This window comes from Halichoeres trimaculatus, unplaced genomic scaffold, assembly GCF_033239565.1.
Source record: "Halichoeres trimaculatus isolate MK-OKI-2021-1 unplaced genomic scaffold, fHalTri1.1 fHalTri1_scaffold_41, whole genome shotgun sequence".
NCBI classification, from domain to species: domain Eukaryota; kingdom Metazoa; phylum Chordata; class Actinopteri; order Labriformes; family Labridae; genus Halichoeres; species Halichoeres trimaculatus.
This window is the reverse complement of record NW_027437219.1, coordinates 21,725-165,903: the sequence shown is the minus strand read 5'-3', so window position 1 is coordinate 165,903 and position 144,179 is coordinate 21,725. Positions and strand designations below refer to the sequence as shown.

Here is a 144,179-nt window from a genome sequence, read left to right as displayed (position 1 = left end):
TATAATGAAAAACTGTGGAATGTTGACCTATGCTGCAAGAAAGTTTGTAACTTAAATGGACTTCAGAAAAGCCACCAACCCTCTCAGAATGGCACAAAGTTATATTTGCACTGCTTCCCATAGATTATTTGACATACCGCACCAAAAAGGAAAATTGGAACATTTCATCATATATGGACTCCCTTTCTTGATTATGTGGGACCGAGAATATGTAAGGTATTCTGGCAGATGCATCCTAGACTGAAGGGGGTTCACTAAAAGAGAAGGAGAGGCTCTGTTGTCGGTATCAGTTCATTCCCCGTATTTATCTATATTTATTGTGTGTAAGTTTTGTCATGTTCATCTGTGCTGTGCCTGTATACAAGTTCGGGGGATTGTGTTGATTGGGTGGGAGAGAATAGAACAGAAAAGAATAGAATAGAACTTTATTGTCATTGTAACATGTACAACGAAATTGAAATCACGGCAGCAATCAAGAAAACAAAAGTAAGAAAGTGCAAAAAGGTCCATAAGAAAATAGATGATGACAGCTTGTCCATCATTCTCCAGTTCAACCAGCCTCCACCTCCACAGGGTCCAGGACTAAGCTTCTTCAGTCATGCTCCATCTCTGTCTCCTGTATCCTGTTTGCTCACAGCAGGTGAAGCTCTTCCAACATGGCGTTGGTGTCTGATGTTAGCTTCGTAGCCATGTTTGTGAATAGCATGATGCGACTCTGCCCTCTGGTTTTCCCTCTATTGCTGGGTTAGCACAGCTAGCTCGTCCATCCCATTGGAGATAGATCCTACGTCCCCAATAACAATGGATGGAAGGACAGGCTCATATCATCACTTCTTAGCTCACACCTGAGAACCAGCATGTCGTCCTCACCTCCTTCTCCTCACTTTGTGGGAAGACATCAGGCCTTACACCAGTTAGCATTGACATGCTACAGACTGCTAACAGCTGAGTTCACATGTAAACAATGTGGCCATGGTTACATGTAGGATCTCCAGACAAACACAGGAGCAAAAATAGTAAAAATATCACTGAAGCCACAAAAAGTTTGGTGTCCATGACCAACAAATGAGCCAAACAAAGAAATGATCCACTCCAAATACAAAAATTACGAAAAAGAGACAAAAAAAATGACAAGGATTGGACAAAAAAAGAGAGAGCTGCTGCAAAAGGCAGCCATAGCCAACAGGGCGGCGCCTAGCTCTGTGTTTCTGACTGTATGATGATCCATAATAGGAATACTTGAGTCCAGATCAATGTGAGAGGATTACAAATGTCCACATAAAAGATATGTGGGTGATTGAATCAGTTATTATGTGAGTAAAGCAGGGTCACATTATCTGATGGCTACGCTGTTGTCTCCTTACAGCATGTTCTTAAATAGTTGTTTTTTTAAATTATAGCCACAACGCTCATTTTAAATTTTTACTAATTTATTGAACATGTTTAGAGGGATTACATTATATAACGATTGTGAAGACAAGTATAGATAAACTAAAACGTAAATTTAAAAGGATTTGTACATGTATCTCATGAGAGCAGGCACAGCAAACTACATATTTGAAACAGTTCATATAGACTTTTACATAAAATGTAGCTCTTAGCAAACTATGATTATAGTATATATTTCCTTTAAAAGTCGCCTGATCTAATGTAGGGTTTTCAGTTCCTGGGTTATGAAGCTGTATATACGATGGTTTCTCCTTTATCAGTAGGAAGCCATCACAAGCGGTGCTTACTCGTGGGTAGCAAATAAAGCAACATCAATCGACTGCTTTGTATAAATTACACACAATTTCTACAGATTTTGCAAACATTTACCCCAGATGTATCTTTGAGTACGCCATTTACGTAACTCAACTTCTCCTCCTCTTTTTTGGACAATGCACACACAGTCAATGCCCGCCATCGCCCCCTGCGTTCACATTTTCCGATGGTCACAGGTTTCAGTGCAGCACCGTTCAGACATCTAGCTGCATGTAATTGTTTATTTTGTCCACTAGATGTCACAGTTGTGCCGTGTAGCACCGCTGAAGGAACAGAGGTACAAGGGAAATTTTAGAAGACAATTCATGTGTTTTACTGTCTTCTTACAGTGAATAAATACTGGAGGAATTGTGAATATGTCAGCCCCCTCCATGTGCCAATCATCGCACGTTTCACAGACCTTCAAAACATTTTATTGCTCCATTCACCCCTTGTGGCAAGTGTTTGCAAGTTTAAATGACGGTAAACTAGCGGGATAGATTACAGATAAACTGCAGTGCGCATGTTTCGTTTCGACATAAAGTTGTCCTCTTTTTGCTCCTTTTAAGTTCTAGAGTTAATATGATGAAAGAAAAAGAAGCATGGAGCTATTTTTTTCTAGGAGGAACTAAAAACGGGAATTTCTTCAGTGGCTTCTAATCAAACTTTCTGAAGTCACACAAAAATTGCCCCTAGATGTGGACTATTTCCAGTTCAGTCAGGACCACTTTGTCAAAAATAAACTTTATTAACTTGCACAATTTTCATTTGGCGGTATGGTTCTGTTCTGGGACTCCCTGCTCTTCCACGTGCTTGCGTGGAAAGCCTGAGGCAGGAAGAGCACACCTTCCTGCCCATCATGAGCCATCATGAACGGCATAAACAGGGAGCGCAGCAGCAAAATAAAAACCCAGACAGAGCAGAGCAAAACATGAATAAAATAACAGGAGGAGCTGGGGTGGAGGTGGGTTGCGAAGTGCCAGCAGAGGAAGCAGGAAGTAGGTTTGGCAGGAGCAGCTTAAATAGCCCGCTCTAACAGCAGTTTTCCAATAGGAGGTGGACACGGGAGTCAGCCGAGCCATCAGCTGATCTGCACCGATGATGACAGCTATGTTGTTAGAGCTTGACGTCGTGACCTGCCTGAACTAACGCTACGCTTAATTTTGTTGTCAACCAGGAGATGCAACTTTTTAGAACATTTTCCAGCCAGGTTGAGATGCCGGGGAACATCACCCATGCTTTTACTGAGCTGTTAGCGCTGCACAAAGTCTGATCAGTGAGACCAAGGAGTTGAAAATGCTGACATAGCACGGTGCATGTTCACTTTCAGGGGGTGTGGCAGGGGCAGTTTCCCGTCAGGAAAGAGGGTGCACAATCAGTGGTATTTATGCATTTATGTATAATTTTCAGTAAAAAAAAAATCATCTATGGTAAAAAAAACAAAACAAACGCACTGTGAGAATTTAAAGTTAATTGTACTTGTACTAGAACTTGTACTAGAACGTCTGTGGCGAGACGCAAGGATGGCTGTAACAAATGTGCACTATGAGAGTCTTCACAGCCTTGAAGATGAAGGTCTTCTAGATCCCTCTGAAAGCATCCACCTCTTCTTTGTCTAGCATGTTTTCCTTCCGCATCTGCAAAGGGACCTGGGCCCTGCTCTACGAAGCAAGTTTAGCCTACCGAGATAGCCTTGGAGCTACCTCGCTGAACTGAGCGCGGTAGCCGGCGGTCTCGCTACACGGTTTCACGACGCTGGTTATCAACCTCATAGGTGGATCCAGCTAGGCAATGAGCGCGTGCACACATATAAGGCGGGGCCCGCTGCATCTGACCAATCGCGAGCATGGAGCAGTCTGGAGCGTCAGAGCAGGCCGGAGACAGAAGGACCGCATACTTCACTCAGGAGGAGCAGGAGGTGATCATGAGGAAGTATGACGAGCTGAAACATGTAATTAACGTTAAAAGCAACAGCGCCGCTGTTAAGGAGTGTTAAGGAGTGCTGGCAGAAAATTGCTGACAGTCTAAATGCGTAAGTGTAGTAGTGTAATCTTTTGTGCCATTATCATCCTGAAATAGCACTGTTCACCATGCACTTTTACTGTAACATGCACCATACCTAATTTATTTCTTAGATGAATTTATTCATTTGTTCATTACTATCGTGTTTACATTTTTTGCAATATGTAGCCCACATGAGCCCTATATGAATTCCTGTCACAATTTTAATTTGGGCAATAAAATATTGCCATGGAACAGAAGTGTGGGCATTAAAGATCTTATTACGGCAATGAGAGTTCTTCATTCCCTTTAACTACATGTAGAAAGTGTCATGTACTACCAACCCCTCCCAGGAAAAACTTTCATAAAGGTGGTCATCCGAAAAAGAGACTGAGTCGGGCTCCGATGTCCATGGGATCCTCTAAGAACGGACAAGCCTTTTTTTGTGAGGGCTCATTGGTCAGTGGGCGGGGTTTTTAAAGTCCGCGAGTTCAATCTAGAACCTAACCTGCCCCGGAGCAGGTTAGCCGTTCAGCGTGTGTTGCCATGGAGACTCGCCTCGCTGAGAAGTGATCCCGTGTCGTAGAACAGGGAATCCGGAACCAATCCTCAAAACTACCTCGCTAAGCAGTAATCCTGCTTCGTAGAACAGGGCCCTGATGTCTCCAGGGTGGGTTGGGATAATCACTCCCTAAGAACAGAACAACAACTGTCGAGAGTGGGACTCCTCCAGAATCCCACAGATACACTGAACTTTGCACTGGTACTAAGCAAGTACAATTTCCAGGAGCACCTTGTACTGTGTGTTGTAGTTCTGAGTAGCATTGCTCCAGGTATATCTCGAAAAAAGAGAATAACGTGAAAAAGTTAGATTGTTTGGTCACTCATTTCTAAATTGTAAATCTATTTATGGCACACAGAGTGAAATTTTTGAAGCATTTATTTTTTAAAAAGTTGATTATTATGGCTCACAGATAATGAAACCCCCAAATTCAGTGTCTCAACGGTTAGAATATTGTGGGAAAAGCTGATTATTGTAAAGTTATGATGTCACACCCAAATCAGTTAATAAACTCCAAACTCCTGCAAAGGTTTGCTGAACCTGTAAATGGTCTTTCAGTTTGGGCCACAACCATGGTAAAGACTGCAAACTTGACAATGTCCAGACGACAGTTGATGGCACCCTCCAATTTGTATGTACATTTTGTGCATACAGAAAAAATTGTATACCCAACAATGGACTCCCTGTTGGGAATAGACTCCAGTATATCCACAGTTAAGGATTTCATCAGCTAGATCAGGCAGTTCAAAGCTCAACCTGAAAATAAAATGACCATGGCAAAAAAAAAAAAAATTTTAACAGTATTTCCTGACACAACATGCTCTATATCCTCTTATAGCTCATCATTTCTAGCAAATCAAGATTATACCTGGTCAATTAACCCTCGAAACTGGTCATCTGCTACTGCATCACTGTTGAGAATTATTGGATTTATATGGCCACTACCAATGTAGTAATGACACAAAAGGCTGGGGTTGGGGCACCTTGAGCCAAACTTGCAGCTAAAATCACTCCTACGGTCCTGTTCACAAAAAAATTGCACAGTTGTATCACTTAAGTTAGAATACCTTACAAAACGATCAGAATGAAAATATAAACACACCTGTAGAGACCACAATCAAAATCAGTCAGAGAATATTGTGAGCTTTTGTTATGTCGAGGTCCCTCAAAGAATCGACCTTCAGTTCCAGTCACCATTTCATAAAAACAAAACAAAGCATTTACTGTGGTGCTCAAACAAAATAATTTGCATGTTTTTATAATTCTTCTAATTTGTACCAGCAGTAAATAAGACTTTAGACGGGAAAAGACAGGAAGAGAAGAGAAACAAAGTTTGCAGCATAACACACTTCTCAAGAATAGAAATCCTTCAGTAAGTGCATATCTTTTTTAACAGATGAAAGTTTAACATAGGATGGCCTTTTTTTTTTTTTTTTTCTTACAAACTCTCATTCAGTAGCTTAAAGGTCATAAAATTGAACCCCTTTAAGACACATGGTTCTTAGGAGAATCATGGACAGGGGTCAGGGACACAGTTTTGTTAGAAAAGCCAGAACAATATGACTAAATAATTAAATCAACATCTGAGTCTTGATCTAATTTTCTGCTTGCTCTGTAAGACTCTGTGTAAGACTGAAAAAGTGTTGCTGGTGATTTACCAGTGACAATTTTTTTTTTCGGAGGCCACCTGTGTCCACCCCTGTGTCTCCAAAGAAGGTGACTGCCAGTGTAGTAGTGGGAGAATTTTTCTGCTGGCGTTACCACTGCAGAAGGCCTCTCTCAAGGATGTTTGTTGAGATCTGGATATGGAACTGCTTTTCAACATCAACACCTCGACACATGGTTTCCAAGATATCATCAACACTGTCAAATTTTATTGCTCGGCTCCCACACAAAAACAAGCCCTTTGCTATCTGCAGGAGGCCTTTGATATTCTGCAGGAAAATCTGAGGGAGCTAAAGTTGGTTCTAAATTCTGAGAAAACAAAACTGATGACTTTCACAAACTCGAGAAAGAGGTCACAGAACCTACCATCTATTGTTACAACTCAGGGTCATGTAATTGAGTCTGTATCTTCGGATAAATACCTTGGATTTGTGATTGATGATTCTCTGTCATTTAAGCTTCATATTGAGCAGCTCATAAAGAAGCTTAGGCTGCGACTGGGCTTTTACTACAGGAATAAGTCTTGTTTCACTTTTGCTGTGAAAAAGCATGTTGTTTCTTCTACTTTCTTGCCACTGATTGATTATGGTGATGTCTTATACCAGCATGCTTCTTCTCAATGTCTTAAATTTTTGGATGCTGTTTATCATGGAGCTCTAAGGTTCATAACAAATCTCAAGGCTCTAACACATCATTGTACTCTGTATGAGCGTGTTGGGTGGCCCTCTCTGACCATTCGTAGACGGAATCATTGGCACATCCTGATTTACAAGGCTATTCTTGGCCTGCTCCCATCTTACTTGAGTAACTATATTCACTTGAAAATTTCTGGAAGCTACAGTCTTTGTTCTGTGACTCAGTCACAAAATTTACTCTTGCTATCGGTCCCTAAAGTTCGTCTTGAAATGGGTAAAAGAAACTTTGGATACGCTGCTCCTGCAGACTGGAATCTGTTACAAGAAAAACTGAGTCTTGGAGAGCTGGTCTCTTTGAATCGTTTTAAATGCAGATTAAAGGCTTTAGAGGACGATGAAGCAGGCTGTAAATGCTTTGACTGAAATGTTCTGCTCTGTGACTCTGACTTAACTGATTGAAATGTTTGTATCTGTGTTTGAAATTGTCTCATGTCTGTAACTTTGTAAATGTGCTGCTGCCTATCTTGGCCAGGACACTCTTGAAAAAGAGATTTTTGATCTCAATGAGGCTCTTCTGGTTAAATAAAGGTTAAAAAAAAAACAAAAAAAAACAGTAAGCATAATCAGTAGATGTAAACTACTTGTGTTGAAAACAAATGCACGAGGATAACTTCATGTATTTACACACTAGATTTACTTTTTGATGACTTCTCCATTTTCCTGGCTCAAGGCATTTGCCTTCCCCGTCTCAAGATGGTCTATTCCTCTACAAAAGTACAATAAGAATCTTGGTTGAAAAGAATAGCAAAAACGGGTAATGTAAGTTGCATCTTCAAGTAAAATAATCCCATATAATACATGTAATATCTTCGGATATTTATGAAGAGAAGCACGCATGTACTTATTATTCGACTTGGCTTTTAACTTGGGGGGGGGGGGGGGGGGGACTTACAACAGGTTTTCTATCACAGCAACTCACACTCTTCTTCTGGCTATACCCCTGTATAAACAACTCACTAGCAACCTCTATTGGTAGTAGGCCATAATAGCATCTCACTATATAAGATTATCTATTACCTTTACCCACACGTGCTTGCATGAAGTTGTAGGAACTCTGGGGTAAATTTGATGAAACAGATATGGCATCGGAACTTCTGATGGAGACTAATAAAAGATTTACCCTGAAGATCCCAGGTCGACTGGCATGTACAAACCGTTCGTCCTATTCATAAGCTGTAAAAAGTGGCGTTATCCTCAGATCCTCAAGTTTCCGAGGGTACCTTGATGTATTACAAACAATGTCAGCAACATGCCAAGGTAATGCCGGGAAAGAACAATGATTTTGTGAAACTGCCATCAACATCGTTTGCAGTTTGCAAACTTTATTTATATAGCACATTGTAAAACAACCGCAATTGGCCAAAGTGCTGTACAGGCTTAAAATCAAGATCAATAAAAACAAAATGGATAAAACCACAATCAACTAAAACAATCGTTAATAAGAATAAGTTTAAACAGCGGGAAGGTAAAAGACACAATAAATAGTAGAGGAAAAAAAAAAAAAAAGAACACACGGTAAATAAACACTGGCTGAAGAAGAATACTAACTAAAGAAGTCAGGCAAAATAAGGAGCTACACAGGAGGCTACAAAACTAACTAAGGTTATGCTGAAATTAACTCAAGATAAACAGAAAACACGATCTCAGACTAAATGGGGCTGAGCTAGGAAACACACAACCCGCATGGCAAAAGACACACAACAAAACGGACTAAAAAACGAAACAGACCCAACCACACTACAGAGCTCGCACTAGAGTTAGCTGACCCAGAGAGACAGGAGAAACCTTGGTAGACAGCCTAAGAGAAGGGAGAGCTTTAAGGAAGGCAGGCTGAGGAGGTGTGCAAGCGAGGCAGGGGAGGCTTCAGAGTTGGATAATCAAGAAAATACAGGTGAGTCAGGCTGAATGGGTCCAGGATCTGAGATACAGGAAACAGTGTTAAAATCCAGAGCGTAATATGCAAGAAAAGACTGAGTTTAAGCTTACTACTGACTGTGGTATGCAAAGATCTAGCTCACAGTAGCGGCTGCAGTCTGGTTTTATGGCAGAGGAAGGTGACTGCTGGTGAACCAGTCTGGTGATTACCAATCGCCTGCCCCTGCCTGCACTCCACACACCTCACTCATGCTCACCTGGATAAGGAAAAGAGGAAAGGAGGGGGGAAGGGAGACTCTGCCACTAAGCAGAGCTGGAGGCCCTGGGTGCGTCTAAAAGCGATAAAGTTCCATCCTCCCTTCCTCCACTTGCGTCGTTCACTTGAGTCTTAGTTCCTCCCACCAGAGATGGATGCATGGGCGAGACGCGAAGAAATGAAGAGAGGAGAGAGGATGGAGGAGATTCGTTTTTAGAGCAATGGGACATCCTCTCCTCCAGAGCGTCACATGAAGCAACGTGTTTCACTGATGACGGCATCAGCTGATCACCTCTGGATCATCTGTCAGTCAGCTCTAACAAGCTCTAACAGCTGTTTGTGTGTCTGCACATGTGCGCTGTAACAACTCTGATAAAACATAAACAGTAATAGAGCTTTGTCTGTTCCTTAAACCAGTTTAAGAAACACGTTGCCACGAAAAAAACCTGCACTCTGTTTATTCTGTGTGCAGTTATGAAGCTTGAGGATCACTTTACTGGTAAAATGCGTTATTGTTAGATTATTTATGAATAATTTAGCCTTTATCTAGATCGTGGACTCTGAAGCTTATTAATCCAACCTAGTTTATTCTGTTTCAGGAAGATATTATTTATTAGATTTCAGTAAAAATCCTCCATTATATTGATTTGATGATGGTTGTGTTCAGTGTTTTGTGCTTTAAACTCTCAACAAACACTTTATTACCTGATATATGATCAGTTTCTGAACAATCAGCACCTGTCCTCAGCTCGCCTTTTCTCTCTCATTAAACTCTGTTGTGTTTGTGAAGTTTCATGTACAGAAGTCTGAGCTGCTGCAGCGTCCAATCAGAGAGCGATATTCCATATGGGGGCGTGTCAGTCAGTGGCAAGACTTCCGCAAAGCCAGCTCACGTGTTTCCTCTAGGGCTGCAACTATCAAATTTTAGTACTCGCGTACTCTACTGAAAATTACATTGAGTACGCGAGTACTCAGATAAAACGCATTTTGGCGTACTTAAACAGCAATTATTTTTCAAATGGAAATTTGTTTCAAGCAAGTGTAAAATCAAGTCACTTTGGGGGATAAATTTTAAATTCTGACTACAGATATGACATTTTAACTAGGAACAAGACATTTTTGAAAGATTTTGAGTCTTTGCAGTGTTCAGACTAAAATGATTATCCCTGCTGTATTGGAGCACATATGGCTCCATTACTACTTGATATTTGTACCCTTCTACCCCTGACACCAGCCCAGTTAGCTCTATTATGTTTTTGTTTTTTAATCGTCTTCACTCTTCAGTGCTGTGTTTTGTAGATTATCTACAACACTAAATCAGTAATCAACTAATTTGCATAACAAGTCACTTGTATGTAACGGTTGCATTTTCTTAATATATCACCTCTTCATGGTCCATATCCCTGGACATGTTGGAATGCCTTTTTCCAAGACCAGCCTGGGCAAGGTCAAACTCTTCAGAAGAGGTTGGGGTTATCTCCGGATTCAGGTTTAACAGTTATCCATAGATGCTAAAAGGCCTCCGAACTTTTAGATGCTGTGCCATAGGTTTTCAAACTCTGTATCTTTTGCTTTCCAGGACAATATTTCCTGTGAAAAAAAAATGGGAGAGATCTGATTTTGAAATATAAATTCCGAATTTGAAATATAAAAATACTATTACCATACTATACTAAAAATACAAAAAAAATAAATAAAACATGACACACACACACACACCACACACACACACACACACACACACACACACACACACACACACACACACACACACACACACACACACACACAGATAACCTGGGCCCATATTCACAAAGGTTCTCAGAGTCCTCTCAGAGAGCTCCTAACTAAAAATTCCTAGCAAGGAGTCTTAGCTCAAGAGTGATTCAGGAAGGTTGTAAGAGCAACTCTGAGCAAGGAGGAGACAGAAACTTTTATCTTAGGTTGTGTCCGAAATCATTCACTCATTCTCTACTCACTCCTCACTATATAGTGAATTCGATGTAGCGGACTACATCAGCTAAATTAAAACAACATTTCCAACACTACTCACTCACTCACCAGCCGCTAACAGTGACATAATTACACTCGCGTCGCTCATGGACGGCTAGGGATTTACAGTAATTACTTTTCTCAAACACTGCAAAACGTTTTTTATTTCAGTGATAACTAATGTTATACTTGGCATATTTTCCGCAACAGCTAAATAGAATAACTTATTACACATTATTTATAAAATTCATAAACCATATATTTGCACAGCAACTTGTGCTATATTCAAGAATTACAAAGTCCGGTGAATGCATCATCCGCAATGAAAAATTTTGCAGCTAACATCTGTGTTGTTTGTTTCTCTGCTCAAAGTTGTGAGACACGTTCGTCCGAAAGTTTAGCAGAGAGCTTAGTGTCATTCTCTGACAGTTTTTAAAGATTTTTCATGTTATCAGTAATCACTAATCATGTAATCAGCCATTCCTTCAGTTTGAAATCATGATGGTATATATTGCTATTATAGTGAGCATCTCTAATACAGTACTTTACAAAATGCATTGTGGGATACATTGAGTGGACTATATATTGAATGACCATGCTTACTGAGAATTCGGACAGCACTACAAAATGACATATTCACTATACAGTGCACTATATAGTGAATAAGAAGTGATTTCAGACACAGCCTTAGTGAGGACGTGTGGTTGACACTGTTGCTACGAGAAGAGCAACGAGAAGAGGACGAGAAGAGTACCGACTGGTACTCTTCTCGTACCAGTCGGTTGGTACCGACTGGTACGTTTGAGGGACAAACGTAAACAAAGTCTTCGTCAGTTCAGAGGTCATTACAGCCACATTGCGCTGTCTGAAGTGACAAAGACTGCAACAGAGGACTATCTCAGAGCGGACCATGATGGAATATTGGTGAAAAACATGAGTTTTTGGACGATTAATGCAGTTTTAGGAGCGGTGCTGTCTATGCCCCGATGGATCCCATTATACGGACGTCCGCTGCACGATTTTGGATCTAAATATCTCCTGAAGCACTGCTTGGATCAGGAAAACCTTCTGGGTGAGTATTTTGTTCTACTTCATTCTATAAACAATGTAAAAACTGTATAAACCGAACTTTTCCTTTAAGTGCCTACGCTTCCTGAGAGCAACAGCACCAAGGAAGGCTCTGAGCCATCTTTGATGCTGTCACTCACAATCCCACACCCTTCTCAGTCAAGACCAAGCTCCCCGCACCAAAACAGGGCCAAAAGTTTGAATCTGAAGAAAAAAACAATCCGAAAGTGAAAAAAATATCTGAAACCCAAAATGAAGATTTGAATGCCTAAAAAAAAACAGGCTGAGGGAGATTTTATAAAAAAGAAAATTGCACCAGAAAAAACAAACACCTCAAATGTTAAAAAAATCAAGAGTAAAAACTGAATTGATTTGTTTAAAAACATTAAAGAGGTGAATCAAGACTATTTTTGGATTGAAAAAGAATTGCTTTTGCTTATTTTTTTGTTTTGGTTTAGTGTGTTATTTATTTTTAAAATCAGGATTGTTTTATTTTATTATTTTTAAATCAGGATCAAACTAAAAAAAATATTGTTTCAATTTTTTTTTTTAATGATTTTTTTTTTCTTATTTACAAAACTTTTGGCCTTGACTCAGCTCCATACATTTGGTTATCATCTCTACTTTATGCAAAGCAAATCTGTTGGGCAGTCTGTGAAAACTACAGAAGTGGATTAGGGCCATTTGAGATGGAGAAAATAATTTTGGGCAGGTCGAGATTATTGCTGCATTCCATTTGTACTCAGAGCTGGAAGTCGGGAGTGGGGTGTCATCTCCGAGGTTCAGCGTTCCAGTTGCTAAGTCGGAAAAAAAACTTGGCATAACAGCAGTATTTCTGTATATAAACATTGAATTATACTATGTATACAAAGCTGCTTAATTGCAACAAACACTAGTCAGAAATTGTTAGAAAAGAATATAATAGAAGCTTATTTACATTGTACAACTGAACTCAGAATTTCCTACTGGGGACTCGGGGTTGGTGTGAGTGCTCCAACTTACAAGTCGGAAATTCCGACTTCAGGAGCTGTTCCTGTTGGGCATTCCCAACTGGAACTCGCAAATTCTGACTTCCGAATACAAATGGAATGCAGAATAAAGTTGAAATGATGAGAATAAAATTGAAATTTCAAGATCAAAGTGGAAATGACTAGAATAAAGCTGAAAAACAAATTCAAGATCAAAGTCAAAATGACGGGAATAAAGTTGAAATGACAAGAATACAGTCAATAAAGTAATTTGAGATTAAAGTCGAAAGGACGAGAAAAAAAGACAAAATAACCTGCTCTGATGTTTACCGGCAGTACGCCGGGTACAGTCAGGTCCTCAACAGTCACAGACACGACTGACAGTAGTAACAGCTGCCATACAGGAGCCTAAACGACAATCTTCAGAATCTGTGTTTGTGTGACGAGTTGGTTTACATTTTTATTGCATGTGGTGTTATATGAAGTGTGTGGGTAGGTAATGACTTTTCTGACTGGCCCTGAAGTATCCCCCCCTAAAACCAGCTCATAGGAGACCGGCGGGCAGGACTTCAGGACAGACACCTAAAAAGAGCAGCAGATAGCAGAGAGGGACGACAGTAAGACCGCAAGCAAAGCACGAGAAGTAACCCTGAAAAGACCCTTGCTCTAGGAAGAAGAAGCAGCAGCCAGTTGTGGGCCTTTACGGTTTCCTGTGAAGAGAAGGAGGCTGATGTTGGGGAGTCACCGTGGAGTTGCCAAGGGGACCGTTGCTGTGAGGCACTGGCATTAGCTTTGAGGAGAAGCAATGTTGGATGCACCCCTCTCTGAGTTAAGTACCCTCACAGGACCTTTTTATATTGAACCTTGGACACGGTTATAATTGGGTCAAGGAACTTTTTAAACACAAAACACCAGTTTTATTCTTTTCTCTTTGTGGGTTTTAAGTGTTTTAAGGGGTTTAAGATCCTTTAGGGAGCTATTCTTTTATGCTAGTTCTTTTTTAGGATTTTACTCAGACACTTCTTTCTAGACCTGCAACCTATCACAGAGCCATAATGTGTGTGTGTGTGTGTTTTTTTGTCAAAGATTTTCATTATATTTTCTGTTATGTGTACAGGAAAGAAAAAGACATTTTAGGTACACAAAGCAGAACAATTTCGGAACAAAAATATTATATTCAATCACACTTATTCACACTACAAGAACTAAGAGACAAGACAACACACTCAATCGACATGGGGTATCAACAAGTGGACAAGTGGTATCGCAGAAATGAAGGGGAAGGGAAAGACAAGAGAAAAAGAAAGAAAAAGAGGAAAGGAGAAATATGCATTTAAGTATGTAGTAATATTCAAATAATGAAAATAAATAAATAAATAAGAAAATAAAGAAAGAAAGAAAGAAAGAAAATCAGCAAGTCAGTAGTTCATAGGTTTTCAGCCTCAATGATAGGGTATCTATATGAGATAAAAAGGGTTGCCAGATTTCATGGGAGGTCTTAAGGGAACCTTTCAGGGAGAATCTGATTTTCTCAAGTCTCATGCAATGTAAAATTTCTTGAATACATCTTTTATGTGTAGGTGGGTATAAATGAGTCCATTTAAGAAGAATGAGCCTACTTGCTAGCAAGGTAGAAAAGTCAAAAATACGATATGAAAATTTTGACCAGCCAGAGGATGGAAGCAGTCCAAAAAGAGCAATAAGAGGGTCGGCGTTCACAGTGCAGCCAAGGACTTTCCCTAACATATCAAAAATGGTGCCCCAAAAATCAGTCAGTTTAGTGCATGACCAAAACATATGCATGTGGTCAGCTGGAGACAGTTTACACCTGTTACAGGAGTCGTCTCTATCTGGATAGATTTTGGCTAGTCTCACATTAGTGAGGTGTCTCTTGCGTAAAATCTTACATTGTTGAAGTTGTTGTCTGGCGCATATAGAAGTATGAGCAAGGTTAAGTATGCAGTTCCATTGTTCGTCGGAGACTGTGATTCTGGGGTCCTGGTCCCAAATAGCCCTGAGGGAGTGGAGGGAGGTGGGGTTTATTCTGAATATTGAGTTTTACAAGACTGGGGTCTGGGATTTATGGTTTATTTTGGTCAAGAAGGGAATCCATCAAGGTCTCTGGGGGGGGGGGATTGATTTTTCACAAATGACGGATCTGAAAAAACAGGATAAGTGAGATTAAAGTAGAGAATTTTTTTTGATAGTACTGCAAATGAAGGGAAAACACCCACGATATAAAAGTCATCAAGAATTTGCAGACCTTTATTTAACCAGGATTCAAAAGCTAAGTCGGAGCAGGATGGAAGAAATAAAAGGTTTTGATAAACTGGAGCAGGTTTCGATGAGGAATGTAGGCCAAATTGTTTCCTTAATTGACTCCAAATTTTCAAGGTCTCAGAAATAATGGCGTTCTGTGCTATTCGCTTGATTGGTGAACTTAACTGTGAACAAATCACTGACCATAACCCAACGGGTGAGGAGGCTTGTTCCATGTAGGCCCATAGAGGGTGATTATTAGGAGCCATCTTAACATTCCAATAAAGGATTTGCTGATATTGCTAGCCCAGTAGTATCTGCAAAAATCAGGTGAGGCCAGACCCCAGCGAGATTTAGGAAGTTGGAGAGTTGATCTTTATTCTAGCTTATTTATTGCACCGTAAAAAAAGGAATTAATCAGCTGGCCAAGTGAAGAAAAAAAAGATTCGCAGATGAGCACTGGAACATGTTGAAAGATATCAAGAAAGCAGGGAAAAGTACCGTCATTATGATCAGGTTGATACGACCTGGTAAAGGTAAAGGGATAGTGGACCACCTAGTCAGATCTGATCTGCAGTGCTCAAGTAAAGGTTGAAAGTTTTTTGCAAAAATACTCCGAGAATGGTTTTGTTACAAGAACACCAAAATATTTTAATCCTTGGATTGTTTTCCTAAAAGGAAAGAGAGCGAGAGGGAGGTTCTCTGCAGTGGAGTTAATTGGAAGGTACTCGCTTTTATGTAGGTTAATTTTTAGAGGTGTCCCAGTCCGATATTAATATCGGATATCGGTCCAATATCAGCAAAAAAAACAAATATCGGTATCGTATCGGAATGCATCTAAAATCTCCGATATAAGCACTCCGATATAAGCTCCTGCTGTTTTTATTTGATTTATTTAGGTTATTTTCTGGGTTTTCTAATTTATTCTTTATTTTATTCAATTACTAGTAAGTTTTAAGTTTAATGTTAAAATTTCTGTTACCCATGGTTAATAATAGATGGGTCAGTTTTTCCTCATACCTACTGTTGCTGACTGCTGTTCTTTGTTTGAATAAAATCACTGAATCAAGCCTTTTCTAACATGACAGACATACTACAAAATAAGTAATAAAAGTATGCATGTTTAATGCTGATATCATATCGGATTAATATCGGTATCGGCCAATACTCAATGCTGCAGTATCGGTATCGTATCGGAAGTGAAAATGTAATATCGGGACATCCCTATTAATTCTATAATCAGATAATTTCATAAATTGTTCTAGAATATCCAAGATAACAGGAAGTGATGAAGTTGGATTGGTGATGTAAAGCAGAAGGTCATCTGCATAAAGAAATAAGCCAAATCGAGAAAATCCCTTCAAATTTATCTTCATAACGAAGCCATACGGCTAAGGGCTTGACGGCTAGAGCAAGCAGAGATGGGGAAAGCAGGCATCTCTGACGAGTGCCCCAGGATAAAGGAAATGAATTAGATTTTATACCGTTAATATTAATCTTAGCCATAGGGGGAAATGTAAAGGGAAATGTAATCCATGATATGAAGTTGGAGTCAAAACTGAATTTACTTAGAATATGGAACAAGTAGCTCCACTCGACCCGATTAAAAGCCTTTTCGGCGTCTAGAGATAGGATGATTTCAGCCTGGATGGAGTCTGAAGAAGAGCAGATGATGTTGAATAATCTTCTAGTATTACTGAAAAAGATTGTCGACCAGAGATGAACTGGTCTGGTGCGGGTTCGTTAGCGTAGGGGTGACCTTCAGGAGACGAGTGGCGAGCACTTTGGACAATTTTAAGAGTCAACATTTAAGAGGGGGATGGGCCTATAGCTGCTGCAGTGGAGAGGATTTTTATCCTTCTTAAGTAACAAGGTTATTGACACTTCTGAGAATGTAGAAGGAAGTTTCCCTCTTGCAAATGCATCATTAAATACCCTTACTAGGATGGGAGCTAGTTTGCTAGAAAAGGTTTTGAAAAATTCTGTGGAGTATCCGTCCAGGGGATTTGGAGCTTTGTAAAGACCCGATAGCTTCTTGGACCTCAGCAAATGTTATGGGGGCTCCTAGATTACCAAACACATTGTTGTCTACTTGAGGGAATGTAAAGTAGTCTAGGGGGTTTGGCTCTGACCAGTTGTGGAAGGAGATTTCGGACGAGTAGAGTGTTAAATAATAATTAGAGAAAGTATTAAAAATTTCCCTAGGATCTTGTAATGGCCATTTTACTGGTTCATGTTTTTTGATGGGTGTTACCCCCAGTATATCCACTAGAGGGTGCTATGGCACTGGGGGGCCATAGATGCAATTGTATTTAGGTAGGAACCTTTGGTGGGAGCGGGTGTTGCTAGGCGGTGGGGAGCACGTACGATTTCTGACCGCAGCGCCGTGAGGCCACTGCTCCTTAACGCCGTACATGTAAAACGGATGTAAAACTGTGTGAAGCCGAGTACATAGTGGACCTTTGTGAATGATTGTGGACTCCACTGGGTGAGAAAATAAATCAAAAGAAATACAAGACATGATGTCGGACATTATCCATACACAGTACAGGTGTGGAGGGCGCAGCGCGTCAGTTACCAAGCCATATTAGCCGCCAAGGTAGCTAAGCATTGGGCTTTAGCTATTACAGATCTGTTGTAACTAACCCAGCTGGGGGTGCTATGTTAGGTATGAGTTTAGAGGCAGTTGCAGAGCGGGCTTGATATACTAATAGTTTGCCAGGTTTATCAACTTGTTCAAAGAAGTGTTGCTTTGTTTGTAAAAGCTGAATCTCAACTTTGCTGGTTGATAGCAATTCATATTGAAACTGTAGCTGTAATCTCTTTTTGTATAATGCAGCTGAGGGATTGGAGGCGTATTGGGCATCTAAAATACGGATTTCATCGGATAGTTCTGTCAACTTAGAAAGTTATGATTTTTTAGAATGGGAAACAAATAGGATGATCTGCCCGCGTAAATATGTTTTAAAAGAATCCCACAGCATATCACTGCTGATATCAGGCATGTCAATTATTGTAATTGTTAAAGAAGAAATTGATTTCCTAAATGAGAAATTCTTTAAATTTAGCTAGCAGAGAGCAACTGTGACTTAAATTTCCAGAATTTGTGAGCAGGAGAAAGTAATGGGGCAAGGGCATGATCAGAGATGACTATACTATGATATTCACAGGCAACAGTACTGTGCAACAGTTTATTATCCAGTAGGAAGAAATCTATTTGCGAGAAGCTATGGTGCACATGAGAAAAGAAGGAAAATTCTTTATTGTAAGGAAACCTAGTTCTCCAAAGCTCAGACAATGCCAAATGGTCTGTATGAAATTTTAAGGTGGTAGCTGATTTTGTTTGAGCGATATGTTTAGCAGATGATCTATCAAGTGTGGTGTCTTATACCAGATTGAAATCGCCCCAAACAATGATAAGGTGGTCTTAAAGATTAAGTGAAGAAGAAAAAAAAAAAGATACAAATTTTTCATCATCCCAGGTGGGAGCATACACTGAAGCCAGGACTACAGGGGTGGTTTCTCAGAGACTATAACAACACGTCTGTTAGGATCAGATATAGTAACAGAGGTTTCGAAGGAGTTGTATAACAATTGCAAGCACCCCTTACCCTCTCAGTAAACCCAGAGTGGAATGAGTGACCCATCCAAGCCCTTTTTACACAAGATATTTCAGAATTGCGAAGGTGAGTTTCTTGTAAGAAGCACAGATCTCCCCTTCAGGTGTTGCAGGTGTGATATTACCTTGTTGACTTTGACGACATTATTCATTCCTTTGACATTCCATGAGACGAAAAGAAGATTTCTACCAGACATCAAGATGGATTATTCACAGAACTGGCTGACTGAGCTGTGAAAAGAGCAGAGAGAGAAAATGAAACAGAGAAAGAGAGAAGAAAAAAGAAAAACAAGGAGGAGGGATAACAAGATACAAGGAGAGACAAAACACACACACATACTTCTCATCAGTGGCAAACCGTGGCCCCCAGCCACTGGGCCTCCAGTAGGACCATGGGACCACACGTGGCAATAAACAATTAAACAAAGAAATAAAAACAATAGCCAGAATCATGTGACATGGAAGCTTAGTATATTGATAGTTTTGTGTGATTACAAATTTATCATGTGCCTGAACACTGCAACACCTAACACAACTTCAAACAATTAAAAAAAGATATAAAATTGAACAAAAAAAAAAAAACAGAGTTTCAAGTAATCCAGCAACCACACAGTCTTCTCCATTACTTTCCGCCATTACTATTTATGTTCTGCCAACAAGATCTTCTCTTTTCTCCTCACTCACTCACAGCTACAGTTAGGCGTTTATCCATCATAGGTTGCTAGGCGCTACCCAAGTAGCTGCCTGTTGCAGCAGCTCTCTCGTCTTTGTCTGTTTCTTGTAATTTTTTTCATCTCTTTTTCGTAATCCTTGTATTTGGAGTGGATCATCACTTTGTATGGTTCATTGTCGGTCACGGACACCAAACTTTTTGTGGCTTCGGCGATATTTTTGACTACTTTTCTCCTGTGTTCGTCTGGAGATCCTACATGTAACCATAGCTGCATTTACATGCGAAATTAGCTGTTAGCAGCCTGTAGCATGTGAATGCTAACTGGTGTAAGGCTTGATGATTCCTCTCGAGCTGAGGAGGAGGAGGTGAGGACGACGTGCTGGTTCTTGGATGTGAGCTGGGAGGTGACGACGTGGACCTGTCCTTCCATCCATCGTTGTTGGGAACGTGGGATCTAGCTCCGGGGGATGGACGAGCTAGCTGTGCTAACCCAGCGGCATCGTGCTGTTCACGGACGTGGCTGACAGAGCTGACATCGGAAGCCGGCGCCACATTGGAGGAGCTTCGCCTGCTGTGAGCAGACAGGATCCAGGAGACAGAGACTGAACAGACTGCTGGGGAGGCTCAGTCCTGGACCCTGCGGAGGTGGAGACTGGCTGGGCTGGAGAGTGGTGGACGGGCTGTCGTCATCTAATTTCTTATGGACATTGTTGCACTTTCTATGCTCTTTCTTACTTTTGTTTTCTTAAATGCTGCGGTGACTCCTGAATTTCCCCTCGGGGATAAATAAAGTATTTTCTATTCTATTCTATCCTATTCAAAATGTAGGCTTTTGATAGAGTTGATCAGTCACTAATAGTGTTGATACTAGAGTTGGGATAGCAGTTTTAGTTTTCAAAATAAAAATGAGTAAAATCTCCCCTGTACTGTATATTATATTATATTGCCCATAAGCATATTCAGTGCTCGCTAGTTCCACACTTTTACTGTGCTCTGCCTGTTTGAGCTCATGCAATTTTCCTAAACCAACAGTAAAGCATTATTACACAACCTGCCATATCATTGATACTACCATTTATGGGAAATTTACACACAGAATATTAAAAAATGCTGTTTTATATGAATATGTGTTCATTTATGTAGAGAATTTATTTTGTTGAACATTTTTTTATTTTCATTTTTGTAATTAACAGTCGTTCCCAAGAGCAAAAATAGGCACAGAAATTCAATCACACATTATGTGGTTAAGCTATAACTGCCTGTGATTGTGTGCCTGATCAGCAGGTGGTTTCATGAGCACATGAAGCTTCGCGAGATGAACCCTTTCTCAAACCACTTGGGCTTAAGTGGTTCGATGCTTCATGAGGCTTCATCTCACCATCACTACCGGTTTCCTCTACACTCAGACCGGGCCATCTTTTACTTGACCAATAACACAAATAAACGGACTCCAACCGAAAAAATCTGATATCGGTCTGAATTCACGCTTTATTTAGAGAATTTTCAGCGTGCTACTTTCACACAAAAACACCGCTAAATAAGGCTCTAGTTCTCATCGTGTCTCTTCGTCCTGGCAGACTACCTGCGTTTGTTTATATCTGGCACGCCGTGCGCGAACTGATAAACTAAGCGGCGAGAGCCTCGTAGCCAGCTGTGGCTCTGCAGCAGAGGTAGCGCCGTTTTACGACACGATGAGAACTAGAGCCTTATTTAGCGGTGTTTTCGTGTGAAAGTAACGCACTGAAAATTCTCTAAATAAAGCGTGAATGCAGACCGATATCAGATTTTTTTCAAGTAAAATATGGCCCCGTCTGAGTGCAGAGGAGCAGGGAAGGGGTGTTTGGTAAGTATTCGCGAATCCCCGGAAGATGACAGGAAATGATCCCGCCCACAACTTAAATAGATATGATTGGCTAAGACAGCTGTCATTGTCAAATTGTGTCCACATTCCCTTGAGTTACACAGGCATTCGTTGCAGTTACTGAAGGCCCTGCCTGCCAGAATGTGTCGCTGATTTACCCAGATACCGTCAAAAGGAAAATTGTGATTGGTCCATTTTCCATATAGTTATATTAACCCATTGTTTGCCAGGACAAGTTTATAAAAATAATATAAAACTCATTGCTATGATTTCATTGAGTAAAATAAATAAATAAAAACAAAATAAAGAAATAAAATAACTATTAAGGAGTTCTTTTAATATTTTTATTAGGCCTTCACTGAATACCTTGAAAGGCCCAGAGGGTTCCCCTCTGCTTCTCATGCACTCAAAACAAAACAAAAGAATCCCTTGGGAAAACTTAACTTCTGTATCATACAAGATACAAGACTTTCTATTCCTACTACTCCATCTTACTCCTGCTCCCATTACAAAACAAGAAAACATACATGAAGAGAATTAACCCCTAAAACAAGGAATGGCAACTGCTCAACAGATTATGCAAAATAGAGCAGCACCTAAAGCACTAAAGTTTCCAGTATGTGAGTATTAAATGTTAAAATATTCAAAACATATAACTGGTGGTGGTCGGATTCACATTGGGTCACTAAGTTATCTCATTTATCACTATTAATTCACAGCTGCATAATTCAGGTCATTGCTGCCTTTCATATGGTTGTGGGGCCTCTGCACACTGTCGTTGCTGACACAAAGGTCATCGGACCTCTGCACACTGTCACTTCTGTCACCAATGGTCATCGGACCTCTGCTCACTGTCACTGCTGACAAAAGGTTGTGGAACCTCTGCTTACTGTCATTGCTGACAAAAAGTTGTCGGACCTCTGCACACTGTCATTGCTCACATCTAAGGTTGTCGGACCTCTCACCTCTGTCATTGCTCACATCATGGGTTGAGTTGTAATCATCATATTCCCTTTCTATCTTCACTTACCCCAATTATTTGTATTATTTCACATTATTTCTATGCCATCTCTTTGCTTTTATCTAGAATCATCAGACTCCCCCTCAGGTACGTATTCTTACGGGTGATAATCATAATTCATAATGCCATTGTACCCCCTACATTGATTATTTTGCTCAACGCTTGATGGGTTCTAACCGCCAAACTTCATTTGCATGCATTTATTCATTAAATCTGTTCATAACTTTTTCTGTTGTATAAGTCTCTCTTAATTGAACTACTGTCATATCTGAGGTGTGGCATTTTCTTCGATGTTACTCAGTGAATGATTTGACCTCTGCAATTTATCAAGCCACCTGAAAGATCAAAACTTTATTAGAACACAGCATTGGCTTTGTCTTTCCCACATGGTATGAATCATAGAAAAAAAAAAACAGATCTTAAAGTGTTCAAAACAGTCTGCATGATAGGCCTGGGCGATATATTGATTATATTGATTAATTCGAACTTTTTCTTGTGGATGATTTAAAAAATTTGAATTTGAATTCTTCTCCCCCGCTATTGTGCACCTTTTATACCGCAGCAAGCGCTGACTCCACGTGTGTGCAGCATGCTTTAACAGTTCACTAACAAAACAACAGAAACCTAAGTGTCATAAAATGTTCTTGAATGTCTTTGACACCCAGCACCTTGACAGACACGTGTTCCTAATGGTCTGTATCAACAGCCCTAAGAGGTTAATATAAACTAGACCTCTCGTCAGTAAACGTTCAAATCCCTTTCCTCCAATCCTCTGTTTTCTATCAGTCACCTTTCAGGAGTTTGATTAAGATCTTTGACTCAAACATTTCCAAAGCCGGGACCCTTTCATGTTCACCTGCAGATTATTAATAATGTGACTGAGGCGCGTAAAACCTGCTGCTCTTCAAAGTTAATACTCTGATCATTTTGAAAATTAGATAGTAAAGAAATATACATTAGTTTTTCTCAGAACATCCCCACTCTACTTAAGAAAATCCCCTCTTATGGTGACATGGACGGGTCATGATTTGTGAAAGTAGACTGCGGGGAGGGAGACGGAACGACAATGGGCGATGGAACAGAGCAGCACTGCCTGGACAGACATGACTGAGAAGTTGTTTGGCTTTTACCTGGGGAAAGCTGATTTCCGTCTTTCCCTGCAACTCCCTCTGTCCCACCAACTAAATCCTCCATTCAGCAGTAATCCATCCGCTGACGAGCAGAGCAACATAACGAACCAGCATCGAGCCGCGCTCTGTCAAGCAGGGGCGGACCAGACTTTTTAGACTGGGGTGCCCCCAACCAGGGCACTGACTTATGCAGGGAGGCATGACATTTGTGAGCCCACACTTGAATAAATAGCATTTATTTTTACTTATTTGTCTGTATTAAAATACAGGATAAACAGGCTACAGCCTTAATAAACAAAACTAGACAGAAACAAAGTGGTTTTTTAAAATCGTTAAAAAGCAGAAAATAACAGAACAGTGCTGTAGTGCACTGGCACAGTACTGTACACACTTTTCCTAGCAGGATTTTTAAATTCAAAGTGTACAAAATGGTGCAGCTTTCAATGTGAATGTGCCTCCCTTATAACTACAAAGTGAAGTTATTGAAACAGAAGAAGAGCTGAAACTTTAATTCCAAGAGTCAAATAGAGGTTACTTTTATCATTTTAGGTTTTTGACAAAATTAAAACAAAACTGGTTTTGAGTTTTCTCTGTCATTTGTACTTATCGTTTTCTTACAAAAGGAAAAAAAAAAACCATCAAAAAATCGTAACTTGAAATTTTTGTGAAAAAATCAGAGATTTTATTTCAAGGCCATATCACCCAGCCCTACCGCATGAATTTCCACTGGATTTTTCCTGTGCGCTCTTAAGTGCTTGGCTGTGCGTCAGCGCGCACAACCTGAGCACCAATTTCAATGTTCAGTTTTGATTTTTAAAATTAAAGTCAAAAAGCTCACTCTTTCTTTGTTTTTTAAAATCCTTTATATCCTGATCAGAACATCTAACAATTTTCAGAACATACACAGATCCTGAAGACAGCCGTTTGTCCTGTATGGCAGCTGCTACTACTGTCAATTTTCCCTGTGGCTGTTGAGGAGCTGAGTGTACTCAGTGTACTACCGCTAAACATCAGGGCAGGTTGTTGAGACTTCTCCCTCTCATTTTGACTTTAGTCTCCAAATTTTGACCTTAAATTTGAAATTCGAATTTATTGTCATCATTTCGGCTTTAATCTCAAAATCGTTTTTAGACTTCATTCTTCTTCATTTCAACCTTTTCTTCAACTCTATTCTCGTCGTTTTGACTTTTATCTCAATTTTTTTTACTTTATTCTTGTCCTTTCTACTTTAATCTGGACATTTTAACTTTATTCTCGTCATTACCTCTTCATCTCCAAATTGTTTTTCGACTTTATTCTCATCATTATGACTTTAACCTCGATTTGCCCAAAATTGTTTTCTCCGTCCAAAATGGCCCTAATCTGCGTCCCTAGAAACAGATCCAGCCACTGATGATTACTTTTTTTTTCTTCAAAACATTGTCATACTCAAACATTTATATTTCCATAGGTATAATGCCGGTGTTGCTCATAAACGGGATAAGTTAACTGTACGGAGCCTAAAAAGGGGGGACTCCAGTAGATTATAAACCCAACTATTGATAAAATATAACCATGGTGTTGTAGTGGGTGGCTATGAATGGTGTAAAGTGTAAACATGTCAGGCTTCCCAGAAATGTGTATTAGGTGTTTCATCTGTAAGTTTGAAATTATGCAAGTGTTCACAAGCTGGTCCACACAGAGATGGTCTTTGTGGTGTGGTTGTCCTCACAGCTTGAAGGGTGAATTTGTGCTGTAGCTGTATATTTGCATAGTCTTTTGATACCAGTAGTAACTTTGAGCCTAAATTGTTGCTTTCCTCTTTCCATAAGCTCCAAGACCCTGTGTTTCCCCTGCCCCTTTGATCCTCATCCAAACTGGACTACAAGTGAAATCATTTGTTGTGACCTTTTGTTTCTGTTTTTACAGGACCTCCGGAGCTGACTGAGCTGTGAGGGTAGCATCGCCTGGACCAGCATGGACCAGCTTGTGAACATTTGCACCTTTTCTCACTAACTGATCAAACACCTAAAACACATTTCTTGGAAAGCCCAACATTATACTTAAAATCTATATCATTTACAACACCAAGAACAACACTACACTACACTCGGCGCTGCCCAAGTAGCTGCCTGTTGAAGCAGCTCTCTCTTTGTCCATTTCTTGTAATTTTTTTCGTCTCTTTTTCGTCATCTTTGTATTTGGAGTGGATCATTACTTTGTATGGTTCATTGTTGGTCATGGACACCAAACTTTTTGTGGCTTCAGCGATATTTTTACTACTTTTCACCTGTGTTTGTCTGGAGATCCTACATCTAACCATGGCTGCATTGTTTACATGTGAAATTAGCTGTTAGCAGCCTGTAGCATGTCAATGCTAACTGTAGCAGGGCTTGATGATTTCCCTCGAGGTGAGGAGGATGAGGTGAGGACGACGTGCTGGTCCTCGGGTGTGAGCTGGGAGGTGACGACGTGGACCTGTCCTTCCATCCATCGTTGTTGGGAACGTGGGATCTAGCTCCGGGGGATGGACGAGCTAGCCGTGCTAGCCCAGCAGCAGAGGGGCTGCCGGAGGGCAGTGTGGCATCATGCTGTTCACGGACATGGCTGACTGAGCTGACATCGGAAGCCGGCGCCACATTGAAGGAGCTTCGCCTGCTGTGGGCAGACAGGATCCAGGAGACAGAGACTGAACAGACTGCTGGGGAGGCTCAGTCCTGGACCCTGTGGAGGTGGAGACTGGCTGGGCTGGAGAGTGGTGGACGGGCTGTCGTCATCTATTTTCTTGTAGACCTTTTTGCACTTTCTATACACTTTCCTACTTTCGTTTTCTTGATTGCTGCTGTGACTCCTGAATTTCCCCTAGGGGATAAATAAAGTATTTTCTATTCTATTCTATTTTCTATTTATATATAAATATTAGGGCTTTCATTTTAACGCGTTAATTAGATTAATTGATTACACCGCAAATTAACGCATCATAAAAATTAACGCAGATTGATCTGGATCCCAAACCCGGGAGGCGTTCAAAGACGCACTTATTTTCAAATGTCTAGCATTTACAAACCGTTTGTCCTACATGAAAAAAGTGGTGTTCTCGTCAGATTTTCAAATTTCCAACGGTCCCTGAATGTATCACACCTAGCAACATGCTTTGAACCGGGGGGGGAGAGAGAGTGCTGTTAAGGGGACGGCCATCAACATCTCGTTTATTCACACGTCCTTTTTGAAAATCTACAGAAAATCAACCGTTTGCTCTAGCTCAACTCTGTAAAAAACAGGTCATTTTACACTCTCTACTGCATCAAACAAGCCCTGAATGATTGAAAAAGGTCTTGTATTTAAATCTAAAGAATTCTTTGAAAATTTCCTTCCATCTTCCTGGTGTCATGTTTCAGCTTGGGGCTGCTCTGCACCAATGACAACAGTTTGTGTGTTCAGAGCATGTTAAACTGAGAATACTTCACTTTTCTTTGATCCAAGACTTGAAAAAAGTGTTTTGTACATAGTTCCTCACAGTTTTTAGCCTTTAGCCCTGGTTCTCCTGACCTCATAGAAGTATAGAAGTTCATACTGCAACGATTAAAAATGTGAACAGAAGCAAAAAACGTCCTAAAAATCAAATCAGCTTACCTTAGGTGCAGGACTGTGTAGATTTTGTAAAGATAGAACCATAACACTTTTTTCATTTGTTCCTTATGCCTCAGGGTACCTCAAAATGTGTTGTATGTATTCCCACCTTTTTTATAAATGTCTTTTAATGTAATTCTAATGTCCTGGAATTCAGATTCTTTATTTTGGGACCTTAAGCAGATGTGAGATTAAAATGTGATTAATTACATTAATTAATTACAAATCCTGTAATTAATTAGATTAATTTTTTAATTGCCTGACAGCACTTATAAATATATAATTATGTTTACGATTTATTTGGGTCACTCACTCCCTTTTAGGCCATATTCTCCTTACTATTGTCAAACATCTTTCATGACCAACACCAGCATGATACCTGTGGATATATAAGCGTTTGAATGTGACAATGTTCTGAAATTTAAATTAAAAAAATACACAAATACATAAATAAAAGATTTGTTTCCAGTGTGTTTGTACAACAGATTTGTTTTGCATGAAGTAGATGACCAAACACCAATACTACTAACACCAAACACAAGTGTGAAATACTGTAGAAGAGAACATAAGATCATTGTGAAATATATAGAACTTTTCACAAAGTGCACGTTGTTAAATTAACAGTGGCAGCATCAGGGGTGTGCTATATCATACCATTTACAACAATACTGGTATAATTTTTTTGACAATATAAATTTGTCATTTCACGGTATTTACAGTACAGAGACACAATGACATATGACGCTTCCTGCTGTGTACGAAACAACAATGGCGAGAGCGAAAGTAGCACTGCAGCATCATCGTCCTCACATAAGGATTTAGTGCTTAAAAGAAGCGCAGAGCAGCGCAGAGCAGCGCAGGGCAGCGCAGAGCAGCGCAGAGCAGCGCAGAGCAGCGCAGAGCAGCGCAGCGTAGAGCAGAGCAGCGTAGAGCAGAGCAGCGCAGAGCAGAGCAGCGCAGAGCCCATAGCATCTGGATACCCGAGATTACAAGATCACAGGAAAACCACATTTCAGCAGGAATCCCACCCACGACGACACACCTTCATGGTAATTGATTAGTATGTTAAGTAGGGATGTCCCGATATTACATTTTCATTTCCGATACGATACAGATATTTATCCGATATGATATCAGCATTAAACATGCCTACTTTGATTACTTATTTTGTAGTATGTCTGACATGTTGGAAAAGGCTTGATTAAGTGATATTATTCAAACAAAGAACAGTAGTCAGCAACAGTAGGTATGAGGAAAAACTGACCCATTTATTATTAACCAATGGGAAACAGAAATTTTAACATTAAACATAAAAAATACTAGTAATTGAATAAAATAAAGAATAAATTAGAAGACCCAGAAAATAACCTAAGTAAATCAAATAAAAACAGCAGGAGCGGAGTCTGGAATAGACTGCATATCGGACCGATATCCGATATTAATATCGGACTGGGACACCTCTAATGTTAAGCTCATCTTGCCCTCTCCAAACTTAAGCGCCTTTAGTCCATGCCTTCTCCTTTGTGTCGGTGTCCTTACAGAAAGAATGTGTTGTTAGAATTATGAAGTTTTTCGCCTGCTAGATTAACTTTTCCTTTTTTTTTTTTTTTTTTCTTCTTTTCCCCTTGTCTGCATTATCTTTTCTGCTGAGCACTGTGTCATATGACAGCGTTGAAAAGACCAATGCATTTTTTTTCTAGCAGTCAGATTAACTGCTATAGTGACCATCACCAGCCCTCCCTGTAGGCTACTCCATCATTCTAAACTTTATTTAACCCCTGATGTGAGCTATAGGGGAGGGCCGTGCCACACCACAGTGTAAAAGAAGGGGAAATAATGACAGGCAGGACGAGACAAGACAAACAGAAGGGAGGACAAACGTCTACTATTGTTGATTTAAGATAGCAATTCAAGTGCTGGGCTAATGCAATACAGGAAGTAAAGGTTGTACGAAACCAGGGGCACCAGAAATGTGGGGTCTTGATAGTGTGGGGAGTGTGGGCCTACGTGGATAGGAGAAGAAGTGGCATGCATCACAGGATGTGAGAAGATGTGTAATAGTACCCGACTCAGCATGCTCTGACGGGATCTATCAAAACTCTTAGTTAGTCTCGCCAGAAGCTTGAGTATCTGCATGCGTGTGAGGTGGTCACCGAATATCCAAGTAAGTAAAACACAGCCAGGGGCGCCCCCCTGGCCACCAGGGCATCCGGGCCCCCCCACACAGTCCCCAAACCGCCAGGCCCAGGGACAACCCCGGGACTCAAGGGGGCACAGACCTGCCTCCCCGCCGATACCAAAGACAGCACCCAGGGCCTAGAGCAGCGGCCCCCCCTGCAGATCACACCCGCCCTCCCCGACCACCCTTCTGCCTGGCCCTAAGCCACCCCCACCCCCAGCACCCAGCCACCCCCGCGGCAGGCCGGAGGCCCCAAGCTACCCAAGAGCCAGCCCCCCCAGGACCAGACCCCTCCACAGAGGGGAGGCCACGAACCACAGCCAGGCCAGGTGGGGCAAGATGTGGGCATGTAGCGGTGAGATGGAGGTCCCGGCCCGTCCCCCAGAAAATCCGAGGCCATGGGAGGCCTTGGAGACCACTGCCCAAGCAACAGGGTAGCCCCCCGGCAACCTGCACAGGACAGCACCCCATAGGGAGCCCGTCATGCCAAGGCCCCTAGCGAGCAACAGACCGAAGGATCACGCACTGCAGCCCACCAAGGGGTACGTGAGCCAGTCGGGCCTACCAGCCCCCTAGGGCCTGCGCCAGACCCGCAGCTCTTGGAGCCCAGCCGAACCACGGAAGCCGCCGGCGCCACCCGCCCCCTACAAAGTCATGACCAGCGAGGCCCAACCCCCACAGCCACACCAAGCCTATGCCAGTGACAAACTCTATACCACCAACCCCCACCAACCCCCTCACTATTCTGTAACCTGGTCCCAGACAGGCTACATTATCCCTACACCGTGAATAGTGCAGCTAGGTGTAATGTGGTGCATTAAAACTGGGGAAGAACAGGTCGAGTGGGGGTCCACCAACCCCCCCTCTCCCTGCCTGGCCCAAAAAAGTGGATGTTGTGTTGCATTAAAAACAAAGGATCGGTGGGGCAGGCGGGAGGGGAGCAGAAAGTGGCCACAGCCTAAAACAGACTGCGCCCACCCACCAATCCCCCCAACCACCCCCTTCCCTACTCCAAGTAATGTATGTAGTGCAGTTAAAACAGGAGGACGGAAAAGACAGAGGGGTCGGGCTGGTCGCTCTCCCTGTTACCCCCAACCCCCAGAACCCTAAGTGTTATGAATGTGCCCGTAGACCGCAGAGCACCAGAACCACCAGCCCAGCGCCCACCAGGGACCCACCTAAGGCGGGCTACCCCAAGGGCACTGCCCCCCAGGGGAGGACCCCAGGGCACCCAAACATCGAGTCCCTGGTGCCCACCCCCTGCCCGAGCCACCGGGGGAGGTAGGACACCCACCGCCATTGTCTCCTGCTTCATGGCAGGATCTGGAGTCGCCCCACCCAGACCCAGTGGTACAGCCCAGATGTTGCAGCCCCCCCTGGAGGTATGCCAGGCCCCAGCGGCCGACCCACTGGCGGCCAGGGGCCCCCAACCCCCCGCGAGGGGAGAGGGGGGAGCAGGTGAGGGGGAAGGAGGAGGGGAGGGGCCGCAGGGCGGACAGCAGGAAGGAAAGACACGGGTGCAGAGGAGCCCACCACACCCAAGCCCCAGGGCCAGCCAAGGCACCACCGCAAGAGGAGGCCAGCGCCATCCCCAGACCCTGCAGACTGAACATGGACCCAGCAGCCACAGGGAACAGGAGGGAAGGCACCGAGCACCGCAGCACCCCAGAGGAGGCCGCTAGGCCAGTTAGCCCCACAAGGTAGTGGGTTAACCTGGGTATCTAGGTGGAAAGATGTCCCCGACCACCATCACCAGAGTATATTTACCTCCTTTGGGACCCATGAAGCTGTGCTATTTCCTCTCCTTTAGTTCTCAGGAATCTATGGTATATAAAACCAGTAGAGGAGAGGGAAAATAAAAAAAAAAACAACCAGAAGAAAAAAAAACAAAAAACGAGAGAACAGAGCACGAGGGGGCAGTACTAGCTTACATGAGAGGGATCTTTGGTTAGGAATATAGATGTGCTAGAAAAGGTTGCCAGATTGAGTCCTGGTCTTCGGTCCTTTGCCTGTTTGATTCAGTTAGATTTTCCATTGATATGTGGTCGGCAAGGAGGTTTTTCCAGAATGTAATATTTATTGCCTGTTTTGATTGCAAGTTCATGAGAATAGTTTTCTTAGGACGCGGTCACACTGGCCATCCAAAACGTGCCGTGCTTAAGCACGATTGCCCCCCTGCAGCGCTGTTCCCCAGCTGGAGAGTACGGCCGGCGGTCACACTACCCCAATATGAACAAGACTTTAGCGGGTATCAGACACGCGCACTGCCCACCTTCGTCATCGTGAAGCATCTGTTTAGGCTACATGAAGCACGATCTCATCAGAGTCAGCACAATGAGACACAGAGAGCACTGCTACAACTTTAGAGACTTTAGGACTTATATTAAGTCATTATTGCCCGACACAGCCCTCTAACACCCTGCTTTGTTTATAATGATCGTCGAGAGATGCGCTCGCGGTGATTATACGTAATGGATCGCACGCGCTGTCCGCGTGCTTGTGCTCGTGCATGAAGTAAACCGTGCCGAAGCCCACCTCTTCGAAGCGTGCCGAAGCACGGAAGGGAATTGTGCTTGAGCACGGTACAGTTGCGGTCACACAAGCTCCAGGCTTAGATGGCTTTACAGCAGAGTTTTATAAAGCATATTCTGCAGAGCTAGCACCTTTGCTTTTAGAAACTTATAATGAAGCATTTGACAAGGGCAGACTTCCTCCCTCTTTGACAGAGGCTGCTATTACTCTTATTTCAAAAGCTGGTAAAGATCCCTTGGATTTCAAAAACTATAGACCAATAAGTCTGACGTCCTGCGATAAGTAAAATATCATCCAAAATCTTAGCCAACCGACTATGCAAAGTTATAACTTCCCTGATCCATCCTGACCAGGTTGGCTTTATACATCCTCCCTGTTCTGCAGACAATATCAGAAGGTTTATTGATATAAAGTGGGTCTGTCAGGACTACACCTTTGGAGATAATTTTGTTTCTTTATTATTCAATCAAAAAGAATAGATTTGAAACCAAAAAAGAGATTTGTAATCAAAAGACAATAAGTAGGAAATGAAAAAAAAAAGTTGAGATCAAAATAGAGCAGGTTGCAATTGAAAAAAAAAAGTTGAGATCAAAATACAACAGTTTGCATTTGAAAAAAAAAAAGTTGAGATCAAAATACAACAGGTTGCATTTGACGGACGTCATGCTCAGCAGACCGCTGCTTCACCGGCTGGCAAAGAGGTCTGCACAGAGCGGGCCGCGGTGCCGTTAACGAGAACCGAGACGCGGCTCGGCAAGGCTCAGCTGGCCGCTGTCGCATGGCTGCTAGCTGTTAGCGCAGAGCTCAAAGCTTCTGTGAGCTTAGATGCTTTCACCACATGTGAAAATGATCCATCGTTTGATTTTTCAGCTCGTAGGGCTCGCGTTTGTTTTCACTCAGGTCAAACAATTGATCAGTGAGAGTCACGTTGTCATGGCAACTGACCGGAGGAAGGCGTGTGTCACTGTGTGTCAGAGAGAGACAGAGAGAGACGAAATAATGCTACACCAGACAGTTGTCCTGAAGTTTTTAGTGCAAACAGTATTATAATTATTTATTTATGTGATTGGTTGAACAACATTTCAAGAGTGTCTTGAGCAGTCTCACTCTGCTTTGACTGGTGTTAAAATGTTATACATAAATGTTATACGTTATACGTCCGTGACATGTCTGGTTAGGCGCAACTCTGCTCAACGAAGTTGTAACGTTGTCAGGTGATGAAAAAGACACCTGATCATGTGTTAATGGAGTGCCAAAAGTGAATTAAAAAGCTTAGCCTGGTGTTGGGAGGCAGGTAAAGCCTGGCGGGCCCGCCAGGCTTATAATACACTGGGAGAAACCCTGTGCTGTGGTGTAGGAACCATGCCCCCGCGTGTACCGTGGAACAGTGTTTTAATCACTCACTATCTTAGCTAATGTAACTATGCTCAGGCCGTGACTAGCAGAGACAACCATGCTAATAAGCGTGCTTGCAGCAGTAGGGCATTATAATTCATTATATTGTGTTGTTGTTGTTTTTGTGAGTGTACAGCAGACTCTAGCGAGAGGCTATCAACTTACCTCCAGGCGTTGTGTAAGGAAGTGGTAGCTGGCGCTCGCACTCGGTAAAGCCAGGTCAAACCAACCAATAGAAACTATTCTGTCATCCACCAGCGTAGGCCCCGCCCAGTAAGTGCAGTAGAATCCGCAAGCAAAACTTTGGAGTTTGCAAACAAAAAGGAATGATTTGCAAGAGAAGGTTTTCAACTTGAAAGCAAAGAGGGCTGATTTATAAGCAAAATGGAAAGAAATAGGTTCTCAGTTTAATTTTTCAATCGCAACCTGTTGTGTTTTGATCTCAACTTTTTTTTTTTTTTCAAATGCAACCTGTTGTATTTTGATCTCAACTTTTTTTTTTTCAAATGCAAACTGTTGTATTTTGATCTCAACTTTTTTTTTTCGATTGCAACCTGCTCTGTTTTGATCTCAACTTTTTTTTTTCATTTCCTACTTATTGTCTTTTGATTACAAATCTCTTTTTTTGGTTTCAAATCTATTCTTTTTGATTGAATAATAAATAAACAAAATTATCTCCATATACACCTCCCCTGTGGCAGCCATCTCCTTGGACGCCGAGAAGGCTTTTGAAAGGGTTGAGTGGCAGTTCCTGGGGTGCTCCTCAAAGCTCCAAAGTTCCATCCTCGCCTCCTCCACTCGCCTCCTCCACTTGCGTCTTAGTCCCGCCCACCAGAGATGCATGCCAGAGACGCGAGGAAACGAAGAGAGTAGAGAGGAGACGAGGAGGTTCATTTTATGAGCATTGAGATGTCCTCTCCTCCGGAGCATCACATGAAGCTACGTATTTTAGTGATGACGGCGTCACAGCTGGATAAACCGGTCTGAACGCACGAGACAAACTAAACTAAGGAAAATAATGTAAACAACAGGGCGCTCAACCGCAGAAAATTCATATTCACTTTTAGATCAGTTTAACATGAATATGCTTATGAATGAAAAAGAAAAATGTCACGTTTTCCCAGGCCCAGATTGATAGTTTTTAAGTCTTATATTGGGGCCACTTTGTGTTCATAAATAATGTGTTTATTCTGCTATAAGCACTGCTTAGCGCACTGGTGGGACAGGAGGAGAGAGAAGTGGAGCTGTCTGCAGCGGTGCCTTTCATCCATTACGCGCACACAGAAGGACAGAGGTGAAACTGTTCCTGTATCAGCCAATAATGGCATGATCTCACACCCATCACTGATAAAACAACAGTTTGCTACTGTATGAAAATGGCGTGGTTATGTGTTATTTTTAAAGTTATTATTGAACTTGCTCGAGTGGGCCAGTGGAGTGCGCAGTCAGCTGACCCGGAGCCTTTGAGTTTCACTTTCAGCTTGTGTGTGTTGTCTGTTGTCCGGTCTCTGGGGCACTTTCTAATTGTCTGTTGTCATCCTCAGTGAGAATGAATGTTGTAATCATCCAGATAAATATCAAACATGAAAATTATCGGGGCGGCTCCGACGAGTCTGTGAGACGATCGTGGGGCTAAAGATTCATCTGTCAACCGCTCACACTAGAAGATAATCTTGCCCGAACGTCGGCCGATTTTAGTCCACGACCAGATTTCTTCCCCAACTGTCGGGAGGACCGAATCTGGGTTAAATCGGGGCGAGAATCCTGTAGTGTGAGCCAGACTTTACACTTAGACAGCTTATCTTGCTCCATGGAGCTCACGTTTCACACATGTGGACAGCCGACGCTTTATAGTCGGCTCTGATACGTCACAAGGGGGCGTGTCTGTCAGTGAAAAGACTTCCGCGAAGCCTGCTCTTGTGTTTCCTCGATTATGCCTCCTCCAGCTCAGTCTCCTCTCTCCTCTCTCCTCGGAGCACATTTGGCGCTTTGAAATGTCCTCCAACATGGCTGCTCACAAAGTACTTCCGGTGTCGCGGAGGAGAGAGGAGATAGGAGACTGCATTTTGGCACATTGGGAAGCACCCCTGCTCTCTGCCCTGGAGTCTTTTGGTTTTGGCCAGAGGTTCATAGATTGGGTCAGCCTTATTTACACTCATCCCACAGCTTCTGTTCTCACTAATGGTGTCATATCCTCTCCATTTGAACTAGGTAGAGGCACTAGAGGCACTAGATCCTCTTTCTCCCCTGCTCTTTGCTGTTGCGCTGGAGCCATTAGTAGTGGCTATCCGCAGTGAGCCTACATTTCCAGGCATTTTAGTTGGAGAGCATCGCCATAAATTAATGCTATATACATTCTCTTATTTGTTTCAGATCCTCTCTCCTCTCCCTGTTTAAAATTATAGATAGGTTTTCTCCCGTTTCAGGTTTTAAAGTAAATTGGTCAAAGTCTGAGGCTCTTCCTCTTACACCATACTGCCCTAAATCTCTCTTCCAATTTGGTAGGAAAGGCATTAAGTATCTAGGTATTACATTTCCACCTGTGCTAGCTGATTTGATTAAAAAAAATTTTGACCCTTTAACAGAGAGCTTGCGAGCTGATGTGACACGGTGGTCCCCACTTTATCTCTCCATGTGGGGTAAGGCAAATATAATTAAAATGACGCGCACCCTATATAGGCATATCTCCTTCCTTTAAAATTTAACAATGAACCAAAAATCAACTTAAAGTGCAACAGCAACATAAAAAGGCATATCTCCTTTTAATATTGGTTGAAAGACCATTAATAAAATAGAACTCAAAGAAACATTAGAAGACATCTTCCTTGAAACAAGGAGAATGAAAGAACCTGAACTTATAATTTCAGATATTTTTTTCAAAAAGACACGCCAGATATAAACAAACAGATATAAACAATATAGGAATGGAATGCAAAGTGAACGGCAGGTCGTCCTCGCTCTCATAATCACTCATCTTTACGTTGTTATTGCATGATTCGTCCTGGCAGACTACCTGCGTTTGTTTATATCTGGCACACCGTGCGCGCGGACTGATATACTAAGTGGCGAGCGCCTCGTAGCCAGCTGTGGCTCTGCAGCGGAGGTAGCTCCGTTTTAAGACACGATGAGAGCAAGAGCCTTATTCAGCTGTGTTTTTGTGTGAAAGTAATGCGCTGAAAATTCTCTAAATAAAGCGTGAATGCAGACAGATATCAGATTTTTTCGGTGGGAGTATATTTTCATACTTGAATTTTAAAGCTCATTAACTACAGATGTATTTATTCTGGAAGTTTATACTGTAAAGGAAAAAATAGGGGTTTTAATCAAGTATTATAAATTATTACTTATATTTGTCACAAAGGACACAAAATGGAGCGTCACGTCAAGCACCCACATAAATGTGGAAATAGAATTAAATATTGATAAATAAGTAAATAAAAGCCCTCTACTCTCACGGTTATTTATCTTATGTCTTATCTTATGTAGCAGACACTGCTAGCATGAAATACAGCAGAAAATAATATTCAGATGAGAGGGTGGTTCTAAAACCGCATTTCCACCAAGCAGACCAGTTCGGTTCGTCTGGGTAAGGCATGGATTTTGTGGTGTTTCCACTGACTTATCCCGGGAAAGATCCCCAAATAAACGAGACGAGCCGTCCCACTTTTTAGGACCCTTTTCGTATGCAACTATTGTAGTTTTTCTCAGTTGCTTTGGTTCATTTCTCAGATCAGAATTGAAATTCTCAAAACTACTTGTTCAATCTTCACATCATTGTGTCACTTGTGCAGTAAATCAGTTTCAATTGTTTTTGGAGATGCATGCAAATGATTATGTAGAATTCTCTTATGTTTGCTACATTATCAGGTGCTTTAGTCATATTTGTAGCCCACCTTTACCCACTATATTAGGAAAGGGCCTCTAGGTTCTTAAATTTTATATTGAGAGCTAATGAAGAGATACTGCTTCTTCTATGTTACTGTGTAAAAAATCCCAAGTGTCCCTTTAATATTCGATACCCACTCTTATTACGATCTTACATGCAGAGAAACCAAGATCAGATTAAATGATCATACTTTTAAGTTAAATGCAAACTTCCAGTTTACAGAACATTTTTAAAATCAACATTATAACAAGTAAACCAACAATAAATCATAATTGCTCCTGAAATCTGTATTTTCTCAGTTTCTTGGCTTAAAATAATACGTTTCTTAACTTGAAATAATATGTTTCTTAACTTAAAATAATAACCTATGTAAGGGGCCACACACACTCACACCTGCCTGGTTATTAAGTTTAGAAAAACCCTATAGTTGCTGGCCTGCGGTGAGGCCCAAAACTTAATGGCTGCTTTACTCTAGGAGCAAACCAAAATAAACCCTGAGCTTGTAGTTCAGTCAGTACTCACAGCCTCCAGTCCAAGTTCACGTGAAGAGAAATCCAAACAGTGTCCTCAGATGGCAGCTCGGTCCTCCCACTTTGGCGAATGTAGGGTTAGCCTTTAGCAAGCGATGTCCAGGAAAGCAAAGATAAAATCCACACTTTGAACTTTTCCAGCAGTCTATTAGCACTTTGAGAACGACCAATCTTCATATCCAGTCCGGAATGATGAGAAAGAAGTCTCCATAGAAAGCTGACTGAGCAAAACTAGTCCGTTGGCGGCGCTACATCCGCTGGACTAGTGAATGCTACAAGCTACGGTGCTAAACTGCTTCAAAGGTTCTTTAAACAACCTACTGCAGGGCAGACTTCGGGCAGAAATTATCCATAGTTAATCCAAAAGCAATAGACGAGTGTTCATTGACGACCATAGAGCTAAAAGTCCAGAAAACTCTTCTAATTACTCAAAAATAGCAGCCACATGGCAGATTCAAATTGCGTCTCTCCAGGTCAAGCTAGCGCATCCCACTTCCGGTTTCTTAGTAAAGCGAATACAAAACTGATCGGCAAGGGTTGTGTACACAGCACTTCCTTTTAGCTCTTTCACAATAAAAACAAAATAAAATACATGAAAACATTTTGTATTTCACTCGTTTTTAACTGATAATCATTACTCGTTTACTTTGACGGGATTTTAAACCTTTTTAACACATACATGAAATACAATTTTAACCATATTTATACAACTTTTATTTATTGATTCCTTTTAATCTTTTGAATTGTAACATCTCTTATGACCTTGTGACTATTTTATTTATTTATTGACATATTTGTCTGGGTTACATGTTGATCAAAATTATATATATATCAGTGGGGAACCCACTGGGCCTTCAAGGTATTCAGTGAAGGCCTAATAAAAAATATTGAAAGAATTTTTGTACTCCTAAATAATTATTTTATTTCTTTATTTTGTTTTATTTTGTTTTTATTTATTTATTTTACTCAATGAAATCATAGCAATGAGTTTTATATTATTTTTATAAACTTGTCCTGGCAAACAATGGGGTTAATATAACGAAATGGAAAATGGACCAATCACAATTATCCCTTTGATGGTATCTTTGTAAATCAGCGACACATTCTGGCAGGTAGGGCCTTCAGTAACTGCAACGAATGCCTGTGTAACTCAAGCGAATGTGGACACAATTTGACAATGACAGTTGTCTTAGCCAATCATATTTTGTTAAATTGTGGGCGGGCTCATACCTGTCATCTTCCGGGGAATCGCGAATACTTACCAAACACCCCCTCCCTGCCCCTCTGCACTCTGACGGGGCAATATTTTACTTGACCAAAAACACAAATAAAGAGACTCACTGAAAAAATCTGATATCTGTCTGCATTCACGCTTTATTTAGAGAATTTTCAGCGCGTTACTTTCACACAAAAACACAGCTAAATAAGGCTCTAGTTCTCATGGTGTCGTAAAACGGCGCTACCTCTGCTGCAGAGCCACAGCTGGCTACGAGGCTCTCGCCACTTAGTGTCAGTCCGTGGCGTTCCAGATATAAATAAACGCAGGTAGTCTGTCAGGACGAAGAGACACTATGAGAACTAGAGCCTTATTTAGCGGTGTTTTTGTGTGAAAAGTAACGCGCTGAAAGTGCTCTACACAAAGCGTGAATGCAGACCGATATCAGATTTTTTCTGTGGGAGTCCGTTTATTTGTGTTTTTGATCAAGTAAAATATGGCTCCGTCTGAGTGCAGAGGAAACCAACAGAGGAGCAGGGAGGGGGTGTTTGGTGCGAGCGCTCTGGGCTTCTGCTGCACAAAAACACTGCTGTAGGGGTAATTTCTGCCCTAAACCTTGTGATAGGACCCAACTTGTTCCATCCTGGAGTATCACTTTCATGGATCAGCACCCAACTGTAGCTGTGAGTGAGAGAGGAGAAAAGAGAAGATCTAGTTGGCAGAACGTGAAGAGAAATGGCAGAAAGTAATGGAGAAGACTGTGTGGTTGCTGGATTACTTGAAACTTGTTTTTTTTGTTGTTTTTTTTTTCAATTTTATATCTTAATTGTTTTTAATTGTTTGAATTTGTGTTAGGTGTTGCAGTGTTCAGGCACATGATAAATATTTAATCCCACAAAACTATCAATATACTAAACTTCCATGTCACATGATTCTGGCTATTGTTTTTATTTCTTTTTTTGATTGTTTATTGCCACGTGTGGTCCCATGGTCCTACTGAAGGCCCAGTGGCTGGGGCCACGGTTCGCCTCTGATATATATATATATATATATATATATATATATATATATATATATATATATATATATATATATATATATATATATATATATAAGGAAATTTTCAAAGAATTCTTTAGATTTAAATACATGACATTTATCGATCATTCAGGGCTTGTTTGATGCAGTAAAAAGTGTTAAATGACCTGTTTTTTACAGAATTGATTTTCTGTAGATTTTCAAAAAGGACATATATAAACGAGATGTGGACGGCAGTCCCATTAACAGTGCTCTCTCTAACCCCCGGTGCAAAGCATGTTGCTGACGTCAGGTGTGATACATTCAGGGACCGTCCGAAATTTGAAAATCTGACGAGAACACCACTTCTTCCATGTAGGACAAACGGTTTGTAAATGCTAGGCATTTGAAAATAAGTGCGTCTTTGAAAGCCTTGCATGTTTGGGATCCAGATTAATCTGCGTTCATTTTTATAACCCGTTAATTTGCGGTGTCATTAATTAATCTAATTAACTGGTTAAAATGACAGCCCTAATATATATATATATATATATATATATATATATATATATATATATATATATATATATATATATATATATATATATATATATATGTGTGTGTGTGTGTATATCAGCGGCGATTGCTCTAAGACTGCAAGGGAAGCTCAGCTTCCCCTAAAATGGCCCCCAAAAAGTGGTGCCATGTACTGCTGTGTGTACATTTCATTGACAAAATGAATTCCTTCATCTTTTGTTCAGAATCAGCTACCTATCACAGGTAACAGGCTTAAGCTCCTCCTCGTTCATCCCCGCAGCATCTCAGCGCTTAAACACAGTCAGACGCTGGGCGTCTTCTGACTTCACGGAGAAGCGGGTTGTTCCACTGTGGAAACTGGACGGTTATTGGATAAACGCTGGGCTTTGTCTCGTCCTCGGACACGAAGCGTCTCTGGGGGTCTATGAGACAGTGGGCTGGCCTGGACGCTGGGCTTCTGCATGGTGATTGGATGATCTGTCAGAGGCCGAATCCCTTTTTGATTGACAGTGAAATGAGCCAGTCATTGATCTTGAAGTATAACCCTCCACCGGAGCATCTTCTCAGTTGTACATTCAGTTGTTCTGGACTGATTCGGTGGCTTTAGCGATCCCAAGCGAATATACCTTTCTTAAAAACGACGAGCATTGTGTTTAAAGATTCTCTCTCTTTTCACCAATACAGCTACAGCTACAGCTGCCGAGTGTCTCCCCCGTCACTCACACTTACAGCCTGCAGGTGTAGAGAAGAGCTTCTGTTTAAAGCGGCTCAAGTCTAACACCCACAACACAATGGGCCAAGACCCTTTTAGCAGTCTAGCTCTGCTGGCCATTGAGAGAACACTGGTAAAATCCCTGGAAAAAACACCTGGTTGATACGACAGGGTCACAGATCATTTTCTTGAGAAGAATGGAGGGTAGAATTTACGTTTAAATATATAATCGAATTTATGATGAAGGCTGGAAAAAATGAGCTTCCCCTCCTTGACTTGACCAGCAATCAATTTTACTGTAAAATAACGGAGATTTTCAAAGTAAAAATTTTAGATCCTAAAATAAAGGAGTAATAGCTGTGATGTTTTGGTGGCTTTAAGTTTTTATGTTAGCCATAAGTTCTGACAATTCTTGGTCTGTATGTTTTCACTAATACTCTGACTTCTCACAAACAAGAAACCAAGCGATTAATGTGGAATAACATTAATTTTTTTTGTTAGCCATGAGTTCCCACAAATTTTGTTCCGTATGTTTTTGGTACCAGTCTGACTACTTACAAAAAAAAATTCAAGAAATTTTATTTTAGAAAATAGAGATTTTAAAAGTTTAAAGTCTTACACTATAGAATGAAGGAGTAATATCTCTGATGATTTGGTGGCTTTCTTTTTTTTTCTTTTTTTTTTTTCTTTTTCCCCCTTGTCCTGTTCATTGTCACGACAACAGAATTATGGTCTGGCTGCTGTATTGTGCAGAACACATTTGCTTTTCCAAAGGGAGCCGTTAGTGTATAAGGCTCCCCTTGAGTGTTAAAATTGTACTCTTTAGTAGTGTTTTTTGACATATATTTTATACATATATATACATACACACACACATACGTATATATGCACATACATACGCATACATGTATCCATACAGTTTCCCTCCCGTATATTGCCAAGTTTGAAGATTACTGCTTAAGAAACAGTGATAAAGGGAAAGAGTGTAGAGAAGAGACTAGACAGAGGGACAGAGAGAGACAACAAAACAACAGTAGAGAGCAACCACAACAACTGAACAAATGACTACAGACAGGAGAAATAAACAACCAGCTACTGAGCCTGAAAAGAGGCAGTATCCTGAGGTCTTTGACATCATAATCACAAGAAGCACCTGTGGAGAAATGAACTGGAGAAATCATGAGTAGCAGTGAGCACAACAACGACAATTGTAAGAAGGTACATATACGTATATAGAAAAATACACAGAAGCATATACTCACCTACACATATCGGGGTACAGGTGGCAGTACAGAATATTGGGTTTGATTTAGGTCAGGTGATCATTCCAAGGTGTGATCATGCAGATGTGGCCCCGCTGTTCCCAGAGGCCAAACGCGAACTGAGACAGCCCTCATATCCGGGCATCTAGCAGCCACAACAGAGCACAGGGCCCAGACAGACCACCATGGAGACAGCAGCACGCCAACCCAGGAGGAGGCAAGGAGGGGGCGTCCCGGGAAGGCTAGAGGCAGGCCCCGGACACTGCGGAGGGAGGACCCCAGGGGGCCAGGGACTGAGGCCTACAGGCCCCGCTGGACGCAGGGCCCCCTATCGAGTGTAGGGGGTAGGACCCGGGGTCACCTGTGCCCAAGGGCCACTCACCCCCGAGGAGAGAGGGTTCGGCCAGGTACCCAGGAGGACAGACCCAGCCCAGGCCACCACCCATCACGAGTCGGTGCCAGCCCCCAGCGCACCCGGCCAGACACCGGAGACCACAGAAGTCCTCTCCCCAAAAACCCAGTGTCCCCCTTACACAACCCCCTGTCCCAACCCACCCCTATCCCCCTCTCATCTGTACCCCAGCTCACCAGCCCTCCACCGTGGACCCTGACACCCGCACATAAACATTCTGTCCATCCATACCCATACGTTGACACAACAGCACAACGACACCACAGCACCACAAGACGACCACACAACAACATCACAACACGGCAGCACCATATCACAACACACTCGGAGCCTCCAGCCACTCAGGTGGTGAAATACCCCTTTTCCTCCTCACTCACCAAAAAATAAAAAAAAATAAAAATAATTTAAAAAAAGGATTAGATAAATAAATAAATAAATAAATAAATAAATAAGTAAATAAGTAAATATAAAGCCATGGGCATCCCCCGGGGCGCCGCAGGATCCCCGCTGTGCCACTTGCCCAGAACCCAAGGCAGCGGATCCCTTTTTTACCCCATGCCCCAGGGGGCACCGTAGAAACAGGGGTGTGAGAAGAGCCCCCTACCCCACCTCTGATTTGGTGGCTTTCAATTGTTTTGTTATCCATAGTTCTGACAATTTTTGGTCTGTACGTTTTCAGTACCACTCTGACTTCTCATAGACTCAATCAATTGAAGAATAACAGAGATTTTTTAAAGTTTAAAGTCTTACATTTTAAAATGGAGTAATATCTCTGGTGTTTTGGTTGGCTTTTCATTTTTATTATTATTATTATTATTATTATTATTATTATTATTATTATTATTATTATTATTATTATTTTGTTATCCATAAGTTCCTCCAATTCTTGGTCTGTATGTTTTCAGTGCCACTCTGACTTCTCACCATAGAATAGAACTTATTGTCTTTGTAACAAGTACAACGAAACTGAAGTCGCAGCAGCAATCAAGAAAACAAAAGTAAGAAAGTGCAAAAAGGTCCATAAGAAAAAAGATGATGACAGCTTGTCTATCATTCTCCAGTTCAGCCAGCCTCCACCTCCACAGGGTCCGGACTGAGCTTCTTTCAGTCATGCTCCATCTCTGTCTTCTGTATCCTGTCTACTCAGGTTAAGCTCTTCCAACATGGCGTTGGTGTCTGATGTTAGCTTCGTTAGCCATGTCTGTGAATAGCATGAATAGCACTCTGCCCTCTGGAATTCCCTCTATTGCTGGGTTAGCATGGATAGCTTGGAGATAGATCTTACGTATCCAATAACGATGAATCCAACAGGTCTAGGTCTCTAACAGGTCCATGTCGTCACTTCTTAGTTCACACCTGAGAACCATCACGTCGTCCTCACCTCCTACTCCTCACCTTGTAGCAAGACATCAGGCCTTACACCAGTTAGCGTTGACATGCTACAGGCTGCAAACAGCTGAGTTCACATGTAAAAAATGCAGCCATGGTTACATGTAGGATCTCTAGACAAACACAGGAGCAAAAGTAGTAAAAATATCACTAAGCCACAAAAAGTTTGGTGTCCATGACCAACAAATGAGCCACACAAAGTAATGATCCACTCCAAATACAAAGATTACAAAATAAGAGGCGAAAAAATTACTAGAAACGGACAGAAAAGAGAGAGCTGCTGCAAAGGCAGCCATAACCAACAGAGCGGCGCCTAGCAATATGTTGTACTTTGTTATCTATATTTATCTTATTTGTGTTAACTGAAACATATTCCTACCTGTACAATAATATGTTTCTTCATTGCTGCTCTGGGTGCTCCATAAAACCCTATTCAGTGCCACTACAAGCTTAATCTTTATGCTTAGACTTTTAAGACTTTAATCTGACACGTGAACTGCAGGTGTCTTGCCGCCCTGCTCTTGCACTCCATGAACACTGCTCAAACAGGGTGTATATCAGCGTCTCATGGCTGACGACCTCAACACCTTCTACCGCAGATTCGAAAGGGACCACTTCACACCTGCTCCTCTCCTCTCTGCAGTCACTCTGCCCCCCCCCAGCCCCCCCACCCCCCCCACCCACTGACACTGAGCCCCTCATCTCAACTCCATCTCACCCCCGGGGCTCCAGCACACCCACTCCCCAGACCCTCCAAGTGAGCGAGGAGGAAGTGACCCTGCTGCTGCAGGGACAAAAAAAGCTGGAAAGCTCCAGGCCCTGATGGGGGTTCCCCCTCCTGTCTGCGAGCCTGTGCAGACCAGCTAGCTCCTGTCTTCCCCCAGCTCTTCAACAGGTCCCTGGAGCTGGGTGTGGTCCCCTCCTGCTTCAAGCGCTCCACCTCCCCGTCCCCAAGAAACCCACCATCTCAGGACTAAATAACTACAGGCCTGTCGCACTGACATCTGTGGTCATGAAGACCTTTGAGCAGCTGGTGTTGGCCCATCTGAAGACCCTCACAAAGGACCTGCTGGACCCCCTGCAGTTTGCCTACCTGGCAAAAAGATCAGTGGACGACGCTGTCAACTTGGGGCTGCATTACATCCTGCATCACCTGGATCGTCCTGGGACCTATGCACGTGCCCTTTTTGTGGACTTCAGCTCGGCCCTCAACACTGTGCCCCCCCCCCCCCCCCCCCCCTCCCTCTGCTCCAAACTGGCCCAGCTCACTGTGCCTCCTGCACTCTGTCAGTGGATCTACAGCTTTCTGACTGACAGAAGTCAGCAGGTGAGGCTGGGGCAGGCCATTTCGGACATTCGGACCACCAGCACAGGGACTCCCCAAGGATGTGTCCTTTCTCCACTACTCTTCTCCCTCTACACCAATGACTGCACCTCCACAGACGCCTCTGTGAAGCTGCTGAAGTTCGCAGACGACACCACCATCATCAGTCTCATCCAGGATGGTGATGAGACTGCTTACAAGACAGCAAGTGGATCAGCTGGTGCTCTGGTGTAAACAGAACAACCTGGAGCTCAACTCGCTCAAGACGGTGGAGATGATAGTGGACTTAAGGAGACATCCCCCGCCCTGTCCCCCCTCACAGTCCTCAACAGCCCGGTGTCCATTGTGGAGAACTTCAGATTCCTGGGCACGATCATCAGCAGAACATCAGCTCCATCCTCAAGAAGGCTCAGCAGCGGATGTGTACTTCCTGCGCCTCCTGAGAAGACATGGACTGCCCCCTGAGCTGCTGCTGCAGTTCTACACTGCAGTCATCGAGTCCGTTCTGTGCTCCTCCATCACTGTGTGGTTTGGAGCTGCCACCAGGCAGGACCGATTCAGACTGCAGCGCACTGTGAGGACTGCTGAGCGCATCATTGGTGTTCTCCTGCCCTCCATCCAGGACCTCTACTGCTCTAGGACTCAGAGGAGTGCAGAAAACATTGTGAGGGACTCCACTCACCCTGCTCACGGACTCTTTGAAATGCTCCCATCCGGCAAGCGCCTCAGAGCTCTGCGGACCAGGACAAGCCGGCACAGGAGTAGTTTCTATCTGTCTGCAGTCTCCATATTAAATAATAAAAACTGTAACTAACACTGGCACCTTTTTTAAAACAGTTTACAGCTGCACTACGGACCGCACAGTTGCACTTTTCCACCTTCAATTGTAAATATCCCAGTATTCTGTAAATATTTCTGATGCACATTTTATCCCAGCCCTTTTCTACATCCACATCTTTTTATTTATCTATTTTTTATTGTCATGTTTATGTATCATGTTTGTGTGTACCTCTTGTGCTAGAGACAACAACTGCCGGAGTCAAATTCCTTGTATGTGTTGCATACTTGGCAATAAAAACCGATTCTGATTCTGATTCTGATTCTGAATCAGTACAGCACGCACAGTGCAACCTTTTCTCAGAACAGTACTCAATTTGTTAATTGATCAAGGGCGCCATCTAGCGACCATATTTAACTCATACACTTATCTAACAGCAAACACAGGAAAAGATACAAATCAGTGTCATCTTATAATGCTTTTAATATTTTGTCATACACACGTTCGTTTGGCTCTAAAAATTATTTTGGTTCAAACAAACAACGTGAGTCAGGTTAAATTTGCAAAATCTTAAATTTGTTTTAATGTCAGCTAGGAGGATCACTGTGCAGAAATTCAGATCACCTATCATTGTTCTCCTTGGCTTTTTCCTGCAGTGGCTGTCACACTTGACAACCAACACATGAAAAAACAAAAGCAAATGCGTGAGAGCTAACGGTATGATTTTCATTGATGTCTCTTTAGCGTTTTCCTGCAAATGCTGTGATATTTGACCCCGATATTGGAGAAACTTTCAGATTCAAGGGAAGACAATGGCGAATAAGAGTTTAAAGTTTGATTAAAATAATATCATTTTTATGCTTTTCTCGCTAAAGCAAAGCGCTTTTGGTGCTTAACCACGACTCTATGATGCAGGTTCATGGGAACTGTTATACAATTGTGCTTTTGTCACACACTTACTGAAATGATTAAATCAGAGTACTTTTCCGTTTCCTGAGCCTTTTCGGTGTTGATTTGTCTCATTCAGCATGTTGTCTAGTCTTTTTGGTGTTTCTCGCCCCGCAAAGCGTTTTGGTTCATTACATCGACTCTCTGATGCAGATTCAAGAGAGAACGAGGAATTATTATGCTTTTGTGGCACTCATACTGAAATGAGCAAAACAGAGTACAGATTCATGTAATTCCGTGTCCTGAGCCTTTTCTGTGCTGTTTTGGCATCCAGCATGTTATTGTAGTGCTTCTTATGGTCATGGCAAATTTCTGCATTCTCTGCCCTCTTTAGCTTTTTCCTGCAAATGTTGTGATATTTGACCCCCAAAACGTGAGAAACTTTCAGATTCAAGGGAAGACAATGGCGAAAAAGAGGTTATAGTTCGATTAAAATAATATGTCATTTTTATGCTTTTCTCGCTAAAGCAAAGCGCTTTTGGTGCTTAACCACGACTCTATGATGCAGGTTCATGGGAACTGTTATACAATTGTGCTTTTGTCACACACTTACTGAAATGAGTAAATCAGAGTACTTTTCCCGTTTCATGAGCCTTTTCGGTGTTGATTTGTCTCATTCAGCATGTTGTCTAGTCTTTTTGGTGTTTCTCGCCCCGCAAAGCGTTTTGGTTCATTACATCGACTCTCTGATGCAGATTCAAGAAAGAACGAGAAATCATTATGCTTTTGTGACACTTATACTGAAATCAGAAAAACAGAGTACAGATTCATGTAATTCCGTGTCCTGAGCCTTTTCTGTGCTGTTTTTGCATCCAGCATGTTATTGTAGTGCTTCTTAAGGTCATGGCAAATTTCTGCATTCTCTGTCCTCTTTAGCTTTTTCCTGCAAATGTGATATTTGACCCCCAAAACGTGAGAAACTCTCAGATTCAAGGGAAGACAATGGCGAATAAGAGTTTAAAGTTTGATTAAAATAATATGTCATCTTAATGCTTTTCTCGCTTAAGCAAAGCGCTTTTGGTGCTTAACCACGACTCTATGATGCAGGTTCATGGGAACTGTTGTACAATTGTGCTTTTGTCACACACTTACTGAAATGAGTAAATCAGAGTAATTTTCCCGTTTCATGAGCCTTTTCGGTGTTGATTTGTCTCATTCAGCATGTTGTCTAGTCTTTTTGGTGTTTCTCGCCCCGCAAAGCGTTTTGGTTCATTACAGCGACTCTCTGATGCAGATTCAAGAAAGAACGAGGAATTATAATGCTTTTGTGGCACTAATACTGAAATGAGCAAAACAGAGTACAAATACATGTAATTCCGTGTCCTGATCTGTATTGTTTTGGCATCCAGCATGTTACATTAGTGCTCTCTATGGTCATTGCGAATTTCAGCATTCTCTGCCCTCTTTAGCTTTTTCCTGCAAATGATGTGATATTTGACCCCCAAAACGTGAGAAACTTTCAGATTCAAGCGAAGATAAAACGCGAATAAGAGTTTGAAGTTTGATTAAAATAATATGTCATTTTAATGTTATTCTCGCTAGAGCAAAGCGCTTTTGGTGCTTAACCACGACTCTATGATGCAGGTTCATGGGAACTGTAACACAATTGTGCTTTTGTCACAAACTTACTGAAATGAGTAAATCAGAGTAATTTTCCCGTTCCCTGAACCTTTTCGGTGTTGATTTGTCTCTTTCAGCATGTTGTTTAGTCTTTTTGGTGTTTCTCGCCCCACAAAGCGTTTTGGTTCATTACAGCGACCCTTTGATGCAGATTCAGAAAGATCGAGGAAATAATGCTTTTGTGACACTAATACTGAAATGATCAAAAAAAGAGTACAAAGACATGTAATTTCGTGTCCTGAGCCCTTTCTTTGCTTTTTTGGCATCCAGCATGTCATTGTAGTGCTTTCTATGGTCATTGCAAATTTCGGCATTCCATGCCCTCTTTAGCTTTTTCTTGCAAATGATGTGATATTTGACCCCCAAAACGCGAAAAACTTTCAAATTCAAGGAAAGACAATTGCGAATAAGAGTTTAAAGTTTGATTAAAATAATATGTCATTTTAATGTTATTCTCGCTAAAGGAAAGCGCTTTTGGTGCTTTACCACGACTCTATGATGCAAGTGCATGGGAACTGTAACACAATTGTGCTTTTGTCACACACTTACTGAAATGAGTAATTCAGAGTACTTTTCCCGTTCCCTGAACCTTTTCGGTGTTGATTTGTCTCATTCAGCGTGTTGTTTAGTCTTTTTGGTGTTTCTCGCCCCGCAAAGCGTTTTGGTTCATTACAGCGACTCTCTGATGCAGATTCAAGAAAGACGAGGAATTATAATGCTTTTGTGGCACTAATCCTGAAATGAGCAAAACACAGTACAAAGACATGTAATTTCGTGTCCTGAGCCCTTTCTTTGCTGTTTTGGCATCCAGCATTGTATTGTTATGTTTTCTTTGTTTGTTGCACCTTTCTTCATTCTCTGTCCTCTTTTTTTTTTTTACTGCAAATGCTGTCATATTTGACCCCCAGAACGTGAGAAACTTCCAAAATAAAGTGAAAACAATGGCAAATAATTGTACTTTGGGCTTAAAGTATTATTTTGAATAATAAGTCATTCATAGGTTTTCCTTGCATAAACAAAGCGTTTTGGGGCTTTGCCAGGATTCTTTGATGCAGATGCATGAGAACTGTGCAAATGAATAGTTTTTCATTATGGAAAAATAACCAAAATAAGCAAATCAGAGTACAAATCCATGTTCTTCCGTGTCATGAGCCTTTTATGGCATCCATCAGGGTATTGTAGTGCTTTCTATGATTCTTGCACCTTTATGCATTTTCTGTCCTCTTTAGCTTTCTTTTTCCTGCAAAAGCTGTGATATTTAACATCCAAAACGTGAGAATCTTTCAAATGCAAGGGAAAACAATCGCGAATAAGTGTTCTTAAAGCTTAAAGTATGATTTTGAATAATATGTCATTAATAGGTTTTTCTCGCAAAGGCAAGGTGTTTTGGTGCTTAACCACGACTCTTATATGCAGGTGCATTAGAACTGTACAAATCAGTAGTCCATTTGTGACACAATCACGAAAATTACTTGTTCCGAGAATTTCTCCTATGTACTGACTCTTTTCGGTGTTGTTTTGTCATACAGCATGTTATTGTGGGTTTTTTGTGTGTGTGTGTTTCTCGCCCTGCAAAGCGTTTAGGGTCATTACACTGACTCTTTGTTGCAGGTACAAGGAAACTGTGGTATCATTATGCTTTTGAGACACTATTACTGAAATGAGCAACTCAGAGTACAAGCACGTGTTATTCCGTGTCCTGAGCCTTATTTCGACATCCAGCATGTCATTGTTGTCCTTTCTGTGATCAATTGCACTACTGTGTTGTCTCTATCCTCTTCAGCCTTTTCCTGCAAAAGCGCTGGTATTTGACCACCAAACCTGGGAAACTTTCAGATTCAAGGGAAGATAATCCGCGAATGAGTGTACCTAGAGTTTGATTTAAATTATATGTCATAAATAGGTTTTTCTCGCTAAAGCAAAGCGTTTTGGTGCTTAACCACGACTCTGTGATGCAGGTACATAGGAACTGTAACATAATAATGCTTTTGTGACACTATGACTGAAATGAGTAAACCAAAGTAGGTACTTTTCCCGTGTCCTGAGCCTTTTCGGTGTTGTTTCGTCATACACCATGTTGTCATGGCTTTTTGGTGTTTCTCGCCCCGCAAAGCATTTTGGTTCATTACAACGACTCTCTGATGCAGGTTCAAGAAAAACTGTGGAATCATTATACGTTTGAGACACTTTTACTGAAATGAGCAATTCAAAGTACAGATACATGTAATTCCGTGTCCTGAGCTTTTTCGATATTGTTTGCCATGCAGCATGTTGTTGTGTCTTTTTGGTGTTTCTCGCTCGCAAAGCGTTTATGTTCATTTCAGCGACTCTGCGATGCAGATTCAAGAAACTGTTGAATCATTATGCTTTTGTGACACTGTTTCTGAAATGAGCTGAAAATCCATGTAATTCGGTGTCATGAGCCATTTATGTGCTTTTATGGCTAAAGTAAAGCGTTTTTGGTCCTTTACAACGACTCTATGGTGCAGATTAATGGGAACTGTGACAAAATAAAGCTTTAGACACTACTACTGAAATGAGTAAACCAGAGTCCAGTGTCCTGAGCCTCTTTGTTGCTGTTTCGTCATACAGCATGGTGTTGTTGCGCTTTTGTCATTACACATCAATACCTCTGCTTTCTCTCTCCTTTTTAGCTTTTCATATTTGACATAGAACACACACGAGTTACATCAAAATGACTTCGGAAACAGCCCAACATGTTTTCATGAGAACTTAAAGCACGATTTAAAATATTTTTTCATTTTCCTTTATCGCTCTGCAAACCTTTTTTCTTTCACTAAACAGGTCCATTGGTATTGCCGTCCTCACTACTTTGTCACTTAATCACTTCTGTGTGATCTGTGTTGTACAAAAATCCATCTTATTCACTGTTGTGCGTTTTCAGTGCTGTTTTGGCATCCGGCATAGTACTGTTGTGATTATTGTCATCATATCATATTTCTGCTATCTCTGCCCTCCGTAGACTTTTCCTGTGTTGCATTCATATCCAGGAGAAAACAATCGGAAAAGGTGTGTTCAAGAGTGATTTTGAATGATGAACAAAAAGCTTTCAAAATCAAACATCAAACGCTTGGGTTACCTACAAAAAGCTGACAGACGCAATAAAGATGTCTTCAGCATCTCAAATCATAAATTGAATCATGACATGGTGTTTTTTGCTCTGCACAGCCTTATATGCACAAAACTGTGATGTGCTCTTTATTTCGATCAGTATTTAATTAACACATAATTGCTTTTAAGCTCATGTCACATAGCTTTAGGTAATACTTTTTGAATGAGTTGTAACGACGTGCTATTTCACTCTGCAAAGGTAGAAACTCAGCTATGGCTTCTAAAAACATGAGCGGTTGTTGCTTTTTAGTGAAAAAATCACAATATTTTTATGTGCTTCAGAATGCGATATCAGCAAGTTTTACTGCCTTTATGGTACTTGGAACTAAAACGTGCAAAGCTGTACATTGTGACCACAAGATGGCAGCATGTGACTACAAGTGAAATCACCGCAAAACAATTTTATCTTCAGTATTCAGGCTGAACAATATTGAACTGGAAAGGTGCCTTGCAGAAAATGCGTTGAAAGGCTGACACCAAATACTGCAATGCAAAACTGTGAAATTAATTGCACAAAAGCAGTGCATGACAACTGAAAATGCAAAACATGTAAAATAAAAACTAAATAAAGTTGTGGTACAAAGCAATGAATGACAAAATGTGAAATAATATTGCACAGAGCTGCAAAAACATTTGCATGTGGAAAGACAGTGAAGATCATTGTCTTTACACCCCAGGAATAAACTACTTTCTGGGAAGAACCAACCACTTCCACAGTAGGTGATACTTCATCATGTAAAGCCTAAATGAAAAACATACACACAGATGCATGCACACACACACACACACACACACACACACACACACACACACACATACACACACACACACACACACACACACACACACACACACACACACACACACACACACACACACACACAAACGAAAGTTGAGTTTATGTGTACATTCACGTGTAGTCTATTATTGTCTCATTTTAGTCTGTTGGAGCTACTAGAGAGGGCCACAAGAAAAAGATCTAAACCACCAAGCTACAACCTCACAAGTGAGAAACACCTTAGCTACATTGCCACAAAAAATAAAACCAAACAAAAGCAATCAAAAAAAAACAAAAAAAAAACAAAAAAACAAAAGGACAAAAAGGTCAACAGGAAAACACAGCAAGACAACCAGCCGTGTCACTTCTGTAAGGCTCGTGTCATTATAAATTATATGTTAAGAAACAATACAACGGTAACAAAACAAATTTTACCCAAAACATTGGGATTTTTTTTTTAAAGGAAACTAAAGTGCCAAAAATTATCACTTTAAGGTAAAATTAATACAAATTCTTCTTTAGGGTACAGAGTTAAAGACTATAATACAAAAAATAAGTAAACAAATAAAATGTTCCCCCATTATTGCACTCATTTTTTTAAAAGAGTAAAGTTTAATGAAATACCACACCAGAATAAATGTTGTGAAAATAATTTGGAACAAACCCCTTTTTTGGAGTCTGCTTTTTTGTTTTCCTGGTGCGGCTTAGCCACGTGATTGTCATCATCAAAAATCAGGAGAGGGTGGGGGTGGGGGTGCAGGAGAAAAAAATTAAACTACAGTATTGCTCTTTTACACGATATTATCAATATTTGTATTGTTCCGCCCACCTCTACTCCTCACTCACAGTAGTCTCCTCCTGCATTCACATGAATCACGCAAGTGTGTGTCTCATTATGGTCACTTCTATCATCCCCGGCCCAGATTAAGGAAGAGGGTTGCTATTTAGACATTAAAAAAAAAGTATGGACGGAAGACAATTAATTTGTAGTTGTAGTAATTTTGTAGTTGATTATGATGTTGTGTTTTACCTGTTTTCTCTCTTACATTGTTATTTCTCTGCCCTACAAAGTCCATGACAATTACATGCACATGAATTATTCTGCAGATTAGACAGCAGCGTCATTTAGTGACTTTTAGTGACTTTGTGGACAGTCAATAGTGACTTTCCTTACTGAGGAGTTGGCACGTTGAAACTGGCAATGTTTCACTCAGCTGTAATGATGTTCGAAATGGTAAACAGTCTTATTCTTTCAGGTCTTTCATGACTATACATGATATAATTGATTAAAAATAATCTGTTAATAGTGGATTATTTGGGTATATAGTAATCTGAGGTGTTAAAAACAACAACAATTTACACCCAACTCAACCGATAACCGTGACTACAAAACCGTGATAAAAACTGAACCGTGGATTTTGTGAACCGTTCCATCCCTACTTCATCACACACTTCAGTTAGAGCATCCTGTCTCTTATGGAACTCCTGAGCGCAGTGAGTGTGTGTTGAAATTTTCAGTTTGCAAACCAAAAGCAATTCAATGATACTTGTTCAGTAAACAGCAGTGACTGCATGCAGAGTATTTAATCCTAAGGTGTAAATTAATACAAGACCACATCTCTAACAAAGACATAAAAATTATGAGTGCTTCGCATTATGTTGACGAGATATAGTGTACTTTATAGTGGACGTGAGAGATTAAGTGTTGGTGAACGATAACCATGTGTGAATGATACAGCATTCATTTACAGAAGTCTGTGCTTCAGTGTAAGGGGGCCCCCAAATGTAATTTGCCTAGAATAGAATAGAATAGAATAGAAAATACTTTATTTATCCCCGAGGGGAAATTCAGGAGTCACCGCAGCATTTAAGAAAACAAAAGTAAGGCAGAGTAAAGAAAGTGCAAAAAGGTCCATAAGAAATTAGATAGAATAGATAGAATAGAATAGAATAGAAAATACTTTATTTATCCCCGAGGGGAAATTCAGGAGTCACCGCAGCATTTAAGAAAACAAAAGTAAGAAAGAGTATAGAAAGTGCAAAACGGTCCATAAGAAATTAGATGACGACATCCCGTCCACCACTCGTCCACCACTCTCCAGTCCAGCCAGTCTCCACCTCCACAGGGTCCAGGACTGAGCCTCCCCAGCAGTCTGTTCAGTCTCTGTCTCCTGGATCCTGTCTGCCCACTGTGGCACCAGCGTCCATTGTCAGCTCCGTCAGCCACGTCCGTGGACAGCACGATGCCGCTGGGTTAGCACAGGTAGCTCGTCCTTCCCCCGGGGCTGGATCCCACGTTCCCAACAACAATGGATGGAAGGACAGGTCCACGTCGTCACCTCCCAGCTCACATCCGAGAACCAGCACGTCGTCCTCACCTCCTCCTCCTCAGCTCGAGGGAAATCATCAAGCCCTACACTAGTTAGCATTGACATGCTACAGGCTGCTAACAGCTGAGTTCGCATGTAAACATGCAGCCATGGTTACATGTAGGATCTCCAGACAAACACAGGAGAAAAGTAGTCAAAAATATCGCCGAAGCCACAAAAAGTTTGGTGTCCGTGACCAACAATGAACCATACAAAGTGATGATCCACTCCAAATACAAAGATTACGAAAAAGAGACAAAAAAATTACAAGAGACGACAAAGACGAGAGAGCTGCTGCAACAGGCAGCTACTTGGGTAGCGCCTAGCAACGGAAAAGCCGTAGGGCCTCATACTCACTTGGGCCCTGTTGTAGTATTTGGTTGCAAAGGGAAACTGATATCATGGAACCAAAAATATGGCCCCAATATTGTGCAGATCTACTACTCATGCTTAGCTAAAGGGGTGATTCAGATAAATGTGAGGGAAGAAAAAAAGCATTTCAAACAGGAATAAGGATATCGCCTCATCTTAGAAAGAGAATGGACCTTCAGAAGTCTAAAAGTGTACCAAGTGTAACACAGAGATCAGTAGCTTTATACATACTATGCAGTCTTATGTGTGTATATAAAGGAATTTTTGGGGAAAAATGTTTCAAAGTGTGCTTTTTAACAAGGATTGGAGAATGGACCCTTGTAATGCCTTCTTGTTTGGGTTAAAATCAAGAACACCTATAATGAAAAACTGTGGAATGTTGACCTATGCTGCAAGAAAGTTTGTAACTTAAATGGATTTCAGAAAAGCCACCAACCCTCTCAGAATGGCACAAAGTTATATTTGCTCTGCTTCCCATAGATTATTTGACATATCGCACCAAAAAGGAAAATTGGAACATTTCATCATATATGGACTCCCTTTCTTGATTATGTGGGACCGAGAATGTGTAAGGTATTCTGGCAGATGCATCCTCGACTGAAGGGGGTTCGCTAAAAGAGAAGGAGAGGCTCTGTTGTCTGTATCAATTCATTCCCCGTATTTATCTATGTTTATTGTGTGTAAGTTTTGTCATGTTCATCTGTGTTGTGCCATTATACACGTTCGGGGGATTGTGTTGATTGGGTGGGTGAGAATAGAACAGAAAAGAATAGAATAGAACTTTATTGTCATTGTAACATGTACAACGAAATTGAAATCACGGCAGCAATCAAGAAAACAAAAGTAAGAAAGTGCAAAAAGGTCCATCAGAAAATAGATGATGACAGCTTGTCCATCATTCTCCAGTTCAACCAGCCACAGGGTCCAGGACTGAGCTTCTTCAGTCATGCTCCATCTCTGTCTCCTGTATCCTGTCTGCTCACAGCAGGTGAAGCTCTTCCAACATGGCGTTGGTGTCTGATGTTAGCTTCGTTAGCCATGTTTGTGAATAGCATGATGCAACTCTGCCCTCTGGTTTTCCCTCTATTGCTGGGTTAGCACAGCTAGCTCGTCCATCTTATTGGAGATAGATCCTACGTCCCCAATAACAATGGATGGAAGGACAGGTCCATATCGTCACTTCTTAGCTCACACCTGAGAACCATCATGTCGTCCTCACCTCCTTCTCCTCACTTTGTGGGAAGACATCAGGCCTTACACCAGTTAGCATTGACATGCTACAGACTGCTAACAGCTGAGTTCACATGTAAACAATGTGGCCATGGTTACATGTAGGATCTCCAGACAAACACAGGAGCAAAAATAGTAAAAATATCACTGAAGCCACAAAAAGTTTGGTGTCCATGACCAACAAATGAGCCAAATAAAGAAATGATCTACTCCAAATACAAAAATTACGAAAAAGAGACAAAAAAAAAAGACAAGAAATGGACAAAAAAAGAGAGAGCTGCTGCAAAAGGCAGCCATAGCCAACAGGGCGGCGCCTAGCTCTGTTTCTGACTGTATGATGATCCATAATAGGAATACTTGAGTCCAGATCAATGTGAGAGATGACAAATGTCCACATAAAAGTTATGTGGGTGATTTAATCAGTTAATATGTGAGTAAAGCAGGGTCACATTATCTGATGGCTACGCTGTTGTCTCCTTACAGCATGTTCTTAAATAGTTGTTTTTTTAAATTATAGCCACAACGCTCATTTTAAATTTTTACCTATTTATTCAACATGTTTAGAGGGATTACATTACATGACGATCGTGAAGATAAGTATATAGATAAACTAAAACGTAAATTTAAAAGGATTTATACATGTATCTCATGAGAGCAGGCACAGCGAACTACATATTTGAAACAGTTCATATAGACTTTTACATAAAATGTAGCTCTTAGCAAACTATGATTATAGTACATATTTCCTTTAAAAGTCGCCTGATCTAATGTAGGGTTTTCAGTTCCTGGGTTATGAAGCTGTATATACGATGGTTTCTCCTTTATCAGTAGGAAGCCATCACAAGCGGTGCTTACTCGTGGGTAGCAAATAAAGCAACATCAATCAACTGCTTTGAATAAATTACACACAATGTCTACAGATTTTGCAAACGTTTACCCCAGATGAATCTTTGAGAACGACATTTACGTAACTCAACTTCTCCTCCTCTTTTTTGGACAATGCACACATAGCCAATGCCCGTCATCGCCCCTGCGGTCACATTTTCCGATGGTCACAGGTTTCAGTGCAGCACCGTTCAGACATCTAGCGGCATGTAATTGTTTATTTCGTCCACTAGATGTCACAGTTGTGTCGTGTAGCACCGCTGAAGGAACAGAAGTACAAGGGAAATTTTAGAAGACAATTCATGTGTTTTACTGTCTTCTTACAGTGAATAAATGCTGGAGGAACTGTGAATATGTCAGCTCCCTCCATGTGCCAATCATCACACGTTTCCAGACCTTCAAAACATTTTATTGCTCCATTCACCCCTTGTGGCAAGTGTTTGCAAGTTTAAATGAAGGTAAACTACCGGGATAGATTACAGATAAACTGCAGTGCGCATGTTTCGTTTCAACATAAAGTTGTCCTCTTTTTGCTCCTTTTAAGTTCAAAAGTTAATTTGATGAAAGAAAAAGATGCATGGAGCTATTTTTTTTCTAGGAGGAACTAAAAACGGGAATTTCTTCAGAGGCTTCTAATCAAACTTTCTCAAGTCACACAAAAATTGCCCCTCGATGTCGACTGTTGTCAACCAGGGGATGCAACTTTTTAGAACATTTTCCAGCCAGGTTGAGATGCCGGAGATTATCAACCATGCTTTTACTGAGCTGTTCGTGCTGCACAAAGTGTGATCAGTGAGACCAAGGAGTTGAAAATGCTGACATAGCACGATGCATGTTCACTATCAGGGGGTGTGGCAGGGGCAGTTTCCTGTCAGGAAAGAGGGTGCACAATGAATGGTATTTATGCATTTATATATAATTTTCAGTAAGAAAAAAAAAAAATCATCTATGATAAAAAAAAAAGAACAAATGCACTTTGAGAATTCGAAGTTAATTGTACTTTTTCTCTAATAGAATAAAACGTCTATGGCGAGATGCAAGGATGGCTGTAACAAATGTGCACTATGAGACTCTTCACAGCCTTGAAGATGAAGGTCTTCTAGATCCCTCCAATAGCATCCACCTCTTCTGTGTCCAGCATGTTTCCTTTCCGCTTCTGCAAAGGGACCTTGATGTCTCCAGGGTGGATTGGGATAATCACTCCCTAAGAACAGAACAACAACTGTGGACAGTGGGACTCCTCCAGAATCCCACAGATACACTGAACTTGGCACTGGTACTAAGTAAGTACAATTTCCAGGAGCACCTTGTACTCTGTGTTGTAGTTCTGAGTAGCATTGCTCCAGGTATATCTCGAAAAAAGAGAATATCATGAAAAAGTTTGATTTTTTGGTCACTCATTTCTATATTGTAAATCTATCTACGGCACACAGAGTGAAATTCTTGAAGCATCTATTTTTTTTTTTAAAGTTGATTATTATGGCTCACAGATAATGAAACCCCCAAATTCAGTGTCTCAAAGCACTGAAAAAAGTAAAACTTTGCTGTTGTTCATTTAATGTATAAATTCACATTATATGGACTCAAAAAATTGTTTTCAGATTTAAACTATATTTTCAGGTTTGTACTTCTGACTGAATCAATATTTTTTATTTCGTTTCAATATGAGTTTGCAATTTGACATCAAAATGAAATGACTCATTCAATCAACCTGAACGGATCAGGTGTTGATCGTTTCGCGCATGCGTGTTCCGGAAAACGAAACCTGAGGATCTGACGGGAACGGCCGAGTCCATCTTCAGCCTCTGCAACTCCTGGGTGGAGGGAAACTTTGTTTCAGGTAATAAAAGACAAAAATGCGTTTTTAGACTGTGACATCAACCATGGTTTTATCGCCCCGTTCATCTATTAAACCGCCCTTTGGGTCGTCTGCCATGGTATCACCAGGCTGTCTTGTTGAACTCAGCTTGCTAGCTTATAGCCCACGACAAATAAGCTATAATTTTTCGACAGTGCACGTTCAATCCCTGTTTAAATTACTGGTTAACTTAGTATGCATTTTTGAGTCGTTTCAAATGTTTGACGGCGTAACGTGTTAGTACTGTGAACGGGAGCCATGAGGGGTGTAGCGGTTTATAGAGTGACCGTGTTAACGAGTAACCTGTAGCCGAACGCGGGTTTTTCGCCGGCACACTGCTTGGTATGGACCTCGCCTCTATATTTAGTTATCTTTATTAATGAGAAAAATGAGAAAAAAAATGAGAAAATGTACTTATTCCCATTTCTTTTTAAATGTAACATTAAAGGAGGAGGCAGCCACCAGATAATTTTCAACGCTGTTGTGACTGCAGCGCATTTGGCCGGAAGTCACTATTTATTACGGGCACTCTTTGATCCGAAACACCGGTGTATGCTCTACAGCAGGGATGTCCAACTCGTGCCATGGAGGGCCAAGAGGCTGCAGGTTTTCTTTCCAACCAAGAACTCCACCAGCTGATTCCACTGATTAGCCCCTGCTCTCTGCTTGAAGGTGAGGTACTCAATGGAATCAGCTGGTGGAGTTCTTGGTTGGAAAGAAAACCTGCAGCCTCTTGGCCCTCCATGGCACAAGTTGGACATTCCTGCTCTACAGCGTGAGCTCGTCAACCGTGAAGTACAAGTTTGGACGAGTTGAACAACACGTGGAGTGCCAGTAGGTGCGTGCAAATAAAACTACAGAGACTAACCCGCTTCTGGGTTATGTGTGTGTATGTTTATGGAGAGAGATTATGTGCGCGCTTGTAAGTGTCAGGATGGAGGCATTGTCCCTTTTCGATGACAATGCCAAAACTATCAGAGCTTTCTATCTTTATTAACTTGCCCATATTTTCGGGGTACTAGCTGTCTTCTAAAAAAAAAAAGAAAAAAACAACAACTAAATAATCACTGATATTTTATGTAAGTGTGAAATAGCTCTTTTCCAAAGGTGTCTGTATGGCTTCAGCTAAAGTTAACTTACGTTTTTTTTTTTTTTTTTATTTATCTTGCAGTGCAACATCTGAAAAGCTTCCAGACTTGTCCATTGTGGTAAGTTAGTTGTTAATACCTTATAAAAATGTAATTTATCATTCACTGCCCAAATAATCGTTTGTCCAAAACTTACTATGGATAGTTTTACAGGGTCTTGCTAATTCTCACTAGGTTTGTATTTTACACAATGACTGCAGGATGTGCGCTTGAAATATACTATATTTTTGCATTTTATGTATTTACATTATATCCATTCTCAACATAAAGCCTAAACATATGTATAACCAGTTTACATTACATGTTAATGGTTCCCAATTTGTATCTAGCACCTACTAAGTGTGTTGGCTTATTAATAACAAGAGAATATTGTTTCCTTTTTCAAGGAAATTAGCTGCTCTGAGGCCTGTCCTCATAACTTGTGGTAAGTTCCTTCACAATATCATGAGAACATTTTTAATTAATTGGACACTTAATTTGACCCAATAATAGCACTGGCTCAAATGAAATCTGACAAATTGATTTGGCAGTTTCCAGGTCTATTCTATAAACTTAAGGTATTGAAGTCTTGTTTTATGTGTGATGACTGTGTGTTTGCTTAAAACTTTTGAATGTGCCGCTGTCTTTTCCAGGACCCTCTTGAAATAGAGATTTTTAATCTCAATTAGTTTTCGTGGTAGATAAAAAAATGTAAATATAAAACTTATGGCGTTGTTACCCCAACAAATTAAAAATATCTCTTGTTTTTTTCTCTTGTATTTCATGTTGCATCAGTTATCCATGCATGTGGAAATGTAAAGACTGTGACGACTCATTGTCAAGAAGATCTGAACTTCTGAAACACTATAAACTTTACCATCTGCATTATTGGCGGGGCCATCCTTACCCCTGTGTTTATTGGAAAGCTCTACTAACGCACCTAAGTAAATATCATCCTTCTCAACAATCATCACAGAAAGAAAGCTCATCAAAAAAGACAACATTCAATTAAAAATGTCCAATATGGCTATTAAGGTAATTTTAAAACAAATTCAATTTCAGGATAGGGTCAATCTTATTCCCTTGAACATGGAAAGTTAATTAAAACTGGTCAATGTCCACATTATTTTCACACAGACATTTGTGCCTGCACAGGGCCCTTCATCTCCCACTCCGCTGTGATATAGTGAGCAGCTGTGTTGGCAACTTGGGGACTTTTTTTTTTTCTTTTCAAAAAAAGCAACTAGTGATTTTTATGTGAAATAATTCAACTTATTACTTTTTTCTTTTCAGGTTTGAATGTCACACCATCTTAAAAATACAGCCAGGACCATAATATACATGCTGGTGTCTACTTTATGTACAAATTTGTTGCTTTGCATCAATTTCATTGGTGATGTCCTTATTTTCAGGTGGTCAGCTGTGATTGTAGCTGTGAAAAATATATGTTTTCAAGCTTCATCTTGGATGCACTTCTGTTTTTGTTTTATAGATCAATGCTGAGTTTATGAGAATAAAAACAGTTCCCTTGGGGACTAAGTTACTGGCACAGTTGGACCAGCACTCCAAACTATTGGAGGTTATCAGGCGGAAGGGGGGAGCTGTAAGACAGAAGATGTCTGGTGTCTTACAGCTTTTGGATGAGGTATCTATGAAGGGGTTTCTTGTCTGAGGAATGCTAAATATTTATTTTTTGTTTGTGATTGTACTGAATACCATTTTTTGAATCAGACTTTGGACATCAACACAAGAAGAGAGCCTATCTTCACATCTCTGATGATGTACCTGGGGGAACCTGTTGAGCATTTGATCAAAGAATATCAGGTAAGGGCATCTCACTCACATATAGGGAAGAGGTTTTAACCTGGAGTGCAAAAAGTTTTTTTATACAGTATGTTTAGGTTTCATTAAAAATGGCTCTTGTGCATATATACACATGAATATGTACAAGGTCTTTGATCTCTCAAGCCTCAGTGTTACAGTCATACTCAGTTTATGAGACTTGCTCATTATGCAAAAATGAAAGATTTGGACCGTAGCATGAATGGGCTATGACTGTAGAGGTGATATTTGTGATTTGAATAAATCATATTTTATTGTCATGGCTTGAACTCTAAGAACAAAAAGAACTCATAAGCAGATGTATCAAAAAACACCAGGCATAAGGAAAGATCTCAACAAAACACATTGTTAGCAAACTATGTTTATAGAGGGAGCACTGCACAGTGAAACAAAGGAACAAAATCTAGGACAGGGTTTGTACAGGTCCTTGAAATCCTTGAAAATGCTTATTTTTTCATGTTGTGTTTTCAAGGTTTGAAAGTACTTGATTTTCTATTCAAGTGCTTGAGAATGCTTGAATTTATAATCGTATATAACTCACTACTCAGCTTCCTAACTCAACAGATCGATCAAATAGAGAGAAATAAAATAAATTGTGGGGGAAAAAAAATGTTCCATCTGATGGGCTCGCGGGTGTAACATAACTGGTCTGTTTATATGTGCGTTGTGACGTCTCCCCCATGAGGATTGTTCCTTAAACAGCAAGCCGGGAGGCATGACCGTTGGCTGGAGAAAGAAAAATACAAATTTTGGATTAAATGTAGCGCAAATCCCCGTGCAGCATACTGCAGTGTATGTAAAAAGGAGATTGCAGTGGAAGCTATGGGCAAGTCGGCACTCGCCAGCCACGAGAGGTACCCTGGAAGCCCTACATGTTAAATAGCCAATTAGCCTGCTACCTGTTGAAGCTAACCACCTTTTTATGCTTCATGCTAGGCATGAGTGATGAAGGCAGTGTCCCATTTAACATAAAGGTAGTGTTGCCCGGGGGTGTTTGTCGGGGCAGGTTATAAAATAACTGCGGTCAGGCGGTGACAGGTTTTGTCTACAAATACCGGGTCGTGCCTGGTCTGAGCATACGGCCGCGGCGGAGTGGGAGGCTCGCCCTGTACATACGAAGGAACGAAACGGCGTTTCTCATTGAGACCCGGCACAGATGAACAACGGTCATGTGATAACCTGCCGGTTAGATGGCTTGTTTGTGCTAAAGCCGCGCTACCGGCTTGGTTTATTATAAGCGTCTGAGATGTGGCTATCTTACTCATTGTTTGAGAATAAGAAAAACCATAGAACTGGATACAAAAAAAGTAGGGCTGGGTTAAAAAAAAATCGATTCTCAAAAATAAAAACGATCCTCATCTTCAAAATTTGACATCGATCGATCTTTTAATCAAAAGAAAATATTCCCTTTCTTGGCCGGATTTCAGTTTTGGACTGCAGGTGCTCCACACAGAATATTCCGTTCCTGCAAGTCAGTGTGGGATATATAGTCATACCCTATCTGTGTATAACTGACAGCGAGTTTTTGTAGGGTTATATGAAGTAGATATCTGCCCAAGATGCATCTGGATCAGCGCGTCTCCTCACGCTCTCCTTCATTAGGAGATCACAACTTTGGCATGCAGCAGTCTTAGCGTAACAGATTTTACTTAGCATTAGTTATGTTTGATCAGAACTGCAGAGAGACAGCGTCAAACCACCTGTTTCAGTGTTTTTGTCCTGCTGCAACATGACGTCTGTGTCAGATTATGAGAAAACGCTGTCAATCATCCTCCTCATCAGCTGACGCTTGCGCGAGCTACTGCTAATGTGCTCGCGCTAAATGATAAGCTCCATGTGTTGAACGCTGGTGTTTTTAACGGGTGGTTGTTTGTTACAAGGTGTTCAGATTAATTCTGAAGGTCTGGACAGGAGATATGACTTCACTGTTTGTCTTCAGACTGATCCACTGAGAGCTGTCAGCTGCTTCATTAACATACACGGTGTTGGGAAGGGTGCGTTTAATTTGTTCTCCCAGTCTGCCCTGTTTGTGGACCATCTACTGTGGAGGGATGTTGTTTTCACAAAGGAGGGAGCTGCATTAAAAAAATTGTTGTAATATAATAAATATAATATAAATCCTCATAATACTCCTAATACTCTTAGTTTAAAAGATAATGATACCAGTTTCGTCAGCAAGTGATGAGAATCAGTTCTTTGAGAAGTAGTAAAAAGACAAGAATCAGGAAAAAAATGTTTTTTTTTGTAAATACGAGTCTTCTCTGTGAAGTTGTGAACAAATGTGCTGTTCAACACAATGAAATTGCTGTTTTGTGTGCGCATCAATTTCTTAACATTATGAAATTAACAACCGCTCACAGTACTTGAAAAGTTTGAAAATTGACCTTGAAGCTCCTTGAAAAGTACTTGAATTTGACCATGAAAAATCTGTATGAACCCTGCTAGGAACAAAATCTGGCAACAAGACAAGGGAAGACATAAGGGTTAAGGCAATGAGGTGATTGGGAGTGAGGAGACGGCTGGGGAAGCACAATCAGGGATCAGGTGTGGCAGTGCCAGGCAGGAAACAAAATCTACAGAAATAAGAAAAGACTTGTGAACTTTCAAAATAAAACTTAACACTTTAACAAGACATGAAACAAGAACAAAAGGGGGAACTTGACTGAAGAAAAAGCAGGATGATGACTGATGAATTAAAATACCTGGAGATGAAAGGCAAAAAGTTGCACACATTTTTACCTCCGCCAAGGAGGTTATGTTTTTGGGAGAGTCTGTCCGTCTGTGAGTCTGTGAACAAAATAACTCAAGAAGTTATGGATGGATCTTGATGAAGTTTTCAGGAAATGTTCAGCATGGAAAAAAGGAAGAACTGATTCGATTTTGGTGTTGATCCGGATCAGCGTCTGGCCACTATGACGAAAATGTGATTTTTGTGAATAACTACTGATATAAAATAGATATCATTATGAATCCGTTTGCTAATGGAGTGTTTTTATGGTCAAGGAATCTAAATATGTACATCAAATAAAGGTAGGAGTAATATTTATAGTAAAAATCATAATATGGTCGAGGACTGTGGTGCTGGCAGAGGTATGTGCTCTCTGAGTGCTTTTCTAGTTAGTGCTGCAACTTTTCTGAAGGTGAATCTTGCATCTCGTACCACAATGTGCTCTATGGTGCACAAGAGAAAATTGTGCTTGGGTCATTTGACTGATCACTGTAAATACAGTGCATACCACTACAGTGGATACCACATTCATTTTAAGTTAAATCTTGGTATAAAAGTGACCACTGTAGCCATATATAAAATGGGAACACATTAGAATCTTTGAATGTTTTTTTTTTTTTTTTGGCAGGATATTCCAGAAAATTAGGCTGAAAAGCTGAAGCAGACTACCATGGCCATCTTGATCACAGGATGGGAGAGTCCACTCCACCCAGCCAAAGACATCAAGATAATCATTGAAGGAACAGAGGTTGTCAATAATTTGCCCTCAGTTGCAGCAGCTTTTACCATGATCTTCAGGCTCATGTACACACTTAATCTGAAGTATCCAAAGAAATTGGAATCCACCTTTGAGTTTTTGCAAAAAGTCTTGATGGATCTTGATTGCAAAAAGATGAGCCCGAGAGTTGACAAAAACTGTGCAGCCAGCTGTACAGCTCAGACTAGGCTAAGTTTAGTTGCACTGACTCACTACATTGTTTTGTTTCTACTGGTGGTTTAATTTTGTGTAGATCTATTTCCAGTTGAAAATTCAAGCAGTTCAAAGTATGAGGGGTTGATGCTGGAGGTTCCAGTCACATTACAAGACAAGACAAGACAAGACAAGACATACTTTATTAATCCCCGGAGGGAAATTCAAGTTGTTTTGGCACTCTTCCAAGCAAAGAATTGTACACTCTGATGGCTGCAGGGAGGAATGATCTTCGGTACCTCTCGGTCCTGCAGCGCACAGAGGTAAGACGTCCAGAACTGCTGCTGATCCTCTGGACTATGATGTTGTGAAGTGGGTGATCAGAGTGACGGATGATGGCCTCCACTTTCTTCTGTGTATACCTTTCCACCACAGCCTCCAGTGAGTCCAAACTGGATCCAACCACGGAGCTAGCTCTCTTCACCAGTTTTTCCAGTCGCCTCTTGTCCTTCTGCTTTAAACTATTTCCCCAGCATACTGCACCATAAAACAAAGCACTGGCTACCACGGACTGATAAAACATCTGCAGCAGCTTTCCACAGACATCAATTGATCTGAGCTTCCTTAAGAAAAAGAGACGGCTCTGCCCCTTCTTAAAGAGTGCATCTGTATTAAGGGACCAGTCCAACTTGTTGTCCAGATGTACACCAAGATATTTGTAGGTTGACACCACCTCCACGTCCACCCCATGGATGTTAACTGGCTGATGGCAGAGCCCAGACTTTCGGAAATCCACAATCATTTCCTTTGTTTTTGAGGTGTTCAGTAGGAGACAATTTCTATGACTCCAGTCACAGAAAGCTTTTATCAGATCCCTGTATTCAGATTCCTGTCCATTTTGGATACACGCCACAATAGCAGTGTCATCTGAGTATTTTTGGATGTGGCAGGACTCAGAGTTGTATTTGAAGTCTGCAGTATAAAGTGTGAATAGGAATGGAGCCAGAACAGTTCCTTGTGGAGCCCCCGTGCTGCTCATGACCGTCCCAGAGACGCAGTTTCCCAACCTGACAAACTGTGGCCTCTCTGTGAGATAGTCTGTGATCCAGGAGACAAAGGATGGGTTCACTCCTATGTCTTTGAGCTTATCTCTCAATAACATGGGCTTGATGGTGTTAAATGCACTTGAAGAATCAAAGAACATAATTCTTACATAGGTGCCAGGTTCTTCTAGATAGCACAGGGCACGGTGGAGCATGTATATAACTGCATCATCCACTCCAATATGATTTCTATATGCAAACTGCAGAGGTTCTAGTGTGTCTTTGACCTCAAGTCTCAACAGACGTAAAAGCAGCCTCTCAAAGGTTTTCATAACATGTGAGGTGAGGGCAACTGGTCTGTAGTCGTTAAGTTCAGCTGGGCATTTGAGTTTTGGTACCGGCACAATACAAGATGTTTTCCACAGAGCCGGGACCTGACCCAACTGTAGACTCAGGTTGAAGTTCCTCTGAAGGGGTTCACACAATTGGGCAGCACAGTCCTTAAGCAGTCTTGGACACGCACCATCTGGACCAGCAGCCTTCCCTGAGCACAGTCTTCCTAACTCTAACCTCACTCCTAAAGCTGTGACAGACGGTGACGGTGGAAGAGGCACAGGTGTAAGAGGGGATGTAGCAGGAGTGGTGGAGAGACACAGATGTGTAGAAGGAGCAGCAGTAGAAGAGGAAGTGGTCGCTGTGTCAAACTTGTTGAAGAACTGGTTGAATTCATTAGCACGTTCAACATCACCCACAATTGGCTGCCTTGTCTTTGTGTTATAGCCAGAGATGTTGTTGATTCCTCTCCACACCTCCCGCATGTTATTATTTTGTAGTTTTCTCTCAATGTTCTTTTTATATTTCACCTTAGCCTCCCTTAATCTCCTCTTCAGCACTTTTTGCACCAGTTTGAGCCGTTCTTTGTCGCCATCTCTAAAGGCTTCCTTTTTCTGATTGAGGATATCCTTGATGTCACTTGTGATCCAGGGTTTGTTATTGGGGAAACGGAGTACAGTCTTTGATGGTATGATATTGTCTTTACAGAAGTTGATGTATTCAGTAAAACAGTCAACCTGTTTATCAATATCTATACTATTTTCATCTGTTTCTAACAATACATTCCAGTCTGTGCACTCAAAGCAGTCTCTCAGAGCCTCACTGGCCTCAGGTGTCCATTTTCTAACTGTTACAGTAGTTGCATGCTGCCTCAATAAGCAGGGTCTGTAACAAGACTGAAGTAAAACCAGATTGTGATCCGACCTGCCCAGTGGTGGTAATGCAGTGGCACTGTATGCATCTTTGACGTTGGCATATAGAAGATCAAGTGTTCTGTTCACTCTGGTTGGGCAATTAACAAACTGTTTAAATCCAGTGAGATAAGAGGAGAGGCTAACATGGTTAAAGTCTCCAGATATTATTATGAGAGCCTCAGGATGTTTAGTCTGTAGCCTGGCAACAGTTTCTTGGATAACATCACATGGAACTTCAGCAGTTGCTTTGGGTGGAATGTACACGAGGATTGTTATTATATGACTGAATTCTCTGGGAAGGTAATATGGCCTCATCCCAACTGCCAACAGTTCAATGTCCGGACAACACATCTTCACCTTGACTGTAGTATGATCAGGATTACACCATCTCTGATTGATGTATAAAACCAGTCCTCCACCTTTTGACTTGCCACTAGCTTTGGTGTCTCTGTCCAGACGTATCAGCGTGAAGCCAGGGATATCCACACAAGAATCAGAGATGTTTTGACTCAACCTCAGTAAAGCACATGAGGCTGCACTCACGGTATACATTTTGTGTCTTCACCAGTATCTCTAGTTCATCCTTTTTGTTGGGCAGAGAGTTGACATTCCCAATGATGACTGAAGGAAGAAAGGGCTTGTATCTCCATCTCCTGGCCTTTAACTTTGCACCAGCACGACATCCTCGGAAAGGCTTCTTTATCTCTGCATGCATCTCTTCTTTACTGCATGTTCGTTGCAATTGTAAGTGTTTGAGGTTTGTTTTAGTGTCTGAGGAAAAGAAAAAGCATTAAAACCAATGCCTGTTCACTATAGTATTCAGTATTTGTTGAAGATTTTGTCATAGTTGTTTACCAACCATCCCAGGGCAGAGTTGGCTACTTGTTTTAAAATACTCTTGAGTCCACAAATCCTTTAGAAAAGTGATGGAATTTGTATTGCAGTAGTAACATTTGTACTGTAATTGCTCAGTTCACCAGAGTGAACATGTTTTCATGTTTGCATGTTTCACCGCTCCAAAATGTTTCAAAACAATGGAACAATAATTACATTTGTTGTAAAATAATTTTGACAGTATTCTTTATTTTTTCAAAATATGTTTTAAGCATTTTTAAAATTTCATTTCTGCATATGCTATACTGTAAAAAAGTTTATATTTATTAATTTAGGGCAATTTAATATAATTGATTTGCTTTAATGTTTATTTACATTCAAATGTAACCATTTTAGGTTACCCTGAACAGAATATTTACATTGAATCAATGAAGACATTCGTTTTTAATTTAGGTCAACTCAACATAATTAGTTTGCCTCACTGTCAGAAAACAGTTTGCTTGGATTAAAAGAAATTGGATTAAACTGAACACGTTATTTTACATTGAGTCAACCAAAGAATATTGGATGTGAATGATTACCTCAATTTTTTTTACGTTCAACCAATGGTTTTTTTTCAGTGAGGTTAGAATATTCTGGGAAAAGTTAATTATTGTTAAGTTATGATGTCACACCAGAATCAGCTTAAGGTAGGATTTCAAGATGGCGGCAGGCAGGACAGGTGTACTTGCACCTCTTCTTTTATACGTATTTTTAACAGGTATGCTAAAGCATCATGACACCAGACAGGTTTTTAAGAGATCAATTTTGTTTGGAGATGCTCTGAACCCAAACTGTGCAGCTGAGGAGCAAACCCTCCTCACAAACCAAATAAACAAACATTTCGGCTTCGGGAGACACGTCTTTGTTGTCTCATTCATCTATCCGTCTCTCTACAACCGGGCGTCAAAACGCACCAAAGCCATGTACAAACTGCAACGAAGCCACACTTTGATTATCATCATCTGCCTCTTGCTATCCGGAGATATTCATCAGTGTCCTGGCCCGGAAAACAACCCAGCACAGGATGAATCCCGCACTGTGTACACAGCCCGGTGGAGCAATACTACCTTCTCTCAGGTACACACGATGTATGCCGACATGCCAAATTACACCGAGGAACCGCACTCTGACCTGGCTGATCGTGTCGCCTCTCCGAGCGGCACCATAGACACGGGGTTCGTGGGAGATGTGCCGGTCAGCACGTTGGGTGGGATTGGCATGCTTCCATGGCCTGGACCGGGTGTGCTTCCCTCGGTGCGGGAGGACGGGTCACCATCGCGGGGATGTCCGGATTGTCTGGATGGCGGTCCCCTGCCAAGGAGCGCCGCGAGGACACCACACCAACAGAGACACACGGCCGCAGCAAACATCAAAGGTGACATTCCACACGCACGATCATCATTAAAAACTGTTATCCGGAATGAAGGTCACGTTAATCTACACGCGGGTGTAACTAATCCAACCCGGGAAAAAATAATCAATAAAGCGATCGCAAAAAACAGGAAGTGGAGAGTTTTTCAAACTGTCAATCACTCCAGAATGATATGGGACTCAAGAGTAAAACCTAAGGGACTATTCGGTGGACATTTAAACATAAGAAGTCTGGTATCTAAAAGTGAGGAAATTCATCATCTACTTCTTGATTCGAATTTAGATTTCCTCTGTTTGTCAGAGACTTGGCTGCAAAAATATTCACCATCTTCATCAATCGAAGTGCCAGGCTATCAAATCTTCAGAAGAGACAGAGTGACATCAAAGGGGGGCGGAGTTATGGTTTACGTAAAAGACTGTATACAATGTCACGAATTGACTTGGGTAAACCGTGAACTTGAATGTATTGGTTTGAATATCACTCTATCACCACAAATGTCTTTTATTCTCATTGTTATTTACCGTCCACCCTCCGCTAACAATGATTTTTATGAAAAACTCCAAAACATGCTTAAAGAATGCAATTTTAAAAAAGAGGTGATAGTAATGGGAGATCTAAATGTTAACTGGGAAGACAAGTTAAAAAGAAAAAACCTCAAAAAAAAATAACTGATGGTTATGACCTCTCACAGCTGATTATGGGTCCAACAAGAATAACTCAATCGACCAGAACTCAGATTGACCTGGTATTCAGTAACAGGCCTGAGAGAATCACAAAATCTCTCAATATGATTACTGGACTCTCTGATCATAATCTTGTACTGGTGGCCAGAAAATTAACAAATAGGAGATTCAGCCCCTCTCATGTCCCAGAACATGAATCTGTCAGGATCCCCAGGTGCAAAGAGGACCATTTTAAAAGAGCAGTTCAGGATTTTAACTGGACTGAGCTACTTTCTGAAAAGGACTTAAAAGAGGGCAGTTTTGTATTTATGAACAAAATGCAGCTGATCATCAAAGAATTTTCCCGAAAGATTAAGTGTAGAGGTAAAAAAAACAGCCTTCCTTGGATAAACTCTGACATTTTGAAATTAATGAAAGAACGGGATCTTGCTTTGAAAAAAGCTATCAGAACCAAACTGTTTCATGATAAATACCAATTTTCCAAGTTAAGAAATAAAGTAACTAGGGGAATGAGGAAAGCCAGGGCGGATTTTTTCATTTCTTTTATTAGTGAGGCAAAGGGTAATCCTAAGATAATATGGAACCAGCTAAAAAAGCTCCTCGGACAACATCACAATACAGGCAAATCAATCGAACTTAATCTTAATGGAAACTTGGTAAAGGACCCAGCCCAGGTAGCTGGAGCTCTTAATCAGTACTTTGTTGATTCAGTGACATCTATTGCAGATGGATTCTCTACAAACCCTGAAGGTGGGCATACAGTAAACACAATGGAGCCACCTTTCAGTTTTAAAAATGCTGATAATTTAAAAATCTCAGAAATCATTACATCTCTAAAACCATCAAGAGCAAAAGATGTTTTTGGAATGGACACCACCATGTTAAAAAATCTTTGTCCAACACTTGTCAAACATGTCACAAGTATTGTTAACCTCTCAATATCTGAAAGAGAATTTCCAACAGTATGGAAATCAGCAGTTGTCACACCAATTTACAAATCCGGTGATCCCCATTCCCCCTGTAATTAAAGACCTATCAGTATTTTACCAGTAATTTCCAAAGTTGCAGAGAAATGGGCAGCTGAGCAAATTATACACTACTTGAACAACAGTTCTTTTCATCTGCATCCAATGCAGTTTGGCTTCAGATCTAACCACTCAACCGAGACTGCAAATTGCTTCCTTATCCAAAAAATCAAGTCACTACTAGATGGTCGGGGCTTTGTAGGTGCTGTTTTTCTGGACCTCAGGAAAGCCTTTGACACTGTCAATCATGGGGTTCTTTTATCTAAGTTATCCACATTTAATTTTTCTTCTGATGCCCTTAAATGGGTAGAGTCATATCTTCATAATCGATATCAAACTGTGCGAATATATAACCATCAATCTGAAGCCCTTTACTTGTCAACTGGTGTTCCGCAGGGATCCATATTGGGCCCACTCCTATTCTGTTTGTATGTCAATGACTTGCCATCTGTGTGTCCTGAGGTTTATATCCAAATGTATGCTGATGACACTGTTTTGTATGTACATGGCTTGACCAAAGCAGAAGTAGCTCTAAAACTGACCAATGCAATGGCTAAAATCACAGCATGGCTCAATCAGTGCTGTCTCCAACTAAATTTATCTAAAACAGTTGGAATGTTCTTCTCTAAAACAGGTGACTCTGAAGACCCTGATATTATTGTATCAGGTGAAAAGCTACAGATTGTAAAAGAATTTAAATACCTGGGTGTTATTCTTGATTCTAATCTAAAATTCAGGGAACATGTAAAAAAAGTCTGTAAACAGGTGAAGTTTAACCTTGCAAATTTCAGAGTTATCAGGAACTCCATGTCCACCGAAGCAGCCAAGATGTACATGCATTCAATGATATTTTGTCACATGACCTACTGTCTAACTAGCTGGTCCCAGGCTGGTCAAACAACCTTGAAACCACTTCAGTCTTTGTATAAGCAAACACTTAAAGTCTTTGACAAACAACAAAAACAATTTCATCATTGTGAGATTCTGAAAAAGCATAAGCTTCTAAGCTGGGAAAACTTGGTAAAACACATAAATGCATGTCTCGTCTATAAAATCACACGCGATATGGCTCCCCCACCGCTTTCTGATTTTGTCAGTCTTAGAACAAATTCCCATCACACAAGAGGAGTCACAAGAGGAGACTGCATTATCCCTCTTCGAAAAAGCACTTTTAGTCAGTCAGTTTTCTCTGTCCAAGCCTCTCGAGAATGGAATAACATACCATCTACTGTCAGAGAGCTCAACACATATCAGTCATTCAGGTCTTACTTAAAACAGTGGCTTATAAAAAGTCAAAACTGCCAGCACTAAAACCATTACCCCTGTCCCTGCTACCTCATGTCTGCCTTCTGCAAAATTGTCTTGTGCATGCAAGAGCCAACTGTATATGTTTTTTTCTGTGCTATGTTGCATTTTTGGTTTTGTTTCTCTTTCCTCTGCTGCTCAACCCAGTCATGCATGCTTTATTTTAATAATCATATGCTTTTATATAGATCTGTCCTGTGTTAACAGTACCTTGGTATACCTTATGTCTTACTTGCATGGCCTTGTATTTTGTGTTCTCTGTTGATTCTTTATATGCTTTGCATGATTTGGAAACCTACCTTATGCAGCTGCCTCTCTTTTTCATATATGTGGTTATTTACCCTTATGTATTATAATTATTATTTTATTTCTCTTTCTCTCTTTCTGTCTCTCTCTTCTTCTCTCTCAGATCCTAGTACTGTTTAACTTTAGGGTGTGATTTTATTGATTTATTTTCTTTTCTTTTTTTTTTTTTTTTTTTTTTTTTTTAATAACGAACTCTGCATTCTCTCATTCTGCTCTGTTTTATTTCATCTTGTGCTTTTTAGGTTGACCATTTTAACATCTGGCCAGGGACTACAGATGAAAATTAGCCTTTTGGCTAACTCTGGCATATTTACTGTAAATGTCTATTAATATGCATTGTCCCTGTAAATCAAATAAATTAAAAAAAAAATTAAAAAATTAATAAACTCCAAACTCCTGCAAAAGTTTGCTGAGCCTGTAAATGGTCTTTCAGTTGGGCCACTGTGGTACATCTAAATATGTGTAACCACATTTAGTATGGTTATTGTTTTTGTTGATGCATGGATCAACCTTTGTTTGTTGCCTCACTCTTTATAAATATGCTTCGTCAATAAGAAGAGTTTTACTTAGAATTTTGAGATGCATCACTGTGAACATATGTATCAATAAGGGATAGAAACAGAAAGCGGAACCTTGTCACTGTAGTCGCGCACCCCGGTTGCCTACTGTGGACGAACACCCCGCCTTCCCCTCAGGGGGTGGATCCGAATAGTCCTTCCTAAGGCCTTTCCTATCCACTTTACCTTAACCCCGATAAAAAACGTCACAGGGTCAAGGGAAGGAGGGGAAAAGATGAGAGGAAAGGAGAACTGCGGCCAAAGAGGAATTCGACTACACTTTCACTTTGATGTCATATTTATGTGACGACAATTACTTGTGACGAAGTCACGACGAACTACAATGTTTGAAAAATGAACTACAAGAAGCGCATTTGTCCTGTGCCTTATCTCACATTGTTTCTTGTCTTCACCGGCTAACATCAATAATCCATGATCAGCGGAGATGTGATGGTGTTTTGTCTTTGGTCATACAGTGTGTGTTTCCTGCTCACAGCTGTGAGGTTCGTGAGAGCATCTATAAATGTTGACAATCTGCCTAATAACACAAGAGGACTGTCTTGGATAATACAGCAGACTGTCAGAAACACTACACCCCCTGTTTCATTCACATATATCATTATGAACATTGTTTGAATTTATTATATTTGGAGTATTGTAATATTCCTCATTTGTCCTTCTTTTATTTATTTTAATAAACATTATTACTTCTATCACTAGTGATCCATTGCTTCAGTTCGGAATTGCAACCAAACGTTTCGGGTTATAAATCTTTTTGAGGTTCATACATCGTGAACACAATAAACACATTCAGGCAGACACATGATGGTAAATGTTAGAAAAGCAACAGTCTCGCACATAATTTCTGTCCCTTCTCCATCATAAGTTTCCATAAACTTTCGGCAGGAGCCGTATTTATACACGTCACTTGCCGCAAGGCATTATGGGGCGTTTTCTTCTCCTTTCCTTTTGAAAAGGATGGTCCGGTGTTTCCTAAGCTAAAGGAGATATTAAAGGAAGCAACGACCCTCCTTTCCTTAACTTTTGGAGAATTCGAACGGCACTTATCATGGCCGACGCGTAAATGCTTCCGGGTCATTTCTTCAGTTAGGAAGGTTCCTTATCAAAAAAGGACTATTCGGATGCACCCAGGGCCTTTTTCAAACCGCCCCCTACACACTCTCCCTACCAGCTTACCCCTCCGTTTGCGCGTTCTCGCGGAGTGTCCGCCACATTAAGGGCCATTTCCAAACTGATCCGTGGGGAGGGGTAGTGGGCTATAAAACCCTCCACGTCTCTCACTTCCACACTTCCACACACTTCTACCTCGAATGCTCGAATGGTTTTTATATTTTCACTGCAATTACATCGCCGCTCTCACCACGCTGTGTTGAAAGTGTTCAGTTCTTGAATTGAAATTTAATATGTGGTAATTCTAAAGTAGTGTGACATTTTAAATGTTATTAAGCCTCATTTCCCTCGGAGACCGATGGTGGCGCATGAAACGCACTCGATGACAAATCAGCAGGATTACACAGAAGAAGAAGAGATGCTGCAGGAACCAATCACATGGGCTGGGGGCGTGGATTTCCCGATTTCATCCTAGGGAAAAAAATCTCACTCCCCTCAGACGCAATCTGGAGAAAGATCCGAGTGCTCCTGTTGTCCTGACTCTGAGCCTCTACCTTTATTCTGCAGGTCAGTAGATGGTTAAGGTTTTGTATTGTATTGTCTCATTAACATCTGTGTAGGGTTTTGTACTCACATAATGCTCCCACTCATGTGAAACGGTTCCTGATGTGACTCTTAGTGTTTTAACATTTCCTAGTTGTGTATTTGTTTTGTAATTCAGAGAAAGTCATGTTCAGTTAGAAATGTACAGTTTAAGTGCAATGTCTATATATGAAAAAGCTGTAGCACTTACATAAGAGTGTGGATGAGTAATCTTAAATGTGTTTTGTCACTTTGTTATTAAAGATGTTTAGTAAAACTTAAGTCACTTTAAAGTGTTTGAAAGCACAGAAATATGCAGTTTATAGCTGTTGTGAATAGAACTGTTACACATAAACCAGATTTGGTTGTTTTTAGGAGGATATTTTTCCTTAGGACAAAGAAAATGCACTATGTCTTTTGTACACAAGTTAGTCAGAATTAAAGAGACGCAATCTGGAGAAAGATACGAGTGCTCCTGTCGTTCTGACTCTGAGACTCTACCTTTATTCTGCAGATTGATTTCTTTTTGTTATTGTGGTCACCATGCCCGGGACCCGTAACACCACAACATTCTGTACATACAGAATGGCACCCTCCATTCTGTATGTACATTTTGTGCATACAGAAAAAATTGCATACCTAACAATGGACTCCCTGTTGGAGATAGATAGTATAAACAGTATATCCACAGTTTAGGATTTCATCCGCTAGATCAGGCAGTTCAAAGCTCAACCTGAAAATAAAATGACCACGGCAAAAAAAAAAAAAAAAAAAAAAAAAAAAAAAAATATATATATATATATATATATATATATATATATATATATATATATATATATATATATATATATATATATATATATATATTTTAACAGTATTTCTTGACACAATATGCTCTATATCCTCTTATAGCTCATCATTTCCAGCACATCAAGGTTATACCTGGTCAATTAACCCTCGAAACTGGTCATCTGCTACTGCATCACTGTTGAGAATTATTGGATTTATATGGCCACTACCGAGGTAACTGTAGGTCCCAGGGCTGAAAAAGGCTGGGGTCGGGGCACCTTGAGCCAAACTTGCAGCTAAAATCTCTCCTACGGTCCTATTCACAAAATGATTGCACAGTTGTATCACTTAAGTTAGAATACCTTACAAAATGATCAGCATAAAAATATAAACACACCTGTAGAGACCACAATCAAAATCAGTCAGAGAATATTGTGGGCTTTTGTGATGTCGAGGTCCCTCAAAGAATCGACCTTCAATTCCAGTCACCATTTCAACATAAAAACAAAACAAAACAAAGCATTTACTGTGGTGCTCAAACAAAATAATTTGCACGTTTTTTATATTTCTTCTAATTTGTAACAGCAGTAGATAAGACTTTAGACAGGAAAAGACAGAAGAGAACAGAAACAAAGTTTGCAGCGTAACATACTTCTCAAGAATAGAAATCCTTAAGTAAGTGCATATCTTTTTTAATAGATGAAAGTTTAACATAGGATGTCCTTTTCTTTATTTTTATTTTTTAAACTCTCATTCAGTAGCTTAAAGGTCATAAAATTGAACCCCTTTAAGACGCGTGGTTCTCAGGAGAATCATGGGATTCTCCTAAGAACCATAAATCAGGGACACAGTTTTGTTAGAAAAGCCAAAACAATATGACTAAATAGTTGAATCAACATCTAAGTCTCGATCTAATTTTCTGCTTGCTCTGTAAGAGTCTGTGTAAGACTGAAAAAGTGAGACTTTTTTGTCGGAGGGCACCTGTGTCCACCCCTGTGTCTCCAAAGAAGGTGACTGCCAGTGTAGCAGTGGGAGAATTTTTCTGCTGGCGTTACCACTACAGAAGGCCTCTCTCAAGGATGTTTGTTGAGATCTGGATACGGAACTGCTTTTCAACATCAACTCTTCGACAAATGGTTTCCAAGATATCATCAACACTGTCAAACAGTAAGCATAATCAGTAGAAGTAAACCACTTGTGTTGAAAACAAATGCACAAGGATAACTTCATGTATTTAAACACTAGATTTACTTTTTGATGACTTCTTCTCTATTATCCTGGCTCAAGGCATTTGCCTTACCCGTCTCAAGATCGTCTATTCATCTACAAAAGTACAATAAGAATCTTGGTTGAAAAGAATAGCAAAAACGGGTAATGTAAGTTGCATCTTCATGTAAAATAACCCCATATTATATGTAATATCTTCAGATATTTATGAAGAGAAGCACGCATTTACTTATTATTCGACTTGACTTTGAATTTGGGGGGAACTTACAACAGGTTTTCTATCATAGCAACTCACACTCTTCTTCTGGTTATACCCCTGTATAAACAACTCACTAGCAACCTCTATTGGTAGTAGGTCGTAATAGCATCTCACTATATAATGTTATCTATTTTACCTTTCCCCACACGTGCTTGCATGAAGTTGTAAGAACTCTGGGGTGAATTTGATGAAACAGATATGGCATCAGAACTTCTGATGGAGATTAATAAATGAGTAACCCTGAAGATCTCAGGCCGACTGGCATGTACAAACAGTTTGTCCTATTCATAAGCTGTAAAAAGTGGCGTTATCCTCAGATTCTCAAGTTTCCGAGGGTACCTTGATGTATTACACGCGATGTCAGCAACATGCCGAGGAAATGCCGGAAAGAACGATGGTTTTGTGAAACTGCCATCGACATCGTTTGCAGTGTTTATTCACACGCCCTTTTTGTAAATCTGCAGAAAATGAACCATTTGCCCTAGCTCAATTCTGCACAAAAACAAGTAATTCTACACTCTGTACAAGCCCTCGATATATGTCCTGTATTTACATCTAAATAATTCTTGAGAACTGCCTTCCATCTGCTTTGTGTCATGTTTCAGCTTGGGGCTGCTCTGCACCAATCAGCAACAGTTTGTGTGTTCAGAGCTTTTAGATACTTAACAACTTGTTTTTTCTTTGATCCAAGACTTGAATTAAGTGTTCTGTACATAGGTATTCACAGTTTTCATTGATTTAAAGTAAATATTCAGAAAACTTCAATGTCCGCTTTTCTTTATTGAACACTTTCTTGTATTCTGGTTATGCTATATTAATGAGAGGTTGTTGAGTTACATCTGGCTTCAGCCCTGGTTCGTCTGACCTCATAGAAGTGTATAAATTATTATTGCAGTGAAAAATAAGTCCACAGTGAGTAAAAATGTGACAGAAGCAAAAATGGCCTAAAAATTCCAATCAACTTATCTTAGGTCTCAGAATTTGTAGATTCTGTAAGGGTAGGGCCACACCACTTTTTCCTGTGTTCTTGATGCTTGAGGGAACCTAAAAGTGTGTTGTGTATACTCCCAACTTATTTCCAGATTTTTTTTAAATCAGAAAAATTCAATTTTTGTTCCTTGCTTGGGATCCTAAGGGTTAAATACTGCCCCTCATCCTTTACATTGCAGGCATCTCAAAAGGTCATATAGTAATTAACTATAAGTACTGCAACTATTCAATTAAATGTCTCTGTGTCATGCCACAGAGGAGAGGCTGTCATCTGCAGGAACCATCTGGACCTCACTTTGACATGTCTATAATATGACCCACAAATATCTGTGTTACAACAAAACTGAAGAACAGTTAGAATATAAAATTAGTGTCACATTCACAAAGCAAAATCAAGTATACCAGAGCTACATTTACCACATTATCTTCTGCTGCAGATTGAGACTCCATGCACTCCTGAACATGAAGAGCCAAAATCTGCAAAGGAAGACTTACTTTGCACAATGGGCATTCCGCTATTGGCATGCTTCGAAATTCAATTGCATCTGGTGGTAGTGGAGGTCAAACTCACGTTGGATGCACAATAAAGAGAGTGTTCTTCCCTGACACCGTGACACTTTAGATTAGGTCCCAGTACATCCACTTGTCAAATAATGGATCAGAGACTCAAATGCAGGACAACAGGGAGACACAGCAGACCAGAAAATTTGCAGTAAAGAGTTTATTTATATAACCAAAGTCAAGTCAAGTCAAGTCAAACTTTATTTATATAGCACATTTTAAAACAACCCCAGTTGGCCAAAGTGCTGTACAGGCTTAAAATCAGGATCAATAAAAACACATTGGATAAAAACACAATCAATTAAAACACTTGTTAATAAGAATAATTCAAAACAGCGGAAAGGTAAAAGACACCATATATAGTAGAGGAAAAAAAAGAACACATGGTAAACAAACACTGGCTGGAGAAGAATACTAACTAAAGAAGTCAGGCAAAATAAGGAGCTACACAGGAGGCTACAAAACGAAGGCTATGCTGAAATTAACTCAAGGAAGATAAACAGAAAACACTATCTCAGACTAAATGAGCCTGAGCTAGGAAACACACAACCTTCATGACAAAGGACACAACTAAACGGACTAAAACCAAACAGACCCAACCACACTACAGAGCTCGCACTAGAGAGTTAGCTGACCCAGAGAGAGAGGGGAAACCTTAGACAGCCAAAGAGAGGGGAGAGCTTTAAGGAAGGCAGGCTGAGGAGGTGTGCAAGCGAGCCGGGGGAGGCTTCAGAGTTGGATAATCAAGAAAATACAGGTGAGTCAGGCAGAGTGGGTCCAGGATCTGAGGAAACAGGGTGTTAAAATCCAGAGCATTATGAAAGAAAAGACTGAGTTTAAGCTTACTACTGACAGTGGTATGCAAAGATCCAGCTCACAGTAGCGGCTGCAGTCTGGTTTTATGGCAGAGGAAGGTGACTGCTGGTGAACCAGTCTGGTGATTACCAATCGCCTGCACCTGCCTGCACTCCGCGCACCTGCCTGCACTCCGCACACCTTACTCATGCCCACCTGGGAAAAGGAAAAGAGGGAAGGAGGGGGGAAGGGAGAGGCTGCTACGAAGCAGAGCTGGAGGCCCTGGGTGCATCTCAAAGCGATAAAGATGCGAAGAAATAAAGAGAGGAGAGAGGATGGAGGAGATTCCTTTTTAGAGCAATGGGACATCCTCTCCTCCAGAGCGTCACATGAAGTGACGTGTTTCACTGATGACGGCATCAGCTGATCACCTCTGGATCATCTGTCAGTCAGCTCTAACAGCTGTTTGTGTGTCGGCACATAACATAAACAGTAAACAGAGCTTTGTTCCTTGAACCAGTTTAAGAAACACATTGCCATGAAAAAAACCTGCACTCAGTTTATTCTGTGTGCAGTTAAGAAGCTCGAGGATCACTTTACCGGTAAAATGCGTAATTGTTAGATTTATGAATACTTTAGCCTTTATCTACATCGTGAACTCTGAAACTTATTAATTTAACCTAGTTTGTTGAGTTTCAGAAAGATACTATTTATTAGATTTCAGTAAAAATCCTCCATTATATTGATTTGATGATGGTTGTGTTCAGTGTTTTGCGCTTTAAACTCACAGCAAACACTTAATAATCGATTTATGATCAGTTTCTGCACAATCCTCTGTACCTGTCCTCAGCTCGCCTTTTCTCTCTCATCAGACTCTGTTGTGTCTGTGAAGTTTCATGTAGAGAAGTCTGAGCCGCTGCAGCGTCCAATCAGAGAGTGATATTCCATATGGGGAGCGTGTCAGTCAGTGAAAAGACCTCTGCAAAGCCAGCTCTCGTGTTTCCTCGATCATAGCTCCTCCGATCAGTCTCCTACATGCTCTCTCCTCTCTCCCCTAAGTACAGTTACTGCTTAGGGACAGTCTTCAAAATGGCGACTAAAAGTATTGCCGGTGCTGCGGAGGAGATAGAGTGGGTAGGGGCACAAAATTAGCGCATTGAGACGCACCCCTTGACACCACTAGAATCAGGTGGAATCGTGATTGGTCTTCTTTCGCACTGACCACCTGGAAATATGACATATATTGTATAATTAAAGTAGCGGTTGTTTCCAACATTTTAATCCAATTGGTGTTGCATTACCTGCAGACTTGCAGGGTAGCCATCCATGTTAGCCCCTTTATCTTGTGATGTTTGGTAAAACATGCACTTTTATTTTGAAATGCCTGCCAGTGGTAACTGGAAGTGCAGAATGGATGTTTGAAACTTGGCACAAGTGGGTGTAGGTGAATCTGAGAGTGGCCAGCTAACTGTATTATTATACAGTTAGCTGGTGGCTTCCAACTCCTGAATCACTGCGTGGGCCTGGATTCATTCATTAGACAAGCAGTCACAACACATCTTAGGATAGTCATCTTGCAGTAGCACACATAACTGACAAAAAGTTCTAGATTGACCATATTTTTATGCCTAAAGAAGCTCAGGTTTGGTTAAATGGCATTAGGGATACACAGTTATATTGGATGATATCAATATTGGATGCTTATGTCAGTATTTACAACTGATATGTTGTCGAGAAAAATCTGCATCGATGAGCTGCATATTTTGGTCATATAAGCAAAAAAGTTAATATAGTTGTAGGGTGGGGCAACAGACCTATGATGTAATTCTTTGCACATTAGGTCTGTTTTAAGAACAGAAATTTGCATATTCCTTCATCAAAAAATCTTAAACAAATTGAAACTCCCGGTAACAAGAAGTACCAAAATAAAAGCTCACAGAGGTACCATTGTGGTGTTCAACATGTTATCATGCAGTGTCAGAAATAAACGGCTGCTATCACAGCTGATAGAGAGAATCCGATTTATTTAATTGTGGTGTTTTAGCTGAATTAATTAAAAAGACATATATCGCACAAAATGTGGAGGGAGACTGGTATGGCTGAGAGCATAGGAAGAGCTATTCTGGCAGCCATAAGACAATTTGTTTCGGCATCAGCTACATCGCCTGCTGCAGAGCAACTGCAGCTGTTCCTGTTGGGCGTTCCCACCTGGAACTCAGAAATTCTGACTTCCGAATACAAATGGAATGCAGCATGAAATTGAAATGACGAGAATAAAATTGAAATTTCAAGATCAAAGTGGAAATGACCAGAATAAAGTTGAAAAACAAATTTAAGATTAAAGTCGAAATGACGGGAATAAAGTTGAAATGTCAAGAATACAGTCAAAAAATAATTTGAGATCAAAGTCAAAAGGACGAGAAAAAAAAGTCAAAATAACCTGCTCTGATGTTTACCGGCAGTACGCCGGGTGCAGTCAGCTCCTCAAAAGTCACAGACATGACTGACAGTAGTAACAGCTGCCATACAGGAGCCTAAACGACAATCTTCAGAATCTGTGTATGTGTGACAGGGTTGGTCTTTCACATTTTTATTGCATGCTGTGTTTTATGAAGTGTGTGGGTAGGTAATGACTTTTCTGACTGGCCCTGAAGTATCCCCCCTAAAACCAGCTCATTGGGAACCGTTGGGCAAGACTTCAGTACAGACACCTAAAAAGAGCAACAGATAGCAGAGAGGGACGACAGCAGGGCCGCAGCAAAGCACGAGAAGCAACCCTGAAAAGACCCGATTGCTCAGGAAGAAGGAGCAGCAGCAGGTTGTGGGCCTTTACGGTTGGGTGGAGGCTGATGTTGGGTAGTCACCGTGGAGTTGCCAAGGGGACCGTTGCTGTGAGGCACTGGCATTGGCTTTGAGGGGAAGCAACGTTGGATGCACCCCTCTCTGAGTTAAGTACCCTCACAGGACCTTTTTATATTGAACCTCGGTTTTAATTGGGTCAAGGAGCTTTTTAAACACTAAACACCAGTGTTATTTTTCTCTCTCTGTGGGTTTTAAGTGTTTTAAGGGGTTTTAAGGATCTTTAGGGAGAGTGGGAAAGAAAGAAGAAAGATCTTGGGAAAGTGAGGGAATTGATTTTTCACAAATGACGGATCTAAAAAATAAGTGAGATTAAAGTAGAGATTTTTTTTTTGATAGTTCTGCAAATGAAGGGAAAACACCCAGGATATAAAAGTCATCAAGAATTTGCAGACCTTTATTTGACCAGGATTCAAAAGCTAAGTTGGAGCAGGATGGAAGAAAAAAAAGGCTTCGATAAACTGGAGCAAGTTTCGATGAGGAATGTAGGCCAAATTGTTTCCTTAATTGACTCCAAATTTTCAAGGTCTCAGAAATAATGGCGTTCTGTGCTATTCGCTTGATTGGTGAACGTAACTGTGAACAAATCACTGACCATAACGCAACGGGTGAGGAGGCTGGTTCCATGCAGGCCCATAGAGGGTGATTATTAGGAGCGACCTTAACATTCCAATAAAGGATTTGCTGATATTGCTAGCCCAGTAGTATGGCAAAAATCAGGTGAGGCCAGACCCCAGAGAGATTTAGGAATTTGGAGAGTTGATCTTTATTCTAGCTTATTTATTGCACCTTAAAAAAAGGAATTACTCAGCTGGCCAAGTGAAGAAAAAAAGATTTTCAGATGAGCACTGGAACATGTTGAAAGATATAAAGAAAGCAGGGAAGTACCATCATTTTGATCAGGTTGATACGACCTGGTAATGATAAAGGGATAGTGGACCACCTAGTCGGATCGTTAGTTACGTATTGTAACTCCAGATTCTATGAGTATAGGCGCAGCACTTTAAGGCTATCGCTAGTGGGTTTACCCTCGCGCGTCAGCGCAGCACTGAAAAAACTTAGTCCACGCCCACACGTGATGGGCCGCCCGCGCTACCTGCCTATAAATAGCCATGGGTTCATACAATCTGCTCCCGATAACAGCCTTTTTCTTCAGCTGATAAGGGAACCAGTGAGGCACATGGCTTAAAGGGCTGCACCTATACCCATAGAATCTGGAGTTACAATACGTAACTAACGTTATATTTCGTATAGGCTTCGCTCTTTAAGGCTATCGCTAGTGGGTTAAAGGCAAAGCAGGATGTAGTCAATGCCTCACTGGGTCCTCATCCGAAAGAGCCCAGCATCAAAGCTTCCAAGAATTAACTCAGGCCCGCACACACACCCATTCACATAATTCTGCATCATGTGAACTCCTGTGCCCTGAATGCGCATACGTGCGCAAAACCAACTGCCTGATGATGTGTTTCCTAATCAGCTTCCAGATAATGAATACTCACGATCCATAAGGGCTGACTCTGCTGTTGCTGAAAAGCAGAGAAGACGACCGTTACGCATTGTAACAGTCAAACAATGAACAGAACAGACTCAATAACACATCTGTCTCATCCAAAAAACAAAATGAATTCATTCATGTCCTAACTATCACTCTGATAGGATTCCTTACACAGAGTGGGACATAGAGAAGAGAGAGACATCCCTCAAATAAAACCGAACAAAAGAACATGGGGAAGACCAAGATGCTGCAGCGCAAATATCTTCCACTGACATCCCACCGTGCAAAGCCACAGAGGAAGAAATTCCTCTCGTAGAATGTGCTCTGATGTGCTCCGGAGGAACACAACCAGCTGACACATAAGCCTGTGAAATAGCCTCACACAGCCAATGTGACAGGCGCTGAGCAGAGAGAGGGCGCCCCTGCGAGTGCTCTCTATGATGCACAAATAAGCGCTGAGGGTGATGCAGTGTGGCCGTGCGCTCCACATAACATGACAGAGCGCGCACAGGCCAAAGGTGTGATGTAGTCTCCTCCCCAGAGACATGTGGAGGAGGGAAAAATCCCTCCAACTTGATAACTCTTCATTTAAAAGAGCTATTAATATTCTTAGGCATGTAGGAAGGATTAGGGCGTAGAACAGCCGAGCTGCAATCTCCCTGAATGCGCAGGCAAGATGGAGCGACCGAGAGAGCTGACATATCTCTCACTCTCTTAGCTGACGTAAGAGCTAAAAGTAGAGCTGTCTTTAGTGATAAGAACTTTTGTGAGATTTGAGACAGGGGTTCAAACGGAGCCTTGCTCAACGCCCGTAAAACCAGCAATAAATCCCACCGAGGAGCAAAAGAACGAGAAATCAGTCTGTCTCTCCTCACGCCTTTGAGCAAGCGTTTCATCAGCGGGTGACTAAACACAGTTCTGTCACCAAACCCTTCATGACAAGCTGAAATCGCAGCTGCATAAGTTTTAACCGTTCTAAAACCAATCCTCTGTCCATTAGGAGCTGGAGGAAAGACAGCACGCGAGGCAGGGGACAAGTCACTGGGTCCCAGCCTGACTCCATGCACCAGCGCTGAAAAGCTGCTCTCGTGGATGCAGCTTTTGCGCTCTGGATTGTGCGCACAACCCCGGGCGAGAGTCCGAGCCTCTCTAAGCGCTCCCTTTCAGCAGCCAGGCCCACAGACGCTGACCTATCACTGGGAAACTCCTGATCATTCCCCTGCTTGGGAGAGAGCATCCCCCCGCCACTGGATCATCCATTGCAGACCCACTAGCAGGCGCTGTAACCATGGAAACCATGACGCTCCCGTGCGTTCCGGAGCTATGAGGACAGCTGACAGCTGCTCCTCCTGAATCCTCCTCAGAAACCGAGCAATCCGAGGGACGGGCGGAAAAGCATAAAGAAGCTTTTGGGGCCAGGGGCGGTGTGAGAACGCATCCACCCCCAGAGGGGGGTTGTCTCGTGCGCTCAGAGAGAACCACAGGGCACACTGAGTGTTTTCTCGCGCTGCGAACACGTCCACCTCTGCCTTTTCGAACATAGACCAAATCTGAAACACCAGCTCGGAGTGCAGGCTCCAGTCTCTCGCCTGAGGACCTCCCCTCGACATGATGTCCGCCCCCCTGTTTAGCACACCAGGAATGTTCACCGCTCTGATCGAGAGGAGATGTCTGTGCGCCCAACATAACAACTTTCTGGCTATGTCTAGCAGCTGCGCCGAGCGCACACCGCCCTGACGGTTTATATAAGCCGCTGTTACTTGGTTGTCTGTGTGGATCAGAACATGCTGCTTCTGTAAAACAGGAGCGAAATGCTGGACCACTTTCCACACTGTTAGAAGCTCCAACGCATTTATGTGGAGAGACATGTGAGCTGGCCACTGCCCCCCCTCTACCTGAGAGAGACACGTGCTCCCCCACCCCAAGAGAGAAGCATCCGTGAACACAGAAACGTGACATGATGCCTTCCCTAACGGGACTGGGTCCCTGGCTGACGCACCGGGTCGATGCACAGACGGATGAACCACCTCTGTAGCCGCCTCATGTGAAGCAGTCCCAACGGTACTATCACGTGAGCTGCTGACATTGTGCCATGCAGCCGCATAATAGAGACTGCTGTCACCACTCTGCCGGGGACAACTCGTCTGAGGAGGGCTGTCAGAGTCTGCGACCTCTCCTGAGATAGCCGCGCGCTCATTGTGGCTGAATTCAGCTCCACTTCCAGATAAACTATCTGCTGAGACGGAAAAAGTGAGCTCTTAATAGCGAAGCCCAGCTTTGACAGGTGAGACACCAACACCGGGTCTGTGCTGCAGCCTCCTCCCTGGATCGAGCCAGCAAAAGCAGGTCGTCCAGGTAAAAGAGAACTCTCATCCCTCTCCTGTGTAGTGGCTGCAGAGCTGCCTCCACACACTTGGAGAACATGCGGGGAGCAAGAGAATAACCGAAGGGGAGACAATTATACTGGTATTGGACCCATTGAAATGAGAAACGAAGGAATTTCCCGTGTTTCTGAATAATAGAGACGTGGAAGTATGCGTCTTTCAGGTCCCCCGAAGTGAAATAATCGTTTTCGTGGATACATTCCAGTACTTCTTTTGTCATCAGCATGTGAAACAGACGCTGCATTATCACTTTTTTGAACAGTGACAGGTACAGAATGGGTCTCATCCCTCCCGTTTTCTTGGGAACCAGGAAATAGCGGGAGTAAAACCCCTGATTCTCCTCTCCCCGTGGGACTCTGGAGATTACATTTTTAGCAGAAGCTCCTGCACCTCCTTCTGGAGGAACACACACTGGTCCTGTGAGGACAGGTGTGTCTCCAGAATCCCGCTGAACGGTGGAGGAGTCGAAGCAAACTGCCCCTAGCAATCAGCCTGTCATTCCACCTGTCCAGCGAACATACGCGCCGGCACTTTGAGCAACGCTCTGAGAGTGGGCGCACATGTTGCTGTGGCTACTCCTCCGAGAGAGAGGTGAGCCAGCTTAGAGCCCCTGCCGCCGCTGCTTGCGTCAGTGAAAGCTGCGCTGCAGCCCATAGGGGGGCTCGGACCGAAAGGGCTGATCAGGCTCGTTTTCCACTGTCTGTGAAGAGAGGGAAAAAGGTGTAGCCAACCTGTCCACACGGGGCAGAGAATCTCTGTCCGTGGGCTCATGAAAATTTAATTTGGCATCAGCCGGAGCAAACTGGGAGCGTTTCGTGTGTGAAGGAGCGGTGTGCTGCTTTGATGACTCGCGGCTGCGCTGCTCGTTAACCGAAGAGTTACACACATGTACACACATTTATCACAGTTACATGTAAAAAGTTCACTCTGGGAATACTGTAAACAAACCAAATCATTCTAAATAAATGAAACTTATGCCCCAGTGTGACTTATAGCCTATCTGCTGTTTTCGTCTTCATGACGTTTTTTTTTCTTTTGTTTGATACGACTTTAAAAAATGTATAATTATACTACTAAGTGACATAGCCCAGAAAGTATGGTACTTAGTTTATTACTGAAAAATTACTGTTGTAAATAAATATCTAAGCAAACATTTTTTCTTGCTAGTTTTTCAGTTTATTTTTTATCTTTTCAATTAACCTTCAAGTATAACAAATTTCAGTCAATGCAATAATAAACTCCTCCTTTAATTACTTTGTCTTAATTGTCTGCAAATTTTCATATGAAAGGAGCACAACCATTTTAGAACTAAATTCCTGATAATGGGGTTAAACATTTATGTAGTCTTGATTAAGTGTAAACAGAGGTCATTCACATTTAAAAAGGTTTTAGATCTAGTTCAAGTAAACTTAAGCATGTTTTTGTCTGCTTTCATCATATTAGACTTAATTATCCAACAACAAAATTGTGGCTAGTGAAAATGATGAGTGGCTAGTAACTCTGAAAAACCACTAGCCACAGTGGCTGGTGGGCAAAAATGTTAATGTCAAGCCCTGGTTGCGTGGTATCGAAAATCGTATCGAAAATTTATATTTTTTTCAAAATATTGTATCGAAGTTAGAAATCCAGTATCGTGACAAGCCTACTGCTACCGAAGTTCTCCTAGTGATGCTCATGACTGCTGAAGAAAAAGAGGAAGCAGATTGTATGAACCTGTGGCTATTTATAGGCAGGTAGCGCGGGAGGCCCATCACGTGGGTGGGCGTGGACCAAGTTTTTTCAGTGCTGCGCTGACGCACTAGGGTAAACCAACTAGCGATAGCCTTAAAGGGTGAAGCCTATACGAAATAGAACTGATCTCCAGTGCTCAAGTAAAGGTTGAAAGTTTTTTGCAAAAAATTCAGAGAATGGTTTTGTTACAAGAACACCAAGATATTTTAATCCTTGGGTCGCTTTCCTAAAAGGGAAGAGTTGCTAGAGGGACGTTCTCTGCAGTGGAGTTAATTGGAAAGCACTGGCTTTTATGTAGGTTAATTTTATAGCCAGATAATTTCCTAAATTGTTCTAGAATATCCAAGATAACAGGAAGTGATGAAGTTGGATTGGTGATGTAAAGCAGAAGGTCATCTGCATAAAGAGATAAGCCAAATCGAGAAAATCCCTTCAAATTTATCTTCATAACGAAGCCATACGGCTTAGGGCTTGACCGCTAGAGCAAACAGAGATGGGGAATAGATAGAATATGGAACAAGTAGCTCCACTCCACCCGATCAAAAGCCTTTTCGGCGTCTAGAGATAGGATGATTTCAGCCGGGATGGAGTCTGAGGGCTCTAATTTCGTGGCGCAGTGCAGGGGGCGCGAGCCTGCGCAGTGCTAATTTCGTGCAGCGCACCGCTGTGCGCTGCCAATTTGACAATTTGGTAGACCACTGCGCAGAGATGGGTGTGACGGCGCGCCAGGGGGAGTTGACGGCGCACCAGGGGGAGGTGTCAGCAGATTCATGTTGGCGCAGTGACAATTCTGTGCCAAAAAAGTGCGCTGAAAGCTCGCCAGCTCCAACCTGGTCTATCCTCGGCACAAGGCGGAGCGCACCCCACGCAGCTGTAATCAGCTGTAGATCAGTCAGACCAATCAGACGCTGCGCCTCGCAGGGCATTTAAAGGTGAGGAGAGGCGCTCATTTAATTGGTGAATACAGCGCTCGGCTGTGTTAAACCCACTCACGGCTTTTCTCCTCCCTCACTGCCATTTGCGCGGAGGGAGGCGTGGACGCGCAGCTCTGCGCTCATCTGTGCCTGGACTGCGCCATTCTTGGCACTGCAGGAAACTTGCAAAGTGCGCCGGTCACGCCCTGTGCGCACAGCGAAGGCCGGCGCAGGGCAGGTGCACCTGCACCTGCGCCTGGTGTACAAATTTAGAGCCCTGAATGTTTATTAACCTTCTAGTATTACTGAAAGTAGAGGTGTCCCAGTTTGATATTGATATCGGATATCGGTCCGATATCAGCAAAAAAAAAAAAAAGTATCGGTATCATTTCGGAATCCAATTAAAATCTCTGATATAAGCACTCCGACATAAGCAGTTTCTGTTACCCATTGGTTAATAATAAATGGGTCAGTTTTTCCTCATACCTTCTGTTACTTACTATTGTTCTTTGATTAAATAATATCACATAATCAAGCCTTTTCTAAATTCACCTGAGCTGCTGCACATGGCTCTTTAATATTCACGTGAGTACTCGTCTATGATTGGCTGATCAGGGAAGGCGTTTTAATATTAATGAGTAAAAGTGGTCTGTGATTCGTCCTTTGCGATCATGTGCATATCATGTGGACGTGATTTCTCACGGTGAGCCAATCAGAAAATGAATATCAAAGAGCCGTAGCCACAGGAGCTTGTGTCTGAATTGTTCATCATGACTGCTGACCAAAATAGGTGTTCTGAGCGTTTTCATCCAACACGGAAAAATTGTTAACGGTGATCAACAACACATTTTCTGCTTTCTTTATCCTCCCTAGCTGTTTTCTGCAAACCCTATCATATTTGACACAAAATACATGAGTTACATCAAATTTGCTTAGGAAACATTCCAAATGTGTTTATCAAAGCTTAAAAGCACGGTTTTGAATAATTCTTCATGATTAGTCTCTTTTTCGCTCTACAAGGTTTTTTTTCGTTTACTAAACACGAATCTGTAATGCAGGTTCATCTGAATTGCCATCCTCACTACTTTGTGACTTAATCACTGCTATGTGTCTTTGTCATACAAATTCCATCTTAATCACTGCTGTGCGTTTTTAGTTATGTTTTGGCATCCGGCATAGTATTGTTGTGGTTACTGTCATCATTTCAAATTTCTGCTATCTCTGCCCTCCCAAGGCTTTTTCTTGTGTTGCATTCAAATCCAGGAGAAAACAATCGAAAAAGATGTGTTTGAGTGTGATTTTGGAATGATTTTTCATTTTTTGCAAAGCGTTTTTGGCACAAACACGACGTACAAGACGCTGCAGGTTCATGTGGAACTCTGCCATCCTTGGTATTATGTGACAAAAAAATCACTGTTCATGCTGTGGTTAGTGTTACTGTTTATGACACATTTTGGCTTTCTCTGTCGTCCATATGAAGGTATATTTGGTGCAAAACGACTTCAAAGTCACAGAGAAAGATGACCATAAATTTGAGTATGTGTAACTATAAATCTGCATTCACAAATAAAAGTGCTTTAGGAGTTGTGTAGTTGAATTGTATTGTAGTTGTATTTTTTTGCATACCTGAAGATATTTTTGTTTTGCAAATACGTTTCAACAGTTACAGGTCTTCAGATTTATTTTTTGCAAGTGCACAAATCCACTGTTGCGAGTGCTCAAATCGCAATTTCTGCACTCTCACTTTTGCTCCTGTTTTTCTGAGATCTTTGGTGCAAAACAAATCTGAAGTCTCAGTAAAAGATACCCAGAAATTTGCGTATGTGTAACAAAAAAAATTGCATTCACAAATAAAAGTGCTTTAAGAGTTGTGTAGTTGAAGAATTTTTTTTTGCATACCTGAAGATATTTTTTTTCTGCAAATACATTTCAACAATTACAGGTCTTCAGATTTATGTTTTTGCAAGTGCACAAATCCACTGTTGCGAGTGCTCATACAGCAATTTCTGCACTCTCACTTTTGCTCCGGTTTGTCTGAGATCTTTGATGCAAAAGTAATTTGAGCACTTGCAGGATACAGAGGCGGGGTCTGTTGGAGAATGGCTGCTACTATGACCAATCAGAGCACGGCCCACCTTGGCCAATCAGAGCGGGGCCACCCTGGCAGGTCAGAGCGCTTGCGCGTGGACATGGAGTGAATCTACCAACAAGACCCTTCGCCGCCAGCATCAAGTGATTTAAGGTATTGCAAACCATAGTACTTTTAACTTACAGGATAAGTATGCACACTGGTCGCTCAGTGAGCAATGTAGATAGCTAAACATGACCGCCTTGAAAGGATTAGCTTCTTGTGTTTGCTATAAACTTAGCAAGCTAACAAACAAGTTCATATAAATTAGCCTTCCGTTCCCGTTAAAAACACCCCTGGACATATTGAGCCTCTTTGCTAGCATGAACCATGCCTCACATTTTTTTTTCTATTTTACCATGTAGAAAATGACAGCAGGGTGGGTCCTCTCAGGTGAGTACATTATCATGGCCAATGTTCTGAGACGATAATAGCTAAAGGTTTTGTTAGCCAGTCATATCGAAGTATCTCAGGACTTATCTGGGCATAATCAACAGATTTTTAAGACCAACTGACCTATCAATAAAAATAAAAATGCCATACCATAATTAAAGCTCATAAGAAACCCACAACCACTCAAAACTCAAAACCCAAACAACCACATTATGAGTTATGCAAGTTAAATGTACTGTACATTGTAATATTAAGTATCAAATAATATACAAAACCCTTATCTTTCTAGAGTACCACTGAAATTGAGGCTGCAGTACGTGCACTTCTGAGCACAATTAACAGTGCACAAGCTCAGCCCTTCACCTCTGGGCTTGTCACTCCCAGGACTGGAAGACCAACCAGTGTCCATCAGGAGATGTAACGGCAAGTGTCCACTATATTTAAATCATGTTATTGTTGTTTTATCTTAAGCTGTGAAGAAATTCTCAGATACACACTTTTATTAGGGGAGATTGGGGACAGTTGCAACAAGGGACGGTTGCAACAAGCCTTATTTCTCTAATCAGAAACATGCTAGAGTGATGACACTCACACTGCACATGCTCAGTTAGACCCTCTACCCACCAAGAAGAGAGAGGCCATATTGAGCATCTGGTCCTGCTTTTCTCAAGTAAAGTTGTTTTGGAGGTATGAAAATAGCTTTTTTCATGAGCTGTTTAGTCATACTGTCCTGACCTTATGTATGAATGAATCCAAACCTATCTAGTTTGAATCACTGTTTGTTGACTATTAAATGACATGGTGAGCATGTGTCAATGTCAATGTGGCTAGCTAGCACATGGTGTTTTGTCATGACTGGTACCATGGGGACAGTTGCAACTGTTGCAACTGTCCCCATGCTATTAGGTTAGTCATATTAGAAAAGACCACACAACCATATTTTTTTAACATTTTTAGTTCAAAATAGGCAAAATTAATATATTTTATTGCTCATGATGAACAGAACAGGCGATCATATGAAGAAAGTAACACTAATGATAAACATAATAATTTCCCAAATAACTTGTAAAGCAAAAATTAGCACTTAGTTATTGTTGTATGTTGTATGTGTCATATAAACTTGTCATAGAGTGAATGAATCATCTAAATAGAGAAATTGTATTCTGTTTATTTTCAGTATGCAAAGAGTGAGGAAGAGAGTCACTAACAGAGGGGTTCCCCTCAGTATTTTGGAACAAGCCTTAGATATTATTACAGTTGAGGGCAAATCAGTGAGGGCAGTGACCAAGGCCTTTGACATATGCCACACCACATTGTTCAGGTTCCACAAGAAAAAAAAGAATCTTGCAAGCACGGCATCAAAACATAATATTGCAAGTTATTCCATTCTTTTTGTCCCAAAAATGCAATATTGAGTTTTTATAGCTTCAGTAATATCTGCACATTGACTCAAGGTAGGCCCATGTTTTAAACAAAACAAAACAAATTAAATACCTTAAAGCTGTACAAAAAAGAAAATTGAATTTGAGCCCACATTAGTATTTGTCCTATTTAGACAAAACCCTGAGGATAATTAGTGAAAAGTTAATGTTTTTTTATATGTTGCAACCGTCCCTGATCTGTGTTGCAACTGTCCCCAGGTTTGGGGTCAGTTGCAACGTCTGAATTCCTCTATTCAAATAAATATTCTGATTAATATGTTATAAGTAGCCATCTTTAAATGGTATGGCCATTTGGCAGACAGATGTAGGTTTAATATGTAAAGATTTGGTGAGACTAGTCCAAATATTCTCTGAGTAATGTAAAAAGTGTTGCAACTGTCCCCAGTCTCCCCTATTAGATCAAAATTGCTGTGATGAATAAGTTTACATAATTAACTCCTTATAACTGTGTCTGTGAAATAAATTGGAGGAAAAAGTCCACAGGTTGAATGTATCCATGCCTCAAGTTTTTGCCTACTAGTGTTCAAGGCTAAGTGCTATTGAACATCTGTATGTCAGTGGAGGATGCTTATTAATTACTTCCTATGGAGATAATATGGTTATTAAGAGCTGGACAGGGCATAACAAAGCCTTAACACAGAATTTTACAAATACAACAATATGGTGCAATGCATCTTAAAATTACATTTATTGAAGAAATCAATCATTTTATTTTTCAAATTTCACTTATTGATTATTGTCAAACTTTTACTCAAGATGTTTCCCAGCAATGTATTCAAGGGGACAAAAACGCAAAAAAAGACCAGCAGATGTGCAGACGAGGGTGGTGAATGGAGCTGCAGTTCTACCTGCAGCCTGCCAACACAGACAGAACACCCCATGACGAAACAGTGCTTCTCCAGGCAGGTCTTGGAAGAAGGACTATAAATATTGCAGATGATGCAGATCACACAGAGGTGAGCCTCAAAGACTGACAAATAACAAGATCATACGGCACTGAAAAGATGGTTGTGCAGATATTTCATGAGGAGAGACAAAGATGGGCTGATTGTATTCTGATGTACAAACATATTCCTACTGTAAATTTTTTAATCATGCGTTATCCACTTTTTATATAGTGCATAGGGGCATATAACAGCCAGGCTGAATTTCCTATCAGCCAAGTTACTTTACTTTATATGTTCAGCCACAATATCTTATTCCAGATATGCAGGGTGCTGCTAGAAGAATATCCCAAAATGTGAGATTTGCGTGTTGGCTGGCTGCTTGAAAAAGCTCTTAGTGAGTTTCTCCTGTCACTTATGTAGAGTTTTAGTTTATATTATGTGACTAGTACTCATAATAACAATAATATTGATAATGCATTGTATTTTTGTAAAACCTTTCTCTTTTACTGAATACATTATTCATTCACTCTCACATTATCACAGTGGTGTTGGTAAGCTATACATTTGTTGCTACAGCTGCTCTGAGGCTGCCATACTGGGTCTATGGTCTCTCCAATCACTGCCAGACATTCAGTCACATTTGTACACAGGCAACATGGGTGAAGTGTCTTGCAACTTATACTTGTCTTGTCTTGTCTTGTCTTGTCTTGTCTAATCTAATCTATAGGAGGTAGTGGTCAAAGAAAAAAACACTCCATTGCCTCAGGGGTCTGAGGGGTATACTGCTAAAATTCTGAAGAGCTCATCAAACAATGGAAAGAACATCCTTTACATTGTCCCACTGCAAGACAAACTAACAACCAGTCTACTGCCATTCGATGCAGCTGAGTTTCAGAGGATGCCAAAAAATACTCGTATCACCTGTGGAATGTTGATTCCCCTTCCACTTATTCCAGTTCACATTCAGTCCTGTCAGGAACATGTAAGTTGGATTATGAATGATTTATATAGGGTTCCCGCGGATCCTTGAAAAGTCTTAAAAGGCATTAAACTCATTATTTTAAAAGTAAAGCCTTAATTGGCATTAAAATGTCTTAAATCCAATTTTCAAAAGTCTTAAAATTTTGAACACATCAGTAAGATTTATGTTGGATTGAACTAAAAAATATTTACTAACATTTATCTATTTTTCAAAAATAATTCACCGGTTTACTCTCACAGCAACATCGCATGATCACAATAGCAGAACTAACAAAACGGTGATGTGGTTGCACCAGGATCTTTTAGAGCAGACGCATGTATTGGTTCTACCTACAGTGCCAGGAGATAGAAATAAATGGGGAAAAATTGACAAAAAAAATCCAAAAGTGGCCTGAGAAAATTGACTGTGGCAGCAGTATTGGGAATTAAATTTTTTTAATTAAATTTCAAAAACCATGTAAAAATTGCAAAAATGGCTCTGACAGTGGCCAAAAAAGATGAATTGCTGCAAAATAGGCATAAAGTTCTAAAATTGGGTTTAAAAAATGTAAAACAATGGTCCAAAAGTGGGAAAAAAGTGTTTATATTGAGGTTAATAGGCATGAAATTGTAAAAAATGGGTAAAAATGGTATGAAAGTAGAAAAAGGTTAATAAATAGATGCAAAGTAGGTATAAAATCGCAAAAAATGGCAAAATTGGTCCAAAAGTGGCTTAGGAAAAATGATTATGGCAGCAAAATTGGGAATTAAATTTGATATTAAATTTCAAAAGACATGTGAAAATAGGCATACATTTGTAAACATGGGGTTAAAAAGAAGGTAAAAAGTGATGTTTTATTAAAAAACAAACATTGGGTTAAAATTGCCAGGTAATTCATGTGATGTTTTTATTTGTTTTCTTTGTTTCAATTGTTGTTCGTTGTTGACTTGGTCTTAAATTTTATTTCAAACGACCTTAAAAAAGTCTTACGAAGTCTTGAATTTAACCTGGGTTGAGCTGTAGGAACCCTGTTATAACTAAATTAGCTAATCTACCCTGGCACATTTGTTAATTTTTTAACCATCACAGGATTGAATACTGTACCTTGGTTGACAATGTAACTGCCGGAAAAGTATTTTTTTTTTCATATTTTTTATATTCTACTAACAAGAGGAGTGATGCCACTGAGGACCAAACATCAGAGCAGGATGCTGGTTTGGTAAGATGCCACTCATATGCCACTTTAAGGCAAAATCAGTGACAAATTACCAAAACTGATATTAAAAACAAAGTCTTATTTCATTCTTTGTAAGTTCTTTGTAGTTCAATAACCACTGTGTGTGTATCCCCGTATAAGGATGTGCCCTTAGGACTCCTGTCCAATATGAGTAATTCCCAGCTGAGAGCCTGGCATTCCATGCAAGTTCATGTGGGGAAAGGCATAGACATATATACATAGACACTTCATTACGTACTGAACCGCGTAGCGTGTCGCCGCCATATTGGATGGGTCTCCTCACTACATTCCAGCAGCAGACACAAATGGATTGAGCGCAAAGTGATTAATTATGCCGGTATTTTGTGCCACCTACGGTTGCTATAACCAGCGCAATTTTGAGAGTAGATCATGTGGGATTACCATTCACAAGTAAGACTTCACAATAATTTTGTTTTATTGACCATTTATCGTTTTATGTCAGTATAACTAACGTTTTCATGTGAAAATCGGGTAAAAATTCGCTGAGTTATGCTCATAATAGTTGTGCATTCTACACCTTTCTCAGTATAATGAACGTGCTGGGGCAGTGTGTGAGACCCATCCAAGATGGCAGCCGGCAGCTATGTCAGCTCCAATAGGCATCGCCAGTCAATGAGGCGTCTACGTGTATAATGTCTATGGGGAAAGGTATAGCAGACATAAATTGGAAACCTATGAGTGTGCAGTTGCCATGGGGGTCCTGCAAAAACTTATTGGTAGTAGGAATACTTGTTGTTTCAAATATCAAAATGAGGTGTATATTTTTGCTTGTCCTTGTGTGTTTTCGTTTATTTATTTGAATTTTTTTAATGTTTAGATTTCCTGGGATTATCTGCAATTCTTCACAAGCGGATAACCCACTGGAGCCCACACCCATGGAATGTAATGTTCAAGGTAATTGGAATTATAGTATAATGAAATGAAAGATTTGCATTGTTAGGAATGTTCTCTTAAATCATAGATCTGCACCTTAAAAATTGCTATAAAGACTCTAATATTTGGTTTGTTCAGTATTTACTACAGTGCATAGAGTATGCAAGGTATACTGCCCACTTTGTTTCAGGTACCTTGTAAACTACTTTTGAATTTTCAGCATGGGAAGCGATTGCTGATCCAGAACTAGCAGCGGACCATTACAAAAGGACATTAATTCAGAGCAGTGAAGATGAGCCCACCCTCAAGATCAAGATAGACATAGGGGAAGACCTAGAGGAGCAAGAAGGGAGAATTTTGAGCTTTTACAAAGCTCCCAGGATTGACTGGGCAAGACCCTTTCAAGCAAAGCTACAAGGTACTGATACCTGACCAAAAAAGATGTACTGTGTTGTTTTAAAAGTCTGTAAGCATGTTGGTTTTTCACTTTCTTTCTCTCTTCTATCTTAAGACCAGAGAAGCATACTTTTGGGTTAATTTGGAGCTTGAAATGTATATAAACAATGCTTTTTATTTAAATATCATTTGCATATGAAACAGCTTCTGGATGTACGTTATGCCCAATACTGAATCACAAACTGCCCTTCACTTTTCCATTAATCCTTTGATGAGAAAGTTCTGATTTGTTGAAGGTGGTTGGATGAGATATTCATCCTGTCCTTATCCATTATTGTTGGCTGTTGGCACACCCCCAGTTTAGAAAAGAAGCACACAGAAATTCCAGTACAGCAGCTGACATATTATTGTAATAGTGTTTTCATCCATCATCTTACTCACTTATCTCTGATGGGGAAGTGAGAGGCCAGGGCTGATCCCAGCTGACTTTTGATGAGTGACCTTGACAGGTCTCCATTTTGTCATAGAGGGCAAACTCAGAGACGAACAACCACTCACTCTCACACCCACTCTCAGGACAGTAGATCCATTGATTCTTTGGTGGGACTTCTATTTACTTCTCAAAACCTTGATTTGAACACCTCTATCCACTGCATGTGGTACACTGACTATGCATTGGTACCTCACACAATAAAGTGGATAGAAAAAGAACAGTCAAGTTTGGTACAATACAGGAGGTCACTCTTTGCATTTATGTACTATTACTTGTGTCTCCAGGAGATGTGGCTATTGGAGATGGTGTAAATCGTCACTTCTTCAGTATGGTAATGCACAAATTGCATCATGGTTTCCAAGTTGATCAAGGTAAGTCCTCAAGACAAATGTGTTGTACAAAGTGATATAAGAAAAAGAACACGTTTGCTTAATGCAACTCCTGGACCATGGATTTTTACATAAGTTGAGACAACATTCTTAATGTTTTTCAAAGCTCTTAAAGAAATGTTTTTTTTCCCCATCTAAACATTAATAGTTCTGGGAAAAAAACTTTTTATTTTAAGAGATGAGAATAATTCAAATGAATTATTCAAATGAATTATTCTCAAACAAATATTTTTTTTTCAGTCTGTAGAATGTGATGTAGGCCTGTACAATTTGGCAGCACCAATGTAGTTTCCTCTTTTTTACAGTGGTATGTGAATCTATTATGGGCGTTGACATAAAATTTGTAAATTGCTGTAGGCCACATTTTGACTTTGCATGACTTGTTGAGTTTTCTCTCAACCTAGACTCAAGAAATAAACCAACAAAACCAAATCCACAATACACGTGAACTTTTTATGTAGTATTTTGTGTATTTCGGATGGCGCAACAGTTAGTGCTGCAGCCTCACAGCAAGAAGGTTGCGGGTTCGATTTCCAGCTTGGCAGGTGGGCCTTTCTGTGTGGTTTGCATGTTCTTCCTGTGCATGCGTAGGTTCTCTCTGGGCACTGCTGCTTCCTCCCACAGTCCAAATACATGCTCATCAGGGTTAATTGAGCACTAAATTGTAGAGAAAAACTTGTAGGTGCGAGTGTGTGTGTGTGAAAGGCTGTGTACCTGTCTGTGTCAGTCCTGTGATTGACTGGCGAACAGTCCAGGGTGTACCCTGCTTGCCCAATGAAAGCTGGGATAGACTCCAGCCTCCTGAGACCCTGAACAGGATAAGCGGTTCAGAAAATGAATGAATTTTGTGTATTTCTTTATTATCTGCTGAACTGTCTGACAGATGTAATAACTGAAATGTCATTTTTGTAACACCCTTAATGCTCAATATTTACCTTCATAGGAAATGCAACTGGGGCTCTGCTGTTTGAGGGCCAAGCTGACCATCTAATCCCATCAACCTCTCAAGTGCTGGTTTAGAGTGAAATGTTTGTTGTGGCAGGAAGGATGATTGGTCATTCTCTTCTACACGGTGGCTCTCGTCTGCCTGGGTTCAGTCCAGCAGTGCTTCATGTGCTGTTAGGTGATGATCCACAGACGGCTACAATTACCCTTGAAGATGTGGCAGACATGGATGTCAGGGAGACTCTAAAACCTGTAAGTCTATACAGGAGAAATTCATACTTTTGGTGGTACAGTTTTCTTTGTTCTTACCACTTTTTGATTAATGTTAAATGTTAAAGTTCTTTTTCACATCCTGATAGACAACAGAGTTGTGTTTAAGCTTAGTGTTATGTTGAAAAATGTTTACAAGGTAATTTAGCACAAGTATGTAAATGTCCCCAAATCAAAGTATATACCACATTGCTCTGATTTTTGAAATCAAAATTATATTAAGTGTGATGCTTCCAATACACAAGCTAACATTTGCATGTTTGATAATACTTGACTACACTATAGTTCTATCTAATACATCTTAACTTACTATTTGAGAGTGATCTTGCTTTTTCTTGTCTTTCTTCAAAAGCTCTATGAGGATCAAGGCTCAGACAAGAAAGGAGGAGAATGCAGCAAACACAGTACACTCACAGAGGATCAGAGAGCAGCCATAATTGACTTAGCACTGGCATGGGATCTTCCTGTGTTGACAGAAACCAACAAGCACACTAACATTAACAAGAATGGCTGCAAGTGATGACACACCTTTTGTAAAGTTACCACGATCGCTCTGTTTTCTTCCTTAGATCTTTCTTGACCATATCAGATGGCCAGAGGATGCAGAGTTGGGGGATGACACAGATGATGGGTAGCCACTTGATTGCAAACATAGAACAATTGGGTACCTGCATTAATTTGTGAGAACAGGTATGCTGCATTCAAAACCCATCTGCTTTGAAGTGTGCCTTTTAAATAGTTTTTTTTTTATTGATTTTAAGGACAGAGTTGAGCTCTTCTGATGAGATGTAAATAAGGGACTTCAGCTTGCCCACTGTTTAGTGAAATAGTGCAAAGTGTATGCAGGGTGGAGCATAGTGCTGCATTGAATAGTGGCATGTCTTACAAATACAAAGACCACCTTTCTCCCTCCTTCTCCAGGTGCAAGGCACAAGCACCTTATACAACTGACATCAGAAGAGCCATACTATCCCCTAAAGCTGTAGCTTAATTTTTATTGTTCTATTGATTGTCTCAGTTTCCGATCTTATCTGACATATCTGTGTTGTGCTTTGCTTCTGTGTACTTTCAGCATCCCAAGAAAAAATGAAGCAGCTTTTTAAGTTCTAGGTTGGATGGGAAATACCCATGACTGACATGAAGGTGGAGGTTGTCCGAGGACAGCATCCAACTTCATCCACATGCTTCCGCACCCTCAGGTTGCCTGGTCATATCTGCTCTTATGGAGATCTTTTTTTTCAGTTGGAGAGCTGCATCTCAACAAATGACGGTGGTTTTGGACTTTTGTAGGCAAGCTGTGTTAAAGGGGTCATTTGACTCAACAACGACAGGATTCTGAGGTCATTATTAAAAAGTCACGATTTCAGTTGACCTCTTCTGGAGTGTCGTCTCTTCTTTCTAATTTCAAAATTAATGATGATTAATTTTTTTTACAGTTAAAGAACAATGTGATCCTGTGTTATGTTATGTCAACACTAATCACTTTCACTTGAAATGCTAGGGTTAAATAGCTGCCTGTTACCATTTTCACTGAAATTAACATTCTAGTTATTACAATCAAGACAACCCTAAACAAGGCAGACAAAATCATATCCTCAGTGAAACAAACAAGAACTTTGAAACCTTGTTTTGGCGGAAAAGCACCATTTTCTTTGTTTGACCCTTGTGGACTGTTGGGGTTGAAAACAGCCACTTTGAGTAAAATTTTCTGTTATTTGGGGTGCTGGTTTGGCTGAGTGGTGTAGCGTGAATTGGTGTCAAATAATGACCAGTGGCGTTTTCTCCCGGAGGCCAAGGGAATAGAATAGAAGAAAGAATAGAAATAGAAAAATACTTTATTTATCCCCGAGGGGAAATTCAGGAGTCACCGCAGCATTTAAGAAAACATAAGTAAGAAAGAGTATAGAAAGTGCAAAAATGTCCATAAGAAATTAGATGACGACATCCCGTCCACCACTCGTCCACCACTCGTCCACCACTCTCCAGCCCAGCCAGTCTCCACCTCCACAGGGTCCAGGACTGAGCCTCCCCAGCAGTCTGTTCAGTCTCTGTCTCCTGGATCCTGTCTGCTCACAGCAGGCGAAGCTCCTCCGATGTGTCTCGGCGTCCGATGTCTGCTCCGTCAGCCACGTCCGTGAACAGCATGATGCCGCTGGATTGGCACAGCTAGCTCATCCACCCCCCGGAGCGAGATTCCACGTTCCCAACAACGATGGAGGACAGGTCCACGTCGTCACCTCCCAGCTCACATCCGAGAACCAGCATTTCGTCCTCACCGCCTCCTCCTCAGCTCGAGGGAAATCATCAAGCCCTACACTAGTTAGCATTGACATGCTACAGGCTGCTAACCAGTGGCGGTTTTTCACGGAGGCCAAGGGAAGCCTGGCTTCCCCAAAAAATATAACAAGAAAGAAAAAAAATAGCCTATAAACAAGCTTAACCACAATGTATTTTATATTGTCATTTCCTTGTCAAAACACTACATTGGCGCACCTCTGCTTTGGCTTAGTGTGAGAAGCAAAACAGCGCCCTCCTGTCAAGCTCTCATTGTGTATTACACTACGTGTCTCATGCCCTCTGCCCTTTCAGTCAGCACGGAGGCCCGCTTCACTTTGCCTCCCTTAGAAAAAAAAACAGCCTGTATTAGCCAATCAGGTTGAAGCAAGGCTCATCGCTTACTGGTTGATGCATCATTAAAAAAGATATGAGGGAGGCCAGATCGAATCTGGCTTCCAGCCAATAACACACCGTTACGAAAAAATAAACACACTGATTCAACTGTGCCGGCGCCAGTGTGAGTGTCAGTGTTAGCCCACACAGAAAGTTCAGCTATGGATGGTGACAAAGATCTTGATTTTTTTGTAAAAAATGACTTCAAAAAACTTCCTTTTGAGGTTCAACTAAAGGTCAAGCGGGACGGTAGGCCGACTCCAATGCTCCACTTAACGAAGGGCAGAGCCGATGGAAAAGTCCGCTCTTTTTGTGAAGCTAACTATGCTAGAAACGAGTGGCTAACAGGGAGTGCCAGGCTTAACCGGCTTTTCTGCTGGCCATGTCTGCTGTTTGACAGATCAGGCTCCTTGAACAACCCCTGGAGCACCACAGGATTCGTGGATCTGGCCAACCTCACGAGGGCCATGGAGAGGCATTCAAAGTCCAGAGGCCGTATAACATCTGAGCTCAAACTTAAACTTTTCGGACGAGTATGGATTGATGAAGCACTGGATCAAGCGGCTGCAATAAGCGTAACGAGGCACAACCAACAGGTGGAGAAAAACCGTGCCATTTTGAAGAGGTTGATTGCTGCTGTATTATATCTCGGAGGCCAGGAGCAGGCATTCCGGGGCCACAGTGAATCGACCAGCAGCTCCGGCAACAGGGGAAACTTCATGGAGCTTGTGCAGACTTTTGCTGAATTTGACACCACCATGGCGGAGCATTTATCATCAGCAACCGCATTTACCGGCACATCAAAGACAATTCAGAATGACATCATCGAAAGCACTGCTCATGTCATCCAGGAAGAAATTGATAAAGAAATAAATGCTGCTCCATTCATAGCCATTGAGGTGGATGATACCACTGACATATCGTGCAGGTGCCAGCTGACAGTCATAGTCCGCTATGTAAACGAGAGCGGCATCATATGTGAGAGGTTTCTTGGTTTCCATGATATTAGTCTGGAGAGAGATGCTGAAACCATTGCTGCAGTGGTGATGAAAACAATTGGCAGCTACAATCCCGAGACAAAGCTGATTTGTCAAACTTATGATGGCGCCAGCTGTATGAGTGGCCAGAGAGGAGGCGTTCAGGCGCTCGTAAAAGTAAAATGTCGGCACGCATTGTTTGTTCATTGTTATGCACACAAACTTAATTTAGTTTTGGCTCAGGGGACAAGCAATATTCGGGAATCAAGACTGTTTTTTGCTTCTCTCGACTCCTTCCACAACTTCTTCAGCCGCTCACCTAAGCGCACAGCACTGCTCAAAGAAGTGGACAGCATCCGCGTGCCCGGCGGCAGCACCACTCGGTGGAACTTTAAAAGCCGCGCAGTGCACGCAGTGCATGAGGGCCGAGGATCACTGATCACTGCATTGGATCGGATCACAGCTGAACCTGGTTGGGACAAGGATGCAATAGCACAGAGCTCGGCATTGAGACAGAAGCTGGATGACTTTGATTTCATGTTCATGCTTGGGGTTTTCAAGACGATTTTTGGTCTGACTGAGCCCCTTTTCCAGGTGCTTCAGAGCAGAGCGTTGGCCATTAGAAAATGTGAGGAAAGAGTCAATGGCACTTTGACTGCTTTAAAAGCAACCCGGAGCACCGAAACCTTCAATCAGCTGTACGAGGAGACAGTACAGGCTGTTGGGATGCCAAACCAGCTGCGACGCAAGCAGCGCTGCCGGGCCTGGGCAGATTTTGAGCTGGGAGTCACTCCGGATGGGGAACATGAGGACACAGGGCCTGTGGATGCCTACCGACGCCTCTTTTTCCAGCTGCTTGATGGTATTGTGCAGCACATGACACACAGGTTTGAGGACATGAAGTGTCTAAGTTTTTTTTGTGTCCTGGATAATGCGTCATTTAAGACGTATTCCCAGCCTGCAGGATTCCCGGGGGTTGAGATCTCTCAGTTGGTTAAAACCTACCCAGTTTTTGATGAACTGAGACTGAGAAATGAGCTGCAAGTCATCTATGCAGATACCCTCTTTCACAAGCCACCAGCTGAGCTCCTGAAGATGCTCATTAAAGATGAACTGACCTCTGCCTTGCCCGAAGTTTGCAAACTACTGAGGCTGATGCTCACCATACCTGTGTCAAGCACGTCTGCAGAGAGGTCCTTTTCCTGCTTGAAAAGGATCAAAACCTACTTGAGAAACAGCTGTGGACAAGACAGACTGGGACATTTGGCCAAGATCTCCATGGAGTCTTCTGTCACACAAGACCTCAAGTCCCGCGGGGAGCTATATGACAGAATCACTACTCGGTTTGCCACGATGAAGGATAGAAGAATGCCATTGCTCTTCAAGTAGCGGTGAGTTACATTAAAAAAATGTATGCATCTTGTGACAAATGGGCTGCCATGCCCCTGTACCTGTCCAGCTTCAGCACCGTGGACAGCACCATGGCCCGCCGTGGCCTTTTTGATGACAGAGTTGTCACATTTTTTCTTATGCATAATGTACCGTATTTTCCGCACTACAAGGCGCTTCGGAAATAGGGCGCACCTTCGATGACTGGCCTATTTGACAACTGTTTTCATATATTGGGCGAACCGCATTATAGGGCGCATAGATTAGAAGCTATAGTAGTGGCTGGGGTTGCGTTATGCATACACTAGATGGAGCTGCGCTAAAGGGAATGTCAACAAAACAGTCAATAAGTCAGTCAAACTCAGGCTACATCCACACGAAGCCGCACATTTTCCTGTCCAACTATTTTCTGTGCCGTTTTCAAGAAAAGTGCGCTGTAAAGACGAAGTCGTTTCTGCCGCCAACAAAAGCCGTTTCCAGAGATCAGTTCGGTTCAGGTATTCTCCAGAGCGTCCGCCCCCGCAGGCTTACTGTCTCTCACACATGCTGTCCTCTTTTTTTTCACTGGAATGAATGAGAAGTGGGTAGAATAAAAGTACTGTAACAGTAGGCTACATTGTTTGCATGGAAATAACAGGTGAATACTGAATTAAATTCGTTGTCCAAGCTGGCTTCCTCGGTAATTTTTATCACGGGCCGCCACTGCTGCTAACAGCTAATTGCGCATGTAAACAATGCAGCCATGGTTACATGTAGGATCTCCAGACAAACACAGGAGAAAAGTAGTAAAAAATACCGCCGAAGCCACAAAAAGTTTGGTGTCCGTGACCGACAATGAACCATACAAAGTGATGATCCACTCCAAATACAAAGATGACGAAAAAGAGACGAAAAAATTACAAGAAACGGACAAAGACGAGAGAGCTGCTGCAACAGGCAGCTACTCGGGTAGCGCCTAGCAACCGTAAAAGCCATGGGAAGCCATGCTTCATCACTTTTTTCAGACTGTAGCTGTGTTTTAATGAAAATACTCCTTTATAACAGTTTCGATAATTCTTCTGTGTTTCGTCACTGTCATCTCCTCCTTATTTCTCTCCTCTACTTATTGAGCATTTTACAATGTGTAAAACAGCGCCCTCCTAAATGTTATGCTGTGAATAAGTGGTGAAAATATGATACTGCACACTGTTGCCTGCAAGGAAGCCAAGCAGAGTTGGCGTCCCTTGGTGAAAAAAAATAAATAAATAACCAATCAGATGAGGCTGCGGTCATGACACTACTCACCTGTGATTGGCCAAGACCGTGTCAAGGGAAGCCACCCTGTCTTTGGCCTCAAACCAATCAAATGACAGAATCATCATCATCATCATCAAGCCACTGAATGAAATCAGCGAGGTTAGCACATTAGCAGTGTGCATGAAGCGGCCGGTTGTGCGTTTGAGTGGGCGGTTGAGTAAATTAATAATACATTTAAGCTAAGTCAAGAGGACAATGTACGCGTGTGAATGAGTGACTGAGGGTGGGGGAGTGAAAGGTGTGTGTCGGTGTTCAAAGTAAGTAAAATGAGCGCTCTCTGGGCGCTCTAACAGGTCATTCCATTACATGAAAAAGCGATATACAAGCTGCAACAAAGTATTTTATGTACCCCACTCCCTAAAAATCATACAGATTAGAGGCTTTGTCTCACTTGGCTTCCTCAAAAAAAAAAAATCCCCACACCACGCCACTGATAATGACTAATTAATTATTAACAGCATTCCACTGGAGCGAAAGTATAGCTAACTTTCAAAAGACATCTAAACTTACAATATGTGAGTTTAAATTTAAGTCGGGGCACCACCCAGTTTTGGAGAAAACAGGGAAACTCTAGAAAGGTTTACTGTAAGAATTTGTCATTTAATAATTCATAGAATTATTAATTATCAAGTCTCAATAACAAAAGGACGCTACATCAATTGTGAATTCTTTTGAACGGTGTACAGACGTCGTTAATTTCAACCACACAAAGACAGAAACCAATTTCTTTATATATGAAAAGTTTATTTATTAACTAAAAGAAGAAATATGTGCATGAATAAATGAACAGGTAAAAGATATAAAAGGATAAATACATTGATGAATGGAAAGTGAAACTGATCATAAATAATGGAATAAATGGAATAAAAGGACATAAACCAACCCACATAAATCTCACTAACCCACCCAAGATCTCTGGGGCATTGACCACGATATACCAATAAATGCAAGATAGTCTTACGCAAGTTCTGAGGCCGATTGTGAGAGCGGAGGCGGCGACAGAGGTGACTGGGTCCCGCTGCAGATGTCTGCGGATGTCCGTTGAGGGGTGATGGACAGGCTAGAGGCCTACTGCAGGTCATCTGAGCGTCACGGAGGTGATGTCCAATGAGTTGAGTCCGTAGAGTCGATTCTAACAACGACAGTAGCGGCTGGAACAGCGGCGATGATGCCGGGCGTCGGGTTGAAACTTTGGCAGAGAACCACTGCAGGGAAAGCAGTGAGCAGCGCTCGTCTCCTGACGTCAGCACATGAGGGAGAGACCCAGGCACCAATAGATGACGCAGTCGGGCTGAGGTGACTCAGTCTCAGCCTGGAGAGTCTGGAGCAGGTGCTGAGTTGTGTACGTGTGAAGATTCAGGTGCAGAAGGAGAAGAGCCTTCTGGATGAAGGATGAAGAAAGAGCCTTCGCGAAGAAGGAGGAAGGAAGAGAGCCTTCGTGTAGAAGGATGAAGAGAGAGAGCCTTCGTGTAGAAGGATGAAGAGAGAGAGCCTTCAGGAGGAAGGATTAAAAGAGAGAGCCGAGCCTTCGCGAAGAAGGATGAAGAGAAAGAGCCAATGTTCTTGTCCTGGAGTGGAGTTTTACTCAGCTTTTCCCGCCGAGTCAGTAAGGTCACTTAATGCTGAAGCCCCTCCACGTCTCATCTTTCTGCACGTGGATCAGATTGTCCCAGAGATTATTAACTAACTATAACTTTAAACTGTAAAGAGATTCCCACATGTAATAGTCAAAATCACATTTCTTATGATTTAAGCTTCACATCAAGACTAAACATGACAGGTTTTCCTCTTTAAGAACCCAATAAAATAAAAATCAAGATGTTACAATGGGATATGTTTCCAAGACAGCAGTTTTCACACACACACATTATCAATGATTTTCATTACACAGTACATGTTTGCAAAGGTGAAGATGTACATGTAAGTCTTTGTGTAAAAACATTATTTTTGTGCTGTTCTCAACTGTGTTAATCAAAGAGTCTTTGTTTTTAGGAGAAGGAGGGAAGCAGATCTTCCCCTTGGCATTCCTTCTCTCTTGTTCCCAGAGAGAAAGGTCGAGGGTCACAAAATACGAGATGGAGGCTGGGAGGTCTCTCCAAGAGCAGGATGTCTGTACAGTTTCACATGTCCGTCAGGTGTCAACGAAAAGTCTTTGAATTGACAGCGATGTCTTAATGTTTTACAGTCTTGCAAACATCAGAGAAGGGATGAGGCAGACTTCGGGAGAAAACCACTTTAGCGCAGAGGTCTGTTTTTTCAAAACTTGCTGTATTACCTCTCCTTCCTTAGGGGGGGGGGGTTTAATTTGGAGACCAGGTCAGAGCTGCGAAACCAGGTCCCAGCCTGACCTACGTTACAGTGGTTAGCAACCAGGCACTTACAAACTTCTGCTGGTCCAGGTTCAAATCCTGCCTGTGACCAGTTTGCAGAGTGTCTTCCCCTACTCTCTCACCCCCTTTAACAAGCCTATCCACTGTCTCTCTCCTATCAATAAAGGCACAGAATGCCCAAAAAATACATTAAAAATAATCTCAGTTATTTGACCATAACTTTTCTTGTATTGCAGCAACTTGAATACATTTTGGGCAGAAAGCTTAATTTACATAATTTATGCAAATACGATTTCAAATTCTTCAAAATGTAAAAAGATCACTGTGGACAAATTTACCGTATACTCGTACTGTTATGGATGTTTTCAGCCACTATACTTTTAACTGCTCTAAAACATATCAAATCGATTTTTTTCTTTACTTTATCTTCACTTATATATCTTAATTCTCTTCTGCCCTGCTCAGAACTACCAAGCATTGGAAAATGAATAATAAATTTAACCTTTTAATGGCCATTTGAAGAAATATTGCACAGATTATGGGAAGGGTAGCATCGAATGACCTATTTTTCAATTAAAAAAAAACATGACCAGAGACAATTTTTTTTTTTTTACGTGGCATTATAGTCTTAGATATGTCAAAGGTTAGAAGTATCATTGATTTTTAATCATCTTTCATTTAATTTGTAATATCATTTTTTTTTTCAAGAAGTTAGGCATGTACTGTGATGGCTGTTTTCAAGTCACTATACTTTTAATTGCTCTAAAAACATATCAGATCAATTTTTTTTCTACTTTTTTTTTTCTTTCTCTGATCTCTTAATCCATTTCTGCTTTTTTCAAAATCACCAAGCATTGAAAAAAAAAAAAAAACAACAAAAAAAAAAAACATTTAACCTGTTAATGGCCATTAAAAGAAATATTGGATGGATTATGGGAAGGGTGCAGCATCAAATGACATATTTTTCAATATGAAATATGATCAGAGACAGAATTTTTTTTACATGGCATTATAGTCTTCAATATGTCAAAGATTAGTAGCGTCATTGATTTTTAACCCTCTATTACATCAATTATTTCTTAAAAATGGTAGAAAATGTTTTGAATGCTTTTATTACTTAAAATGGCCTAAATATAGATAAATGAAAAAAATACTACTATACTTTTAGCTGCTCTAAAAACACATAAGATCAATATTTTTTCTACTTTTTTGCTTAAATTTCCATTCCAATACTGCCCTGCAAGCATTTAACAAAAAAAAAAAAAAGTAACCCTTTGAGGGCAGTTTCAAGAAATAAGATCTCTTATCATGGATAAAACATGAATCAACTGATCTTCAAATGATTTAAAGCATATATAAGTAGGTTTTACATTCTGGATTTGACAAGTACATAAGGAAAAATGAGGCTTTTGTCATTCAATAGTCAATGTCTTTCTTGAGAATCCATCAATCCCTCCAAAAAGTACTATATTGTACTTTAAATAAGAGGGGACAAAAAGGCATTATCATCTATTACTGTTTTTCACATTGTTGGAAAATCTATCAAGAGGTGAGGAGTTAAAAATCATGATTACCTTATGAGTTTGTGGTTTGTGTCAATGTGCATCAATGATCTGGGGCCTGGGACAGAGTATGCTCTCTGCACAGCACACCGCAACTCTGACATTCTCAATACTACATTCTGCAGTGTCAACCCTGTGCATTGTTGCACGGACCCTCTGCCACTGCACTCTGTGCCCCTGTGCCCGCAGCAGTCCCAGCATCATGCTATATCCTGCATGTGGGTTAGTAGAGTGGAGGGCTGACACCAGGTTGTCAAGTTCAACGTCAGTAAGCTCACTATACAGAGCCCTTACAGACAACCCCCAATCATTCATACGCCTGCGCAGAGTCCGCTGAGAAACCCTGACAAGCTTTGCAATGCACTGAACTGACAGGCCCATGTTGAGAAGCTGAGTTACATACCGGTCGTCGTCATTGAGCACAACTCTGGGGCACCCCCCAGTTTGCCTCTCCAGGACAACAGTTGCACAGGTCTCCTTGTTATTCTGACCAGTCACTAGGTGATGCAAAGCTGTAAGTGCATGATTAACAGCTCGTGCGGTGTCAAGCTGGCTTGACAATGCACTGAATAAAATTAACTCTTGATAGTCTAGGGCCCTCCTCACAGGAGGGCGGCCCCGTATCATCTTGGAGTCGGCATCAAAACATGTATCACTGTTTACACATCGTATTGTGCATAGGCTTGTGCATTTACATAACGCAAAACTGTCGTCGGGTTGCCCGTCTGGTTCTGCTCCGAGGCGGATTCCACGTCAACAAGTGCTCATGCACGCGTAACATGCTGCGTCTCTGCATGAGCACTTGTTGTTGTTGCCATAGCTGGTGTTGTTCATGCTCTCTGAGAAAATGTTGATATAATAGTGGAAGCAATATTTGTAGCTGCTGGAACAATATCAGGGGCCTGTACTACGAAGCTGGATTAAGTCATCCAGGATAACTCTGTGACAACTCGCTGAACTTCACCGGATCTCCGTTATCCAGATCTGCTGTACTACAAAGCTCGTTATCAACTCAATAAGTAAATCTGGCTGGGAGCTGTGCGCGCACACATTAAATGGGCGTGGTTAGCGGCCCCAGAGCATTTTCCCCCATTCGAGAAGAGAGCAGCCTACTTTAAGGCTGAGGAGCAGCTAATAATCCTGCAAAAAATACGAGGAGTACTGCAGTATTATCCAGGCTGGAGGGATTGCTGCAAAAAATCACCGACTCTGTGAATGCGTAAATTTCCAAAATGCTGATATTAATAGACCTATCTCATCACGTGACGACACGGGCAGTTAGGTCCTTATTCATTAATGTTGTCAGTCAGTGTGTGTGTGATCAGCATCATATCCGACCTCATAATTAGAAAGAGTCAACTTTCCTACAAATTCCAAGGAAAACGCTCATTATAGGCAATTTGTATTGCAGATGCAATAGCAGTGGGGGAAAAAATGACGTGGGAGCCCATAAAAAATAGATATAAAAGCATCCTTCCAAGTGGTCAGTATGAATTTCCTAAATTTCTCTTTGGTATTTTTCATTTAGTTTCATGTCATGAAAGATTCCATTTGCACACACTTCTACTTTTCCCTGACAATGTCTCAGTTATGATAATCAGTAAGATATCGTTTGCTCACAGCCCATAAGAAAAAATGGTGGGCCAAAAAGACAGGGGGCGGTCCCGCACCGGAGGACTTCACTCCGGCTGAGCAAATTGGTGACTGAGTGGTCTTTCATGCCCGCCCGAGAGAACCAATTGGTCAGCGGGCGGTCTGTCACACCCTGTGAGCTCTTATCCTGGAACTTAACCTGCTCTGGACCAGGGCTGTTTCCCAAAGCCCAGGTACCTTGCCTTGCCTTGCCTTGGTAGGCGGTGCCTCCGAAGCCACTTCCTTCCAATCCAAGGCAAGTGTCCTGCCTGTGCTCAAAAGGAGATGCTAATGGAACAGCCTACAAAGGCATATTGTGGGAGGAGCTCAGACGGCTTCAAATATTGTCATAACTTGCCACTTTTCTACACTTTCTGCTTTTTTATTGTCACATCATTGACACTCTGCAGGTGCAGCTTCTCAGTAATTATAGTTATGTGAGTGACACACAAAAGAGTTAAGTGGTGGACATGGTATAAGTTGTTATTTTCAGAGGTGTATTTTGTTACTTACATTTAATTTGGAATTTACCACGTGCCTCCGCTGGTGCGTCTTTTCCTTCCTTTTTTTTTTTCCTTTTTTGTAGATTCACGCGTTGCATGTTGGGTATTTATAGCCATGGCAAGGCAGCGAAGGATAAACCTGTGTATCCTTGGTCAATTAGCCACATGCTAACCAAACGGAGGACATATGCCTCCGGAGGACATGAACATTGGAACAGCACTTGGGCAGCGACTGATGATGTGGATGCCTGCCCACGCCCACCCCACGCCCACATCAGACCAAGGCAAGGCAAGGTACCTTGGCTTTGGGAAACAGCCCAGGTTTGGCGTTCAGCATCAGTTACCGGGGCAACGTGTCTGGATAATCCACAGTCGTAGTACGGAAAACCCGAAACTTATCTTGGAAGTTGTCTCTCTAAGAGCTATTCCAGCTTCGTAGTACAGGCTCCAGAATCAGTCCGCCTGTCGCCATCGTTGTTGTTGTTGTGTGTGACATCGTGGGTTGGGGGGCGGGGAGTAGGAGGGGTACTATGAGGTCACCGTCTTTTCCGGACTTATCGGTTTATACCAAGTACAGCATGAAGACGAATACACAGATATGCACCTGTAGACCCGTTTTCAAAAAAGATGCGGAGTCATGGACAAATACGGGTCTCTGTGTGTCAATATCACTGGATCGATACTTTATTTTACCGGAGTCATAGAAATTCGTACTCATGTAAGACCCACATAGGTCCAGTGGGGCTCGGTCAAGGAGACTTGAAAGTATTATGGACAGCCTGTCCAGTAAGTGATTCAAGAGCATGTCCTAAAAGAGAAAGAGACAGGGAAGGGGTTGCAATAGTACATACAATAGTACGATAGTACAATAGTACATAAATAGTATGTACAATATGTGAGGAAACCATGAAACAAAACATTTTATAGTATTTTGTTTTAATATTACTGTTGCATAGATGTGTATGTTGCCTTTTACTGCTGTTTTTATTCAGGGCTATGCTCACTTAAGTGTTAAGAACTTGAGCACAGAAATACAAACACAAATGCAAGACACAAAACAGTGGGCAAAAAAGAGTATAATCAGAGTCCAGGCAGAGTTCGCTACACAAAGAGCCTTCTTTACGCCTCCTCACCTGCACCCGCTCCCGTGACCACATCACCCCCGTCCTCCAACATCTCCATTGGCTTCCTGTCACCTTCCGCATACAGTTTAAAATTCTCCTCCTCGCCCATAAAGCCCTCCACCACAGGTCCCCTCCTACCTCACTGACCTCCTCCACCACCACATTCCCTCCCATAACTTCCGTTCCTCACACACCAACCTCATGTCTCCCCCTCACAGAACCAAGCCCCGAACCTGGGGAGACGGAGCATTTTCCATAGCTGCCCCCACTCCCTTGAACTCTCTCCCCACGCAAATCCCAAACTGCTCCGACTTCTCTTTATTTTAAATCTCTGTTAAAAAATCACCATTTTAGATTAGCTTTTAACTTGTGATTGTACTGTTTTTTTGTTTTGTTTTGTTTTGTTTTGTTTTGTTCTGTTTGACTTCTGTTTGACTTCTGTTCATTGCTTGTATTGATTTTAACAGTTGTTAAGTGTCTTTGAGTTCCTGAAGAGCGCTATATAAATAAAATTTATTATTATTATTATTATTATTATTATTACAAAAGGCGGTCCAAAACAGGCAGAAGAAACAGGCAGACATGGGGCTAAAAGTAAGGTCAAAAAAGGCAGGCAAGGATCAGAACACTGCAAAACTCGAGGTGCATTTCAAAGCAATAAAGTTCCATCCTTCCTTCCTCCATTTGGGTCGTTCAATTGCATCTTAGTCCCTCCCACCAGAGATGCACTGAGAGAGGCGAGGATATGAAGAGAGGAGCGAGGATGGAGGAGATTCGTTTTTAGAGCAATGGGACATCCTCTCCTCCAGAGCGTCACATGAAGCAACGTGTTTCATTGATGATGGCATCAGCTGATCACCTCTGGATCATCCGTCGTTCAGCTCTAACAGCTGTTTGTGTGTCTGCACATGTGTGCTGTAACAACTCTGATAAAACATAAACAGTAACAGAGCTTTGTCTGTTCCTGAAACCAGTTTAAGAAACACATTGCCATGAAAAAAACCTGCTCTCTGTTTATTCTGTGTGCAGTTAAGAAGCTCGAGGATCACTTTACCGGTAAAATGTGTAATTGTTAGATTTGTGAATTATTTATCCTTTACCTAGATCACATCTGATCGTGAACTCTGAAACGTATTAATAAAACCAAGTTTATTGTGTCGCAGGAAGATGTTATTTACTAAATTTTAGTATTCAGTATTAATCATCCGTCATGTTGATTCAATGATGGTTGTGTTCAGTATTTTGTGCTTTAAACTTACATTTTATTACCAGCTTTATGATCAGTTTCGGAACGATCCTCAGTGCCTGTTTTCAGCTCTTTTTTTTTCCTCATCAAACTCTGTTGTGTTTGTGAAGTTTCATGTAGAGAAGTCTGAACTGCTGCAGCGTTCAATCAGAGAGTGATATTCCATATGGGGGCATGTTTGTCACTGAAAAGACTTCCGCAAAGCCAGCTCTCCTGTTTTCTCGATGATGGCTCCTCCAATAAGTCTCCTCCCTCCTCTCCCCTCCGCTTTGGGGCAGCCTTAAAAATGGCGACTCAAAGTACTTCCGGTGCCTCAGAGGAGAGAAGAGAGAGGCGGCATGAAATTATCGCTGAGACGCACCCTGACTGCGACTGTGAGTGAAGGCTGGGATAAAGACTGTAAAGTACAACAAACTGGCAACAAGACAGTGAGACGCATAAGACACACAAGAGGTAATGAGGGTGATGCATACCCAGCCATCAATATGTCTTAGGACGTCTTAAGATGTCTTGATAACGAGATCAAGACGTCTCAAGACATGTTTGTATGTCAAGACGTCTTAAGGCATCTTAAGACAAAACTTTGAAGACGTCTTAAGACATGTCAGAGCAGAACATGAGATGCACCTGGACCAATTTGTGTCTTGAAGACACTGAGTGTCTCAAGATGTCTTAAGACATGAGACATTGAGTGTCTTAAGACATCTTGAGACACTCAGTGTCTTCAAGACATTGAATGTCTTAAGATGTCTGAAGACACTCAGTGTCTTCAAGACATTGAATGTCTTAAGATGTCTGAAGACACTCAGTGTCTTCAAGACATTGAATGTCTTAAGACATGCTTCCTTTGTCTTGAAGGCATTCACATCTTAAGATTGCTTAAGACATGGTATGTAGTGTGGACCAATTATAGACACTTTTAAAGTGTTGGTTTTAACTCCCTAGGAGTTGAATCAACACTTCTGAATTTGCTGTGCAGGATCTTCAGACATTTCCGCAGTTGATGAACGTCTCTGCTGCATATTTTACTTCAACAAAAACACAAATAAATGGACTCCCACCGAAAAAATCTGATATCGGTCTGCATTCACGCTTTATTTAGAGAATTTTCAGCGTGTTACTGTCACGCAAAAACACAGCTAAATAGGGCTCTAGTTGTCACCGTGTCTCTTCATCCTGGCAGACTACCTGCATTTGTTTATTTCTGGCACGCTGCACGCGGACTGATACACTAAGCGGCGAGCATCTCGTAGCCAGCTGTGGCTCTGCAGCTGAGGTAGCGCCGTTTTACAACATGATGAGAACTAGTGCCTTATTTAGCGGTGTTTTTGTGTGAAAGTAATGCGCTGAAAATTCCCTGAATAAAGCGTGAATGCAGACCGAGAGATTTTTTCGGTGTGAGTCTGTTTATTTGTGTTTTTGTTGAAGTAAAATATGGCCCCGTCTGAATGCATAGGAAACCGGCTGACGAGCAGGGAGGGGGTGTTTGGTGCGAGTGCTCTGGGCTTCTGCTGCACAAAAACACTGCTGTAGGGGTAATTTCTGCCCTAAACCTTGTGATAGGACCCAACTTGTTCCATTCCAGAGTATCACTCTAAATGTGTTTTATGATTCATTATGCGACTGATCACTGTCGGCCTGTCTTCAAAAATGTATTCATTCATTCAATTCATTCAACACAGTGCTTTTTTATCAGTGCATCCAGCACACTGATATGCTCTGTGTTGTGATCAATGCCACATTTGTGCTCTCTACTTGCTCCAAAAAGCTTTCAAAATTAAACATCAAACTCCTGAGGTACCCACAAAAAGCTGACAGAAGCGATAAAGATATCTTCAGTATCTTAAATCATAAATTGAATCATGTCGTGGTGTTTTTTTTTTTGCTCTACAAAGACTTCTATGCATTAAACTGTAATGTTCTCTTTGTTGTGCTAAGTATTTAACACATTATCCCTTTTAAGCTCATATCACATAGCTTTAAGTAATACTTTTTGAATGAGTTGTTGCTGTTGAGTTGATGTGCTAGTTCACTCTGTAGAGTAGAAACTCAGCTATGGCTTCTAAAAACATAAAGGGGTTGTTGCTTTTTAGTGAGAAACTTACTAATCAACGCTCACAATATTTTCATTTGCTTCATAATACAATATCAGCAAGTTGTACTGTCTTTAAGGTACTTGGAACTAAAACGTGAATAGAAAACAAACCTTTACATTGTGACCACAAGATGGCAGCATGTGACTACAAGAGAAATCACTGCAAAAAATGTCATCCTCGTATTCAGGCTGAACAATATTGAATTAAAGATACAACACCCACCAAACCCAATTTATGAAATTAACGGTACAGGTGTGATTTTGGTATGTCTTGTTTGATGTGCGCGCTGCACAGGATCTCATGTGTTCACCTCTACTTTATTGTTTGAACGGTGGCACAGCAGCAGCGTTTGGTTTTCTCTTCAAGCCCCTCAAACCTTTTCTGTGCATTTTCTGATTGATGGGAGTTCCCAACTAGATCATCAATTTTTCCCTGCCTTGCATTTTTGTTAATCTAATCTCTAACGCTGTGATAACTTAAATCACTGACAGTATTACACACAGGAATTTACGAAAAGTGACGATTAATTCATTTCAAAATACAAACAGAAAACTAAACTATACCAAAAAGTATTGGGTGTATGAAATCAGTAATGTCAGTGGTGTACATGTGGGTGTGTGTGAAGGCATTAGAGTGTATGCGGTGTTGAAGAGTGCGTTAACAAAATCCAAACTAAAACAACGGGTAACTCCAGCTCCTGGCCTAGGCAGAACAGAAGAGAAAAAGGAAGGGGGGAAGAGCAAGAAATGCCCCCTTTTATGCTGGGTAGAGCAATGAGCCCAGGTGCTCCAAATCACCCCAGCACCTTGAAAGACACAGTAACAACTGTTAGTCAAAGACGACCAGTAGGGGTCATCACAGTTATCTTATCTTATCTTATCTTATCTTATCTTATCTTATCTTATCTTATCTTATCTTATCTTATCTTATCTTATCTTATCTTATCTTATCTTATCTTCAGGGACCATGAGTATTTTTCTTGAAAAAAGTGTGGGTTTTTTATTTGACCCAAAAGGATAATGATAATCGCTGAAATTAACCTAGTGTGGCAGATTGCACTGCCAATCACTTATTTTAGACAACACAAGGCATAATCACCCAGAGAATTACTTTCAGATGATCTGCAGCATGAAAAGGAGACACACATTCCTCAGCTTAATAAACGGAACACTATTGACAATTGCCCTCATCTTGGTCCATCATAAAGGAGCACTTTTTTTTTTTTTTTGAATGATCATTGCTGCTTTTGCCAGATTCTTCCATTTACATTTTGAGTCCAGAAAAGAAGCAACAAATCCAATATAAAAGTCAGTTAAGTTCGGGGGTAGTGTTTTACTCTGTGCTCCACTAGAGGGCAACGATACTTCAGTGTTCAATGTCTATTGCTCTGTCATCTCTGTCAGTCTACTCTGTGTTGGAATAAATATCACTCTTCTTTTAAGGATTATTTATCCCCTAAAATGCCCCAGCTTTTAAATCTCACCCCTACAGAAAGCTTTATCATTTATTTTGTTATGCATAAGCTAACCAGGAGGAGCCTACATCAAGTCCCATCTGATGCTTACAATAAAGTGCTTGGTTAGTTGCATTAGGTGTGCTTGGGACAACACCTGACTTTCCTATGTGTCCTCTTAGATGCAGTTCTATTCATGGAGTTGAATTATTAGAAAAGAGAACAGCTATTACAAATTGAATTTGGTTTTGCAATTGGGTATTTAATTATTAGTTATGTTGAATTATAATATATATATATGTAATGTAAATAGAAACATTAAGTATTACTTACGTATCTAGTTCAAACTATTTATAGATGTGGGCAGCTATGAGCCAGAGCAAATGTGCCCAAACTTACTTTTGAAAAAGGACAAGGTCAGGCAGCTTTTGCTGATGTATTGTTTCACCCTGAAAGTATAATCTGAATGCTTTGTGTGAACTCTTTCTTTGAGTGATTTCTGTAAAATCAGTCCCTCAGTGAACTCAAACCTCCTTGTTCCATCTCACAGACTAATGACATCAAAGCTCACCTGTCCCTCAGGTGTCTCTGATCCCAGATGATCAGTGGTCAGTTTTCTGCAGTATTACGTGATTGCTTATACATCGGTAAACTCTGCTTCTGAACCAGGAACACATTTTCCATTAGGGGGCAATATGAGCAATACAAATCAGGATGTTTTTATGTCATGATCAGGATCTGGATTTGATCAGGATTGATTTTCATGTTCATACTATTCCGACCTCAAACAAGACTTCTAGACCAAAATACAGGTACATCTCAAAAAATTAGAATATCTTGAAAAAGTTAAATACATTTCATCACTCATTTCAGAATGTGTAACCCATACAGTATACAGATTTATTACAGATAGCGTGAAACATTTCAAACATTTATTGCTTGAAATTTTGGTAATTGTGGCTTATAGATAATGAAAACTTAAAGTCAATCAATCAATCAATCTTTATTTATATAGCGCCAAATCATAACAAATGTTATTTCAAGACACTTAACAAAAGTGTCTCAGGATATTAGAATATTACTTAAGATTAATAAAAAAAGATATTTTAAACAAAATGTCAGACTACTGAAAAGTATGTTCATTTCCATGCACTCAGTACTTGGTTGGGCCTCCTTTTGCATGAATTACCGCATCAATGCGGCGTGGGAGCAATTAGTGTGTGGCACTGCTCAGGTGTAATGGAAGCCCAAGTTGCTTTGATAGCAGCCTTCAGGTCATCTGCATTGTTGAGTCTGGTGTCTCTCATCTTCCTCTTGACAATAATTGAGTTTGCTGGCCAATCAAGCACAGTAACACCATGGTCCAACCAGCTTTTGGTACCTTTGGCAGAGTGGGCAGGTGCCAAATCCTGCTGGAAAATGAAATCGGCATCTCCATAAAGCTGGTCAGCAAAAGGAAGCATGAAGTGCTCTAAAATTTCCTGGTAGATGGCTGTGCTGACTGTGCACTTCAGAAAACACAGTGGACCAACACCAGCAGATGACATGGCTCTGCAAATCATCTCTAACTGTGGAAACTTCACACTGGACTTCACAACATGGATTCTGTGCATCTCCACTCCTTCTCCAGACCCTGGGACCTTGATTTCCAAATGAAATGGGAAATTTGCTTACATCTGAAAAGAGGGCTTTGGACCACTGAGCAACAGTCCAGCCCTTTTTCTCCTAAGCCCAGGTAAGATGCTTCAGACGTCTCTGATTCTGTCCACTAAAAACAGCCTTGAGACCTACTTATGGGCCTCCATCAACAGGTTCAGAACCACCGCACTTGTAGATTGAATTTGAAGCTCGATCCTTCAAACATTGCTCTTTTATCATGAAGAATATGAGACCCGGGTAACCTCAGGATGAAGTAATCATTTTGAAAACAGTCAGTCAGTGAAACAGAGGATCAGAGCTGGGAGTGGCTTGACACGAAGAATACAACATTTGAAGCCCATTTCTAAAATTTGTCTGTGTGAAGTGGCTCTTGATGCACTCAGGATACCTTTGCATGTATTCTGAGTTAATTAGTTGATTAGGGTGTGACACCATGACTTTACAGGAGAACTTTTTCACAATATTCTAATGTTCTAAGACACTGCAATTTTGGTTTTCATTATCTATAAGACACAACTATCAAAATTTCAAGGAATAAATGTTTGAAATTTTTTACTGTATCTGTAATGAATCTATGTAATATATGGGCTTCACATTCTGAAATAAGTGATAGAAAATATTGAACTTTTTCATGATATTTTATTTTTTTGAGATGTACCTGTATTTCTGATTTCTTCATTCTGAACATTTTTTTTCTGCCCCATTTCTAACTTTAATCTGCTTGTGTTTTCTGATGTGTTTTTTTGAAGTCTCACATTTTCACATCCCGATGAATCCAATTTTTTAAAGACATCAGCTGAAGAGTTGTTGAGTTCTGCTGAATGTACAGAGCTTTAGCTTCAGACCAGCAGCCTTTGCACATTCCAGATGGAGTTTAGTGAGATCTTACAGATAGACTTTGGTTTGGTTTGTGACTCTGACATAAAATGTAAATGTAAACATGATTTAAAACATGATTGGTAGCAGTGACATAATTAATACATTGCAAGATGAAATGGAATTTCAAGCCTGACTTTGGACATGCCTGAGTAGAGGGCAAAAAAAGACACTTCATCCAACAAAAGCATTCCTTTAACAGAGTTATTCTAAAACATCAAGAAATGAGTGCTGTGCATAGATGTTACTTTGATTACTTTTGAGTTGGTAATTGTAAACTCGTTTCATACAGAGATAATCAAAGGGATCCCACACATGCAGCAGATGGTCTTGGGTCTGTCACCACAGGGCACTGCAATGTGTAATTTGATTTAACCCCTATACTTTAGCATGAGAACACGTGCTCGCTGTTAAACCACAGCTCTCCTGTTGGTGACATTTCACCCATGATGCCTTTATTAAATACTAGATAATAGCAACATAAATATTGCAGTTTAACATGGAATTGCTGTGTCTCTATATGCCAAAACATGACCAAAAGAACTCAAACCAGACCAAAACAAAAGAAAAACGTTTAAAACTCTCCCGATGTACATGCTTCAGTCTACTACCAAATGGACTGCAGGTGTTAGATAAAACCCGAAATTACAGGCACTCATAAAAACAAGCAATGAAGTATGTGCATGTGTGCTGTTCATACTTTTATGTGTGTGTGTGTGTGTGTGTGTGTGTGTGTGTGTGTGTGTGTGTGTGTGTGTGTGTGTGTGTGTGTGTGTGTGTGTGTGTGTGAGTGAGTGAGTGAGTGAGTGAGTGTGTGTCTCCACTCAGTCACTCAGTGTCCTATTCTGTGGTGAAGCTATAGCCACAATTTGTGCGGGCTTCCTGACACTCCCACCACTCCTTCTGCCAACCAGAGGGAGGACTGTCACCACCAAGTTAGGGCTTCACTCTATCCACTCTCTCCTCACTGTGGCATTCATCACGACATACTGAAAGAGAAAGGTAAGCCCTGTCATGTCTTTTCTGTTGTGTAACTTGTCTTAGCAGCTTTTTAAAGAGGATTCCTCTCATTGTAAACAGATATTGAGAATACCAGTGTCTTAAGACATGGAAATGAACTTATGAAGTGAAAGTGATGTTTGTCTCCAAAAGAAAGCATTCCATCAATACTTGTGATTAGTAAGTGGCCCCTTTTGTTTAATCTGCTTTTTTTGGTTAATAGGATGGTTGTTTTTCATTTAGCAACTATGTATAAATGCATGTTTGTTTCTTGCTGTTACTTTTTAGCTTCTCCTTAACTTCATGTCACTGTTGCATGAGTTTGGTTTAACCACAAGTGACCAGCTATCAGGACAGAGAAGACAAGCTAAATATACAGTATAACTGCATACATGCACCTCTGTGATTATAGGTCAGTGAGGTCTCCTCTGCCTGAGCAGATGGCACAACTTCCCCTCTGTCTTTCGAGCTCAGTTGGCATTTCAAGTTGCATTTTTAGCATAGCCTAAAATAATTTGTTGTTCCAACCAAATTACCGAATATAACTTCTCTAATGTAATTGGAAGAAATGGAGAAGGTGAGTGGGATTGTATGCAAGACAGTCAATGGATGACTCTTAGTTTTGGATGTGTTCCCACACATGCAGCATTAAAGAGCTCACTTATCATGTATTACCACAAGTTTTTTTAAGGCAGGAAAGAAATCCTTTTTGTAGCTTTTCACTTTGAATGGAGTTGTACAAAGATTATTTATAGATTTTACACTACATTGTTTCTTCTTCTCTAAGCAGAAAGTATATGTCTACAAGCAATGAAACATGCACCAGCCCATGTTCAGATTAGACATGACTTATCTTGATTGAAAACAGCCTGCAGAAGCTAGCTGAAGGGAATGTCAATCAGTGTTAACAAGCATAAGACTTGACCTGCATGTGTCACCCTTTGATTTGGTCACATACTCTCTAAACATACTGTGATTAAATATAAATTCAGATCACAAAGCTAACTATGAAAATAGACTAAAGTGGCAAGTGGCACAAATACATTTGATAATATCAAAATTTTTCTGTGACTGTTTAGATCCTGAATAAGTGTGTCAGGTGAGCAGCAGCTAATTTTTACCCTTATATATACGTAGAGTTGGGTGTAGACCTCTGGTGGTTGTGGTTATAATGAATGGTTCAATCTCAAGCCCTCTTACAGTGGGGGGGGGGGGGGGGGGGGCTGACACACTTAACCAGGAGCCACATGAGACACCTAAATTGTGTCAGAGAGCCATCAACTTTCTTTCATTGTAAAATGAATTATTTTGAATAGCTGATACTGATAATCAGAAGAATAAAGCACTCTGTAAATATTTATATTGGGTTAAGTGAAATTGTGGTTTATAGGTCAAATAAGAAAACAAAAACAATTATTGAATCCTTAAATGATAGAGAAAATGTCTTTTCGTCTTTGTCAATCTGCATCATACATGAACTCACTTTTACCAATCGAGAGTGCTGGCAGGCTGCCAACACTCCTGAATATGGAGGCACTCTCCTATTTTTTTTTTTTTAACCCTTTTCCCCGCTGGTCTGCTGGCTTGTGGTTTCTCCTGATTGTCCCCCAACTTTAAGTATATTTCAGTGAGCTCTAATATTTTTCCAAGTCAATCAAGACCCGTACTTGGGCGTTATATTGAAAACTGAAAAAACATCCACCACTCTCTCTCTTAGTTGGTTTGATCCAAAGACGCTGCAGGACACCTCAGAGACAGAGACAGATAACTATGCCGCACTTGTTGATGCAGAGTTGATCAGAGCCTCAACTGTTTTCTTTCTTTCTTTTTTGGTGTTGACATGGCATGTCGTGAGTTAAACTAACCTAGCTCTGCTCTAACGCAGCATCCTCTCCAATAAGGAGAGTTTAGAGCAGCGTGAATCTTATAGTGAGAAGGCTGACTCTAAAATAGTGAAACGCTTGCCTTTGTTAAGCTCTGTCTGTCTTTGATGTGTGATGCGCATACGCGCTGCGCGTGTACACGACAGCACTCTTTCTTCAGAACAGGAGAGAGTGCAGTTGGAGGAGACTGACTGAGCCAGTGAAAGAGGGCAAATTCAAACCACAAAGTCTTGGACAGTGCCTGTGATAGATGAAGTATTAAAACATAGAATAGAATAGAATAGAATAGAATAGAATAGAATAGAATAGAATAGAATAGAACTTTATTGTCATTGTAACGAGTACAATGAAATTGAAGTCACAGCAGCAATCAAGAAAACAAAAGTAAGAAAGTGTGTAGAAAGTGCAAAAAGGTCCATAAGAAAAAGTGATGACAGTGTGTCCATCATTCTCCAGTCAGCCAGCCTCCACCTCCACAGGGTCCAGGACTGAGCTTCTTCAGTCATGCTCCATCTCTGTCTTCTGTATCCTGTCTGCTTACAGTAGGTGAAGCTCTTCCAACATGGCGTTGGTGTCTGATGTTAGCTCTGTTAGCCATGTCTGTGAAAAGCATGATGCTACTCCGCCCTCTGGTTTTCCCTCTGTTGCTGGGTTAGCATGGCTAGCTCTTCCATCTTATTGGAGATAGATCTTACATTCTAAAGAACGATGGATGGAACATCGTTGATGACATGGACAGGTCCATGTCATCACTTCTATCATTGATATATGCTTACTGGTGCTAGAATATCATTGCAATTTCCTGTATACGAGCAACAAGATCACAAAGCTAAAGCAAATACTAAGTAAGCACTGTGTTTTCTGTACTGCTTTTTTGTATTTGCTTTTTATTAGATGCAACATGTTGAATATGTTGAAAAGGAATCTGGTGTCAGAGGGTAATGTAAATTTCTTTTTGTGTTCAGTTCTTTAGTCAAACTTCAAGTAGAAAATCCTGAATCAGAGTTTTCTTAGAAACTGTCATCTGCTAAGCTAAGATAGCTGGGGCAGAATAGCCAATGTAAGGCTGGCTCCTCCAGGGTGATGTAAAGAATCAACAAGGGAATGTTTAAAATTAAATGGTAAATGGACTTGAGCTTATATAGCGCTTTTCTAGTCATGGACCACTCAAAGTTGCTGTACACCACAGGTCACACTTACCCATCCACACCCATTTGCTCTCACATTCACACACTGATGGATCCAATCTTTACTATGACAGCTATCCATCAGTACATCTAACACAGTCACGCCCTTTCATACCCATTCACACACCACTGGCGCAGCAGTGGGAGCAAGTAGGGGTTAAGTGCCCTGCCCAAGGACACATCGCCATGTGTCGCCCAGAGCTGGGCTTGAACCTGCAACCTTCCGATTACCAACCAAGCGCATTCTCCAGCTGCGCCACCGACGCTGATGATGTTGATGGATTGAACCATTTCTAATTGACCCTTATCAATACCCACCCCAAAACACCAGTGAATCTTTTCACATCAACAAAATATATAAGCATACCTATAAAATACTTATAGGCTCACGGAAGAAATTTTGCTATTAATCTCAGTCCCACTTTCTGAATCTGAAGACCAGTGAGGCTAAAAAACAGACCCAAGAAAACAAGTCGCACTACTCAATACCCTCAAAAGCAGTATGCGGTACCTCCTGCTACCATCACTTCATTTTCTAAAGGGGCAAGCAAAGTAGCCCTTCAGTCAAGAATCGCACCACTTGATACACCTAAATATTCCCCATAGTGCACCCTTAAACATTGAAGCAAAAATGTTTGTACTGCATTATGAGATATATTCTCTGATGCATCTTGTTAAGTTAAAGTAAGGATGGGTTCATTATGAGAAGTCTGAGCTTTACTGGATGTTATTTTTAATGAGAAGTTTGCTTACTCCAGTCATCTTTGTAGAGAGGTCAAAGACGCTGAGCAATCCAACATCATCTGCACATAAAGAATGCTCTGTGATGCTGAAGCCAGTGGAGTGTTTTGATGTGGTCAGTCTGCAGCACTGCTGGTTTTCCAAATGAAGAGTGAAGTTTGGAGGAATTTAGGTTTACTACCCACCTATCCACACTGTTTGTCTGTAATGACTAAGAGGCTTTAACATGAAAGAGGGATGTATAGATGAATCTGAGGAAGGTAGAAAGTGGAGCTTCTTTTTTTAGGATTCCAGATGAAAGACTTTTAGAAAAGTGACACATTTGATTAATTCTCCAGTAGTATGCTGAGAGTGTTGTTTACTGCAGGCACGAGGCCTCAACATTAGACTCCATGGGCTTCTTCGGGCTGAAAATTCATCACCGTGAAGGGCAGATTGATAGAATGAATGGATATTTGGAAAATAAAGTTGAAGGTTCAACAGCAGGGAAAATAAACAAAAACAACCTAGCAAACACAAATTCATTAAAATCAAACAATTTCTGTTGGGTGTTGACCTGAGGATTTCTATGGGTTTCATGGAGTCTTTGAGCAGTGGTGATTTTAGGGAGTGGCCTGGTGCCACCCCTAAAAACTCATTGGCCACCCCTTTGGCCACCTCAGATCTGATAGGTAGTTGGCCAAGTTCGTTAACACAAGAAACAAGAGAAATGCTGTCAATCAATGGTGATGGCTGACTGACTGATCTAGAGTCAGTTTTACACTTTTAACTACCACAATATGGTCGGACTGAGGCTGCAGAGAGCTGATTTCTGATCACTGGAAAAACAGTGACCATGCAGATCTGGGATCAGTAGAGCCATGAGATGAGCACGCTGCATCTCCGTGTCACCTGTAGCTCCAGCAGAACAGGACAGAGACAACATTCATTGTAACTTGATAAAAACGGATTCAGACATTTGAGAGGTACAGTGTTGGGCAGTAACATCAAATAGCATCTAGTTAGTAATTTAACTACATTTTTCAGTAACGACGTGGTAGCATCGTTGTTTACAAAAAGAAAGAACTTTTCAGGCTTGGGTGAAAGTCGCTGAGGAGACAGGAAGAGGCAGCAGGCCTTGATTGTGATCTCCAAGGCTTTCACACACTCTCCTGTCATGCTTTTGAAACCATAGCTGATTGTTTTTCAGATGCTCATTTGGGCTCTTGGTCTATAAGTGAGCGGGCTCTCTATTCTGCCTGCACTGTCAAAATAGTCCAGCGTTGAGACCCTGGTGTTCATGCAACGCATTACAGGCATGACGCACGTTTAAATTCGCAAATTCACATTTGGTGTGGCCGCGGTATTAGAGTTACCTTCACCCTCAGGAACGGAGGTTATTCTTAAGTTATATTTACGTTTGCATAGTTCACATCTGGAACAGCGCAGTGCAGTTTGACACCATCTTTTGAACTAACACAAATAACAACCATAACAAAGATTCCTGATCCTGACTCAGGTTTTGGTTTTTAGAATAGGGGAGACCAGGTATGGTTGTAACATGGGGAGAGTTGTAATACTACCAATTCCACCAATCAGGGATAAGATAGGAGTTATTTTTTCATTTTCTAAACTGCTTATCCTGTTCAGGGTTGAGGGTGGCTGGAGCCTTTCCCAGCTGTCATTGGGGGAGAGGCGGGGTACACCCTGGACTGGTCGCCAGCCAACCACAGGGCTGACACATAGACAGAAAACCTTTCACGCTCATACTTACACCTACAGGCAATATAGCTGTTGAGCATGCTTTTGCAACACAGTCTCACTCCCAGCGTGTCAAAAACCGACGCTTGGTCAGGGCCCTTTGGCGTCAGAAGCTGACGCAAAAGTTCTCCCTCTGCGTCCTCATGAGACGCTGCGGGTCTCCAGTTCACTCCAATGTAAACCGACTGTGGCGTTTTACAACGCTGTGAGCTCACATCTGATTGGTTAACGGGGGAAAGAACATCCGGAAGTACTATCCTGTCTGACAGTTTTCACGTTCGTCGCTATTTTACTATGTTATACGCGATATTTCTCTACAAAAAAACATATATTTGTCATTGTTAATTGCTCAATAAGATGTGTCAATGTTTAAGTCCATCAGTTGTCTTTATGTTCCTTTCGATTCAGAGAAATAATGAATTCGATCTCACTTTTGGATGGCCGAAGGTACTACACTACCCACAATCCCGTGGGTTGTTTCCATAGTGACGACACCCAAAAGCTTTGCTTCACCAAATCTTTTTAAAACTATTTATTTAAAAATAATTTAAAATGTTGATGTGAAGTGAATTTACTTATCATTGAAACGCTTTCTTAAATAGTTTGTTTCAATAAATGTTTTAGGGACGTGTTATGACGCCATGGTATAGCCTACATAGCCTACGACCAGCGACGATTGCGGGTGCTTCCCGCTTGCGTATTTTTTTTTTGTAGGATAGATGCGGGAATCTCATACTGTTACGTCTTCTTATAGGCAGATGCTTTCATGATTGGCTGTTGCTATTGCACGTATTACCCAACGGACAAATTGGATCAAGTCGCAGCATGAATATTTATGAAATACCCGGATGGATCCTACGAGAAAAAAAGCTCACCTCCCGCTGTCCCCATTTCTCCCCTGCTTCCTGTAAGTATTAAATGACTGAGGAAATTTAAAACATTAATTTCAGTATCTGTCTATTCAGTTGTTTGTAGGTAATAGTTTACTTTTTAATTTCATGAAGATAAAACAGACTTTATGAGTGTTTTATGAGTCAATCATGTAATGATTTTATTTTGAATGTTGTTTTGAACGTTTCCAAAAATGTACTTGCCGATCATGCAGGCATTATTTTACAAACTATCCTGCTTTAGGCAAACCCCTTCAAAATATTACCTTTAATTTATATTAATAAAATTGCTCTGAGGAAGTATATAGGCTAATCTCCATAAATGATATATTTTTATTCACTGCGTAACACCATCTCAAGATAGTTGGTCAGTAGCCAGTAATAAACACAAGTGGCTGATGCAGGTTGTTTAGTTTTTGGTAACTTGTGTCTGTTATTTCCCCTCAACAGATCCTTCAAATTTGTCATCTCATATATTTTGGTTTGAAAAATCCACAACAACCCAAAGGCACTTTTAAGAGCCCTGTCTGTCTCTCTTGTTAACTTGTCCTTGCTGTTGACTTGTCTCACCTGTTAGCCTGTGTCTGACTCTATTTCTGTTTATATTTGTCTTACCTGTCCATAAGTCTATTGTTTCCAAGTTTGTTTCTGTGATCGTGTTCTGTCTTACTTTTTGTCCCTTGTCCGTATCCTTGTGTTGTGTTCTGTTCTTCGTTTGTATCTGCACAGTCACCATGAGTGATTCTGAACTTCAGGAATTGCTTATGGCTGTGGATAGCCTGACTGATCAGTCACAGGTCAGTGGTGATTTAGCAAGTGCAGATGACTTGCTCAGGGAGCTGCAGAGAGAACAAGCTGCAGCAGCACCAGAAGCACCTACAGTGAAGTGGAGAAAGAGAACCTGTGAAGGAGACTTAATTCATGGACGGCCAAGATCAATAAGGAATCAGTCTAATCAAGGTCAGTATTGTTTTTACATTATTAATATTAAAAAAAAATCCAGATTTTAACTTGCAAAATAAATGCAGTATCACTGGTCTTGGATCATTTTTGAAAGAGACACAATAAGGCCACTTTGACTTCTGTGTCAAAGGGAGTATTAAGTTCTGTATGAGCTTACAAAAGTTAGCACTGCTGTCAGATTTATTACATTGTCTTGAAGTCTTGGCTTTAGACCTAAATGGGGTAGCATTGTTGCTTTCATATCAAATGTTTCACAATGTTTAAGATCTTTTTCTTTTTATACAGCCTGAGATTTTGAAAAAAAAAAACAATCATTATAATGTCACAATTTTTTTTCTCTATATTTTTTTCGAGTGTAGCCCGGCTGACTCGGAAGACTGATCCTCCTGCTGATGCTCCTGAGATTGTATTTGCCCCAGCCATTTCTCCAGAGACACTTGGTATTTACTTAATTTATTCTCCATTATCCCACAGCATAAAGTTGAGTAATATGTACTTGTTTCTGATAGAACTGCAATTTATAATACATCTTTGTATTACATCACAAATACAAATAGAATTGAATAATGGACAGTTACACCATTCAAAGCTACTTCATATGGTACATTTTAAAATTGAAAAGATCTTTGTTATTTTTTTGTACCATTTTAATAGAGGGGTTCTTACAAGATCTGCAGCAATCCCTCAGTGATACCACTGGAGATGAGGTGGATGAGCCAACCCCAAGAGCTTCTCTTCTGGCTTTATCAAACTGGAGCACAAGAAAACTCTCTTTTCAGAGAGTTGGAGGGCAGAGAGACCACGTCTTGTGAACACAACCATAGCACAAGAAAATGCAGCAAACCGTGTCTGCCAACAGTGTGGAAGGAATTCAGCTGTTGTCCGATGTCGTGATTGCCAGCCATCCCCCTTCTTCTGCTCTGAATGTGATGTCAGCATGCACACCAGACATGTGCTTCACAACAGAGATGCCTGTACAGCAGGATTCTTCCAGCCTTTGCCACCAACAACTTTTATAAAGTGTAACACCCTTTGCCCATGTGGTATGTTCTGGTTTGTAAGTTTCAAAAATATATTTTCTTACTGGATTTGTTGAGCACTTTAGGGTTCAATTGCAGCTTCTTCTGGGTGACTTTAATACTTTTCAGTCATGTGCTTCATGTCACATTTTTGTCATGTAGGTAAACTGTAGTTGAATTGGGTCAGAAATTTGTCACAACGCAATATAGTAATTAATTCTTCTCTCATGTCATTCATATGGTGTTTTCTTGTGCTTTTCAGTGCGTTTTGTACCCATGGAAATCCCTGACAAAGTCTGTGATTGTCAAACACCGTCATTAAGTGTCAAACCAGGGAAGACTGTGGCAGTGATCACAATGAATGGTAAGAATGTAATGAACTTTGGTCCTGATTGAAATGTTTGTTTAATAAGATCTGTCTCTTCTCAACAACTCCCACATGTTGCCATACATTGTTAGAAGGAAAAAAAATCACATGAACATCGAGTGATGCATTCTGCGTTAGAGGGAAAACATGATTATCTAGGGCAGTTAACATTACAGTGGATTTCCATTTTTTTTTTTCCAGGACGCCATGAGCTCAGCATGCCTGAGTTGGTATGTGAAACAGGCCAGGTCAGTTGGATTGCTGGAGTTGATGACCTTCTTCGAAGTGACTACTGGCCAGCTACCCTTCACTTCTCCACCATTTTTGCCATTGTTACTTTTATTTCATTTGAAGAAAGTAAAATGGTTGCACCAGGACTGTCCTGTCAGGCATTTTTAAGAATGCTGGATCGGCGAACTGTCCGCTTTGGCCGTGTGAGTATTGAAGGTCTTTGTCCCATGTTATTTATTTGTATATCTTTGTTGAAAACTGGTGTCCTTAAAATGCATTTGTTTTAGTATCATTGTTTGTAATTTCCCTGTTGATGTTTTTTTTATGATAGAGTGGACAGATCTCAGCTGATAGCTTTTTAAAGAGTTTTTTTGAGTGGGAGGCTGTTCAATTTGAGGTCAACAGCATCTGCAAGGAGGAGCCCTTCGCCTGTCCTGCTTGCAGCCCGGACATGCTTGCAGTTTCTGTTGATGGAAACCGCAAGCATTACTGCTTCAAAAATGCAGCTAGGTACTTCAAAGTATATATATAACTTCACAGTGTTTAAATTAATAACAATGTAAGTCTTTTAACCCGAGAGTGTGAGATATCATCACCTGTCCCTTTGTTTTATTTAGATCTGAGGAACAGGCCATCTTTGAAGGCGTCTTCATAGCAAAGGATGAAGACGTCTCAAAATTTGTCGACTACATACAGAGCACAACCAAACATGTAATATTGCAGACTGTAATTATATATGTTCAGGAATACAATTGTGTTTTATGGAAGTGTTTTTTGAGGTCCGTCTTTCGACCGTTTTAATGAATAAATTTTCATATTGTAGGTCTCTGGGAGAGGTATTTGTGGAGGGGAGTGGTCAGCAGCCAGAGAGACCTCCCAAAGATCTGCCAGCAAGCTAGATGAGGAGGGACTGGAACTTGCAGTCTGTTGGCATGGAGTGCTCCTGTGTGCCCTCAATATGTACAGAGGAGAAATTTTTGCCTATCCCCTGTACTTACAAAATAAGCTAGAAAATAGGCAAATAACATTTTTTTGCATGGATGTGACCTGCAAGTACTGGCCCTACCTCCAAAGAGTCACAAAAAGCTGCCCAGAGCTCCAGTATCTTTTAAACATGAAGCCCTTCCTCTCAGTGTTTCATGCCAAAGCCCATGACTTCAAGTGTGAAGTAAGTAACAATTAGCATCAGACAAAATGACTGTCTACATCTCAATATCAGCACTGAGAAGTTATAATTGGCATTGTTTTTGGAATATATTTTAAAAAGGTGAAATGGAGTGGGGCATATCAGGAGGGGGCTGGGTTGACACTTGACGAGGAGGTGGAACAGTGCAATGCCTTCCTCTCGCGGATAGCAGTGACCACCAAACATATGTCAAAAGGAGGTGAGGTGAAAACCGTAGAAACTCAGGTATACCAAATGGTACAGGATAGAGGTAACACATTTTCTGTTACAGGACGCACAGACATGCTGACACACATGGCCATGCGCTGGAATCAGCAAAAGTTTCACAACCTGGCCACCTCACTGTCCCGCAATCTGAAAGTAATAACGTTATATCCTTTATTATTACATAAGTATTATTTGTCCTTTCAAGTATGAAATATTATTTGATAGGAATAGTTGGGGATGTGAACTGAGTGTTTATTTCATTATTTTTATTACCTGTGATTGTTTGTGACTGTAGACCTCAAAAGCTCTGGAAAACCAGCTGCAGAACCTGGAGTCCATGAAAGCCCAGTTGGCAGTGACTGAGAGCCAATTGGAAGAGTGGATCAGCGATGTGAAGGAGTGGGCAGAAAGTAAGAAAACTGTTCATGAAGCTTTCAGGGTTTAGTCTGATACTTTGTAATTGATACCTGTTCATGTTGAAATACACAATAATGTAATGTTGACACATGACATCCGGTTTAATCTCTTAAAATAAGGTATGGTCTCTGTAGGCTTTCATTTGAGAGCAAGCATTGAACACTCAGTTTTGCAAGCCATTAACTTATAATGCCATTCGAGAATTAAATAAAATTAAGATTGAATTGCACTGATATTGTAAGTCACTGAAGTGCAAAACAAATATACCCTCTCTACAGCAAAGACCAACACCTTGACTGATGCGGATGCCTTGGCAAGCAGGATTGAGTTGCTGGTGGCAAGTATCAGGAAACGTTCCCAGCGTCTCTACAAAGATACAGACAGCAACAAAGGTCGTGCCAGGATCCGCCGCAAAATCAGGGAGGAGAAGGGGATCCTGAGTTCTGTGGTTGAAAAATACAACAAAATGGGACCAAGTACAGGAACTCTGTGTTTGGAGACCATTCTGTCTCAGGAGACAGCTTGGCCATGGCAACGACCACAGAGTGGTGTGTACACTAATAAGTTGACTACCTTCAGTAAATGTAACAAGTACAGAATACCTATATTGCCTTAAATTGTTCTGTAAAGCCATAAAACTTTGTGAAGCCTTTGAATTCCTCATTATGAATTGACCTTTTTATGGAAGTATAACTGTGCCATCAGGATTTGAACATGAATTTCTAACTCTGAATTTTTTCAGCATCGAAATTGGACTTTGAATATTAATAAACATCGAATTTTAAGCGCTGATTGGTTATTCTCCCCCTTTTATATTTGTCCATGTTGAAATAAATTCAGTGTAAAAAAAATCAACATCTCAAAAAATCCAGTCGAAAAAAAATTAGTGTTAAAAAGAATTCAACATAAAGAAATATCTATGTCTCGAGAATTTCGGTGCCAGAAAATTCAGTGTCAGGAAATTCAGTGTCAAAAATAATCCAGTCTCAACATCCGGGTAACCAAGGGGAAGCAATCGATCCCTTGGTCAAGTCGTACAACGCTCAGCCAATCAGGTTGCGCTCCACTGGTCTTATGACACCATGACAGTTTCGAGTGAACGATGTCGACCAACTCCAATGACGCGGCTTTGGTAAGCCTGTTTATGCTATTTGTCATTTGTGTTTTGAAAATTGCATTATAGCTATGACTTAACATGCTGCACGTTAACCGGCTATTTTGAACGATAACAATACTCAACTTTTATTACGTGGCGTTCGCCAAAACTGCGTCAGCAGCTTGCTAACGGTACGTACATTGTGTTTTGGGGCAACACGGATGAACGTTTTTGATTTGAGGAACAACGATGTCGTTATCTGATTGTTGTAAACAATCGCTGGGTTATCTGGCAAGTAATGACAATCTCGGCCTGCTAAAACTTCTTCGCCGTGGTGTGGGGCCGCTGCGGTAGCTCACCTCGTAGACCCGGTGTGTGTTAGCCTCCTGAGCCTCGCAGATTCGAGTTCGTTCTCACTTAACGGGACTGGTTTATCGTGTTGTTTATCTGACACAGAAGTGTTTTTTACTGAAATATCATACCATGTGATGGTTCTTCTGCTGAGAGTTGAATGAAGATAATTTTGGGCATAGTTAAGCATGTCTAATAACCCTGAATTAGTGTCTTTTCCCAAAGAAATACATAATATTGTTTTCAGAATCAGAATCAGAATCAGAATCAGAATCACCTTTATTGGCCAAGTATTTTCAAGAATACAAGGAACTTGACTCCGGTTTAAACTGCACTCTCTCAGTACAAATGTGGATAGAATTACAAGAGTAGAAAAATAGAGTTTAAGTAGTAGAAAAAGAATAATAATTATTACAATATTAAATAAAGGACTCTGCACAGAGTAAATACAAAAATATATACACAATTTAAGTTAGGAAAAATAGTGCACTGAATAAATGTCATAAAAAAATGTGCAACTTGCAACAGGGAATGGAAGATGGATGTGCAATAGAAACAGAAACAGAGAGACTGTGGCTGTACATGAGGTATATGAGTTTTTTTAAAGCAGGTTAAGTGTTCATCAGAGTGACGGCCTGGGGGAAGAAACTGTTCCTGTGTCTGGACGTCTTGACGCACAGAGCTCTGTAACGCCGACCAGAGGGGAGCAGTTTAAACAGTTTGTGTCCGGGGTGTGAAGGGTCTGCAGAGATGTTGCCAGCCCGCTTCCTGGTCCTGGACCTGTACAAGTCCTGGATGGAGGGCAGGCTGACTCCGATGATTTTTTCTGCAGCCCTGACAGTTCGTTGCAGTCTGTGCCTGTCGTGTTTGGAGGCTGAGGAAAACCAAACCGAGATGGAGGAGCACAGGACAGACTGAATGATGGAGGTGTAGAAGATGATGAGCAGGTCCTGGGGCAGGTTGAACTTCCTGAGCTGTCTGAGGAAGTACAACCTCTGCTGTGCCTTCTTCCTGATGGAGTCTATGTGGGAGGTCCACTTCAGATCCCGGGAGATGGTGGATCCCAGGAACCGGAAGGATTCCACAGTAGACACAGTGTTGTTCAGAATGGTGAGGGGGGGCGGAGGAGGGGGGTTTCTCCTAAAGTCCACTGTCATCTCCACAGTCTTGAGCGGGTTCAGCTCCAGGTGGTTCTGACCACACCAGAGGACCAGCTGTTCCACCTCCTGTCTGTAAGCGGCCTCGTCACCATCCTGGATGAGACCAATGATGGTGGTGTCGTCCGCAAACTTCAGGAGTTTCACAGAGGGGTCCCTTGAGGTGCAGTCATTAGTGTAGAGGGAGAAGAGCAGTGGGGAGAGCACACACCCCTGGGGGGCGCCGGTGTTGACTGTCCGTGTGCTGGATGTGATGGACCCCAGCCTCACCTGCTGGGTCCTGCCAGTCAAGAAGCTGGAGATCCACTGACAGGTGGGGGGTGGCACAGAGAGGTGGGAGAGCTTGTGGTGGAGGATGTCAGGGATGATGGTGTTGAATGCCGAGCTGAAGTCCACAAACAGGATCCTCACGTACGTCCCTGCAGAGTCCAGGTGCTGTAGGATGTAATGCAGTCCCATGTTGACTGCATCCTCAGCTGACCTGTTTGCCCGGTAGGCAAACTGCAGGGGGTCCAGCAGGGGTCCTGTGATGTCCTTCAGGTAACTCAGCACCAGGCGTTCAAAAGACTTCATGACTACAGAAGTCAGGGCGACGGGCCTGTAGTCATTCAGTCCTGTTATGGAGGGTTTCTTTGGGACTGGGATGATGGTGGAGCGTTTGAAGCAGGAGGGCACCTCACACAGCTCCAGAGATCTGTTGAAGATCCGGGTGAAGATGGGGGCCAGCTGGTCCGCGCAGGCCCTCAGACATGAGGGGGAGACACCATCAGGTCCTGGAGCCTTCTTGATCTTTTGTCTCTGGAACTGCTGGCACACATCCTCTTCACGGATCGTCAGTACGGGTGGGGTTGCAGAGGGGGGGGAGCTGTCCAGGGGGGCAGGTAGTCTTTTGTTGATGGGATGAGTGGGGGGTGTGAAGGAGTCTGTTTCAAACCTGGTGTAAAACAGATTCAGCTCCTCAGCCAGATGAGGGTTCTCCACAGGGTGGGGGGATGGTCTCTTGTAGTTGACGGCCTCCTGAAGGCCCCTCCACACCGACACAGGATCGTTAGCTGAGAATTGTCTTCTCAGCTTCTCAGAGTAGCTCCTCTTAGCTGCTCTGATCTCCTTTGTCAGTGTGTTCCTGGCCTGCTTGTACAGGAGCCTGTCCCCACTTCTGTAGGCCTCCTCCTTGGCCTGGCGAAGCTGCCTCAGTTTCCCAGTAAACCAAGTTTTATTGTTGCTGTATGTGCGAAAGGTCTTGGTTTGCACACACAGGTCCTCACAAAAACTGATGTAGGTCCATGAATGTCTGTGGCTGCAGCTTCAAAGACGCTCCAATCTGTGCAGTCAAAACAGGCCTGGAGCTCCTGCCTTGACTCATCCGTCCACTTCTTCACTGACTTCACTACAGGCTTTGCAGATTTTAATTTCTGCCTGTAGGTAGGAATAAGGTGGATCAGACAGTGATCAGAGAGTCCTAAAGCTGCACGGGAAACAGAGCGATATGAGTCCTTTATTGTGGTGTAGCAATGGTCGAGAATGTTCGCGTCCCTGGTGGGACACGTGACGTGCTGTCTGTATTTTCGGAGTTCATGGCTGAGGTTTGCTCTGTTAAAATCCCCTAAAATGATGAGCAGGGAGTCTGGATGCTTCCTCTCCACGTCTGTGATCTGGTCGGCGAGCTGCTGCTGCGCCTCTGTTACGCACGCCTGAGGTGGAATGTAAACACTGACCAGCACAAACGAGGAGAACTCCCGCGGTGAATAAAACGGGCGACAGTTTATGAAAAAGGATTCCAACTGGGGGCTACATGTCCTCTTCAACACTGTGACATCTGTACACCAACCTTCGTTAATATAAAAGCATGTTCCGCCTCCCCTCGTCTTCCCTGAGAGCTCCGTTACGCGGTCCGCGCGCAGGAGCTGGAAGCCGGGCAGATGTAGAGCGCTGTCGGGGATGTGTTCACTGAGCCAAGTTTCAGTGAAACACAGGGCGGCGGATCTGCCAAAGTCTGAGTTTTTCCTGTTGAGGAGCAGCAGTTCATCCATCTTGTTTGACAGAGAGCGGACGTTGGCCAGGTGGATAGACGGGAGCGCAGTGCGTAATCCCCGCTGCCTCAGTTTCACGAGCGCGCCTGCTCTAACTATAAACTATAAAAAACAAAAACACATATGTATACAAATATATACTCCCAACACCAAAATGAATCCGTATATCCCTTTTATTGTGTATCCATTAGGAATGTGTGTTAATATCAGCAGAGTATTTGTATCAGCCCACAACATGCCATCACTAACTGCCATCTCTGGTATCCATTGTCCTTGACGAGATATTTTACATCCCTTATTGTCTTAAAGCTTGAAGGGGGATCCATACTGTCTGATAAAGATAAACAAAGCATCCAGGACTTGGCCTTTGCATGGGACCTCCCTTCCCTAACTGAGAACAACAGGAGGTGGCTTTTTGAGAAGCTGTTGATCCATGCTGTGAGTGAAACTTAGTTTGATAAATGTCTATCCAAACAGACTGTACATTTGTTTTTGAGTCTTTTGAGTTACTTTTTGGTAAAATAAAAAAATAAAAAATACTGCACTTTTTCCTGATGGTTTCTGTTCTTACTCTCTTTTTACTTTTAACAGGTAATAGGACGTGTGACACGGCAAATAAAACAGCTGAGACGAGGTCTTAAAGAGACACCATTGTGGACACTGATGACCAAAAGACCTGACACAGTGGCCCTACTCTTTCCTAAAGATGTGGCAGGAAATGTCTGCGCGGAGGTTGAATTTATTTTAATATTATCTTTTAGTGCTGTAGAAAATGTTTTTTATACCTTGTAGGCATCCATTACTGTCCATTTTTGTCTTGTTCTTGTTACTGATGTATTCCTATACATTACTTACAATTGACATCATTGGTATCAACCAGTTATGTTTGACCAAAGAGTGTAATGAGTATTGATTTAAGAATCAAAATTATTGTCTTAGTCATTCTATTTTCTTTTTTTCAACATAGGTACTTCTTCAGCGAATCACATGGCCTCGTGAGGATGACAGTGATGATGAAGACTGTTCCATCGAAACTAAGTGCCGCATGTCAGGCTATCTGCGACAGTTCATAACCAATGGTAAGTTTACTCGTCTTAAGAGTTTGTCTAATCTTCTGTTAAGTTAAGCTGTTTGTGCAATAGTTGGCTATTTATTCTAATGACTAATCATCACCCATTTGAATCTACTTCGTAGCAACACCAGCTGAACTCACCAACTTGGTGAAATTCTGGACCGGATGGGAGGTCGTACCACAGAGTCTCTCTGTGGAAATCATTGGGGGCAGATACCCCACATCATCTACCTGTTTTGAGACCTTGCGCATTCCAGGGCATTATAAGGACTACCCATCTTTCAAAAATGACATCCTGGCCTGTATTTGCACTTGTCATACTGGATTTGGTCTTGTGTGAGCTACATCTGGGCCTCAGTTTATGCTTATCAGACATAGTGGCTGAAGTTAAATGTTGTTTTCAAGCTTAGGTGTTCATTATGTCTTGAAGTTGTACAGATATAGTTCTCTTTCTTTTATCTCAGACATGTAGATTCTTCACGTACCTTGACATGTTTCGGCGGAAACTTCCGCCTTCCTCAGAAGTGTCAACAGATGATAGATATGACGTGTTAAATCAGCTGGTGTTATGGAGGTGTGACTCTCCTGTTAATTTTTCTGACGGGGTCACGCTGTCCATTCCCCTGAGCAGGACGCTGCTCCAGGTGTGTGAGAGCATGTATGCCCCCACCTCCCTGTGCATCGTCCCTGGGTCCCGTTTCCTGAATTACGAATAGGGAAGCCATTGAGATCAGGAAACAGGGCCCAGGGATGATGAACAGGGAGGTGGGGGCATACATGCTCTCACACACCTGGAGCAGCGTCCTGCATAGGAGAACAGACAGCGGGAGGCGTGACCCTCCTGTCAGAAAATTTGACAGGAGGGTAACACCAGCAGATTTAACACGTCACACCTATCATCTGGTGACATTTCTGAGGAAGGCGGAAGTTTCCGCCGAAACATGTCAAGGTAGGTGAAAAATCTACATGTCTGAGATAAAGGAAAGAGAACTATATCTATGTTTTCAAGCTTGTTCAGATTGATCTGACAGTACATTAAAGGTTCAACACAAAACAAGTCTTCCTGATCATTTTATTTAGGTATCTTGAAATTGCTCACAAAATTGAACTGCAGATATGTAGATATCACAGCCAAAAGACTGGGATGCAGCTCTTGGGTTGATTGCATCTCTCAAAGATGTCAGTTGTTCATCAGTCAGTGGGCATGCAGTGTGTGGAACAATGCCACTCAAGTGATCATCACAAGGAAGTCCACTTTTTTCCCAGTCAATGTTGGGGATATCCATGCCCTACAAATAGAAAGCATTTTAGATTGTATAAAGTAAAAGTGGACACACTTCAAAATATTTTGTGCTTTTAGCAGATCTGATTCAATATCTTTAATTAAATGATTTGTTCTAATTACACATATGCATAACCTCTATGCTGTCTGGTCCCGGAACTGGATTATGTGTGCGACCAAGTTCCCACAGCTGGTTAGGAGTCATGTGGCCCTCTGTTCTTAGTGAATGGTTGTCCCAGCCACTGTGGAAAGTATCGAGGTCATCCTGCAGGCGTGGGAGGAACACAAAGTGGCAGCAGAAGAGGTGCATTTCATTGGCGATGCTGAGGAAGCCCTCTTCTTCAAGGTAGTGGAGAACATCATAGTAGATGCAGGTTACAGCTGTCCACAGGTCTCTCCACAGCCGCTCAATTCTGGAAAATCCATCCATCCATCCATCTTCTTCCGCTTATCCGGGGTCGGGTCGCGGGGGCAGCAGCCTAAGCAGGGAAGCCCAGACTTCCCTCTCCCTAGCCACTTCGGCCAGCTCTTCCGGGGGGATCCCAAGACGTTCCCAGGCCAGCCGAGAGATGTAGTCTCTCCAGCGTGTCCTGGGTCTGCCCCGGGGTCTCCTCCCGGTGGGACGTGCCCTGAACACCTCACCAGGGAGGCGTCCGGGAGGCATCCTCATCAGATGCCCGAGCCACCTCATCTGGCTCCTCTCAACGCGGAGGAGTAGCGGCTCTACTCCGAGCTCCTCCCGGATAGCCGAGCTTCTCACCCTATCTCTAAGGGAGAGCCCGGCCACCCTACGGAGGAAGCTCATTTCGGCCGCTTGTACCCGCGATCTTGTTCTTTCGGTCACTACCCAAAGCTCATGACCATAGGTGAGGGTGGGAACGAAGATCGACCGGTAAACAGAGAGCTTTGCCTTCCGGCTCAGCTCCCTCTTCGCCACAACAGACCTGTGCAGAGTCCGCATTACTGCGGACGCCGCACCGATCCGCCTGCCGATCTCTCGCTCCATCCTTCCCTCACTCGTGAACAAGACCCCGAGATACTTAAACTCCTCCACTTGGGGCAGGATCTCATCCCCGACCCGGAGAGGGCAGTCCACCCTTTTCCGGCTGAGGACCATGGACTCAGATTTGGAGGTGCTGATTCTCATCCCAGCCGCTTCACACTGGGCTGCGAACCGCTCCAGAGAGAGTTGAAGGTCACAGCTTGATGAAGCCAACAGGACCACATCATCTGCAAAAAGCAGTGATCCAATCCTGAGGTCACCGAACTGGACCCCCTCGACACCCTGGCTGCGCCTAGAAATTCTGTCCATAAAAGTTATGAACAGAATCGGTGACAAAGGACAGCCCTGGCGGAGTCCAACCCTCACTGGAAACGAGTCCGACTTACTGCCAGCAATGCGGACCAAGCTCTGGCACCGGTCGTACAGGGAACGGACGGCTCGTAACAAGCAGCCCGACACCCCATACTCCCGGAGAACCCCCCACAGGACTCCCCGAGGGACACGGTCGAATGCCTTCTCCAAGTCCACAAAACACATGTGGACAGGTTGGGCAAACTCCCATGCACCCTCAAGAACCCTGCTGAGGGTATAGAGCTGGTCCACAGTTCCACGGCCAGGACGAAAACCACATTGCTCCTCCTGAATCCGAGGTTCGACGATCTTACGGACCCTCCTCTCCAGTACCCCCGAATAGACCTTACCAGGGAGGCTGAGGAGTGTGATCCCCCTGTAGTTGGAACACACCCTCCGGTCCCCCTTCTTAAAAAGGGGGACCACCACCCCAGTCTGCCAATCCAGAGGCACTACCCCCGATGTCCACGCGATGTTGCAAAGTCGTGTCAGCCACGACAGACCCACAACATCCAGGGCCTTAAGGAACTCTGGGCGGATCTCATCCACCCCCGGGGCCCTGCCACCGAGGAGCTTTTTAACCACCTCGGCGACTTCGACCCCAGAGGTGGACGAGCCCACCCCATCATTCCCAGACCCTGCTTCCTCCAAGGAAGACGTGCCGGTGGGATTGAGGAGGTCTTCGAAGTATTCCTTCCACCGATCCACAACATCCCGAGTCGAGGTCAGCAGCGCACCGTCTCCACTGAGCACAGTGTTTACAGTGCACTGCTTCCCCCTCCTGAGATGCCGGATGGTGGTCCAGAACCTCTTCGAAGCTGTCCGGAAGTCGTTCTCCATGGCCTCACCGAACTCCTCCCATGTCCGGGTTTTTGCCTCAGTGACCGCCGAAGCTGCATTCCGCTTGGCCTGTCGATACCTGTCTGCTGCCTCGGGAGTCCCACACGCCAAAAAGGCGCGATAGGACTCCTTCTTCAGCTGGACGGCATCCCTCACCACTGGTGTCCACCAGCGGGTTCGGGTGTTGCCGCCCCGACAGGCACCAACCACCTTACGGCCACAGCTCCGATCAGCCGCCTCAACAATGGATGCACGGAACAAAGTCCATTCAGACTCAATGTCCCCTACATCCCCCGGAACACAGTTGAAGCTCTCCCGGAGGTGGGAGTTAAAGCTCTCTCTGACGGGAGATTCTGCCAGACGTTCCCAGCAGACCCTCACGATACGTTTGGGTCTACCAGGTCTGGCCGGCATCTTCCCCCACCATCGGAGCCAACTCACCACCAGGTGGTGATCGGTTGACAGCTCCGCCCCTCTCTTTACCCGAGTGTCCAAGACATGCGGCCGCAAGTCCGATGACACGACTACAAAGTCGATCATCGAACTGCGACCTAGGGTGTCCTGGTGCCAGGTGCACATATGGACACCCTTATGCTTGAACATGGTGTTCGTTATGGACAACCTGTGACGAGCACAGAAATCCAACAACAAAACACCACTCGGGTTCAGATCGGGGGGGCCGTTCCTTCCAATCACGCCCCTCCAGGTCTCACTGTGAGCGTTGAAGTCCCCCAGCAGCACGATGGAATCCCCAGACGGAGCACTCTCAAGCACTCCCTCCAAGGACTCCAGAAAGGGTGGATACTCTGAACTGCTATTTGGACCATAGCCACAAACAACAGTCAGGATCCGTCCCCCCACCCGAAGGCGGAGGGAGGCTACCCTCTCGTCCACCGGGGTGAACTCCAACGTACAGGCACCGAGCCTGGGGGCAACGAGTATCGCCACCCCAGCCCGCCGCCTCTCACCATCGGCAACTCCAGAGTAGAAGAGAGTCCAACCCCTCTCGAGAAGGCTGGATCCAGAGCCCTTGCTGTGCGTTGAGGTGAGGCCGACTATGTCTAGCCGGAACTTCTCAACCTCGCGCACCAGCTCAGGCTCCTTCCCCGCCAGAGAGGTGACGTTCCACGTTCCTAGAGCTAGCTTCTGCAGCCGAGGATCAGACCGCCAAGGTCCCTGCCTTCGGCTGTCGCCCAACTCACACTGCACCCGACCCCTATGGCCCCTCCTGCGGGTGGTGAGTCCACGGGAAGGGGGTCCCACGTTGCCTCTTCGGGCTGTGCCCGGCCGGGCCCCATGGGAACAGGCCCGGCCACCAGGCGCTCGCCATCGAGCCCCACCCCCAGGCCTGGCTCCAGGAGGGGGCCCCGGTGACCCACGTCCGGGCAAGGGAAACGCTGAACCATTGTTTGTACTCATCATAAGGGGTCTGTGTGAGCTACACTTTGTCTGGCCCCTCCCCTAGGACCTGTTTGCCATGGGAGACCCTACCAGGGGCATAAAGCCCCCGACAACTTAGCTCCTAGGATCATTGGGACACGCAAACCCCTCCACCACGATAAGGTGGTAGCTCACTCATGGAGGGGATTCTGGAAAATGTAAATACATTTTTAAAAAATAATCAAAAAAAGTGTTTCTAATTATCTGTTTAATTTGTTTAAAATATTTTTATCCCCAATGGATGCACAAAAAATAAATGTTAAAATATCAAATATATTTCAAACAATGAATTTCTTTATTTTGTATTTTTGCACAACCCACTTAAGATTTAGAACTTGTTTCATACATACTGCATGTCAATACAGCCTATGCATATGTGAAAA

At 41.7% G+C, this 144,179-nt stretch overlaps 1 protein-coding gene and 5 long non-coding RNA genes across 7 annotated transcripts; all 6 read left to right on the top strand.

The window, feature by feature from the left end:
• The first annotated feature begins 59,250 nt into the window (after positions 1-59,250).
• LOC141786543 (uncharacterized) lies at positions 59,251-66,019 on the top strand. 2 transcript variants are annotated; one of them, XR_012597821.1, is made up of 6 exons: positions 59,251-59,340; positions 60,530-60,566; positions 60,893-60,930; positions 61,978-62,130; positions 62,217-62,309; positions 65,684-66,019. It is a non-coding gene; the product is annotated as an uncharacterized LOC141786543 (long non-coding RNA). The 2 variants fall into 2 exon arrangements; XR_012597822.1 differs by lacking the exon at positions 59,251-59,340 and adding an exon at positions 60,074-60,196.
• A 26,238-nt stretch (positions 66,020-92,257) lies between these two features.
• On the top strand, positions 92,258-95,007 carry LOC141786534 (uncharacterized). Its single transcript, XR_012597816.1, has 4 exons — positions 92,258-92,338; positions 92,590-92,617; positions 92,907-93,040; positions 94,816-95,007. It is a non-coding gene; the product is annotated as an uncharacterized LOC141786534 (long non-coding RNA).
• A 2,980-nt stretch (positions 95,008-97,987) lies between these two features.
• LOC141786535 (uncharacterized) lies at positions 97,988-99,235 on the top strand. Its single transcript, XR_012597817.1, has 3 exons — positions 97,988-98,059; positions 98,259-98,456; positions 99,212-99,235. It is a non-coding gene; the product is annotated as an uncharacterized LOC141786535 (long non-coding RNA).
• Positions 99,236-100,251: 1,016 nt separating this feature from the next.
• Positions 100,252-101,727, top strand: LOC141786536 (uncharacterized). Its single transcript, XR_012597818.1, has 3 exons — positions 100,252-100,513; positions 100,884-101,221; positions 101,604-101,727. It is a non-coding gene; the product is annotated as an uncharacterized LOC141786536 (long non-coding RNA).
• A 1,737-nt stretch (positions 101,728-103,464) lies between these two features.
• On the top strand, positions 103,465-105,567 carry LOC141786539 (zinc finger MYM-type protein 1-like). Its single transcript, XM_074665145.1, has one exon. It carries the CDS (start codon positions 103,465-103,467, stop codon positions 105,565-105,567), a length of 2,103 nt encoding a protein of 700 aa, XP_074521246.1.
• Positions 105,568-138,119: 32,552 nt separating this feature from the next.
• Positions 138,120-139,198, top strand: LOC141786538 (uncharacterized). The gene is made up of 4 exons (XR_012597820.1): positions 138,120-138,246; positions 138,400-138,540; positions 138,776-138,887; positions 139,003-139,198. It is a non-coding gene; the product is annotated as an uncharacterized LOC141786538 (long non-coding RNA).
• The last annotated feature ends 4,981 nt before the right edge of the window (positions 139,199-144,179 follow it).

Coding starts and splice junctions, on each gene's coding strand:
- LOC141786539 (XM_074665145.1), top strand. CDS start 103,465: ATGCTCCACTTAACGAAGGGCAGAGCCGATGGAAAAGTCCGCTCTTTT.